The following is a 144,179-nucleotide window of genomic DNA, read 5'->3' on the forward strand; positions in this document are numbered from 1 at the left end:
CAGCCCTCTGCCCAAGACACCTAAGTTGCATCACATCAATGAGAGGAACATCTAGACTAAGACAAAAGGTAAAAATACATAGAATTCTTGACTTCTAGATTTCTTGGCTTGTACCAATAATCTGGGGAGCTCTGGTCTTGACTCTCCTTTGAAATCCAAAATAAGTTTGACGTGATCTGAAAAAAATGGTCTTGGAAGCCAATTTAAATGAAATTATGTATGTAGAGTATCAGAAAATACTTGGTACAGTCTAAGAACTGTTAGAATGAGCTATTATTACTATCTTTACATACTTCTATATTACTAAGAGTCATTAGAAACAATATTACATGGCTCTCAAGAATAAATTAAGGCCCATTATTTTAATTTTCTGAACGATTATAAATTCAACATCAATCAGAATTTGAATTTCACTAGATGCATGACATGAAGTTTTATATATAAGGGGAGCTTGCTATTTGCTGAATACAGAGTTGAGTTCTCCAAAACAGACCATTTTGAAATGAAGTCAACTAAGGAAATGGGAGAGTTTAAATATGATGTAAAAAAGATTCCATTCCAAATAACTCATTGAACACTGTGATTTCTGTCCTATCGATGTTAGTACTGAAGGAGATTCAATGGAAATGATTAATTGGAATTAAAAGGACCGTCTGGATGTAAGGGCCACTTTTCTCAAACCGTCCCAAGTCTTCAAGAGCTGTCATCAAAAATTTTTATCACTGACTTCCAATTCCTGTCTTTCAGAAAAAGTAATCAACTAAAAATCATGAAATCCCCAGACACCACACAGAAACCAAACATGTATACTAACAAATTACAATAGCAATAACAGATCAAGCTTTTTGATTTTTATTACTCAAAAAAAATCCTCATTTTTTTATTTAGCTTTCTGACTCTGTGCTTGTGCCTTCAACACTTTCACAACGATTTTCTGCTCCTCAATAAGGAAAGCACGCTTGATCCTAGGAAAAAAAAAAAAAAAGTTAAATGAATACTGGATGAAACCCAGCATAGACTAAACACTCAGGAACTAAAACTAAATGGCCAGACCCATTCAGCTGAAGGTCTCCCTCCTACACTGGAATATAAAAGCAGGATAATCCCTCAATTCTATGCTAATTGCACCTGCCCCCTTCTTCTGAGTCAAGAAGGAATTACAGGTGTGGAACCACATGGGTTAAAAGATACCAGCCAGAGGTACTTTCTCAGGTGTAAAGGTTCTACAGCCTGTCTGGGGCCAACTGTGCCACTTACTAGCTGTGTGATCTTGGGCAAGTTACCTTCTCTGTCCTAAGGTACAGCAGTAGGTTCATACCCACTTTACAAGACTTTTATGAAGATTCAACTTGGAAGGAGTTGTAATTTGTGTTTTAAACATCCCTTTAGAGAGGAAGTGTATTTTATTATTACAGTGCATGGGACCTGACAAGCAACAGGTGTTCACTACCATTTGTTAAAAGCAAAATTACCTCTAGAGAGAAACATACTCATTTAACTGCCACAAAAACCTGTCCCACCTATGCTCTTTATTGGCACCCCTGGTTATCTAATGACCCAGCCTAAAATCCCTGGGATTTTGGACTCCTTCAAATCTTCTCAATGTAATTACGTTACAGAAACACAACTAATGGGATCCCTGGGTGGCTCAGCGGTTTAGCACCTGCCTTCAGCCCAGGGCGTGATCCCGGAGTCCCAGGATCAAATCCCACATCAGGCTCCCTGCATGGAGCCTGCTTCTCCTTCTGCCTGTGTCTCTGCCTCTCCCTCTCTTTAAAAAAAAAAAGAAAAAAAAGAAACACAACTAATGCCACTCTTATTCAGGACCCTTAAAAATTTCCTAAACTTACTCAAAGACAATACTCCTCTCAGACTCACAGCTAATACTAACCTAAGGACCACCAGCAGGTCTACATCCAAATCTCTAAGAAGTAGGCTTGAAAATTTTATTTTTAATAAATGCACCCATGATTATGTTTAGCAAACCAAACACTGGTAAGAAGCCAAACTCCTCTAGCTTAGACCTAACTCATGACCCTTCATCTCCAACACGCTGTTACAATCTCATTTCTCATTCCTTGCCTCAATGCCCTTTCAATCAACCTCTTGACCAACATTTAAACCTAACATTCAGATACTACCTCAAATACCCATTGCAGAGTCCCAGCTACCTTGAAAGTTGTTCTCCTCTAACTTCATAGTTTAGATTTCTTTTATTTCATGCAAGTTACATTTACCTTTATTTGTATTACTATAACATGCCTTACCATCCCCTTACAAATCAACTCCTGAAAGGCAGAGTGAACTTGCAAAGTTTAGTGCCAGATTTGGTTTAGAAACTTAGCTCAACCACTTTATATAACTAGCTGAATAAACTGAAGGAAACCCACTTTCTGAACCAGTTCCTTAACTTGTGAAGACCAACCACCTCACAAATCCTTCCACTTAGTCTTTAGAGGCAATGAGATTAATAAAAAAGCCAGGGTCTCAATAAAACCTAGAATGAATCCCAGTGCTGTCCCTTACTGGCTATATGAATTTAAACAAATGTTGGTTTATTCTCAGAACAGAAAAACCCTTCCCTGATAGGTTTGTAACACGTTTATCATAAAAAACAGGCAATAAATGTTACCATTATAAACTCCGTTGCTTCCTCTCCTACCTGTGCCGCTACCAATCTTTCCACATAACCAAAAGGCCCAGTCCTCTACCTGGAATACTCTCATCTTCCAGAACCCTCCTCCTCAACCAGCTTTTAGATCTTAATGTGGCTCTAGCCACACTACAACTACATGTAGTTATTTTGTTCCCACACTTTTAAGATCTTCTACTCTCCATCTACCGGACCAGTAACTAATAGTTTACCTGCCTCTCCCACAAAACCAAGGTCATTTTAATTTCTACGTCTAGCATAAGGATGCCCCCAAATCCTAAATGAATTAATTTGAACCAGTATCATTTATCAGTCTGCACAGCACCAACTATCCCTAATCAAGGAAGGCATCTAAAATATACAACTTTCTTTTAAATTTCACCAGACTAACAATGATTAGCATGCAATGGAACAGACACATGCACACACATGTTTAAGAAAAAGAAAGTTCATTAAAGAGTTATATTTACCTGTCACGAACACACTTAGCACACATGGAACCACCATAGGCCCTGCTGACATGTTTTTTCGTTTTAGACAATCTCATAAGGACTTTAGGTCTCACCGCACGAACCTGCACAAAGTCAATGTTGAGATTATTTTGTGATGCTTTCAAAGAAACGGTCCTGGATTAGATATGTGACAAGTATAAACAGTAAACAAGGTCACAACAGGAAATGCTATTACTGACTTATCTGAAAGGCATTTCACCGTATCTGTCATATAGGCTTTAAAAGTCTGTGTTCTTGACAGATTCAGATCATAGATGCTTAGTACTTTTCAATCTTCCTAGTGGTGACCTCTCATTCATTCTCTTACAAGTGTATTAGTGCTCACTAGTTCTTGTTATTCACAGCAAAAGGATAAACTTACTCCTCGAAGTCGGCCAGGACACACGCCACATGCAGACTTTGGTGCTTTCCCAACCTTCTTGGTATAAAGGTAAACGATTCTATTGCCAGGAGTTCGGGACCTAGGAAGTGAGAGAATAGGGAAGAGCTCAACATTCTGCAGAGTAAAACAACAATATGTATTTTAAATTTTAGAAATACTTACAGCCTAGTTTTGTTAGAGGCTGTATTGTAGGACAGCCTACGACGGTATGTCAAACGCTGAACCATTCTGAACGCCTAGATTAAGAATGGAATAAAACTGCATTGTAGAAATAATTCAAACCTTACAACAAAAACAATATCACATAATTCATACATCCCATACGTATACTTTTTTATACAATAATCCTTAAAGTATCTGATGAAGAGAATTCCATTATTTTAAAACGATATACTTAACAGTGATTAGTTAAGAATGCTAGGAGGCCCACGTTTGTTTTCCTGACAGTAATCAATGATGGCACTTGGCTAAAATTTGCCAGACTTATCCCTCAAAAAAGCCCGATTCTGTCTGGAGTGGTGTCTAGAAAAATGCTACAGGCACGATTTGAATTTTTTAAAGGAACACTAAGTTCAATCCTCAACTTATGCCATCCACGCGAATCTACTGCACAAAGAGCTAGCTTGCTTCCCGGTCTCTAAAAGTTTTTACTGAGTTCACAGGGCTGTCATTAGGATTAAACGACAGAAACTAACCTGCTCAACCTATTGCAGTGACAGTCACACAAAAGATGCTCAGGGCTCAGTGTCTTGCCCCAAAGTGGCATGCGGGACAAGTCAAGAGCCAACTAATACTTATTTTAGTATCAAAGTGTGAATTAGGGGATCCCTGGGTGGCTCAGCGGTTTAGCGCCGCCTTCAGCCCGGGGCGTGATCCTGGAGACCCCGGGATCGAGTCCCGCGTAGGGCTCCCTGCATGGAGCCTGCTTCTCCCTATGCCTGTGTCTCTGCCTCTCTCTCTCTCTCTCTCTGTGTCTTTCATGAATAAATAAATAAAATCTTTAAAAAAAAAAAGCGTGAATCATGACATCTGGTTTTGTTTTGTTTTTTTTATCAGGTGGAATTAATACTGAGCAGTATCACTTAGCAAACTGGATGTGCAAGCCGGCATATGAACGGTTCTGGATTACCACTCCAAGTAACAGGAAACCGTCAACAAGACCCGCTGTATCCCTAACGTCGGGATCGCTCCGTCACATACGATGGAAGAGAAACTAGCCGGCATTTGATGTCAGCTCCTTCCTAACGTTACACTAAAACAGAACCGTCAAGACACCAAAATCGACGCCGAGGGCCAACGCGAGAGCTCCAAGGAGCCACCATTCCGCTCACAGCTTCAAAACCAAGACAGAATACTCCCTATTAACACGTTTATCTTCCTCGCTATCGGCCTTGCAAGAGAAAACATCTTGAAACGACCCGAACGTGCTGGTCGTCCGCCCTCGCACAGCCGGAGAACGTCTACGAGAGCAATGCTAAGAGGTGGGCGTAAGAGAGGGAACCGTTCTACGATCCCGCAGGGTCTCAACGAGCCGAACCACAACTTGTACGTCTCCAAACACGCCTCTGAAGGCGGCCAAGCCCGAGGAGGGATGAGCTCCGGCTATTCCGGGCCCGGGAGGGGGGGTCCGGGTCGGTGGCCGTCTGAAGCTAAAAAGCCAGGGACCTGCTCACCACCAGCTTTCCTCCTGAACTCTTATTCCCAGGCCAGCTCCAAGGGCTGCGCTGCGCAGATCCTGGCTCCCCCACCTCCCCGGATGGCGGCCGATTGCAGACCAAGGAGCGATGGGGAAAAGGAAAGAGCAGCCATACCTATGGACGCCGTCCCCGGAAGAGGAAAAAGGAAGCGCTTGCAAGTTTAAAGGTTAACTGTGACTGCGTCGGACCGGAAATTACGTCAGACCCAGCACCGCCATGTTGTACGGACACCACCTTTCCATGGGCGGGGATGCTTGGCGCCGCCACATTGTACGGCAGCTGACGTGCCGCCCCTGCCTGCGGGCCTGGATGCGCCTGAGCGATCTACGGCAGCGCCGCGCGAAGCCCTTGGGAATCGTTGTAGAAACAAATGCAAATAACAGAGGAAGCTTCGAAGAGCGGGAGGGGGACAAAGTCAATTTTTTCCCTTCTGAGAAGTGTTACGACACATTTAACCTAAAGAGCACCAGCTTGGTAGGTAGTCGTAGGTTTAGATCCCAGTTCTGACACTTGTTAGATGACCTTCGAGGAGTTAACTCTGTAACCTTCCCTTCCTTTCGCTCGTCATTCATTCAGAGCACAAGCTTAACAATTTAAATCCAGTATCTGCTAATTATTAACTGTGTTATAGTGAACAAAGCTTTAAATGAGTTATGCCATGATCAAAGGCACAATAAAATTAAAGCACTTAGCATGGGGTCTTGTCCAAAGTAAGTGCTCAATTAATGGTGGCTAATCTTATGATTATGTACAGAACTTCACATTTCACATGGGTAATAAAGTTTGAGCTGAGCCTTAAAAATGAGGAGGAAGGGAGGGGAGCCCTCTAAAATAGCATGTAAAAGTTTACATTAAGTGCTTATGTGTGTGTGTGTGTATATATGTATATATATATGTATATATGTGTGTATATATATGTATTTTGAGATAAGAGTCCTTAGCTTTCATTATATTGTCAAAGAGTATCATGACCTCCAAAAAAGTAAAGAGCACTTTGCGCCCTAAGGAAAAAATGCTACAAAGGGCCTTTAAATTTTTATCTATGGTTAGCTCCCTGCAGACATGAGAGAGGGAGTTGCATGCCTGTGTGTTGGGGAATGCCCTTAAAAACTACACCCCTAAGGAAATGAGGAAGGTAGGAGTGGAGATCCACAGCCGATGCCTCAGCTGTTCCAATAAAGAGCTCTGGAGTTAGGATGGCTCTTCATAGCTGTCCCAAACGGCAGAGGGAGCCAGGCTTTTGCACTCCCACATCTGTCAGTCCTGAGCCTGGATGCCCTCTGACTATGGGTGAGGCAGTTTCTTGAAGCTGCAAGCAATGTTTAGTGACGGAAGCAGCTGTGAGCCTCTGCATTGGCCCAGATAAGGGAATTTGAGTAGAGCATCCTTGTATCCATTCAAGTTCCCTTTTGGTTTTCCCAGCCTGACTGTTGAGGTAAGAAAGGAAGCAAATGACTGAGGGCAGATGCCCTGATCATATTAGAGATCTGTCTTGGATGGCAAGTCCTGTTAATTACATCATGCCTCATGTCTTTGTCCTCACAGCAAATGGAAGGCTCTGGTTGTAGCCTTCCCATTGTGGACTCTCAAATAGCTGCTTCTCCCCTGACCCAGTCATAAGTTACTTTCCTCCATCCCAGTCCTTGACTTTTTTGTCCTTATGGAATTCTTTCATCCCTGTACCAGACATCAGGCAGAGAGTAACATGTGGTTTTTGAATGAGTGAACAAATGAATGCATTTACTTGAAATATATTGTCTCTCTAGAGAGACTGGGCTGGACAGATGAGTACAGTGACAGGAGATGGGAAATCTGATGGGAAACCACTTTAGTATTATTTACTAATCTTTCCATGCGCTGCTCTACCCCAAGAGAAAAGAACAGTGGTCTCACTATCCTAGTTTTCCCTGATTATACTTTACCCAGTTCTAGAATGTTTTAAAATGTGAACTGGGTGAAGTATAATTTAATATTTGATAAATTTTCACAAATTGAACAGGCCTAGATCAAGACAATATTATCAGCACTGCAAATATTATCAACCTCTCTGTGTACTTCCATTCTTTTCTCCATTTTCCAAGGATCATGACCATTCTGACTTCTACCCCATAGATAAGTTTTACCAATTTTTGTTTTTTCTAGAAATGAACAGTATTCTTTGTATTTGGCTTCTATTGTTCAATCTTATGTTTATAAAATTCATCTATATATTTTTAAAATTCTCACTGTTATGTAGAATTCCACTGAGTAAACATACTACTATTCTTCTGTTGAAAGGTGTTGGGTAGTTTCCAAGTTCAGGCTATCATAAACTGCTGCTTCTACAGTACAAATATTTTGGTGAATACATTTCAGTTGAGTATAACCCTAGAAATGGAATTGGTGGGTCACAGAGTATGTGTGGTGGGCAGAAGGCTAAGAATTCTAGGATGGCCCCAGTGACTTCTGTCCCATGGTGATATTCTCGTAATTATGCTATATTATGTGGCAAAAGGAATTTTGAAGATGTAATTTAGGTTACTAATCAGTTGACCACAAATAACACCAAAATTAGAAGTGGGCTGAAGGAATATGGTGCAGGACACCAACAGTTTCTGCTATACTAAATAAGAATTCAAGTTTGGTGGGTTTTTTTCCTTTCAGTTCTTTGAAAATATTAGTCTGTTTTTTGGTTTCTGTGATCCGTTGAGAAGTCAAATTATTCTTATTTTTTCTTCTTTAAAAGTAATTTGTCTGCTTTTTTTTTTCCTGGCTATTTTTGGGAACATTTTCTCTTTGGGTTTGGTTTTGATTGGTTTTACTATGATGTGCTTAGGTAAGCTTTTCTTTATTCTGTGAGGTTTGTAGGGTCTTTTATATCTGTATCTTAGTATCTTTCATGAATTTTAAGAAATTCTCAGCCATTATCTGTTCAAACATTGCTTCTGCCCCATTCTCTTTCCTCCTGGTACTCCAGCTACACACTGTATTCTTATCACTGTATCTCTAGAAGTTGCATGGCCTTTTACGACCTAGCCGTGAAAAGGCACATAACATCACTTCCATCATATTCTATTAGTCAAAGCTGTCACAAGCTCAAGGTTCTGGTCACTAATTCCAGCATGGGAGAGATGGAGAGAGGAAGGAGTTTCCCTACACCACCAATCAAGTCTCTGACACCAGCCAGATGTCCTACAATTCAACTCAATTCCAGTAGTGTCTACCTGGAGATAGCATCAGATCCCACAGGTTAAGAACAGTTCCACAAACTGCTTTTCACTTTAGATGGCACTCCTGAGTCCAGGTTGTTACCTCTGCTTCTGACCAACTGGCTGTAAAGCAGAAGTTCCCATGACTCCCTCCTTGGGGAGGGATTAATTTGCTAGAGTGGCTCATAGACCTCAGGGAAATCCATTTTCTCACTAGATTACCAATTTATTACAAAAGATATTAAAGGGTACAAATCAGCAACTAGATGAAGACATACATAGGGCAAGGTCCCCAAAAAAGGATCTTTTGTTCCCATGGAATTTAAGCCTGGCACAGTGGCACATGGAAGTGTTATGATTCCCTAACCAATTCTGTATTTACATGGTTGGTTCTTTGGGCAACCAACCCCTAGCTTTAGATGAAGTCCAAACATCACTGTGTTAATACAACAAACGAATTTCCAGTTCTTATCATTTAGAAAATTCTAAGGGTTTTTGGAGTTATGTGTCAGAACAAGACCAAATATATATTCCCTATTTTATTTTATTAAAGGTGTATTTATTTATTTGAGAGATAGAGAGAGAGAGAGAGAGAGAGAGAGAGAAAGTATGGGGAACAGAGGGAGAGGGAAAGGGAAAGAATCTCAAGCAGACTCCCTGCTGAGCACAGAGCCCAACTCGGGGCTTGATCTCACCACCCTGAGATCATGACCTCAGCTGAAATCAAGAGTCAGATGTTTAATGGACTGAGCCACTCAAGCACCCTTACATCTCCTTTTTCAGTTCATAAAATATCACAAACCAACCTAAGTTCAAAGGCAGTGGACTTAATATCTTCACCTCTTGATAGTGTCAGTAATTTTAGGATTATAAAGCCACCACAGTTTCCCACCCTCTCTTTAGTATTTACTGTTGTTTTGTTTTTCAACAATTCACTTTATTTTCTTTCAGCCCATCTTCTACATTAATTCTCTCTTCAGTATATTTAATACACTATTAAATGTATTGAATAACTTTTTAATTTCAGTTATTATATTTTTTAGTTCTAATTTTCCCTTCAATTCTCTTTTTATGCTTCTTATTATATGCTGAATTTTTCAATCTTGACTTCTATTACCTTGAGTGCTTGAATGTATTGAGCATAATTATTTTAATGTTTTATGACTGATAACTCCATTATCTGAATTCCCCACAGATGGCTTTCTTTTGTCTGATATTTCTCATGGCTTTTGTTGTTTTCTCATGTGCCTGATTGCTTTGTATAGATTTCAAGATATTTTACCTGTATCATTAAAAATAATTTTAAATTCTGCATATCAACTCACATGCAAATTTTAGAATCACTGATTTAGCTCCAAGCAAAAACTTGGTTAGCATTTGTATTTTTCTATATTTATATAGTTATATATTCATTGACTTCCTTACGATGTTGAGTCATTGTATCCAAGAACATGGGATATCTCTCAATTTATTCATCTCTATTTTTAAAGTTTTATTCATATAGGTTTTAGATATTTCTCAATGTAAACATTTCATTTGTAGGTATTTTAATTGTTTTATTGCTAATGTAAATGGCATCCTCTTTTCCATTACTCCATTTAACTATTTTCTTTTTATTGAAGACTGTGATTTTTGTTTATTAATTTATATCATGCTGCCTTACTAAATTCTCATATTATTGGTATTTAATTTTTTTATTAATTTTTGGGTGGTTTCCAGGTATATTATCTAGGCATATTCCTTCTTCCTTTCTAGTTCTATGCCCCTTGTCCAGTTCCATTGGTTGATACTTCAAACACAATATTAAATAGTAGTGTAGATATAGGCATTTTTGTTTTGATCTTGACATTAGCAGGAAAGCATCTACTAAGTCTTATGTTAAGAAAATAGCCACTGAAGGACACCTAGGTGGCTCAGCAGTTGAATGTCTGTCTTCGGCTCAGGGCATGATCTTGGGATCTGCAATCGAGTCCAGAATTGGCTTCCTGTGGGGAGCCTGCTTCTCCCTCTGCCTGTGTCTCTGTCTCTTTTTCTGTGTCTCTCCTGAATAAATCTTAAAAAAAAAAAAATAGCCATTGATTACTATTTAACTGTTTTTTTTTTGTCAATGGATGTTGAATTTGTTAATTTCCTTCTCAATATCTGTTAAGATACTATTAAGTATTACGATCTATTAAATATCTATTAAGATGATAATTTAACATTTTTCCTCAGATCAATTAATGTACTCAATAATATTGGGCAATGGCATTTGTACAAAGGTATCATAGTGTTCCTGTTTCATTGGCTCTTTTTCTGCATAGACTGCTCTTCCCCCAGATATCTACATGGCTTATTCTCACTTTCTCTACTTTTTTGCTCAAGGTCCCTTTTTGGTGAGCTCTATCCTAACTCCCATTTAAATTACTCATTTCTGTCCTTCATTGCCCCCTCAAACTCCCTCACCCTTGTGTTCTGTTTTACCTGTTTACCCTGCACTTGTGTTCTGTTTACCCTGCACTTACCACTTTCTAACATACTATATATATATATATATATATATATATATATATATATATATAGTAATTTGAGGATTATATTTTATGTATTATATAAATTATATATATAATATGTTATAATATATTATATATATTTGTGTGTGCGTATTTATTATACTTTTTCTCTATTAGATGTATGTTGCATGAGTAGGGAAATTTTTTTTTAAACAGTTACCCATCAAGGAACTTTTATTTTTTTTTTAAAGATTATTTATTTATTCATAGAGACACAGAGAGAGAGAGAAAGGCAGAGAGAGAATCAGGCTCCATGCAGAGAGCCTGACGTGGGACTTGATCCAGAGTCACTAAACCGCTGCGCCACCGGGGCTGCTGGAGTAGGGAAATTTTGAGCTTTAAAAAAATTTTTTTGATGGATATACTTTCAATACCTAGGGTGGTACTTGAAACATAGTAAGCACTCAAAACCATTTTTTTAAGTGAATGAATGAGATTGGAGACTATCAAAGAATAGTGAGAAGGAGCATTTGGACTTGAGCTTTCTATTCATGTAAAGCTTGAACTTAAGAATTTCAACATTATTTCTGGATGAAGTTATATTGGTCATTGAGATACAGGACAGAAATAGAAAGACTTTCATTGCAGAACTTGTACACTTTGACCCATTACTGGCTGTCACACACTGTAGAACTCCATGAATTAATTCATTTTATTAATCCTGTGATTAGTTGTGAAGAAATGGATTATATTACATTGTATTTTGTGTATTAAAAACTTTAACTGGTTCAATGTAAACATTTTTTTAAGATTTTATTTATTTATTTGAGAGATTGATAGTGAGAGAGAGCACAAGTGGGAGTGGAGGCAGAGGGAGAAGCAGACTCTCCACTGAGCAAGGAGCCTATGTGGGACTCGATCCCAGGATCCTGGGATCATGATCAGAGCTGAAGGCAGATACTTAACTGACTGAGCCACCTACATGCCCCTCAATGTAAGCATTTCAAATATGTCATGATTTTGGTGACCTTGCTTTGGTGTGTCTTCACTTTAAATTTTTTTTTAAAGATTTATTTCTTTATTTTAGAGAGAGAGAGAGTGAGCAGGAGCAGGAGGAGGGGCAAAGGAAGAGGGAGAAAAGAGAATCTCAAACAGATTCCTTGCTGAGCGTGGAGCCTGACTCAGGGCTCTATCTCATGATCCTAAGAACATGACCTAAACCAAAGTCAAGAGTCAAACACCTAACCAGCTGAGCCACCCAGGTACCCCTCATTTTAAATTTATACATATCTTCCTTGACTTACATTTATTGGGTTGCATCCCAATAAACTCGTGGTATGCTGAAGGTATAAGTCAGAAATACATTTAATATACCTAACAATATATGAACATCAAAGCTTAGCCTAGCCTACCTTAAATGTGCTCAGAGCATTCACATTAGCCTACAGTTGAGCAAAACCATCTACCACAAAGCCTATTTTTTTCATAGAGTGTTGAATATCTCATGTGATTTATGGAATGCTGTACTGGAAGTGAAAAACAGAGTGGTTGCCTGGGTACAGAATGGTTTTATCAGTTGTTCACCCTCGTGATCATGCAGCTGACTGGGAGCTGCAGCTGCTGCTCCCACCCAGCATCATGAAAGAGTGCCCTACTATATGTTGCCAGCCGGGGGAAAAGATCCAAATTCTAAATTCGACAGTGGTTTCTAGTGAGTGCGTATCACTTTTGCACCATTGTCAAGTAGAACAATTGTAAGTTGGGGGTATTCTGTACTGGGAACCTCAAGAGAAGTCCAAGCTTTCCTGGCTCTGAAAGGCCCTGCCAGAGACCTTTAACTCACCTGACATTGGAGTTTGTGTCTTCTGAACTCCTATGCAGCCTTTGTGCTAATTGTATCACCTGCATCTTTAATTGCTTTGCCATTTGAGCTATAATTTAGAGATGATTTTTGCTACAAAGAGTTAAAATACCAGAGTAATTTAACCACTCTAAAATTTAGAAATAGGAATTTGAGACAAATTGGATTTTTCTAATAGAAATGTTCTGAGCCTAATGCCCTAAAGGGGAGTAAGGAAACCAATTAACTTTAATTTAAATAATCATGTCTTAAGTAGCAAATGAACCAAGTTCTATTGTTAAAGAACAACTGTATTAAATCCCTGAAAGGTTAGCTTCAAAATAGCATTAATGCAGTGGTTTCGTGTCTTACTAATGAAGTAAGTTTCCATTGGTCACTGTAACTTCTGTTTGTTGTCTTGCTGGGCATTGTTACTGAGAGTAGAGGAGGGGAAAGCTTGAGAGCAAGGATAGAATAATTGTGTGAAATTGCCAGTGATGTTCTTGCTAGTAACTTTTTTTTAAGTGACACAGAGAAAAGCTAATAATTTTGTTCCTGGGAAAAAATAGCATAAGAAAATGTAAGAAAAGCTTGTTTTCTTATTCTGAAAGTCATGTATATGGCATATGATTTTCTGTTTGCAGATGCTATTTAAAAATAATGTGTTTAGGGGTGCCTGGGTGGCTCAGTGGTTGAGTGTCTGCCTTCAGCCCAGGGTGTGATCCCTGAGTCCTGGGATCAAGTACTGTATCAGGCTCCCCAGAGGGAGCCTGCTTCTCTCTCTACCTAAGTCTCTGCCTCTCTCTGTGTGTCTCTCATGAATAAATAAATAAAATCTTTTAAAAAATGTGTTTATGATGACTGAGATCCCTGTTTATAACTACAGTGACTTATAAATATTAAGGCAACCATCAACAATGTATTAATAGGGTATATATTATACTAAAATCTGGCAATGAGTTAATGCTGAAGATGCATTTTTTAAAAAAGATTTATTTATTTATTGTAGGAGGTGGTGGGTAGAGAGGCACAGGGAGAAAGGAGAGAGTCTTAACCAGACTCCCCACTGAGCACAGAGCTGGACTTGAGGCTGGATCTCATCACCCTGAGATCACTGAAATCTAGAGTCTGTTGCTTAACCAACTGCCCCACCCAGGCACCCCTGAAGATGCATTTTGGATGAGCTTATGTAATTGAGTAGAAGGACCATGAATTTGGCAGACAGAGAGTTTAAAGCTAGATCATGGAAGGCTTTAAAGGCTGTGCTCCAAGGGTTGAAACTGTATTCTTATGCTTTCTCTGTTTCTTCCCTCTCAGGGGCTGCCCTTGTGACCTTAGGAAAGCAGGTTAACCTCCCTGAGACTATCTCTTTATCCATAACATGGGGGTAATAAGCCTATGTAACGAGTTTGCTGGGAGAATTAACAGAGGTAAATTTTGTGACTAAGAACTTGAGCTTGAGACTGGCACACAGTGGAAGCTTAATAAATAGTGGCCTTACTATTGTTCCCTAGGAATGAAATACTGCTTTCTGCTCCTCTTTATTAGCCAGTTTTGTGTATCACACATTGGTATCACATCTTGTGCTCCACAACCATTTGCTGTGTTCTTGAGGGAGTTTTTTAATTTTCCTGGTGGTATTTTGTAGAAGTCTAAAGAGGCCACTGCAGGATTCACCAACATGGAGAATAGCATGGCTTGACAGAAAAGGGCAAAAGATCTTAAAGGCTTGGGTCACCAAAGCCTTGATTTTTCTGGAGATACTTTTTTCCTTCAAAAGAGTCACTGTCTTGGCTGGCAACACAACCTGTGTCTTGATCCAATTATTTATGCAAATCAAGACAATTTCTCTTTTTCCTGTGAAGGGCTTGGTGAAATGATGCTACAGAAAAATCCAGTGCATTTCCATTATTGCTTGCTCCACAGCAATACTCTTTTGTAGCAAGAGGAAAATGATTTAGTAGAATGCTCCTCTACCCTCACATAGAAAGTACATAATATCATGTTTGTGTTGAAACTTTTGCTTCCAAAAATGTCATAACCCCACACGAAAGAGAATTAAAATCCCGTTATTTTAATTTACATCTAGCCACAAGATAAGTAAAGTTATCATTGAAATTCTAATTAAATGGGATGATTGACTAAGGTAGCACATCAAAGAAGAGAAGTGAATATGATAAGTCGAAGACTTATTAATTAGTCTGCGTGGAAGAAATTCCAGGGATGTCAAGCTGAGCCTGCTGCAAGGAGAAAAAAAGCAGACAAGAAAACGTTCGTTTCTTTGAAGTTAGGAACTGAGATAGTGATGGAGGTAATTGTGTCTGACTGGATCCAGTAATGAAGAGCTGTAAATCAGACCTCAGAATCGAAGGAAAGATTCAAGTAACGAATGTGGCTGCCCCCCCTGCTGCGAAGAAACAGAATGCAGAACACACTAATTGACCCAGCCTATTTCCCAGTAGTTCTCTGTTATTATTTATTAATTTTTAATTTCTGAATTATTTACGTCCTGGGAAATTATTCTTGACAGCCTGTTAGGCGTGCCAGAGTTAATGGAGGATGAAAGGACTGGTACCAGAATTAGCAGGGATGTAGTCACAGGCTACTGGATTTAATGATTTGGGAAAGAAAAATTGATTTCACACAGCGTGTCACTTTATACTACTTTAGGGATACACCAGCTATTTGATTAATTGAGGAATAACCAATTCAAAGTATATTTGAAGTGTAAATGAGTCGCACTGCTCAGCTGTTTATTTTTCCCTCTTTCTGAGAGATCTGAATTTTCTTGAAGCTGATGATTAAAAGCTGATGAAGACACACTCACATGCTTTGAACGCACACCTGTTTGATTCGTATTAAACTCAGAAGGGAAGAGAACCCTGATATATGAGAGAAGATATTTTCACTTTTCTACTTCCTTCTCATCTCTTTATGTGATTTCTTTACTCCAGCATGTGGCATAGCAATAGTTGCAATCTGCATTCCTTAAAAACAAGGCTTGAGAAAATCTCTCTTTTGTTTTATGGCCTGTGAGCAATGAGCACAATCAGAAAGAAGCAGTGCTTGCCAATGAACAGAAGGAACAAATAGAAGAAAAATATGTTGAAACAATGACTTTAATGAACAAAGGGAAGATGATTGATCTATTAGGAAAATGAGTGAGGCAGAAATACACCATCACCATCTAGCCTCAAAGTTCTGCCTCATTTATGGCTTCTCCCTTTCTGGCCAACCTCGTTAGCCTTGGTAGGTCTACTTCTGCCATCGTGGTCTGTTTCTCTTTGGCCTAGTCCTCTGACTGGTCTCCTTAAGCCAAATCTTCCTCCTCCACTATAATCTACAGCAGTGCTTCTCAAGGTTGAATGTGCAGAAGGATCACTTGGGGGCTTTTGCTCCTCTGTAGGTTTAGATTCAGTGGGTCTGGGAGGCCAGCTGAGATTCAGCATTTCTAACAGGCTCCCAGGTGAAGAGCATGCTGGCCAGAGACCAGACTTTGAGTAGCAAGGTCCTACAAAACTCTGACACACTCATGTTCTTTAAAACACTGCTTTGATCATGTGAGTCTCTCATTCAGAACCCTTTAATGATTTCCAGTACCTACGAGTAGATTCAGATTCCTTCACCTGGCATTCAGGACTTTCCTAGTAGGATCACAACCTGTCCTCTGGGACGTAGTCTTCATTTTCTGGCTCCCTGCTTTTTTTTGTGCTACATCTCCTTTCTGAATGCTTTTATCTTTGGAAACTTTGGCAGTGTGTTGAACTGCATTTCTAATACCACATCTCCCATGTTAAGTCTTCTAGCTCCCACTCAACCAGACATGAATTCTCCTTCAGATTCTATCCCATACTTTCGTTTTACTTGTTTCTTGCAATGTGGTATTTCCAGTCTTATTGGTATTAATGTACTTATTTCTCCCTCTGCACACACAAGTTTGTAAGTTATATAAGGATGGGGACTGTACTTTATCTTGTATCCTTCCCAAGTGCAGGTGCAGAGCACAGAATGTGTATCTAACAACTATTTACACTGAACTGTGTGAGAAGGTTCCCTCCACGGTTATTCCTATCCTTGCAAACTTGTAGCATCTCTGGAATTCCTTAAAATCACCCACAAGTTATGATTTCTTTTTCTACATTACTCTCTCATTTATCCACTTAACTGTTTACTTATAAGCAATTTGAATATTCCCTTTTTGCCAGGGGTTGCAAATATAGAAGTGAAACCAGTCTTTGTCACCTAAGGAGCATCCCCCCTGGCCCCGAACATACCAAACCTTTACATCCCGCTTCCCCTACTTTTATCTTTCCTAACTCCAACTCCAAAATATAACCTTAGATCTAAGCTATATTTATTCACTTAATTTTTTTTAAAGCAAAACTCTTCTTGATAATTCTTGTGGCTGTTATAGGTCCTCAGGGTATGGACTGCCTTGAATCCTGAGGAACTTCCTGCTCTATCTTGACCTTGTACATATCCATTCTCCTCTCCCAGGATTTAAAAATCCTTAAAACCTTGGCCATTCAGCCACAATTCCCACTCTACTTGTCCCATACTGATTTTTCAGCATTGTACTAGTTCTCAAACCATTGCTTCTTCCTGTCTTAGGCTCCTTATGGGTGAGGCTCCACAGTGTATTTAACAAACTTACTCCAGTACCAAAATTGTTCTCGAGTTATTTCCCCTCCCTTTCTTCTCCTTTTCTCCATTTTTTTCTCTTTGTGTGTTTCATACCCTTACCTACTGTACTTTCTCTTATACCTTAATTCTTATACCCTACTGAATCCAGAAGGAAAACATTTTTTTAAAATCTCCTAATTTTATATCTACTAGAAAGATTCAGACAGAAATAAACCACCACAAGCAATTGTGTTATGAAATGTATGACAGGAAAATGTCCAAGGGTCTAACTACAAATAAAAAAGAGACAAAGGAAATTGTATTGTGGTTCTTTAGTAGCAAGTAACAGAAGGCAACTCTTGCCAACAAGCAAAATAAATGAGAAGGATTCAAAGGTCTCTCAGAGAATAAAAGAATTCAGTAGAGTTGAATTTAGGTGAGCAAGAATGCCACCCAGTAAGAAACTGATTCCTTAGTGCCCATGCTGGGAGAACCTGCTTGCATCTAGATTTTAACCTCTCTCCTAAGAAGTGACTCATAGATAGAGTAATCCAAAGAGGGAAAAGGATTGGAGCTGATCCATTCCCCTTGGGAAGACTTTTTATGGGTTTCATTATCCCCAGAGCTGTTTTGATTCCAGTTCTTGAGTCCTGGATGTTCAGCTTTTTCTTCAACTTACGTTTATCACTGGCAGCCAAAGAACTCTAAGTGATACAAGAGGCATTTACAATAGCAGGGGCTCAGTAGAAGTTTGTTCATCAGCCACATGGTGTAGCAGAAATGAATTTTATACAACATACAGGAACAATTCCCTAGTCTCTCAATACACAAGCATTTTACCTTCATCCTTGTACTCAAGGTTTTCCATCAGCCTAGGATGTCCTTCTACCTGCTGCCCTTCTCACTTGCTCAAGGCCTACTCTTTTCTTATTTTTAAACATATCACCTACAGAAAAAAATCAAGTTATAAGTTTTATTATGAAAAAAATTCCACGTACATCAAAATTAAAAGGATTGCACATTGAAATTCACCTATCTTCTGCTGGGATTCAATCATTGTTAACATTTTGCTATATTTGCTCTCTACATTTTCAAAGTAAATTTGACATCATGACACTTCCCTGACAAACATTTACCATGCAATCCCTAAGAATAGGGAGATACTCCTATATAACACAATTCTACTGTTATGCCTTGGAAAATTAATAGTAACTTCTTGTTGAATTCATCCAGTTTGTTTCAAGAATATAATATATATATTTTAACCAAGATCAAATCAAATCATTCACTCATTGCATTTGGTTGTCAGATTTCTTTAACTGGTTTTCATACAGAACAGTGCACTCTCCTTTTTATAATGATGTTGACTTTTTAAGAGCTGCCAGTCAGTTGTCTTATGCAATGTCTCATATTCTGAGTTTGTCTGATTATTTTTCTCATGTTGTCATTTAACTGGTTCCTCTATCTCCTATACTTTGGTAAGCTAACAGTTAGGTGTAGAGATTTGATTAGATTCATGCTAAATATTTTTAGCAAGCCTACTTCTTAGGAGATGTTGTGTACTTCTCATTACATAATATCAGGGTCATGTTACATCTGTTGTTTCACTATTCATGATGCTAAGTTTAATCAGTTGGTTAAGATATTCCCCCAAGATCACTCCATTTTAAAATTAAAATTTTCATCGACCATTTTTTTCAATCCCCAGATCAAATGTGATACTTTAACCTCTTCCCTTTATGTATTTTTAAACTTTAAATTAAAAAAAAAAAAAGGTAATCTCAGGATGCTTGGGTGGCTCAGCGGTTAAGCGTCTGCCTTAGGCTCAGGGTGTGATCCTGGAGTCCTGGGACTGAGTCCCACACCGGGCTCCTTGCATGGAGCCTGCTTCTCCATCTGCCTATGTCTCTGCCTTTCTCTCTCTGTCTCTCATGAATAAATAAATAAAATCTAAAAAAAAAAAAAAAATCTCTGTGCCCAACGTGGGGCTTGAACTCATGACTCTGAGATCAAGAGTTGTACACTCCACCAAACAAACCAGCCAGATGCCCCCCTATTATGTATTAATTGTCCCTTACTTTGTTAACAATATCTATATTGTATTACTGTCTTACAGTATTATTGTATTGTATTATTATCTTACAGCTCTTAAGGTCAGAAGTTTAAAACGAGTGTCACTGGGTTAAATCACGGTGTCATCAGCACTGTATTCCTTCTGGAGACTCTAGAGGAGAGAGTCCATTTCCTTACTTTTCCTAGCTTCCAACAACTTCCTGCTTTCCTTGATCTTGGTTTCCTTCCTCATCTCAAGACCAGTAATGTTGGTTGGCCAAGTCGTCACACTGTCATTTCCCCAATTCACTCTTTTGCCTCTCTCTTCCACCTTCAAGGATCTGATGACTACTGTGCCCTTACCTTGGTAATCTAGTATAATCTCTCTAGTCTAATCTCATTTTAAGATCAACTAATTAGCAACCTTAATTTCATTTGCCACCTCGGTTCCCTTTGTCATGTAACCTAATGTACTCCCTGGTTCCGGGGATTAGGTTATGGACATCTTTGGGTTGGGGGACATTATTCTGCCTACACTGGGATTTTACTATTATACTATCAGATGTGATGCTCAGTGTATGGAGAGGAAATACTTAGGACATTACATTTAAAAGGTGGGAAGGGATAAGTTATAATAAGAAAAAAAAAACTAATCTCAGAGGTTATGTGCTATATTTTTCCATTTCTATAACATTTTTTAAAATAAAAAGAATGTAGGAATGGAGGGCATATTGTCAGAGCAAATGGTTGCCAGGCCTTAAGGATGAGGGAGTAGATAGAGAGAAGTGAATAGATTATAAAAGGGTAACATATACAGTCTTCATGATTCTGGAACTTTTGAATATCTTAACTGCAGTAGTGCATACATGAACCTACACAGGTGATAACACAATGTGATAACATTGTATAAAACTTAGGACATAAACATTCACTAATATCAGTAAAACTAAGAAATCTGAATATGATCAGTAGATTCAATTTCAATATCCTGGTTGTGGTCTAGGGACTTCGGTCAATACATATCTACAGAACTTAAATTTTTCTTAATTATTTTTTTATGGAGGGAATGAAAAGTATTTGGTTTAATTTGTGTATTAATCTTAGTGTCCCTGAAGGTAGCAGGGTATTTTAAAATATTGACCATTTCTTTAGTCTAGGATATTAAAAAGTGGTTGGCAGAGGCAGGAGGAAGGTGCATGTAGTTAACAAATGGGAGATCCCCGTAGTGTTGGAACTATATAGTATCTTGACTGTGATTATGGATACATAATCCTGCACAGATGATAAAGTCATATAGAAGTCAAGATATACACACAGATGCAACACACATACAAATGAATCCAGTGGGAAAATCTGAATACAATCTACGGATTATATCAATTTTCGTATCCTGGTTGTGATAGTTTTATAAAATGTTATCATTAGAAGAAGCTGGTATCAGTATACAAGAGATTTTTCTTATTTCTTATAACTACATATGTATATACAATTATCTCAATAAAAATTTCAATTAAAAGGGGTGCCTGGGTGGCTCAGTCGGTTAAGCAGTTGGCTCCTAATTTTGGCTCAGGTCATGATCTCAAGGTCCTGGGATTGAGCCCTGCATCAGGTTCTGTGCTCAGGGCAGAGTCTGCTTAAGGATTCCTTCCTTCTGCCTCTGCTCCTCCCTCTGCTCGCACTCTGTCTCTAAAAATAAATAAATCCTTAGAAAAAATTTCAGTTAAAATAAGTGAAAGAGTAAGAGATTTAAAAGAAGTCAGGTTTCCATATCACTCAAAGTGACAAAATGTTGACACTGGTAAACTGTGATAAGTTATGCATATGTATTATAATCCCTATGGCAATCATTAAGAAAACTATACAAAAAATATTCAAAAGCACTATAAAGAAATTAAAATGTAATTCTAAAAAAATAGAATTAGAGTGATCCACAGGAAGGCAAGAAAAGGGGAATGGTGGAAACAAACAGTAAACAAATAATAAAGTGGCAGGCTTAAGCCCAAACGTATCAATAATTACTTTAAATGTTGGTCCAAATGTACTAATTAAAAGACAGAAATTGATGGAATGGATAAATTTAATCATCAATTATTGCTTAAATAGATATAACTGTAACTCATACTGTTTGCATAAAATATTCAAATAGACACATTAGAATATTACACAATTGCATAGAAAAAAATAACTCAAACTTCCAGGATCAATCCATTGACACTGGCTACATTGATGATGTGTTTATGTTTAAGATATGACAGGTGTACCCAAAATGTGCCCTATAATATATGACTATGGAAGACTATGATACAGTCTTCCATGATTTAATAGTTAAAATGAACTGTACTTTCACACAGAAGTAACATTAAGTCAATCCAACTCACATTTCCTTGGCCAAAGCAGATTCTTGGCTCTGTCTTCAAGGTGAAGGGCATTCTTATCATGTGCTGAGGAATAAGACTGGAAATATCTGGTGGATAGTACTATTGACTACTATAGATACTGCATAGAAATGATTTTTGCTATGTTTGTGAAGTGGGGAATTGAAAGCAATCTGGCTGTCCTAAGGGAATGGCACTTTTAATTTTATATTCCTTATAGCTACCATTTATTGAGAGCTTAATCAGCCACTCACTGTTCAAAGGTTTTGCATTTGTTATTTCATTTGATCAACCCATATTGAAATAGATATAGTGATCTTTCTTCTTCTTGTGTTATAATAAAGGTGAGTAATTTGCCCAGGGTCACCTCTCTATTAAATGGCAGGGCTAGGACTTGACCCCACTGATGTCTAACTCCATGATCCATGCTCTTTGATCTGTTGTGCTCTATTGCCTATTTTGGCTTGATTGCCCTTTTTATAGTTAAACACAATGATAGGGTACTGTCAAAGATTGTTCACTGAAAGGGAGAAAGAGTAAGAAAGTAGGAGAGGAGAGGATTAAGAAGGGAGAAAAGAAAATGAAAGATAGAAATCCATGAGAAATGAGTGAGAGGATGTATGCTGTGGTTACTGTGTTAAGTCTCTTAATCCCATCAGAGCTCTGGGCTGTCTTTGCTCTCCTTTCTTCCAGATCTCTTGCTGGTGAGTCTCTGTGGCTGAACACAACCATAGGGCATGTAGTTTGAGATGCACTCTGCAAAGGTCAGCTTCCAATGACACAGGTTAGGATGCAGAAACAAACTCTTCCACATACCATGTCCTCCCCTTTCTTGACTTTTTCCTTTCATTTTGGTGGGAGCATATCCTCTCTAGCTTCTTGAGAAAGAGTACGTGGAAATTAACTTTTTGAGAACTTGCACATCTGAAAATGTCTGTATTCTTCCCTCATACAAATGTCCTTATTAAAATGTCCTTTGATAGTTTGGCTGAATCTTGAATGGCAGTGGAAATACTTTCCTTGAGAATTTTGAAGGTCTTTCTTCCTTGTCTGGTTGCAATTGAGAAGTCTAAAGTTATTCTGATTCCTGATCCTTTGTATATAACTGTTTTTCTCTCTGGAAGCTTATAGGATTTTCTCTTGGTCCCCAGTGTTCTGAAATTTCACAATGATGTTCTCTGATATAGGTCTGCTCAAATCTGTTTGAGGGAGGGGGCACTTGGTGGCCCTACCAAATTATACAATTATGTGTGTTAATTATTGAAATATGGATAAATTGTCTTCTGGAAAGGTGCATTCAGGACTTATCATGAAGTACAATAAATAAAAAATTGGAAAGTATTAATTCCATTTGTTTCCCATAAAAAATGAAAAAGGAAATCATTAATTGTATCATAACTGTCATGGGCGCTTCAGGACTATAAAATGGGAATTTTGCCAAGGGACTCTTAGACTGACCTTAATTAACCTTCTGTTTTCCTTTCTTTCTTCCTATTTTCTCTTTCCTTCCTTCTCTCAAACATATTTCTTGATTCCCAGTATGTGTAAGGCTCTGAACTAGTGACTGGCACTCTAGCTATGAACAAGGCAGACACCTCCCTGCCTTCCCGAAATTGTCTTTGGCAGAAGGGGCAAGCACAAAACAAGTTAGCACCTAACTTACTGTGTTAAGAATATAAAAGGGGAGGACCTGCCCCAGTCTCAGCTATAATGTTTGAGCTGAGATCTGAGAGGAGTAAAAAATGTTGATTAAGCAAAGGGGGAATATAGGGGACCTGGGAAAGCCTACCAGACCTAAGTAACAGGGAATGTAAATGCCCAGAGGCATCTTTGAATGGGCGGAGCCCAGAGACAGAGACAGAGAAAGAGACAGATCAGAGAGACTGGGCAGGAAGCAGGATCCACATCATGCCTGATTGTAATCTTCCCTCAGAAAGAAAAGAATTCCTCACAGCAGGAACTGGGCAGCAAATTTGCTCGCTTAACAGTCTAAATGGTCATCCTGCTTCAATATGATGGTGTATTTCAATGAAAACATTTTACTGGCCCCAAGTTTTCAAAAAGTGTATCTATGTATATATATATTTTTTATGGTTTAGAATTTATTAGAATAAATGTGATGCGTTTTGTAACTGCTGAACAAGAACAGGATCTATTAAGGGTACCCAATACCATCTATTATGCTCTTTGCTAATGTATCTACTCCTGACGTTTTTGTTTTGTTTTGTTTTAATCACAACTCAGTGTTTAAGAGATAAAGCTTTCTTAACATTCACTATTGCTCAATAGCTGAATGTGTGTGCTGTCCTAGATCATGAGGTTAGTGGTGCTTATTTCAATATTAAATAAAAGGATTCATTTTCATTGAAGCAAGCAGGGAATTAAGCTTACAACTTCAATTACCAATAATTAATTCCCCACACTGCAAGCCATGCAGTTTGCATTTAAACTCCCAATGCCCAACGGATAACAAAAATCTATTTTGATCACTTTTTATTTTCATCATTTAAGGGGTACATCTTATTTCAATTAGGTACATGCATTTTCAGATTATGGGAGAGAACACATATTCCTATAAAACTAGGCAATTGGAGTAGGGGAGGCTTTTAAGCATAACAAAGAAATTCTAGGATCTTTTAATTTCTTTTGCTTTTATTGAAGGAGTGCCTAATATCATATAGAATGAGCTACATTATATACACGAACTTATTGTTTACAAGCAGATGGATAATTTCTCTAACTTTATTTTCCTTTAAGCATTAAGCTAGTCTTAGGTGGCTTTTCACCACCTGAGAAAAAGAAAGCGATTGAGCGCATGATTTAAAACAAGGTAAATTAAGTCCTGCCTTGAAGCCAACCCTGATGGTTGGGCAGCAGGCATAAGGACCAGAAGAATTCTTCAGAGAGGGCACTTGACCTATAGATGGATTAGAGTTACTGAGCTCATCAAGATGTTCCACAGTTTTTGGACAAATTCTGAGCAACAGAAAGAAGCTACCACAATGTCACCAAATAAAAGACACAATCAGAACCAGAGTTCTTAGATGTAAAAAGAGGTGCTTGGAATTAGATTTCAACCAGAAACAGGCCAACCTGTGTGGCATGTAGAAAATAAGTTCTAAGAAGCCTCATCTTTCAAGTTTTAAAGACATTAGTTTTCTTCCTGCTTGTAAATGTTAACTTCACTCCAAAGAAATCTCACATTTCATAATAGAATGAGCCATCTTACAGTAAAATCTCATTTAGGGGAAACTCAGTGAAATGAACCATAAATTAACTGGAATTAGCTTCTATACTGACTTTCAGGAAAAAGAATGGGGTATCAATCATTTAATAAAAAGTAATGTTCTAAGGTTAATACACATTCATCTCAGTCTTCAATCCACGGCTGTACAGTGTCCAAACATGTCCATAATCTTGATTCTCATATCCTACAAGATCCTTAATATAGTAGTAACACACTAAAAAATTATATTGAATATGTCATACTTCTCAATTTAAGAAAACAGACCAATATTGACCAATATATTTTTGAATGGTTCTATTAACAAGAGTTGAGGCAGAAAGGATTTTCTTGCTAAGTGAGCCTTAGTGACAAAAAATGGTAATAGCTATTCAGCCTAGTATTCAAGCGTTTGCATTAATCAACTGTTTCCATTATTAAATAAAAATACAACATTGAAAGAGACCCAGTTCTCAAATAAAATACAACCAAGAGTGCTTCCAAATGCAAGGGATACTTTTGCTGGATATTAGTATACAAAGCAAACAAATAGAAACAGATTTTATGCTCCTGGGGGCCAACAGCCGATTCTACTGAAATCATTTAACATAGAGACCTACCCTCAACTCTACTGTGTATACGCTTGATGCATTGTTAGTGCACCCAAATATTGCCACCCTAGGAAATCACATCTGAAATGATGTGATAGGGGGATCCCTGGGTGGCTCACAGGGTGTGATCCTGGAATCCGGGGATCGAGTCCCACATCGGGTTCCCTGCATGGAGCCTGCTTCTCCCTCTGCCTGTGTCTTTGCCTCTCTCTCTCTCTTTCTCTGTGTGTGTGTCTCTCATGAATAAATAAATAAAATCTTAAAAATAAATAAATAAAATTATGTAATAAGTGATTTCTTATGACAAACAGGGAAAGCTTTATTTATTTATTTATTTATTTATTTATTTATTTCTGCAGAATTTTTGTTAAGGAGCCACAAGAGTTGAGGCAGAAAGGATTTTCTTGCTAAGTGAGCCTTAGTGACAAAAAATGTAGAGGAGAAGATTTATTCTGCTTGAGAATGAAGATCAACTGTGTCATATTCATTTCTTAATTTCTGGCTTCATATTTTCAAGGTCATGCCTTCAACAACAAAGGTAAGTCACTTTTTTTAGAGTCTTTATTACCTTCCTGCTCAACACCATCTGTTAGACACAACCTCTCTCACTTCATTTAAGGCTTTGGCTCCTTTTCAGTGGTGTGCGATGTTTTTAGCACAGACCAGCAAATTCGACCCAGGAACTTTACTGTAAGTTCCCAAGCACAATGGATATTATTAGCCCAAAATATCCCTACTGGACCACACAGCGCTGAGACCCACCCCCTAGTCATAGATAGCCACAGGAAACAAAGAGAAGACAGAAACTTCAAATTCGCTTGGAAAGATAGGCCAACCCTGGAGGTCTTGGATGAGGAGCAGCTGAATGCCTGACAGATTTGCTATTACACAGCTGTTCTTGCCTGGGAAGAGGAGCAGGGAACACACATACTGCTTTCCAAGATTCTGTAATTGATGAACTTCTCAAGGCAACACATATCACTAGCTAAAAACATCTGTGCAAGTATACAAGAACTCAAAACAGACTAGACTGGAAAGCCAGTGCGATCCTTGTTGCTGCCCAGTTGGAACCAGAGGCTATCTCAAGGTTAATGGTCAGCCAAAGCATGGACATGTGCCACTGTTCACAAGTAAAAGGGACACTGTTTATGACCATCCTCTGTCACTCAAGCATTTTTGAGTGGTTTTTCCATTGGAGATGACAATCTCATATTCCTCAGCTCTGTGCTCCATGTTACCAAATTACCATTTTTGAAGCAAATACCTAGTTAGGGGTGCAGCTCATTTTATATACCCAGAGAGTTCAAGTGGCTTAAAATTAATCGTAGTCATAAAACTAGGAAATAAGTGAACACAGGCTTGACCTCAGGCCTCTTATCTGTTCACTCCAAAGCCATTCTTACTTTATCACACTAAGTATATAAATTGTCTCAGCATTTAAGATAGATTGCTACTCCTCACTGTGATAGGTAGAACAATACCCGCCCCCCCCCACCCAATGTCTATACCTTAAACCTTGGAACCTATGAATATGTTTTGTTACATGGCAGAAAGAATTAGGGTTGCAGATGGAATTAAGGCTGCTAATCTACTGAGTTTAAAATAGGGAGATTGTCCTGGATTAACAGGATGGGTCCCGTGTACTCACAAAGTTCTTAAAATGTGGTAGAAGTGTCGGTGTCAGCGCGATATAATATGAGAAAGACTTGATTGGACATTGCTGGCTTTGACAATGGAAGAGGGCTGCCAGCCAAGGAAAGTGGGCAGGTTCTAGAAATTAAAATGACAAGAAAATAGATTTTCCTGTAGGACCCCTGGAAAGGCAGCTCCCTGCAATATTTTGAGCCCAGTGAGGTTCATTACTAACTTCCAACCTCTGGTGCTGTAAGATAATAAATTTGTGTTGTTTAAACCACTAAATTTGTGGAAATCCATTATGGCAATGATAGGAAATCAATATATTCTCTGAAGTACCTAAAAATAAACACATGATAAAAAAACTCAATAATACATCCTATTATTTTTAAAAAGCACCTAATTTTCCTTTGAGGTGTGATCTTTAACTAGTTATAGCAATTAAGAGCAATAGCAAACACTTGAGTATAATACCTATTATGGTAAGAATATCTGTTATGCATTCTAGATGTTAGATATATTATTGGTCCATTTAAACCTTTTCACAACATTTTGAGATGGGTTCTGTTATCATCCCCACTTTATAGAGAAGGGAATGGAGGCACAGAGAAGCTATGCAACTTGTCCAAGGTCACAAGGCTGGAAAATTCCAGAACTGAGATTGACCCAGAGAGCCAGAGAGTCTGGCTCTAAAGTCAGTTCACTGTGATTCTGTTCTACTTCTTTCAGTGGTAGTGGCCCAACAGATAGCATCCTTACTCAGCCTCAACTTAGATGAGCTTGTCTTTTACACAAGAGCTAAACAAAATTGCTTAGATATATTTTTTTGTTGTTGGGTTTTTCCTTTGAAGTATGTTTAGCTTTTTCCTATAGGTTTCCCATACTGTTACTTAACGTTTTTACTCTTCTTAGCACTGAGGCTGTTTGTATATGTTAATCACCAAAATTTTATAGTTTTACAGATACAGATTATTCAAGAACTGATCAACAAGTCTGGTTTTCCACCTCGATTGTCCCTGTTCCTTCTTGCCTCTCTCCCTCTTCAGATACATTACCCCATTTACTAGTCTATATGCAGTGAAGGGCAGAGTGGGTGGAAATTAAAATCTGTAGACTTAGTTACATGTCAATAGCTCTGACAAGAGAGGAGCATTGCCCATGGTTGCCTATCATGGATTTTTTTGCTATTTGTTTTCAAGTAAAACTTTAGTTTCTGTGTTTCTATGATGTTTTATATTTACACAACATTTAAATCCTCATTTCTCATACAGGCTTTAGAGAAATGTTAATTTGATTTGTTCATGCTACATCATATTCCCCATTATCACATATGACTAAGAATTGACTTTAGTCATGTTTTGCTTTTTTTTTTTTTTTTTGTTCTTGAGACACAGAAAACCAAAATAGGAAGTCAAAATCAGGTTTTTCCATCTTCAAGGCTTCTTCCCCACTTAAAATATGCTTCAATCTGTGTGATAATCCATGACTGGAAATAGATTAGTGGTGGCTGATAGATCAGCAGAGACCATTCAAAGTATTTTTGAAAGGGCTTTTTTGGGAAAACCTGGACTTTATGGAAGAGTTCAGTGATCTGTTAGTAGATATAGATGTTCATTTGCAGATATAGATGTATATTTTGGAGGTTAGTGGCTGCCATACATTTGCTATGTCTCTATAGTGAGTCAAGAACTGCTTCACCATAAATTCCTTCTGAGTTTCTATGTGGACAAATTTGACTTCAGTTGGTACTATTTCAACATTACCACTTTCCTGAATCCTCAAAATTTTCAAAATTAAATAATTGAAACTACATAAAATCACAGAAGGTAGTGTGTAATTCTCTAGTTTATAGCCTAAGATGAGTGGAATTAGATTAAATTAAATATGGTTAATTTTAGGTTTCCAATAATAATTCACCAACTTAATGGATTATTAGATAACACGGAAGGTCATTGACAGTCTGTAAGAACTTTCTTTTTTTTTTTTTTTTGTAAGAACTTTCTTTTTAAAATAACAATAGCTACCACTTCCTGAGGGTTTTTTTTCTAAATTTGTAAGGCCCATTGTTAAGTGATTTTATACATTTTTAAAAAAGATTTTATTTATTTATTCATGAGAGACACAGAGAGACAAAGAGGGAGAAACAGACTCCCTGCAGGTAGCCCAGTGTGGGACTTGATCCCAGGACCCTGGGATCATGACCTGAGCCAAAAGCAGACACTCAACCACTGAGCCACTCAGGCACCCCAGTGACTTTATGCGTTTATTTTATCCTCATCCAGATCCACAGGGTAGGTATTTTTAACTCCCATTTTGCAGAAGAGAGAATTGAGGCCAGGAGGTTAAGTAACTTCCTTTTTGGTCACAAAGGGATCTCCCTGGGAAGGCTTCCATGGAAGATTGCCTCCTAGAGAAAAAACAAGCTAGGAGGATGCCTTTTGAATGCACCTCAGCTCAGAGATGAAACTGAACCTATATCTTATTATCCTCGTTTGAAAAAGTAAGAATTACCAAAATAGAAACATTGAGCAATATGTTTGAAGTCATGGAGGGATTAGACAGGGCTAGATCTCAGAAATAGCTACCTCTCAGGACTGTGTTAAGATGGAGCATCCAGTCTCCACTCAGTTCCTTTTATCTGTCTTTCTGGGTCAGTCCCTGCAGGGTTTCAATCCCATCACTCTTTTCTACATTGCCTATCAATTATTTGCTGTCTTACTCTGGGGTTGTGATATTTAAAAGGAGATACAAAACAAGCTGTGAGGTTTTGCCTGAATTCCCTGGGTGCTTGCCTCAATTTTCTGCTCACTTTTTGCTTTGGAGACTGGTTATATGGTGGGTAGATTTCTTTGTGCATCAGAGGTCATTACAGAAAGTTTGGAAAGCTTGGTAATTAACAAGGACTCACAAAATCAGATTCCTGGCAGGAATTTAAACTGAATGATGTATCAGTTGAGAGGCTATTTGGATGTTCTGTTCAGGCTTTGTCTATGTTCAGCTTTCAAAAATATATGGCTTAGAAAACACACACACACATAGATAGCTTGAACCTTAAATTGGTTTGGAAGGTGTGCTTTTTTAAAACACTGATTTGGGTTGCCTAGGAAAAAAGATATTTGGGTGATGTTTAATTTGATGTGCTCCAGCTTTCAGGATTAATGTGAAGTTAACGTTATTGTATCTGCCATTTTGGGCAGCCAGGTGAGTGGAAAAGAGAAGTATTTTCAGAACTCAGAGATTCAAAGAATTACATGGGAAAAACTGATTTCATGTGCCTTGAAGAGGCACCTGAGACAAAGATGGTTAAACATCATGTTATGTGGATGACTACCAGTTACTTAATACCTATTAGTTAGAATAGTGCTTTAGGGATTATTACACAGACTTAACATTTAGTATTCGATTTAAAGACCAGATGATGACCCCTCTTGTTATAAGAGCAATGGTGAGATTATATTACTTTTGGTTAGTTGCTGTCCAGGCTCTAGAGATTTTGTGGCAACACAGGTATGTGTTCATGAAAACCATTTTTTACCTCCTTGGGCAGATTGCCAGCTACAATAAGAAATCTGATATTTAAATAAAATCAACAGGTATTTAAATTCAAGAAGCTAGTTGTTTTGGTGACATAAAAAGTTTACAAATTTCACTTCTTGCTTATGTTAAGAACATTAAAAATTTATTTTTTCATCTATTTTTAACCATAATGAAAGTAACAATTTCTTATCTTCTTAAACCTTCAGCTTATCTATAAGAAGGCATTTAAATATTTAACTTAAAGTAACAACAATTTTCATAGTTTTTCTCCTTCTCTGATGACTCTTCACTATAGTAAACAAACTGAGAGTTGCTAGAGGGAATGAGGATGGGGGAGTGGGGTAATTGGGTGACGGGCATTAAGGAAGGCACATAATGTGATGATCACTGTGTGTCATATGCAACTGATGAATTATTGAACACTACATTTGAAACTAATGATGTACTATATGTTGGCTAATTGAATTCAAATAAAAAAATAAAGTAACAACATTTATCTTTAATATCCCAATGAGGGGTGACTGGCTGGCTCAGCTGGTAGCACATGATCTCAGGGTCCTGAGTTCGAGCCCCACATTGGGCATAGATTTTTTTTTTTAAAAAAAGAGTATCTCAGTGATACTTTTACCAACTTAGTTTACTTGTGTCCTTAATCTTTAGTTTCCTAGAGAAATATCCAAATGAGTCTAGAATCTCTTGGGAAAAAAAGATAGGGAATACGACATGAAACAGTCAAGTCTTTATTATAATATTCATTATTAGCCTATCCTGTGAGAAACAAAGTAGTAATAGGACAATAAGAATGTTACAAAGTAACATTGATAAGATCATACAAGTAATCTTCAGATAGGATAGGAGAAAAAATAGAATTTTTCAAATAAATCTCAGTGGTAGAACTTAGATGCCTTTTGGAACATAAATTGGAAGGTACTTGTTAAACAAGAGTAATTTATCTTGGGTCCACACCACCAAATGGCTTCAAAGGGTTTAAAGTAGGTCATTTGAATACTCTAAAATGTTTGGCTTATGGTAACCTTCTTTAGCTTGTTCATATGATAGTTAGAGTGCATTCCAGTAGCATCCATGGGATTTCTGACCATATCAAAGCATCATCAGGAGCTCTAATGAGACAGTTTGTTTAATAGAAATGCTTTAAATTACCATGTAGTACAGCATGAAAAAATCATTATTTCATTAGCTGAACTATTTCTGCTGGTCCTAAACTAAAAGTTCTAAAATTGAGGCATCACATAACAAATGCATTGTGAAACCTGTTAAATAGCAGGAATTTAAATGAAAGAAGTCATCTAAAATTACCAAGATTTTGGGCTGTCTGGGTGGCTCAGTCAGTTAAGGTTCTGCCTTCTATTCAGGTCATGATCCCAGAGTCCTGGGATCGAGCCCCACGTCAGGCTCCCTGTTCAGTGGGAATCCTGCTTCTCCCCCCACTTGCCTGTGCACATGCTCTTTCTCTCTATCTAATAAATAAAATCTTTAAAAAAATTACCAAGATTTTGCTGGAAACATTACTCTTAGGCATCAATATCATATTGCCAACTTTACCAAGCCAGAGGAAGTATCAACCAGAAATAGGTCTCATCTATACAAATAAGAACTAATAATTAATCTCTTTGTCTTCATAGGTAGTACAGCTCTCAAATCAACACAGAAGTGGAGTGGGTTGCATCAGACATAGTCTATTTAAGAGTTCTTGTGTATTTTATTAATCAAGATAAACTTATTTTGACTTAAGAAGAACGCATCTACAGTCAAGTGGGGAAGATTCATATGGCATTTTTCATGATTGTCCTTACATTGAAAGAGCTGGCCTTCAAACAGCAGAATATCAGAATGAAATTTACCATTTGGTTAACATAAGATTTATCTCAACAGGAGCCATTTGCATTTAAAGAAGCACTTGAAAGTATCCCAAGAATTGTGCCCTTTCCTCAGTTGATCTGTATCATGAACTTAGTCAAGATGGTCCTATGGGAATGGATGCAGTGTGAAAGAAGATGTATAACAGAGGGGGTGGGAATTTCCTCTGTGGGTGATCTAACATCATGTAAGGGTACAGTTTGCTTTAATATATTAGTTACAGCTTAAGAAGAGAAAGAAAAAGACCCAAGTCTGGTGATTGAGAAGTGGTTTAAATGGATTTTAAAAATTCGATGCAGAGTACTAGCAATAGAATATAATTTCTGTGCTTTTTTGAGTGATAGTGGAGGTTTGAATTATTCTTGTTTGTTTTGTGCAAAAGAAATCTTTTTTATTTTTATTTTTTTAATTTTTTTAAAAAGATTTTTATTTATCTATTCATGAGAGACAGAGAGAGAGAGAGAGGCAGAGACACAGGCAGAGGGAGAAGCAGGCTCCCCTCAGGGAGCCTGATGTGGGACTCGATCCCCGGATCCTGGGATCACACCCTGAGCCAAAGGCAGATGCTCAACCACTGAGCCACCCAGGCATCCCAAGAAATTTTCTTTTTTGTGGATTATGTATATGGAGATGATTTGGAGAATTTTATTTTTGTAATTTTTGTGAGAAATTAATTTTGCTGCTCTGTTTTATGATTAAATATTTTAGGTGCTGTTTTGCTGATCATTATCCCAGTGATCAAGTTTTCAAGTTTCTCCAGGTTTGGATAGCTATGGACAAGGAGAACTGGATCCAGTAATCTGTTTCATTAATTTCCTTATACTTCTGACATTTTGTGCACAATACATACATGATTTTAAGGGTTCTCTTTTAGGGACCCTGGAGGAACTCCTCACACAGAAAAAGTATTAATGTATTAATAGACCATGTCAGTTATTTTTTCTAACATGTTATAAACTAGAAAGTTGAATTTTCCAACTTAAAAAAAATTGAATATTTTGATCGTTAAGTCCCTTGAGTCCTATACTTGGTTGGAGTTTTATTTTCTCATTCCTGATCCAGTATGAAGTTCTTTGTCTGCAATTCAATCTCTATGGCTTTAATCATTTTGGATTGTACCAATGGTTTCTCAGTAATAAAAGAAATGGGGAGCCAGGCTTGGCATGGGAGAAGTCTCTTCAGCTGGAGTAAGACATTACATATGAATTGTCTACCCACAAAAGGGCCCACTGTCAGCTTAAATTAATGAGATACATGTTTTAATGATAAAGGTAATAGCAACGTGTATTCTTTGCCTCTGTTTTAATCATTTCTATGTTTCTACCAGCTAGAACATCAAATGCTTTCTTTTGAGAAGTCTTCCCATTTCATTGTGGAGAACAGCTTCTATGTGGGGCAGAAATAAATGCTTCAGAGTCCTAAGAAACACCAAATAGCTTTAACATCAGGTCTTAGTAAATTTATAGCTACTGCTTTGTCCTTCAGCGCAGGAATTTGGAGGGACACATTCGTAGCCACCATTAGGCAATGGAACTAGCATGGGCTCCAGCCTGCAAAGAGTTGAAGTGGATGAGGTGAATCATAGGTCTCAGCAGCTGATGTTGAAATGGATTATTTTGTGGACCATGGGCAGGATTTAGATGGGTTGAAAAAGACACTGCTGATTAAGACAGTGGGGGCTCTGAATGCTTTGCCTCAGCTGGAAATTGCTTCATGGAGACTTTCGATTCATAGGCTGATATCTGCTTGGCAAATGTTGGCAAGGGGACATGCTATTCTCAGGACAGTCCATGGTAAGTAGATCAGCGCATGGCTCTTACACCTGAGAGACCAAATAAAGCAGGTTTCAGAAAAGGACCTATGAACTAAGCCCCATTTGTATTCTCTTCAGATATTAAGGCTGCCCAAGTGAAACCTAGAGCATAGATTCAAAAAGAGAAAAAAAAACCGATATATAAGTTATTTTGTTTGGGTGATGCCAAACACATGGATAAACTGATTAACACTGAATTCACTAAGTTAAAACAATCGTTTTGTGAACTCTGTAGAACTATTGCACTATTCAGTGTGTTACCACAATAGTTGTTCATAGCTTGGATGTAGCTTTGTCATATATGTGTTATAGTGAACAATATTCAACTGTGAGTTTAGGGGGCACAGCCAGTAACATATTTATCTGTGTGTCTTCAGGTCTTTAAACCAGGTGAAGATTGTAAACCATAGAAGATTGTAGCACAGAACTGAGTGTTAAAATAAATAGAGCTTCTGTTTTCCTTTCTGGAAATTGGATGAATCCAAGGGATGTTTGGGAAGATTTAGAAATATAAAATGACAGGTTAGAAGGGGTTTCAAAGGTCATGTACTTCCACACTTATTTGCAGATGAGTCCAGAGAGGTCAGTTATTTGATCAAGATCACTTGGTGGCAGAACCAGGATAGAGGTGACTTAGTATTTACCAGAAGCTGTTGTAGGCTGGGAATGTGTTAGACCTGTACTGTCTAGTATGGTAGTGTGTTAGCCAGGGTTCTCCAGAGAAACAGAAACAAGATTTATTATGAGGCATTAACTCACACCATTATGGAGCCTGGGAAGTCTCACAGTCTACCATCTGCAAGCTGGAGACTGAGGAAAGCTGGTGGTGTGATTCACTTCAAATCCAAAGGCCTGAGAACCAGGGGAACCTATGGTGTAAATCCCAGTCCAGCAAAAGATGAGGACCCAGCCCAGAAGTAAGGCAGGAAAAAAGAGATGAATTTCTCTTTCCTCTCCCTTTTGTTCTATCCAGGCCCTCAACAGATTTGTTGATGTCTACCTGCATTGGTGAAGGCAGTCTACTTTATTGAGTGTGATCATTCAAATCCTAATGTCATCCAGAATCACTCTGACAGACACCCAGAAATAGTGTGTAATCTGGGCACCCAGTGGTGGGCCAAGGCCAAGGTGACATTTAAAATTATCCATCACAGTTACCTGCTAGCTTCTCAAGGACAGTGAGCACTTGAAATGTGCTAAGAGAGGTACTGAAGTTCACATTTTGGGGCACCTGGGTGACTCAGTGGTTGAGGATCTGCCTTTGGCTCAGGGCGTAATCCCGGTCCAGGGATCGAGTACCACATCGAGTCCCACATGCATCAGGCTCCCTGCAAGGAGCCTGTTTCTCTCTCTCTGTCTCTGTCTCTCTCTCTCTGTGTCTCTCATGAATAAATGAGTAAAATCTTTTTTAAAAAAATGAAGTTCACATTTTACTTAGTTCTACTTTAAGAGCTGAAGAAGGATAAAATATTTTTCTATTAAAGATAACTTTATTGCTTTAATAGAACCACATCTCACATTAATCATTGAAAATTTTGTGTCTGAATTGAGATGTGTTGTTGGTAGAAAACACGAGGTTTTGAAGGCACATGAAAAGTGTGAAATATCTTGTTAGCAATATTTTATACTGATTGATTCCATGTTGAACTAATAATATTTGGGGCCTACTGGGTTAAATTAAAAATATAATATTAAAATGGCACTCATTTGTTTCTTTTTACTGTTTTTAGCGTGGCTACTAGAAAATTTAAAGTGACACATGTGGCTTGCATTGTACATCTGTTGTCTTAGTGCTGTGACACTGCCTCAGCATCCAAATGTACTTCAGATATATAAGCTGAGTTTTAAATTCAGTATGGAGATTCATCATTCTTTCATTTATCTTCACTGACCACTTCAGAGGAAAAAAATTGGGGGAGTTTTCTTGGCTAATCACTGGAAAGTTTAAAGTGGGTTCTGTTCTACATGTAACTCCTTCCAAAATTTGTGAAAACCAAGCAAATGTAATTAGTTCATTTCAGAAAATTTTCTTTTGCTTAAACTTTAAATACTTCTAGAAAAATAAGTTTCTAACCAATAATTGAGCTTCTAATTGAAGGCACATACAAAGGCACATAGTTTTTTACTGACTCATGCATTTGTCTATGAGACGTGGGCCATACCCATACATTTTGAAAAGAACTAACATTATCTTGGAATTAAATTATTTGGAAAAAATAAATTGATTAAAATTAAAATTACATAATTTTATTTAATTAACAATTAAAATAAATTTAAAAACTAAATGTCATTGAAAAATTTTATTTTTAAATTTGAATTCAAGTAATTAACACATAATGCATTATTGGTTTCAGAGGCAGAGGTCAGTGATTCTTCAGTCTCACATAACACCCAATGCTCATTACATCACGTGTTCCCCTTAATTCCCATCACCCAGTTACCCCATCCCTGCACCTACCTCCCCTCCAGGGACCCTCAGTTTGTTTCCTAAGATTAAGTCTCTTATTGCTTTGTCCATGTTTCCAGTATAGGTCTGCTTTTTCCCCAGGCAGGAAAACCAAAAAGATAATCTGGCAGCCCTGTGTAGGGTGTATTTTCTGCACAGGCAAAGATAATTCTTCTTACTGCTATCTGATGCTTGGAAATTCTGTCCCAATTTTGCTATGAGTTCTAACGTTAGCCAGATGAACATGCCTAAGGATGTGACAGAAAGTTCGAGTGCATGAACCCAACCCATAAACACTACTTTTGATTTTGATGAAATAGTAGTTGGATTTACCCAAAGACTTTATTAAAATTCACCCAGAACCTGTATTTGTGGAAAGGCTTGCAGATACCCTCTTCACAGCTCTCCTCGCTAGGAAAAAAAAAAAAAAAAAAAAAAAGAGTAATTTCACTGCAATTGAGTTTACCATCAATAGAGGGCACCAAAGGATGGAAAAGTAATTTGATAGATTTGGTTTCTTTCCCTAGCTGAATTCACTACTAAAAAGAATAATTAATTTTAAAAATCTTTGAAAGGTCATCTTTTCATCTTGAAAAAGGAGGAATCAGAACTGCTATCCATTTGCATAATGTCATTTCTGCCCATCCAGGCATGCCCAAGCTGAGCGGAGTACAGCCAGAGCCAGGGGTTGGATGGGTGAGTGGGCTTGGAAGTAGAGAGCAAACTCCTACTTTCGGGCTCTTACCAGAGGGCATGGTCTGTGTTTCCCCCGTTGGGACTCTGCCCAGTAACTTCACCTGTACTGGTCCTTTAATTATTAGCAAATTAAGATTCTTTAGTAGGGAAGTAATTTGACTCTGCAAACGTTCTAGTTCCTGCCACGTGGCAGGTACTTTGTTAGTGTCTGGGGAAACCAGGTACTAAAACAGACCTATTTGCCTGCAGCTGACAGTCTAGTGGGCAACAGAGATATTACCAAACCTCACACATACGGTAAAAATTTATCCCGACAGAGTGGGATTTGGACTGAGATTTGAAGACTGACTAGGAGTTTATTAGGTAAAGTAGGGAGGGTTGAGGAAGAAGACTCCAGGCAGAGAGAATAGCAGGATCCATGTGTCTAAGCCAGGGCTGGGGGCCACTCCAGAGTGGCTGGAGCCTGGGAAATGAAAGGAGAGTGGCTGAGGCTGGACAGAGCCAAAGTAAAAACACCCAAGGACTGATGGCAACAGTATACAAGGATTTTGCTGTACATGCAATGGAAAACTCCTGATAAGTGGATGTTAGGATTAGATTTATGTCTTTAAAAAGATGACTCTAGCGGTTTTGTGAAGAATGGATTAGAAGAGGACAAGATCATAAGGAGGCTACTGCAGCAGTTCAGATGGGAGATTTTGATGACTTGGACCACGGGAGTGATGTTGCAAACGGAGAGACATGAACAGGGGAGATCAGATTGGCTGGATGGAGTTGTGGATGGAAGAAGATGGTAAGGGAGAGGCATTAACATAAGGAGAAGCTCAAGATTTCTGGCTTGCCAAATGATCACAGCTTAGGGTTTTCAAACTTGGAAAATGCAGATGGCGATGTTTAGGAAACATTATCATAACTGATATGAGCTGCAAATCAGACATTTCAACAGGGGGCAAGCTCAGTCCAGTCTGTTGGTCTTTGCAGCAAATCTCCAAACCTTTCTGTCGTTAATGGAACATTTCAAGAAGAGCTGGGAATGACTGACAACATTGTAATGTGATATCTAAATACCTAGCTGCCAATACCAATATATGCATATGTATACATGTAGAAAAAACCCTAGAAGAATGTGATCAAGCCATTACTGTTATTTTTGGAGGAGTGAGATGAGAGGGAGCATCAATTTCAAGCCTACGTGTTACCTGAAAAATTTTAAAGCAAGCCTTAATTGGTCTCCTAATTAACAAAACCCATAAAATCACTGTTGTTACCAATAGAAAGCTTTTCGGCTGGGAAATTTAAAGCCCTTTGTGGAGACCCAATAATCTCCCACCTCCATTAAATCTCTCTCCTGGAATCTACAGAGCCTTTCTATTTGGGGACCCTGTAGCCCCAGAGAGCATAGATTTCTATCGCTGTGGCTCATTAGAGATGCTCAGAAAATCAACGTGAGGACTAGCTACAGAAGCCCTCCCAGCACCGTTTGATCTTTTCAGTAGCAAATGTGTCATTTGTAGCACAATGGTCCAGTTCTTATGTGAGGCTAAAATAGAGCCACTCCAAGATGCTTTTGAGACTCCCTGAACTCCAACTAACTACCAATCTTTCTCCCAATTGATGTATCAGTTCGGCTGTATCCCTGGGGACATCCTTTCCACTTGCTTGGTAAATAATTAGCCTGGCTGCCTTTGGCTATAGAAAGGATTATAAATATTTTAAGCACTGCAAGTGATTGAAACTGTCTCTATTTGATTTCATCTATGCCTGCAATGCTTTGGGTGAAAACTCACCTCTAAGTATGAAACATCCTTAGGCAGATAAATGTTCTAGGTGTTAGAATAATAAGGTTTAGGTTGTTTAGGTTGCTATCGTCAGTGGGCATTCAGAAACAAGATATAATTAGTGATTAGTTTGAACGTTTCCCATTTTAGCTCACACCAGTCGTTTTTTTCTCACAAGAGAAACAAATGACCTTATTTCCCAAGAAGATTTTTATGCTTATAGGGTTTTTTAAAAACTGGACTTTAAAGGCTTAAAATCTAAAATATATAAAGAACTCATATGACTCAATAACTGCCCCCACCAAAAAAAACCAAAACAATCTGATTAAAAAATTAGTAGAATATCTGAATAGATATTTTTTCCAAAGAAGACCTTCAAAGATACATGAAAAGGTGCTCAAAGTCATTAATTATCAGGGAAATGCAGATCAAAACCACATTGAGCTAAGCACCTCACACCTGTTAGAATGACTTTTATCAAAAAGACAAGAAATAACAAGTGTTGGCAAGGATATGGAAAAAAGGGAACCCTCATATACCATTGCTGGGAATATAAATTGGTGCAGCCACTATGGGAAACAGTATGGAATTTCCTCAAAAAATTAAAAATAGAACTACCATATGATCCAACAATTCCACATACGGATGTTTATTCTGAGGAAAATAACAACACTAACTGAAAAAGATATATGCACCCCTATGTTCATTGCAGCATTATTTATGATAGCCAAGACATGGAAACAACCTAACTGTCCATTGCTAAATGGATAAAGAAAATGTGATATATAAATATATGTTATATAAAAGGATAATTATTATGTGTATCATGGAATATCATTCATAAAAAAGATGGAAATCCTGCCATTTGTAATAATATGGATGGATTTTGAAGGTATTATGCTAAGTGAAATAAATCAGACAGAAAAAGAAAAATACAACATGATCTCACTTGTATATGGAATAAAAAAATTGAACTCATGAATAGAATAGATTGGTAGTTGCAGTTGGGGGTGGGGGAGCAAGCGAAGTGGGTGAAGGTGATCAAAAGGTACAACTTCTAGTTATAAAGTAAGTCCTGGGGTTGGAGTGTACAGCACAGGGACTATAGTTATTAACACTGTATTACACATTTGAAAGTTGCTGAGACAGTAGATCTTGAAAGTTTTCATTGTGAGAAAAAAAACATAACTATGTGTGGTAAGGGTGTTAATGAGACTTTGGAATATATACATATATTGAATAAAAAACAGATTTAAAATTTTTTAGAGCAGTTCAGGTTCACAGTGAAGTTGAGTGAAAAATAGAGGTTTCATAAACCTCCTGTCCCCACACATCCTCCACTAAAATGGAACATTTGTTACCGTTGATGAACTGACATTGACTCATCATGATCACGCTAAGTTTATAGTTTACATGAGGGTTCACTCTTGGCATTGTACATTTTATAGGGGAGAGATGTATAACAACGTGTGCGCATCATATATGTAGCCTACGAAATATTTTCTCTGCCCTAAAAATCCTCTGTGCTCCACCTATTCATCCCTCCCTCCACCCTAGTCCCCGCCAACCACTGATTTCCATTTTCCTTTTCCAGAATGTCATAGAGCTATCATTCGTGGAGTCGTTTTAAAATTATTCCTCTCACAGTAAGTTAAAAGAATATAAAAGTTACCATTAATGTAATTGGTTGTAATCTTTCCAGTGAATTCTTTGTGGTTGCTATGAAAACCCAAAGTCTTATTTAGACCAGGTCTGTATCTAGCCAGTGGTACAAGAACAACCCATGGAGAACCACCACATTAGCCTGGGCAGGCGGGAGTGAGGAGGAGAGGGCTGTTGCATTGGGGTGGTCCACCCAAACACCCTGCAGAGTATTTGTTCTCAGCTCTGTCAGGGTGACTTCTGATGAAAATAGTAGCATGTGCCTATTGATTCACAAAGTGAAACACAACAATGGTATACAAAGTAGATGTTGTCCATGCTTTCATCCCCCACTGTTAGCCTCACATACCATAAATGCGCTCATACTATGTATTTGACAACATGCTGATTTTCTTAAACAGTAAATCACGGGGTGCTTTCCATGTCAATTCATAAAGATCTCATTTTTAAAAGGTACATAAAAATGTATTTAACAATTCCCCATCGATGGCTACCTGGATTTTTTGCAAACATTTGCCGTGGAATACCAGCAATGAAGATTTATGTGCTTCTTGGTGCATGTGTGTGATTATCTCCTTAGGATAAATTCCTTGAAGTTAAATTGCTGAGTCAAAAGGTAAGTATGTTTAAAATTTTGATACATGTTGCCAAATTACACTCTCACCAAAAGTACATGAGCATATACTTTTCTACATCCAACAAGCCAAAAGAACAAATAGTCATCATCTCTGCCTATTTGTTAGCTAGCTAAAAAAGATTTATTTCTTTATTGACCTATCAATGAAGTTGACTTTTTATGTCTGTATTGGTTTCACGGCTATATTTAGTTTGTGAAAATTTAATGATATATGTATTTATGACCTGTACCCTTGTAGAGGGGGTATTATATCTTGACTTATTGGGCAGGAAGGCGGATTTCTTGAGTATCCATTAGGCTACTTAGGGTGTCAAGGAACAGAAAAGCCCAAATTAAATATATGTGTTCTTTCACGTAACACAAATCCTATAGCTAGGGTGGTCTAGGGTTGGTTAATTCAGCAGGTTGGTGCATCATTATTTTGACATAGTTTCTTTTATGGATGTAGAATGGCAGCAGCAACTCCAGGCCTCACATACAAATGCCACAGTATCTAGTGGGACAAGACAGACAGTCTGTCATCAAGGAAAATCTTTTTCAGATACTTCCCTTCTCTGAAGGCTTGTTCTTGCATTTAATTGGTCAAAATTCCATTTATGTCCATACCTCCGTCAGTCAATGCAAGAATAATGAGAACACCATGACTAGTCTGAAAGAATAATTCACTCCCAATGGCTGGGGCTGAGACCTACCTCCCTGAAATTCATGGCTGGTGGAGGAAATCAGTAGTGTTTGCTGGAGGTAGAGTATGTTTAGGGGAGTGAAGGGAGATGAGATGGGTTAGGCATCTCAGGGATGGGATAGGCATCCCTGTCCCCCTGGGACAGCCCCGGGGGCCAGTTAGGATGGATATTGAGGGAGATGCCACAGAGTGAGAGAGCTTTTAGAAAGCCACTTCATATTCTACATAAAAGATGGTTGAAGTCAATATTTATTGAGGCCCTGCTCTGTGCCAGGGGACACCATGAATACAAAAGCAGACTTTATGAACATTGCAGTCCAGCAACGTCACTCAAAGAGATTATGATTCTATTGCATTAATAGGCATAAAAATAATAATGATGGCCAGTAGTTACTGAGAGCTGGGCATAGTTTTCAGTCGCTTACATGTGGTAACTTATTGAATCCTTATAATAATCTGAGAAATTAGATACTGTTATCATCCTTGTTTTAAAGGTGAGGAGACTGGGATGCCTGGATGGCTCAATGATGCCACTCAATGAAAGCATCTGCCTTCAGCTCAGGTCATGATCCTGGGGTCCTGGGATCAATTCCCACATTGGGCTCCCCATAGGAAACCTGCTTCTCCCTCTGCCTATGTCTCTGCCTTTCTCTCTGTGTCTCTTATGAGTAAATAAATAAAATCTTAAAAAAAAAAAAAAAGTAAAGGTGAGAAGACTGACATGCAGAGGGGTGAAGTAACTTGCCCTAGATCAAAGGGCCAGCAAATGGAGGAGACAGGAATCGGGCCCAGGCCGCCCGACTTCAGAGTCCATGCTTTTAACAATTCACTGTGCTGCCCATAAACCCCACGTCAGGAATTAGAATATTAATACTATGGCCAGTGGGCTGGAGAAGAAGCAGTAGGAACAGAAGAAGGAGTTATTATGATTATATTCATATCTGACAATTACTGAGCACTTGGCCACCTAAGAGGCACTGTGTGAAGTGCTGGTTATACATGACCTCACTGAACTCTCACAAATCTGTGACATAGGCTCTAGTCCACAAGTCAGGAAACTGAGGTCTTTGAGATGTCAAGTCACTTGCTGAACAAAGATCATTATTGTATTTGAACCTGGGGTCCTTAAGATGCCAAAGCCTGTGGAACTAGTTAACTCCACTGTGTTAATTATGAAAGTTATTATCTGAACAGAAAACAGGGAATTCTGAGAAAAAGGACCAAAGCATGTAAATTTTTTTAAAGATTTTATTATTTATTCATGACAGACACACAGAGAGAGAGAGAGAGAGAGGCAGAGACACAGGCAGAGGGAGAAACAGGCTCCATGCAGGGAGCCCAGTGTGGGACTCGATCCCGGGACTTCAGGATCAGGCCCTGGGCTGAATTCAGTCAGCACTAAACCGCTGAGCCACCCAGGCTGCCCTGTAAATATGTTCTAATGCCCCCTCCCCCTTCTACTGAAGAATTGAAAGAAAGCCAATTTTTCAGTATACTCTTGCACTTTGGCTGCTCTGAGTTGGCCTTCACATATGCCATGGTCTACATTGGACATGATATTTTAGGATACCTCGATTTATTGTTTTTCTTGAAGGAACACAAATCCAAAATATACAGAAACTTTTTCCAAGCATTTTTTTTCCATGAAAAAAGTCCTGTATATTAAAATTTTATTTTACAATGATAATCTTTCGGTAATATTTTTGTGCATATAATAGACATCTTAAATTTACAAAATTTTTTTAGATGAATGCAAAGTTGTTTCAACTTGTATAACCAACTGGCCAGACCTTGGCTGGCTATTCTCACAAACCACTCCACCCCCACTCAACCAACTACACTACCCTGCAGAGTTGGAGAGCAACAATTACCCAGAGGGCTTTTTTCCTTTTCTTTTCTGTTTCCAGAGAGATCCCCTCAAGCCCTTGTCCAGATGTTAATGTGGCACATGTGGTGCTGGAGTCTTGACTTTTTAAATCATCTTTTCTTTAGTAGAATGACTGGGTGGAGCAAAGGAAATTGTTAAGGGGTATTATGGTTTCTTTCTCTTCTAAGCTGAGTTTAATTCAGCCAATATCATCAGTGACCAAAGTCACTGCCATCTGTCAGTTGTGGGTGGCCCGAACTAGTGGTCTCCTTCTGCTCCCAATGGACAGGTAACTTGCATTCGGAAAACCAACTCATCACATCTGGAACTTATTGGCAGACTTAAAGGGAATCCAAAAAAGAAATCGGTCACAGAGATAGAATGCCCTGCTTTTTCTTGGAGCTGGTATCTGTTGGGTTCAGGCTTGTGGCATATGGGCAGAACAACTCAAGAAAGTTTTCCAATGGTATAGGCCAACTGAACATAGTTTTCTGAGGCACAACCTTCTACCAAAAATGGAGAGGGGAAAAAAAAAAGCCCCAAACCAAACATACCCAAACCAACTTACTCCCCTGGTATGCCACATAAAAAAAAATTGCCCGTCGTGAAGATATTTGAATTTAAATTGTTGCCAGTTCTAAGGGAAAAAAGGTAGGGTTAGTCGCTTGAGAGATAATCAGCATTCTAATAAAGTACCCAGGCCTAACACTATAATTAGTAAACACAGGTGGTACAACTTCTTGCTTCCTCTTCCTTAGATATATTAGAGATTAACAGGGGAAAAAGAATGACAGGATGGGGGAAAAAATAGAAAACATGTAAGGAAATAACTTTATAAATAGAATATAGTATAGTTTTGCATCAGAATGATAAAAATAGATGCACATATCTTTAAATATTTTATTTTGCCATATTTTATGTGCATAGAAGTTTCTCATTTTATTCATCACAGTGTTAGGATCTACCTAACCTAGCACTGTTCCTCATAAGCACTACAGATAGCAGTATATAGTCCATTTCAAATATCAACCATGGCTGCTATTATAAAAATATTATAAAAACAGTTTAAAATTTGGGTGAGTGAGAGAAATGAAAAGATATTTGAAAAATCCTCATGTATGCTTGGAGAGGCTGGTTAGGTAGAAGTTGTTAAAGGACCATTTATTTATCCTGCATCCAGCCAGGGGCTGACATATATGCATGCAGTGTTTTGTATGTATGCGCATACATGGAGTGAGGTGTGTGGGGAAAATTACTAAACTTTGGCCTCAGACAGCCCTGAATTTAACTCCTGGCTCTAGTACTTACTGGCAGTATGACTTCAGACAAGTTACTTAAATTTCCTGAGCTTTAGTTTCCTCATCTATGAAATGAGAGTTGTTAACACCTTCCTAGTAAATTATTTGTGAGGATTAAATAAGATAATGGCATTAAAGCACGTAGAGCTGGACAGATGCTTTGCCAATGATTTTCATTTCCTCTCCTTTCTCTGTCAGCGTAGGGGTGAAGAGGTCACTGTTACTCATGTTGACACGAGTTTCTCAGAGACAATGGGGGCCTTCGTGGAGTGGAATCTGGTCTCTTCAACCTTGTGCTACGTTTTCTCTCTTTTCCTTTTTTTGCTTCTAATGATGATATGATAATATAGTCCTCATGGAAGAGCTGATTCATTTTCAGTGTTTCTTTTCCCTGGCCTAGGAGTAAAGCCTGCAGTATTCACCTTTGGTGAAGAAACCTCCTAATTGTGAGGAGAAATTCATAAGCCACAGGGCTTGATTTCTGCCCCTTCATAAAGAGCAAAGGAGAGAATAACAGAAAGGAGGATTGCCTTGAAGTATTTAAGATCAATTAGGAATTGGGCTCATCTGTCTTTAAGCCTAGCTCTTAGTCTGTCCCAAAGTGATTCAGAGTCACTCTGACTCTGTCTCCAAATTACCAGTTGTGTTTATCTGGGTTGGGATAATTCACTTCTTTCCGTATGCTAACACAGTGCCATTATGGACTCCTGAGTGTGTACGAGGTTTTCAAGGTATGGATTAGTCTCTTTGTTTTATACCTGTCATAGCACCAGCTACATGTCTGGGCATCTGGGGAACAGTTGGTAAATTCTGAATGAGCAAGTGAATGAATTAACGAATACTTTTAGAAGAGTATCTCTTCACTTTTTGAAACCTATGCTATCTTTTGATCAATACTTACCCCCCATGTGATATTTTTTTTATAAATTTATTTTTTATTGGTGTTCAATTTGCCAACATATAGAATAACACCCAGTTAATTATATATGTTGCCCCCATCCAGTGCCCTCCTCAGTGCCCGTCACCCAGTCACCCCCCCACCTCCCCTTCCACCACCCAGAGTTTCGTTTCCCAGAGTTAAGAGTCTCTTATGTTCTGTCTCCCTTTCTGATATTTCCCCCCATGTGATATTCTTTAGAAGGATCCTACTGCAAGGACAAAGAACTATATTTTCTACATATCCCAACAGTTAAAGATTTGTCGAGCTTTATTTTGCCTATTCCCTGTCCCCAAACTGTGCATTAGGAGAAAGAAATTGGATGTAGCTTTCTCCTGCTTAAGGTTCTGATATTTACCCTGTGTCCCCAAGAATATGAGCACCATTTTAGACCAGAGGCTCCAGAAAGAGAGAGACATGCCTATTCAAGCATCTGCCACACATAAGATATGTTAGGTATAAATAAGTGCTTTTGATAATGACACAAATGACAGCTCTGGAGCAGCTTTAGTGCTCTACCATCACCAATTACATGTAGTAGTTGAAAACTGGATTTAAATGCGGACCTCCCAAGAAGGGTCCCAGTAGACTGGTCTGAGATGGAATGCATGGTATTCTTCAACCTCTCTTCCTTAAAATCTGTCCAGCTTATGCCCTTTCATGTGCTTTAGAAGCAGAAAAGAATCATATCCTCTACAAAAAATTTTCCCGACTCAGGCATTTAATATTATTAATGAAGATGGAATGGCTGGAGTTTTTTGTTTTTTTTTTTTAATGCTTTCGACTTGACCTATAGGAATCTAGGAGTTGAACGTTTGGCCCATAGTATCTCGAGGCCTGCCTATACTTTTTGTGTGCAGAATTATTAAATGCAAAACAAGGAGAGTAGCGTGTAATTTTATAGCAACCAAACACATGGTTTTTCCCTTTCCTTTGGGAAGAAAATTCCTTCCTGTAGAAGGTAAGGTTATGCCCCTACTTGTGAAGCCCAAGGAGGGACACTTTGATGTGAAAGAGGATCCTGGTAGAGTAACGGATACAGAAACCAGTGTGGGAATAGGAGGAGCCTCCAGAAACAGGAAAAGGCATTGTCCCGAGGACGGGTTATTTCATCCCTCTCTGTCGTCATTCGGGCTGTCTGGTTTATTTCCTCCCCCAGGTTGGTGCGAGTTGGAAGGAGAGCCTTTTGTTAATGAGGTCAAGAACAAGACTGCCCATTTTGTGAGGTGGTTAGGGCTGAACTTTCAGATTTCAGATTTTATGAACAGTGACCAAGAACAAAATTAATTTGGGCTTCATCTAAGCAATGCCAAAGCGACTGGCTAGGAAGTGAAAACTCCAATCAATTGGTGTGGCTAAACAACATCAAACGGCTTGGTTGGATTGATTTTCTAAGGAAACGCTTCAATTGGCCAACAGTTTAGGCATTATGTAGGTGTAAGACTATAATTTTGCCCACAGCTAGGTTCCCTGAAACCAAAAATTTGGTAAAATAAGAACTTTATTTTAAGGGTTTTATATCACAAATGAATAGCTGCTGGTCAGAAGCAATATTACACACAAAGCAATGCTTAGAGCTGAGAATGTTCATGAATTTGTTTTCTGGAATGGTGTTGGCAATGCCTTCATGGGTCCCATCTTTCTCAGGGCCCTTCTCAGTACATACCAGGCTGGACCCTGTAACTCCCTCTGGGAACAGTGATGTGGCAGGTCCTGGCAGGGTCTTCAGCCAAACCTTTGTCATCTGGGAACAGTATAGGAAAGAATGGCCAAGGCCAGTTGCATCTGGCACAGGTCCAAGGCCTCTGGCCACATTGTTTTCACTATACTTAGCACTGAACCTTGTCAGAATACTTGGGAATGCTTTGTATTTATTAGTTTTCACACCAGTCCACCTTATAGAGCCACTCTAGCATTAGATTCCCAAATTTAGAGACCAATGAGTTAATGATCAAGAGGCTTAAAGGACCTGAATATCATCACCCAGAATATGAGTGTCAGAGCCAGGATTAGGCTGCACAGATATGTATGATGCTCTAGTGACTGCATAGTTCACAGAGAGCTTTGGCCTCTGCTCTTAGAACCAAAGGAAATTGATTTTCATCTCTAAGATCTTGTAGGGAAGCTCTCGCCTCCCAGGGCACAGTGAAGCCCCAGCCAACCATACTTCTGGACATGAACTTGATATGAACCGCTTGAGGCACTCTCTGAGCTGAGTTGGGCTGAACCCAGCTCTTTGTTCCAGGTCACACACAAAGACCCATGAGGGTTTGAGAGGAGCAGGTTTTTTTCTAATCTGGAATATTAGCACTTAAAAACAAAATCAAAATGCCTTAGGGAACATAAGCAGAATAATAAGTCAAGGCTGATCTTATAAAGCCATTCAATTTGATATAGGAAAGGCATGAGATACCCTGCATGTGCCAGACCCGAAGGTGAATCAAAATAGTCCTGGTTTCAGGAGTTCACCGCTTTCTGATGCAGACAAATGATATACACCTATCTCTACCATAAGGCAGCCTATGTAACTGCTACCATAAAAGAAGTAGCAAAATGTTAGAGGTGTCCAGAAAAGGTGTCAGTGCTATTGACTGTGACCAGGGAAGTCTGGAAGGATTCTCAGAGATGCCAATTAAACTGGACTTTGAGAAGTCAGATTTGTGGAGCAGAAATTACTTCTGAGGTCCAGGGCAGTGTGACTTGCCCAAGATCAGGATCGGTTCTCTGTTTATCCCTGCGAACTGCTTGAGGATCATCATCTGAATGCTAGAGGGAGTTGTGCCATATTATGAAGTTGAGATAGTTTCATTCTCAGCTCTATTGTACTCAAAAACCCTAGAATGAGGCAGTGGCAGGAATGACCCATTTTTCTCATTTTGCATAATTTTGTATTTAAATTCTCACTACTGGGGACTTTTATAATAAAGTGATTTATCCAGAACCTTGCCTCAGTTTTAAGAAGGACTTTTATTCAGAGGAAAATTTTCAAATAGATCAACCATGCATTGAAATCCATTTACATTTCCTCTAAGTGGCGTTTCCTGAAATATTTGCTAATTATTAAAGTATTTTAGCCAACATCAAATCCCCTGGTTTTTCTATTTATTTAAGTCAGGCCCAAATGAATAGATAAGGCCAAATCTATCGTGTCTATGGAAATAGATTAAGAGGTTATAAACATAAGATTAGCATTAACTATAATATTAAGCAGAAAAACTGGTCGTAATGTGTGACAATGAGTTTTCTTCACATGTAAAAATAGCATATTTGTCAAAGCATTCGGGTTTTACACTGTGAGAGCCTTTGTGAATACTTTCTATTAATATCTCTCTTTTAAAAGTGATTTTCTGAGAAATAGAATACAAAAACCCAGCTACTTCTGGTTAGACAGATAGAAGTGTGCCTTGTTTTCAGATATCTGCTTGTGTGGATGTTTCTGCTTAAAACCAATACTTGTAGCTCAAACTTCGGGATAAAGTACTGGGTACATGTGAATCTGACAATGAGAATATGTATTTGGTTTTGTCTAAAGGAGCTTATTATGTCACCTGATTATACATAGCATTGTGTATGGTGTTTTTCTGGTTGAGCTTCAATAGTAAGGCTAAGTCATTCATTTGATTAATCATTATTGAGCACATACAAAGCATCAGGAGTTGTACTACAAGCTGTGTAGGTGAATTAGGTATGGTCTGTGCTCCAAAGAAGCTTGTAGTCTTATAGGGTAGATAAACAATAAACTTACAGGCAAAACAACATTCATAAAATGTGATGAATACTGTATTTTATTGAACAGAGATGCCACTGGTTTTAAGATATATCTTTTAAAAAAGATTTACCCATTTATTTTTAAAGATTTATTTATAGAGAGAGGGAGAGAGAGCATGCCCATGTGCACAGGTAGTGGGGGTGGGGCGGCAGAGGGAGAGAGAGTCTTAAGTAGACTCCACACTGAGTCAGAGCTGGCTGTGGGGCCCGATCTCACCACCCTGAGATCATGACCTGAGCTGAAACCAAGAGTTGGATGCTTAACCTGCTACACCACCCAGGTGCCCAGATACATCTTTTTTTTTTTTTTTTTTAAAGCCCCTTAGAAAGAAAGACCATGGCCAATGAAACTGTGATTTATCACAATCTTAGAGATGTTAAAATGTTAGGGGAAATGTGTACTTTAGAAGCACCGTACTCTCAAGAGAACCAAGGGCTGTGATAGACGGTCATCAGGAATCTCTAACGGGATGGACTCTTTGATGAGGTATGTTTTAGCTCCAAACTGAAGAGTAGAACTTGTTCCTCCTACTGAAGCTCAAAAAGAATGTTCCAGGCAGCAGGAACAGCCTCAGGACACAGACTGGAAAGCACGGGGCATGTTTTAGTTGCCTGAATTCTGCCTCACAGGTTTGGTAGCAATTGTCCTTGGTTTTCCCAAGCCCTCACTGAGTTGTAGTACAAATTTCTAAACCAGTGAGGCCTCTCCCTGTCCGCGTGGCCATCTGTGGCGGTTATGGCCTTCCTGCTCTTGTGCTGTGCTCTGCCTGCATGGCCGCCGCTGGTGGGGCTGCCTCTCTGCTCTACCACTGCCATACCAGTCTACAGCCTGCTCCTGCTGAGGGAGCCAACCTCTCAATCAAAGTGAATACTACTCTGGAAATCTTGGGTGGTCTGACCTGATATTTTAGTTTAGTGGCCACAGATATTTTAGGGCCCCGAGAGGTAGTCTTACTCTTTCAATTTTACTGGCCCCTCTGTTAAAAGAACTTGGAACAGTTTCCCCAGGGACTGGTCTGGAGGTACCATTGAATAATACCACAGTGTTTTTCTTCCTCCCCACAAAGGACCAGCTGGTGCCTCCAGACCGGGCCTAAACCTTTTGGGGCTCTACTAACTCAGAGCAAGAACGCTGCTTTCCCTCAGGATTCCTACCCTTCCAGGTCAGGCAACAACCTATCCTTCCTTTGTTGTTTAGGATTTTCAATCTTGGTGCTGCCTCTGCTTTCCTTCATTTTCCTTTCCCAGGAGAATTCAACACCCTTATGCCTTGGTATCATGAGCATTCGAAGACCACCTGTAGGTTTTCAGAATAAGTCTCATTTCCCTATCCCTCCTTCCACAAAGAGAGAGAGAGAAAATAGTAAAACTGCATCATTGCTCACTTATCTATCCACAGCCTATACCACAGCGTGTTGGGGCAGCTGACATAAGTCCTCAGCACAGCTCTTGTGAGATGCTGACAGTCTCCCCGAGGAAGAGATTATACTATCTTTATTTAGGGAAGGAGGAAATGGTCCATGTGCAAGATAATTTTATGACACATTTGAGCAAAATACACCCAGGAAAGGATTTTTAAAAACCATAACAAATGTCCAAGAACTGGTGAATGGATAAACAAAATGTGGTATGTCCATACAATGGAATACTATTTAGTAATAGAGAACTTTCCATAACATAGATAGACTTCAGAAATGCTGTGTTATATGAAATAAGCTAGATGCAAAAGACTGTGTATTATGATTCTATTTTTGTAAAGTGTCCTAAAAAGGTAAATCTATATATAGAGACAAAAGGTAGATTGGCAGTTGCCTGGCCTTGGGTTGAAATGGATATGATTGCAAATGGGTATGAGGGATTTTTACAGGGTGATGAGGTGTTGTAATACTGGACTGTGGTGATGGTTATACAACCCCATGTATTTACTAAAAAAATTGTTGGATTGTACATTTTAAATGGGTGAGTTCTATGGCATGCACATGACACCTCAAAAGAGATGTTAGGGAAAAAAAGCATGATGTAAGACATCCATTGTGAAATCAGCCGGCCCATTCTGACTCCATTAGTACTTGTGGCCTGTGTTTCACTAATTTAACTTCTAAACATCAACATTTAGTGAGCCTGAAGTATGTGCCAGTGATCATGTTCAGATAGATCCCTTTACATAATTATTGCAAAAAGGCAATTGACTTGAAATTGGGTAAGAACATGAGCCACAGAGAGAGGCAGAGACAGGCAGAGGGAGAAGCAGGCTCCATGCAGGGAGCCCCATGTGGGACTCGATCCCGGGACTCCAGGACCACGCCGTGGGCCAAAGGCAGGCACTAAACTGCTGAGCCATCCAGGGATCCCCAGATCCTCATTTTAGATCATACTGTCCTGAGATTGGGACTAGATCAAAGAAAAAGAGAAAGCGAACAAGCCATAACGAACCACATGTAACTGTCATATCTTCTTGCACTCTGTATGTTCAAATAATGCATCGGTAATAACAAAGCCTGGAAGGGCAGCACATATCCACAGCCTTAGCCTCTGCTTCTTTATCAGGTATTCTGAGTTCATGTGAGAAGCTTGAGGAGTAGGTCCATTTGGTTCTATGTGTGCTGACTACAGCGAAGGCTGTTAGTCTTGGGGACTGCCTCTAAAGGTAAAAGCTGGGATAAGTTCCTTCTCCCCAAAGTGGCCCAGTGATAGCACTTTTCAAAAATAAGCTGATTTGCTCTGAAGCTCAATGAAGTTTCCCAGGGGCACCTAGGTGGCTCATTTGGGTAAGTGTCTGACTCCAGCTCAAGTCATGACCTTGTGGTCCTGGGATTAGCCCCTCCCCTCACAGGCCTCCACACTCAACAGGGAATCTGCTTTTCTCTTTCCCTCTCTCTCCCCGCCCCACCCCTTGCTTGTGACACACTCTTTTACTCTGTCTGTGGAATAAGTAAATGCAATCTTAAAGAAAAAAAAAAAAAGAAGGTTCCCAGCCCAAGTGGCCAGAGCCCTCAGGGCCCTCTTGCCTAGGCTGAGTAATCTTAAGGTGAAGCTAAAGGCTTTGGCTTTGTTAATTACCACTGGGGTGGTGGGAGCGGAGAACCTTGGAATTGCTAATAATGCTCTTGGTTGGTTCTCTCTGGCTATTTCTGAAAGTTAAGTCTAGACCACGACAGGGAAGACTTAAGTTCTGACTGTGACCAGGACCAAGGGGGTAGAGACAAACCTCTCTTATTCACAGAAATTTTTCAAGGGAAAATATTTTTTTCTTGGGTTATGCCCAATCACAAGAGAATTTATGGCTAGAATCTGGCTAATCCCTTCGTGTCATGGTTCTTAGCAACCAGATCTTTTTGCTTCACACCCACACTGTTTATGAGGGCCCCAGGTAAATCCAGGTTGGGTAGATCAGGACTCATTCAGCTTTCTTCTTTCCATGCCAAAAGTACATCACACTTACCGGTGTCAGTGCCAGGGCTAGCTGATACTTCTCTTTTGCTTCTCCTACAATAGCTTTTCGATCAAGTCATCACAAGTCCCCTTGATGTATATATTTTCCTAATTTTATATCTCCCAGAAAAAAAGAGTAATAATGATTTTATTTCCCCCCGCCCCCCCGCCCCGACCAAGGGAATTCTGGCTCCTTATCCTGTCTCTACCCACTGCTTCGAATCCTATTTTTTCTACCCCTCATATCCCATTCCTCCTCAACCTGCTACTATGGCTTCCATTGTCACCAAGATTTATGGTGATCCCAGCTAGCCAAATTCAAGAGCCAGCATTCTGTATGACGTTGTCTTACTGACCAATCCACATATAAACCACTTTCTTGTTCTTAAAACACAGTTGGCTTCCCTGACACTATATTCTTCTGTTTTATTTTGTTTTGTGTTTCCTTTGTCTTTGACAGCTTTTGTCTTTCCTCCTTTTGTATATTCTTTCTTTGCTCAACTTCTAAATTTTTGAGCACTCCAAGGACTTGGTCTTCATTTCTTTTTTCTTTTCTATCTAGGTCCCCCTTCTAGGCGGTCTCATCCATTTCCTTGGTTTTGTGAACCACCCAGATGATGATTTCCAAATGTATTTCATCAGCTCCACTCAGCTCCATGTTTACATATCCAGCCTTCTCCTTGATATGAAATTTGATAACTTATAATCATTTCAAGTCAGAATTTTTGATTCCCTTCCCAAATCTTCTCCTTTCCTTACCATTTCAGTGAATGACATCAGTGTCCACATAGTTGTTCAAGCTAAAAACCTAGAAATCATCCTTGATTCTTTCTTTTCTTTTACTCCTAAATCCAGTCCACCAGCAAATCTATTCAGCTCACCCTCCAAAATCAATTCCAAATCTGTGCATTTCTCTTTTTCTCTACCATTACTCTTAGTCCAAGTCACTGACTGAGTAAGCATCCAGCTAGTCTTCCTGCTTCCACACTTGCCCCACACAAATTATCCTCTATACGGGAGTCCAGAGTGATTTCTTAAATACATTTCATATCATGACTTTTCCCTGTTCTTTCTTTCTTTCTTTCTTTCTTTCTTTCTTTTTTTTAAGATTTTATTTATTATTCATGAGAGACACAGAGAAAGAGAGAGGCAGAGACACAGGCAGAGGGAGAAGCGGGCTCCATGCTGGATCCCAGGATTCCAGGATCAGGCCCTGGGCTGAAGGCGGGGCTAAACCTCTGAGCCTTTGGGGGCTGCCCTTGTTATTTCAATTAAAATCAAATCAGTCAGTCACACAAGCTTCACCCATTTGGTTTCTTTTATCAGGTATAAAGGTAGATTCTTTGATCTTTTCCTGCAGATTCTTTCACTCTTCGACTCAGTCCCAAACTTGCTGGCTATCCAACACCTTTTGGTCTGTTTAAGAACTGGTTTAATGCATCGAGAAAGGTTTTTCCTTCCCTTCTCTCCTTGAATCTGGACTGGCCTGTGACTTCTTTGGCCAATAGAATATGACAGTTCAAGTCCTGGCCTTTAAGAAAACTGACAGCTTCTTTTTTGTTGCCCTGGAACCATTTCAGAAGTCTGGCTAATCTGCTGTGAGCAAGCCCATACTAAAAACATGTTGGAAGGCTATGTAGGAAGAGAAAAATGGTCTGCCAGCCACCAGATATTCCAGTCGTCCCATCTGAGATATCAGACACTGACGGACAGAGATGATATCTCCTGTGCTCTTTTCAAATTCTTAGAAACATGGCATATGGTTGTTTTAAGCCACTAAATTTTATGGTCTTTTGCTATAGCAATATGGAACTAGAACATTTGGGAAGTAATTTGAGAGCATGTCTTGACCTGTCTTCATTGTATTTCTTAGGTCTTTAATAGTTTGGCTGAGTTCAGAATTGTTGGTTGGAAGAGTTTTCCTTCAGAACTTCAAAGGTGTTGCTCTATTTTCTTCTGGCTATAAGTGCTGCTAGTGAGAAGTCTGATGACATCCTAATTCATATCTCCTTCTAGGTGATCTGCCTGTTTTTTTCTTTTTCTTCTGTGGAAGCTTTAGGCTTTCTCTCTGACCTCAGTATTATTAAGCATCATGATGATGTTTTGTTTTGGGCTCCAGATTTCTTTTTCCTCTAGTTCATTAACTAGAGGTTCATTAAGTTCATCTCATCCATCTAAATTTTGCTTTTCAAAATTTTTATTGTTCTAATCCTCTACTGCTACCTGCAAAGGTTTATACCTTTCTAAACCATTCACTGTAATCCTAGCAGGGTTGGCAGAAGCAGTGGCTGTAATTATGTATTCAGGTTCCCAGAACTTCTGTTTTGTTTATATCATTGTACATTTTATTATATGCAATTTATAAATTTATGAATTTTCTATATTTTGTACATATTATTTTATTATTATTTTCTTCACATTGTCTCACTAACAAAATTGTAAACTGCATGACAGTTGGGACCATTCTTTCTTGTTCACTCCTTTATCCTCATCTCTTAGTACAGTGCCTGACACATATTTGTCATTTAATAAATATCTGTTGAATGGATGAATAAAAAATGCCTGGGATGGGAACAGGAAAAGTAGCATGAACAGATGTATCAAAAGCTAATGTCATAATCCATATCATCCTTTTGTCCATACCTGTGATTTTTAAAGATTTTATTTATTTATTTGTGAGAGAGAAAGAGCAAACAAGGAAGGGGGGAAGGATAGAGGAAGAAGAAGAAGCAGACTCCCCACTGAGTAGGGAGCCCAATGAGGGACTCCATCCCAGGTGACTGGGATCATGACCTGAGCTGAAGGCAGACGCTTAACTGACTGAGCCACCCAGGCACCTCAGACCAGTGGCTTTTAACTAAGGGTGATTTTGTTCCACAGAGGACATTTGGCCATACCTGCAGGCATTTTTGATGATCACAACTGGGAGGGGGAGCAGTTTGCTGCCAGCATCTAGGGAGGCCAGGAATACTGCTAAACATCCTGCAGTGCACATCGCAGCCCACTACAACCAAGAGTTATCTGGTCCAAAATTTTAATAGTCCTGAGGTCAGGAAACCCTGGCCTAGACCAAACTCTAACAGCTAATTTATATAGTTTAGTCTCTTAAATACATCGCCCATTTTCAGAATACCACACACATGTGTCAAAAATTCCAACTGTATGCCCTCTTTGGTGTGTGGGCTCAGTGGAAAAGTACTAAGTTTGAATGTCCTATGGCTCACCCCTGGATGGTAGATTTTTTTTTATATTTAATATATTCACTTATTTTTTTGGAAGCTGGGATTAGTGGATAAAGAAGGGAGTAGGAAATAAATTCACAGAATCCCTACTTAATTCATTATTTTTCTTTCTAACATGCGATGGTAAGTGGATTTAATGGTGTCTTACATTTTTCTCAGATGCTCTCCCACCTTCTCAGAGGAAAGTGCCTTTCAGCTCTTCACAATAACTAAATAGTGTAATAGCACTCTAGGGCTAGAAGGGGCTTCATTTTAAGATAAAGTAATTGTGCCTCATGTAACTAGCTCAATACAGAACTAGAATATGAATCCATGTCTGTCCTAAAAGGTAGCAATGCTCTGTCGTAGCATGTTCTCTGAATTAAAAATAACAATAACAACAACAAACTCTTTGACTACACAAATCCACTTTTAACAACACAATTAATAAAATGCTTACCTTTGTCTGCTTTCATCAAAGTTGAAATCACCTGCGGCAACCATTCCAGGTCACCCAACCATACCAAATGCTACACCACAGACACAGTTGATTATGACCTTGCAGACAAAGAATGGATTTGTAGTTATATGTAGTGACATGCTTCCCATTCAAGCCTTGCATAAGCTATGTTTTGATGTCACCTATGTTTGCAGAGTGAATTCATTCAGCCTAAACTTAACGATTAGTCATGGTTAGTTATTTTATGCTTTACCACTCCCCAGCTCCACCTCTTGCTTCCAACCTCACCATTTAAGCCCAAACTAAAGTTGGCACAAAATGGACTCTGTGCTTTCTCCTCTGTAATCCCTGTTCTACTAATGATGTGTGCTATATTTTAAGACGTTAACCATTTTGTTTTTGTTGTTCTCTAAATAGGAGTCAGATAATGGCTCTCTTCATTTTCTTCTCTTAGAATTTCTGAAAGTCAGTAACACAGCAAAGATTCTTTGACATTTTCAGATAAATGAAAGCCTTGAATCAAATCCATAGAGTCTTCTGTTTCTCCCACCACAGCTCTATAGGACGAGAGTTCAGTCATTTCTTTCTTTTACCACCTGGCTTACAGGTATCCTCTTTCTCCAGAACCTGCAGGACTTCTCTAAGTTTGAATGTTTAACCACACCTCTGTGCTGGGTTTTAACGGAAGTTACTCAACCTTCTCAACAGGCTACAGACCAGAGTGGGCAAGCTGCCATCATTCGTGATGACCATGGCATAGACTTAAGGCTCATTTCATCACCAAGGAGAATCTGGAGACTAGTTACCTCTCTATCAATCCCCACATAGGGCTTCTTTCCTCTTCATTTATGTTCATTTTCACGTATCATTTATGTGCATGACTTTTATCCACTAAACTGTAGTTCCTGCAGGGTAGGACCCTATCTTTTTTAATGTTTAATACTGCCTCATCCGTCATGACAGCCAACTCTGTGATTTGGCCCTAATCAGTTTTATTTGGTGATAGATGAAGTTATAACTGATATGCTCTGTGCCATAGTCCTTCCTTAATTAATTAATTAATTAATTAATTAATTAATTTAACAAACACCTTATTTACCTTGTTTTCTTAGTGACTTCCCTATTTGGGCAGCTAGACCAGAAGGCATCCATTTTCTTTATGATTTGTTAGTGATGGAATCCGAAGGGGAAAAAAAGAGCAAATTCTCAGCTTTTAACATCAAAATCTTTGTACTGAGTGTTGGGAGATATTGTAGAGGATAAACAAATATATAGAATCCTGTTTTCCTCCTCCTCCTCCTCAGCCTCTTCACCAGATAAAGATCACAGGAACCAAGGATGGAGGAGGAGTATGGGAAGAACAAGAGAGCTTTAGGAATTGGTCTGTCTCTGGGCCTTGTCTCCTGCCCCAACCCCCAGAGAGCTTCCGCATATCCCTGGATCTGAGTTTCCCTGGGCTTTTCTGGAGAAAGACAGCAGAGGTGGTGTTGATGGGTGGAAGGAGCATGGTGAATGCCTGGGACAGGCCAAGATCCTTTGGAGGCCCTAGAACTGGAGGTAACTAACTTTCTGTTTCATAAGAAAAGTCCTAGAGGTTTGGGGGAGAGAGAGAGAGAGATTAGAGAAGAGAAAAGGGAAGGAGGTGAGAGGGGGGAAGGAGGGAGAGAAAGGAGAGAGAAAAAGGAAGGAGAGATAGAAAGAACTTTCTCAAATTTCCCTGCCTGCCCAGCTGGAGTTGAGATTTTCTACACACTAGCAAAGGGTCCTCCGAGACATAGGTATTACATCAAAACTGTTTTTTAATTTTATGATGGCAAGAATACTTAACATGAGATCTACCCTCCTAATGGATTTTTAAAGTGTACAATACAGGATTGTTAGCTACAGGCGCTGGATTGTACAGCAGATCTCTATAATTTACTCATCTTTTCTGACTAAAATTTTCTACCTATTGACAGACAAGTCACTCCCTGATCTGTACATTTAAACTGTTGGTCATCAGCAATTTCCTATCATTTAACTAACCTAATACGATGGGCAGGACCCCATTATGACTGCTGTGGGCATAAGACACCTCTTCTGTAAAGAAATTTAAAATTATACTTTATGTGGTGCAATAGAGAGAGATATATTCGTATTATATGTTAAAACATGTTCTTCAACCTAAAAGTTCATTTTTTTTCCTATAGATTTATAAAGAAATAAAAACACTTTCCTGGGCCCCTCACTTTCTCTGAGCACTGTGTACCCACCGGGCCTCCTGGGATGCAAGCCCCAGGATGGAACAGAAAACAGGCCCGCAACCCCCGCCAGAGCTCTGGCCCTGAGAGTCGCTCACCCCCACCCTCCCTTTTTTCTTCTTGCTTTTGTAGATTCCTTCCTTCTCCAGGGGGATGGGCTTCTCTCTCCTTGGCCTTTCCACAGGTGAATAAATCCCTCTAATCTCCAATCCCGGTCAGAAAGTCCTGCTCTCAGGTAATTAGGAAGGATATTTCTATTTCAACTGGGAACTAATTGCAAAACGCAGGCCTTTGTGCTGCTATGTAAATTAGCCTGGCTATCAGATTGAGAGCTGCCCACTATAATATTAAAGACAAACAAACAAACACTAACCCCACCACATGGATGCTGAGCTCCTGACCACCATCCGAATTATCCCTGGTGACCAGGGAAGTGAGCTAACAACTGATCTTTGTAGCGGGTACATTTACACATTGGCAAGGTTTCAGACCTCCGCCCCTTCCCCCCTGCACTAATTGCCCCTCTAAGATTGTAGCAGAAAACACACTGGCTCTTGCTTTGAAAACCACAGGGGTTTGTGTGAGTGAATGACATTTTATTACTCTGCCCTTTAGAAATTAGCCTCCACACTGTCAGGCCTGCCATGGAGCTTTTCCCCGATTTTCCCTCAGATGTCAACCACCCAAATTCCAAATAATGCTGGAGAGTGATGTGAGTGGGATGATTTGACTGCACATAGATCAGAGCTGTCTCTGGGCAGTTTGGTGGGGCCAAAGCTCTGAGTCTAGAAGAAAATGGAAATTAACAGATAATGGGACAGGATAACATCTCTGCTCAAAGCTTCATCATCAGATGAGCTTTGAATAACACTGATCCATTAATCAATTATTTTAAATAAAACATACACACACACACACACCCCTTCTGGTTTTACAAGATTTGTCTTAAATTCATGTAGGTGGAGGTTTTATTCAGCTGAGTAATTCTCTGCCTTTGGAGTATAGTACCCCGTCCCCATCTCCTAATTCCTACCCTAGTATGCCTATATTTTTAGGTCTGAGAGTATTAAATTTGATTTTGTTTCAATAATTGTTCTATTTTAAGGTACCTTTTGAAACTATTTGCAACATTCCAGACTTTTTCCAAACGAAGGCCAGAAATGACTTTGTTAGCTACTTGTCCCATCTTTGAGTTTCAATTTGTCTTTGCATTTTGATTTAGCAGTTGAATTTTGTGGGTGTCTGGGTGGCTCAGTGGGAAAAGTGTCTGTCTTCAGCTCAGGTCATGATCCCAGAGTCTTAGGATCAAGTCCAGTATTGGGGCTCCCTGCTTGATGGGGAGTCCCACTCCATCTACCCCTCCCTCCGCTCATGCTCTCTCTTACTCTCTTATGCTCTCTCTCAAGTAAATAAATAAAATCTTTAAGAAAAAAAAAACAGTTGACTTTTTTTTTTTAAGATTTTATTATTTATTCATGAGAGACACAGAGAGAGGCAGAGACATAGGCAGAAGGAGAAGCAGGCTGTGGGGAGCCTGATGTGGAACTCGATCCCAGGACCCTGGGATCATGACCTGAGCCAAAGGCAGACACTCAATCACTGAGTCACCCAGGTGCCCCCAAAGAGTTGGCTTTTGAAAACATACAGAAACTTCAAGTTAATTAAATATTTTAATTAAAAAATAAGCATGACATAAATGATCAGTCTTCAGGAATTATTATAGAATATCTTTGACAATAAAACTAATGATTTCCTTGATTTGTGAAGATATTTTCTGATTATGTAATTATGAATATCAATTTTGATTGTGATATTTGATATGAGTAATTTCCAGTGAAGGGAGAATTCTGGAGACAGAGTGATAGATAATGTAGATCTATGTTTCACTCTGGGAACTGACTATAACACCTGGAAATTATGTACATATCCATTCATATTGTTAAATGAGTTAATGCATATAAAAGAATCTAGTGTTAGAATTGGTACACAGAATATATTCAAGTCAAGGAAGAGTAGAAATTGAATATGAAATTATTTATACCTTGGAGATTAACTTCCTAGAACTATTTTCCTATATATTTCTCTGTCAGTCTCACTCATTCAATGATAACTATTAAGCACATACTTTTATATTTCATCAATTCTAAGCAAGGCATTTACTCACATTTTATTAACTCTAAAATCATAGTGGGTTTTAGCATTGATTGTGGCTTACATTACTGTCAGCCAGAGCAAACATGGGCATTTACTTGGCTATCATTCCCTGTGGAACAGTCGAATGACTGAGTACCTTTGTGTTTCTGTCAGCTAACTTTTAAGGACCATTTGAGGAGGACACATGAATTGTGGTCATTTGAAATCTAATACTAGATAAGGCCAACAAGGCACTAGTCCTAAAACCTGCAAAATGGTGGGTGGCAATGGCTTAGAAGAAAATCCAAGAGATAATATTAGTGGAGCACTCTTAAGAAAATGGTGCAGCACCAGCACTCAAGGTGGCACATCTGATACTGTGGGAAACCTCATGGACACCGACCATTCTGAACTAAAAATGTGATGTGGCAGAGTTAAACTCAATATGAAAAAGTTTAAAAAATTGAACCAATTTATTTTGCTTATATTTTCCTTTACATGTATGTGTAAGAATAATATGATGAATATCTATGACTAAGCAGTTCTCTTATACCAAATAGAAAAATGTCTATGTAATAAGAAAGCATAGTGTCATAGTTTAAATAAGCATTATGTCATAATTCTGGAGACTTTACCTGGTTTCTTAATGGTATACAAAAGAATGATGCATCTCACCATCAACGATACTTTAGATTCAATAAATTGAGTACCTACTATACCTTGTGCTAGGCTTTGCAGATATAGTTAATGAAGCAAATATTTATGGAATACTTACAGTGTGTCACCAAATTGCTATGTTGTGAATGGGCCTAAGAAGCTCTCATGGATGTTTTTCTGGCTGGGAAGACAAGACACCATACAACATGTTTCCAGAGAGGGTAAATAATATGGAGGGGTAAAATGTGTAATGTATTATGAAGTATATTGCAATAGAGTGAAACATTGGTGTCTAAGACACGGTTCCTTTTTTCAAGGAATTTACAATGGAGCGTCAAAGATAGAAGGAGATTTCAAAATGGTGTGTTAGGTACCAAGAACTTCTGAAAAGTCCAGAGGAAGTGACAGTTAAAACTGTCTTAAGGGGCAAATACGGATTAGCCAGCGGAAGAGTAGAGAAAGGGTATTCCAAACAGAGGGACTGTCATGTTTAAAAGCCAAGAAGTAGGAGGGAGGCTGATGAATTTCTTCAACTGTAGGGAGTTCAGGTGGCAGAGCTCACAGCATGAGGGGACAAGGGATGAGCCTGGAAAGCTAGGTGAGTGTTGGAAGACCTTGGAGGCTAGGGTGAGTCTTTTGGTCTTTATACCAAAAGCAGTGGGGTTTTGTTCAGGGTATAGGCACGATAGAGTTTGTATTTTCGAAAGATCACCATTGCTGGAGTATGGAGGGCTGGGTTAATTTTCTCCCTTCCCCTCCTCCCCCTAAGCAAAAAAGCCAGCTGTTGCAATGACTCGGGAAGTTGACAATGGCGGCCATGTTAAGCTTTCCAGTTTCCCCAACTTGACTGGATCTTTGTCCTGCTGTGTGTGGGCTTGGTAATAAAATGTTGACTCCGGTAACCTATGGTCACTGCTCAAGTGGAGCCACGTTACAGACACTACAATCATTTTTAAATGAAGTCCTGTCAAGTTATTTGACTAGAAAAGCAGATTAATAAAGCTACTGATCCAGTGAGCGACTGATCAATAAAAATGCCACTTCAATTACATGATAAAGTAAAAAATCAAAGTGTATGGTTACCCTCCTGAGCTTCTGTGGGACTGAAGAATTTCCGTCTGAGATTTATCAAAGGGTCTTGAAAGCCAAAGAATGGTTTAGATGAAACTCAATTGATTTTGTGTTTCTGCCAGAACTCAGAGCTTTCTACAGGTCACAGCCTGTCAGGTATAAAAAAAAAAAATCATAATTTTACCAGAGCTACCTTTCATGGTTTAGAAGGGAAAAGGCCCCAGAAAAGCTGGACTAATAAACACTGCCCGTGCGTCTGTTTAAGCAAAAGTAAGTGAAAATGCCAAAAGGCTCAAGTTCAAAGGGAGGATTCTGTACCTGAGAAATGTCGCTTTATGGAATTCTCACTTCTTTGGAAAAGCACTTGGCAAAAAGACTTCTGAAGCAAGGCCGGGAAGGCAGAGATTGAGTGCATTCGTGCCTCTCACAGCCAGCACGACCTCTGCCTTTCTTCTTGGAGCCCGTGAAAGGCTGCGACACCAGGGAGATGGGCTGTTTGCTGAGCCATCCTGGAAGGCTCCAAATCCAGGGAGAATGCGGACATCTGTTCTTTAGTCGCTCGTGCCTTTATGAAAATAGTTGCATTTTTCTGAGCAACGTCTCACAAGAAATAAGGATGGGCCAAACAAGTCACCTCTAGATATTTTATTCTCGTGTGCTTTTGTATTTCTGGGTGTGCGCAGGTTTACCCCTGCAGGAAACCATTTAAAGAATGTAGATAATACCTATCAGTGTTGTGAGTCCCCCTGTCAAGAGAGTTATGTACAATCATGCATCCTTGTAAGTTATTTATCATACCCTGAGGCTTGATGGAATACAGTTTCCTTGATGAAGAGATAAAAAGGAGCAACATAAAAGCAAGGTAGAAGAAGAACACTTCATTAAAACTGAATCTACCTTCTGGTCTTAACGTTTTTAGAGGTTTTTTTTTTTATTAGTATTGCTGAAATTTATCATAACACAAATTTGCTTCATAGAACCCCTTTTGAGAAAATAAAGAGAACAGTAAGGGATGGAGTGCATTTGGAAAGGGACAGAAATACAGAGAGACAGAGAGAAAGGTCAAGAGACAAAGAAAAGAAAAAAGAGAAAGGGATGGGACGCCTGGGTGGCTCAGTAGTTGAGCATCTGCCTTCGGCTCAGGGCAGGGTGTGATCCTGGGATCCTGGGGTCGAGTCTCTCATCCGGCTCCCTAAGGGGAGCCTGCTTCTCCCTCTGCCTGTGTTTCTGCCTCCCTCTCTATGTCTCTCATGAATAAATAAAAATAAAATCTTAAAAAAAAAAAAGGAAGGAAGAAAAGGAGAAAGGGAGGAACTAAAGGAACTGACTTCTGAGAAGCTGGAAGGAATACTGAAAATGCAGTCAGAGACCAGCATCACCATCACCCCCTCCCGAGATGGAAATAAACAGCTCTTTGCTGTTGAAATTAATCGGAGGAGTTTGCAGAGCTGGATAGCGAAGACCACCCCGGGGTCCCCTCACTTCTAGGGGAGGTGGGGGACAGGGTTAGTCGTGGGGGCAATTGGTTCAATCTCAGCAAACCAGTACCCCCTCCTTAACACAAGGGATTCAGGCAAAGGGGCCTCACATTTCTAGGGGTTCTGTATCTCTCAGGGTGGGTGGGGTGGCCACTGAAAAGTAGTGGGGCTCAGGTCCAAGAAAGGGTGGAGAAGGGGGATAATTGATGTTTTATGCTGTGTTGAAATTTAGTTCAAATTCTAGTTTTGTTTACCCTCCCTCTCCCACTGCTCCGCTAGAACAGAACCCTCAGGCATAAATAAGCCTCAGGAATAATAGCAGATTTTCAGGACGTAATATTAAGGGTTCGCTAAATAGAGCAATGGAAAAAAAAAGTTTTAACCTCTTAATACTGTGTTTCAAAGGACTTAAATTTAAGCTACCTAAATAAGATATGGATACAATTTCTTTGTGAAAAATGAAAATATTACATTTAAGACTAAACTCCTCTGTCATCATCATTCTTAATCCCAAGTCTTTCGCAGCCTTCTTACTAGTCTACTTTGTTTCCTTTACAGAGCTTCTTCTAGGTAGAAACTATGCAGTATTGTTTTCTGTGTATAAGTGTGTTTTAAAAATCGGTACTATGGGACACCTGGGTGGCTCAGGGGTTGAGCGTCTGCCTTTGGCTCAGGGCGTGATCCTGGAGACCCGGGATCAAGTCCCACATCGGGCTCCCTGCATGGAGCCTGCTTCTCCCTCTCCCTATGTCTCTGCCTCTCTCTCTCTCTCTGTATCTCTCATGAATAAATAAATAAATATATCTTTAAAAAAATAATAAAAATAAATAAAAATCAGTACTATGATAAAAATTTTTTTTATTGAATACATTTGATGTGTAACATTGTGTAAGTTTAAGATATATGGGGTGTAACTTTGGTACATTTATATATTGTGATGTGATTGCCAATGTAGTGATAGCTATCATATTATATACTTATCGTACAATATTTTCTATGTTCATTGGACTGTGCTTTGGATCTCCATGGCTTATTTACTATTTGTGACAGGTCATTCTTACCTCCATCCTCCCCATCCTCTTGTGACTACCATTTTACTCTGTTTTTTACACGTTTAATTTGTTTAGCTTTCAAGTACAAATGATAACTTACAGTACTTGTCTTTCTCTGTCTGACTTACCTCGATTAGCCTAATGGGTTCAAGGTCCACCTATGGAATTGCAAATGGCAGGATATCCTCCTTTCTCGTGGCCAAATAATATTCCATTATCTAGGTGGGCCACGTCTTTTTCCCTCATTCATCTGTTGATGGGCATTTGGGTTATTTCTATAACTTGGCTACTGTGAATCATGCTGTGATAAACGTGGGAGTGCAGGTATTTCACTCAAATCCTGCTTTTGTTGCCTTTGCATATGAAATGGAATTGCTGGGTCGTATGATCTATTTTTAATTTTTTGAGGAATCTCCATATTGTTTTCAGAGTGGCTGGGTCAATTTACATTCTCACCAACTGTGTATATGGATTTTTTTTTTTATTGCTATCTCTTAGAGATGGAGCCTTATCAGCATATGAAATCTACCACATTATTTTTAACTGTTTTATAGTGTTCTGTGGCAGAGACAAGTCATAGTTTATTTAGCCATTCCCCTATGATTTTCAACTCAGTGTTTTCCAGGCTTGTTTTAGCTACAGTAAATAAATGCTACAGGAACCATCCTTAGACACGCCTCCCTGTGCACCAATGTGATTGCTTCTCTGAGGTACAAATGATTTGGTTTCTAGCCTCTGTGTCTCCAGGTCTTACAAGGGCAGCTTGAATTCAAGTGTATGTCACAGAGGGTGTGAAAAATTGCCTCAAAACTGGAGAGAAAGGAAGAGTCACTCTAATCTTAGCAAAACATTAGCCCATTTCCCAGATACATAAAACAACTATTAGTTTTCCAGTCTCTATGATTAACTATTGATTAGGAATGCCACGCATGCCATCACTCATAAAAATACTACTTTAATATGTTTTTTCTCTTTTGTAGCTTGCATGTTAAATATGCATTTCAGGAATAAAAAGTAATAGCCATTTTATATTCATATACAAATGTGTATAAACGAAGACTTTCTTCCTAAGGCAAAAAGCCACTCTGTAAAGAATACTGTCTTTTCATTTACTACGGGAGCTTTGAACGAATGCATGTGATGGGGACCAAGAAAAAGGGAATGATGTCAAAGTCGGAAAGCAGTCATTTCAATCCAGTGCTGTCTATACTAGCAGCATTGACATCAATCCAGTCGCAAATCCTCTGAGCAGCTGTTCCTATGCCATCGACTAATGAAGCTCTTGAGTGCTCTGTTATTAATGTGATGAAGCAGGAGAGGGAATAAAGAAAAAAGAGTGGACCAAAGGAGAGACATCCTAAAGAGAGACTCCCTTTCCCCAGCCACTTGTGGAAATCCATTTCAGGTCAATTGAGACCAATTGTGAGTTTTGGCCTGGGGCAAAATTCTGATTTGCAGTCAAGAAATTAATGGGTGGCACCTTGAAATGGGTTGGCTTTAACTGAATCAATGTCTGATGAGGCAATCTCTCCTCAGGCCAAATTCCCACTGAAGTTCATAGGTCAGGACTGACGAAGAAATGGACAGGTCCTTGAACTTTCTTTCTTCTTTTTTAAAGATCAGCATGAAAAGAGCAGAGTGAGGTGTTCTGGCACCAGCACTTTCACTTTCCTGTCTCTGCTCATTCTCCCTTTCACTGGTATTGGAAGAATTCCTGATGTTAACAGATTTCATTAGCATACAACGATGCTACAAGGTCTAGAGTTGTTAATCAGGCCACTTCCAGCTTCATCTGCTGCCTCTGAGAACGTTGTCTGTAAGGCCAATGCGGGAGCTGTTCCTTCACAGTAGCTCCTTTTGAAACCTCTAGGCAGCAGGAAAGAGAGAGAGAGAGCTGCTCTGTTGGTTCAGCTGGCTTTTACAGCTGAAGATAACATGAGCCACAGATCTGTTGAGGTTTGTGTTTTCTTGGAGGGGGAGGAAAATTCAGAGAGCAAAAGAAAGAGAAGTTTAAGTTTGATATTTCATAACTCTGTGCTGTTTTCCAGGTTTTATTCCTGTAATACTCTCTGTGTGTGGCCAGGTCCCTCATAACACAGCCCTATTGAAGAAGGAGAGAGCAAAGGAAAAGGGAGGAAGGGTGGAGGTAGGGCTAAAAGCTAGCCTTTGGGGGGAGAAAAAGACCACTGCTTTCAAGTACCAACCATGACCTTAACTGGATATAGTCAAGGCCTCATGGAATTGAGTTGGCCATTCAATTCCGAAAATAGGATAAGGAACAAGTGTGGATATGGCATTTGTAGTGAGGCCACAAGAGAGAAGTGACCCATTTAGAATCTTCTCTGGAAAAAGTGGGTTCCTGAGGCATTAGAAAGTTGATGGGCTGAGAGCTTTCCCTTGCCCTGATTGTCGTATTGGGTAATATCTGCTAGGGAAAAGAAAAAAGAAAAAAACAATAATAAATCCGAGGAACAGAAATGGTTGAACCATTGGAGCAAAATCTGTTTTGTATCTTGGAATCTTTTTGCGGAATTAAAAAAAAAATAGGAAAAAAAGATTTTTTAAATTTCTGGAAAAAGAACAGGCATTGGCGTGTCCGCATTATGTATGCAACGCTGTTCTTGCCACCAGACTGGGAGTCTAACAAGCTTAGCTGGTTAATAGAAGCATATTTTATTTTCAGGTTGGCCAAGCTATTTCCTGCCTTTGGAGCAAAAACCAGTGCAGTTTACTGTACCCTGACGATATTTTTTCTTTCTGAATATCATAACCTTTTAAATAACAAGCATGCTGCTCTGTCAAGGGCTCTAAAAACATGGATGGAGAAATACAACACTATTTTCTCATGTCTCTCAAGATGAACAACCCTTCCTCTAGATCTGTACACCGCTGCTGAGTTTTCGGAATGTAAATGTAGAAAATGACAATTACCAAGAGTGAAAAAACAACCAAAACACACCATAGGGATCAAGTCACATAGCCTTAAAGAGAAGCATTGAAAGAGGGCTAGTTAGAGTTTGGGGGCTGAGTGGAAGGGGTGGTCCATCAAAGCAGAGCAGGGTGTGCTTGGGCAGGGCAGGGAAGAGCAGGGAAGCAGCCGAGATGGAAAGGCTTGTGCCTTTGGTATTTGGCAGTTCATGTTCATTGCTGAGTATTTCTTCAGCGCACAACTGTAGAGCTAAAAAGGCTTCAGATTTCATATAATCTAATGCTCTCATTTTACTGAATGACTTGCCAGTGGCACAGTCAAGCCAAAATTTCAGAGCTCTTGTCTTCCAGGTAGGTATTTTCCATTTCTTTATAAGGTTGGGCATTTTACCATTCAGGTTAAAACACACAGTCTCTGTCTTCTAGTAGCTTACAATTTAAAATGTCTATTTCCCAGAAAAAGGAGTGGTTTGGGGAACGAATTAGCACTGAAATGACGAAAGAAGATACTTGGTTCTCAGCCTGTGTCGCTGGATGACCATAAGAAAACCACTGAGCTTGTCTGTGCTTGTGAGTGAAAGTAGGGACTGGGACAGCTTCTTTAGCATTTTGAAGAGTTTATGGTTCTGTATGAAACGGTTGTAGACTCCTTATTGTGCCATGAAAGATATGGGAGTGGTCAGATGTGAGGTTACATTTCTCATTTGAAAGTGTGATATTAGAATAATAAGTATTACCTGTTTCTGTATCAAAGGTCAGTGTGGGTTCTCAGAGTAACATAAAATGCCCTGGCTCTGTCCTTCTTCCTTTACAAACAGGCATCACATGTCAGCTTCCTGACTGACTTCTGGTAAATCATCCTAAAATGATTCCTGGCATTCACCTCATGGAGGGTTAAAACTTCCTCTTGAAAACCAAGGGCTACGCACACAGGAGAGAGACTACAAAGGAGGGTGTTGTTGCTTATTTTAAACCAATTGGGAGAAGAGAGTGCCAGAAGGAGAAAAATGCTGTGGTATAATTTTTTAAAATCCAGATTCTTAAGAAAAATTTTACAGAAGTTTGTTTTTTTTTTCCTCCATTTTCCCTGTCTCCTTTCCGCCCCCACATAAACTGTCCCTAAGAGTGTCCTCACTCAGGTGAGAAAGACTTTCTGCTACAGTACTCTATGGAAACCCAGGAACAAAAGGTTTGGCCTACAGGGGTATGAATGGGGGTCAGTGATGCTGACCCACTGGATTCTCATCTGCGGTGTGGGAAGGGCATGGGAGGCCAAACAGTTTCCTGGAGGGCTGCTTTCATCCCTCCTGTGAGAAGGGTTGGAGGATGAATATGGTGGAGGTAAAAAGGAGCCCCAGCCTCATTCCTTCACCCCATCCACGTCTTTCTGAGAAATAAAATCAGTAGTTACACGTGTCACAAGCTGAGCATTCCTGGAAAGTGGTGGCAGGGTGTAGTAAACCTATATTGTTGGAGACCAGGAAGAGGTGGAGACATGGGATCAGTCTTGGCTCCTATCTGCATGGAAAACCACTCATTATTTTAACAATGATCTGGGTCTGAACCCTTACAAATACTGTGCTGGTCAGTCTTCCATTTTGCAACCTTTGATTGATGTCATTTTTTAGAGGTGGAATACATGTCATGACGAATTAATGTCTAGAGAAGAAACAGAACAGACTGCTGGAAACTTTCATGCTATGACATTAGGAATATGCAGACAAGCTGATATAGTGCATGTTTAAACAGTCCAGAATGAGACAATATTGAAAATATTTACTTTGTAATCCAGAGTAGGTGTTGGCATTTATATGAAGGGCATGCAGACCTGCCCAACTGTCTTTCTGTGCGTTGCCATGCTGTTTCAAGGGTCAACCACTTCTTGAGAGTCAACCTGTTTTATTTACTAACTGTAAACATTTCTTTGGTCCCATTATTCTTTTGGGGGGTAAAGAAATAATTTGTTAGGTGTCAAGGCAGCCGGGCAAAAGGAAATATGGCTTTTCCCTTCCTTTGTGGTCTGCTCTGATGACATGGTAACTGAATAACCAAGCCGTGCGTATAGACTCAAAATACATTGAATCAGAGTCTCAAAGACAGTGCCAGGTCATATCTTTTCTAAAACTCTTCAGATGACTCCATTGTGGAGGCAGGGTTGAGTAACCGCTTGTCTGAGCTCACCAGTTTAGACTGGTATTATTAGTTGGGAGGAAACTTGGTCAGAAAGGGAACACCAGGAAAGGCAAACATGTAAATGAGCTATGAAATATAAGTGTGTTCCTTTATGAATTGTTTCATTGAATTAAGAACATAAAAAGAATTCTGAGAGTCCAACTATTTCATGCGTGTACATCCAGATAAAAACATACTTCAGAAGTTGCTATTCTGTTTTTAATGGCTTTCAGTGCTAGATATTTGCTATCTTTCTGTGACTCGTTCCTAAACATTACAGAAGATGGAAAAACAAGTAAGTAGACCAGTGGTAAAAATCACTCTACAAAGAGCCTATTTTTACAGGAAATAAAAGTGGAGGTAAAAGGTTAAATTAAAATTGCTTTGAGACTATGCACCATGGGTAAATTTTCATGTATTCATATTACAAATGAAACTGATTTTACAAAATCATTTTATGAGTGTTCTTAGAACTCCTTACCAAAATTTTTCTTCTTAGTTAATGCCAGAGAGGGTGTTTTAGCCATTTCTCTGATCTCTTGTAAAGGTACTGGTCTGGCTAGATTTATAGGTAATTTCCAGGTTGTAATAGCAATGCCCTATAACTTAACCATATTTAAAAGCTGTAATTATTGGAGGAGAAAATTAAAGGTGAACTTTTACCTTCATTGAGATACAAAAGGATAGAAAATCTTTAGAAAAAGAAAGACCAAAAAAATATAAATGCTGAGGTTGAAAATATAAGGTTTGTTTTCTCTATGGGCATATGCCATAGTAAGGACTTTTTTTTTTTTTTTTTTTACCAGCTAATTAGGCATCAGTTCAGAGGAACTCCAAGTCTCATGGTCTTCCTTTTTTGGTTCCTTTAGGGTAATTTCCCTTTGTTTTCTCACTGCACCCTGGAGGCAAGTGGAGCTCCTTAGGGAAGGTGTGGGTGGCCATTTCTTAAGACCTAAAAGTGGGATTCCATTTATTTGACAGCAGGTCCTCATTATTTGTGTGAAGTGGGTTCTGCACTCATTTGGGAAAGGATTGAGCACAAGGAAGAAACACAGTCACTGGACAATGACAAATGGGATCCAATGGGGGATGCAAAACCAAAAAGGAGAGAATGATTGCTAGCTTTCACACTTTATAAAACAGCAAGACTTCCCTCACCCAATCCAGATTTCAGCCAAAATCATTAGGATTTTATTCTTTTATATTTTTTTAGGACTTATTTATTTATTTTAGAGAGGGGGCACAGAGGGAGAGGGAGAGTCTTAAGCAGACTCCATGCTGAGCACAGAGCCAATGTGGGGCTCAATCTCACAACCCTGAGATCAGGACCACGGGAATGTAAACCCGGAATCAGGGCCTAAACTGACTGAGCCACCCAGGCTCCTCAAATACGTTAGGATTTTAATGAGCCCTAGGCATTTTTGCCTTTAATTTTCATAAGAAAATTACTAAACATTTTATTTTATGATTGTGTTGGTATGAAAACAAATCTATTAATATTACATGTTAAAATATTGTCTTTAACCTAGACATTTTTGTCTTCTGTTTTTAAAAGAAATTAAAGTTTGCTGGGGGGAGGGGGCGGGACTCCTGGAAAGTATTGTGGGCTTAAGGCACTGTGCTTATCTACCTATCAGATAAATCAACCTCAACTGAAGCAAGGTAAAGGAGGAGGAGATAGCAGCATAAGGGAGAATGGGGGCGGGGGTGAGTGGCAAATCACACAGGACCTTCTAGACATGGTGCAATGGTGAGGATGTTGGAGTTTATTTTCACAGGTGAGATGGGACATTATGGATTAAGGATTACGAACAGAGAAGTGGCGTGACCTGACTTACACTTAGAAGGAACAGTTTATTTTGAGGAAAATATGCTATAGGAGTTAAGGACAAAAATCTGAGAGACCAGTAAGGGGATTATTCTGCTAGTCTAGGAAAAGATGATGTAGCTTGCCCTAAGGTGATGGTGGCAGTGGTAGGAAGTGGTCAGATTATGAATAGGTATTAAAGATAAAGGCAAAAGAATTTGAGAGTGGAGATCCAAGATGATTCCAAGGCTTTTCCTAGAACAATTGGAGGAGTAAATGTGTTGTCTGTTGAGATAGAGAAAATCGTGGGGAAAGTACAGTCAGGAAGGAAAATCAAGAGTTTGGTTTTGGACATGTTAAATTTTAGAAGTTTGTTAGACATTAAAGAGGAGATGTCTGGAGTTTAGAAAGTGGTTCACACTGGAGACAGAAATTTGGGAACATCTACTTACAGGTGGTATTTAAAGCCAGAGCAGAGAACAAGATCTGAGAGGGAACGTTATGTAGATAACAGTACCGAAGAGTCCCAAGACTGAAATCTCCAGCACTTCGATATTTTGAAGTTTGGAACATGAAGGACTATCAGCAAAGGGTGCTTTGTAGGAGTGGCCAGTTAAGCAGGAAGAGATCCAAGAGAGAGTGGTGTCCTGGAGACCAAGTGAAGGAGCATCCAGCGTGAACAGTTGCTCTCAACTTTGACCGTCATGGCTCCTTACCGCCACATGAAATGATGGCAGACCCACAAGCTTTCTCCCTGATGTGGGAGGAAAGAAACCAAGTTCCCCCTGCTAAAAATGTGATGGAAAATCAACCTGATAACCATCCCCCACTCTCCTATATGACTTACCAGGAGTAAAGAAATTTAAATAATCCCCTCTGTTTCAGTAAAGACACATATTCCTGAGATGGTAAAATGAGCCCAAGAGATAAAGAAATCTCTTCTTGCAGTGAGAGCATCCTTTCTATATAGACAGATTATTTCTTCTGGTCATATCTGAGGAGGCATTTTCTCCCCTAGAGCTCTCACATGATTCTAGATGTTATAGAAGGGTATGATGAAAAATTTGTACAAATGGCAGTGACAAGGAATGCATTAGTGAATCATATCATGGATATGGACATGATGGACACCTAGATTTGGTGAGGGAACTTAGAAGAAGGAAATGCTTGACTCAAATCAAGCAGAGAGGAAGATAAAATGTAATCAGAAAAAAAAAGAAAGAAGAAGAAAAACATTTTCTTTGCTTCAAATAAAATTCACAACCAACAAAAGTTATATTTAAAGATGATTGTCACAGAATTAGTCAGACATTCATCATAAATCACTAGCCAAGGCTATTATTATAGGGCTTCAGAAGATTTTCAGAGCATACATATATAGAACAAATAAAGTCTGAAATAATACAATCACATTATAAAACTTTTGAAAAAAAAATTACCCTAACTCAAGCCATCTCACACAACCATCATTTTGAACTATTTCTTTTTTATCTTTTCTTTAGGCAAATTAAAAAATCTATAGAGCTAAAATGATAAAATATATAAACCTTTGTATCTTACTTTCATCACAGAGCATCAAGACATGATTTTCTGAAATGTGGCTAAATGTCTTTCTGAACTGGAAATCCTTACAGTGAGATCTTACTTACCTTTGGGATGCAACAATTTCTTTGCTCTAAAAATTATTCTCCCACCACCAAATGACAAAGGAGTCTATAGTAGACCCTGTTAATCACCTGCCTTACAGTAAATTCTCTTTTTTTTTCTTAGCAACCCAAATCCAACTTTTATTCAGATGCTCACATATCTTTTGTTGGCACCCATTCCCAATTCTGAACTGACTGGGCTTAGCCAATCCTGGTGGTCTATTTCTCTGGGTGTGAGTGTATGCCTCAGTTCTATCCAGTGAGATGTGAGAGGAAATCTGGGAAATCTCTTATTAAAAGAGTGATGAAAGAGAGAGAGTCCCCCCTTTTCCATTGGACATTGTCATGCCTGCATGACAGAAAACTCTGGAACTCTGGAAGTCATCTTATAACCAGGAAGAAAGGTAACCAAGGACAAAGCAGATATGCTGCGATTGGAAGAAAGGAAAGATGGATGTAATCTAGACACCAGATATTTGCAGTCTACTTACCATTTTACTTAAACATTCTTTTCTGCCTAAATTGATAGGTTGAGGTTTTCTATTACTTGAAACCCAAGGCATCTGTGTTATCTCTGAGCCACTGCCCTTGGAGAGCTTGGTCCTCTCTCCATTAGAAATTTACTCTATTACTTGGGTTGCTCTGAGAGAAGGGCCCCATAAGTAGTTGCCCTTGGCTCCTGATATTGCCCAAAATCTTGACCCATTGTAATTACTACTCATTTCTCTCTGATCTATACCTTTACCCATTCCCTTAATTTTAGGAAAAAGCTTAAAATGTCTCCAGGACCTGGTATTAAATATTGGAGTCTTGGGGAAGCTGGCTGGCTCAGTCAGTAGAGTACTCAAGTACTCTTGATTGGGTCATGGGTTTTAGCCCCATGTTGGACATGGAGCCTACCTATAATTTAAAAAATGGGGTATTACATTTGGTACTAATTCATTCAGTACATGTTTGAATACTTCCTTTGGTCTTATGTTAGACGTTGCAAAAGTACAAATAAAAATGAAGCACAATATCAGTTTTCAGGTTAGTCAATCAATATATATTGCTAGCTGTGTGTTAGATGCTGGGGTTATGACAGAGACCAGAATCTGATGGGAAGAGACAGACATATCCCCGCAAAACCTACCTTCAATATAATGTACTATAACCGTGGCATAGATAATATATCCTAGGAATCAAAAATTGAGAGAGGACTCATCGCCAAAGTGTCAGAAAAAAATTTCACAAAGGAAATATTTAATTATAATGTGATTTGGTGTGGAAATAATATTTGAATTGGGTACTGAAGAATGAATAAAAGTTTTCCTGGTGTAGAATAGATCAGGAAAGAGCATCCTTGACAAAGAGCATAATATGAGTAAACATGCAAAGCCATATAAAGAAACATCCGGAGAATACCGGAAAGTTCAGTGGGGCAGGAGATATGTGTGAAAAAAGACTAGGAGATGAGGCTACAGAGATAGTGTATAATTGCAAATAACCTAACCAAGCTAGGAATCTGGGGTTTTACATGCATACCAGGACAACATGGGACGTAGCCCTGAACACACAACTGAAAGCATAAAATTTACTTGAAGTCTCGTGGTTTATCTGAATTCATGTGACTTTTTCAACTCTACTCCATAATACATTTATCTGATAATATGCGTTTAGTATTTTTTTCTAAATCTTCAAGTAAGATCGTAAGGTATCAGTTTATCCTGTTTTAGTCTCTAGCCACAATCTTCGGAGGGATGTATCTCAGATCGAGAAGCTCTTTATTGGTAATGGGAAGCTAAAAATTGTTTTTAAGAAGAAGGAAAGGAATAGAAGTAGGCCCTCCCTCTATCCACCCTACCCCTAAGATATCTCTGGTTTCAGAATGGTACATGAACTGGAGGATAGGTGAACTTGTTGAGTAGTGGGATTTAAGCTAAAGTGATTATTACTTGTCTCCCCAGCATCCATTTCCCCTCCTTCTAGCAACAACTATGGCTTTATTGTGTGCATCCACTCCTCCCCCACTTTCTGCTCACCTGGTCCCCATAGTGCTTTGCATCCCATCCCACTAGTGGAACATATGACTCTACCCGGAGCCAATCACTGCATTGCACTTGGCTGACTACAGAGCTTAATTTAATCAGTCATGTGACTCATGGGGGCTCAATCAGAGCAAAGTACAGGAAGTATGCTCAGAATGCTGGGAAGAAGACATTTGCTCTTTGTGTTTAATTAGAAGCTGGAAAAAAAAATGCAGGCTCAGAAGCTATTGGAAGCCTTCTCCTGATCATTTGGCCTGAGAATGGAGTAAGAAACAGAAGAAAGAAATATGAATGCTGGCTCAGTTTGGACCCTTCAGTCATGTGAGCAAATAATCTTTATTTGTTCGAACCAGTTTGATTTGTATTTTCTGTAATCAAGAGAATCCTAACAGAGATAGAAGAAAAGAAAAACTGCTCCATTTCTAAGTGTTATATTTACTAGACGATCGATCACAGGTCAAATTCTATGAGGGACTTGGAGATTTGAAGAAACTTTTTTTTCAGCTTCACTTTTCCTTGCCCCACAATAATCTAACTTTTCAACTATAGGAATAATACAGAAAAAAGGAAAATGTCTATATTCTTAAAATTAGATATTTAAGTGAATACAATTTTCAAAGATTATGCTAGAGCTCTCTTTTAAATGCAGAAACACACACCTGCAGTTTCATAGGAAATTTTTCTCATAACAGCAGTTTGTGGAAAGCCAAATGAAAAACAAAATCATGTAAATCAGTAGATTTACCTCTCTGGTAAATCTACTGACATCTACTTTTAAGCAACTTGTTTAAAGAATCCATGTTCTCTGCATCAAAACTACCACTGAATGCTGGAAGTAAAAAATTTTGCACATTAAATAACAGTCTCTAGGCTCTAAGACTTTCTGAGATAGGCTGAATCTGGCATAGGGATTGGAGGGGGAATCTAGCACTCCTTGCTTTAGCAAATTTCAGCTCCTGTCCAGCCTGCTCCTATTTCTTCATTGTGTGTCTTCCCTGACTCAGCCAACCCCAGGTTATCTGTTGCAACCGTCTAGCACCCCATCTGGAAACCTACTGGCCCCATAAGCGATTACCAGATCTTCAGTCCAGAAATTTCAAGCTGGAGATGTATTTTAAGCCGTGAGAGAGCAAACACAGATTGCAGTTTACTACTATTAAGACCAACTCAAGCTTATAGCTCAGAAAACTTATATTTTTCTCATGGTGGGTGTTTCAAATACAGGGTGTAGTGAGGCCAACAGTAACCGACCCTCAAGGAAACAGACCTCATTTTGAGAATTCTGTAGAACAGTTGGATGAAATTTCCTCCATTTATATGCTCCTAAGCCAGGGGCTCCTGGGTGGTTCAGTTGGTTAAGCATCTGACTCTTGGTTTCAACTCAGGTTGTGATCTCAGGCTCCTGGGATGGAGCCCCATGTCAGGCTCTGCACTCAGCAGGGAGCTTGCTTAAGATTCTTTACCCCTCCCCTTGTGCTCTCTCTTTCTCTCTAAAATAAATAAATGAATATTTTTTAAGAATAATAAAGGCTGTAAAACCAGAGATGGTCCTCTAAAGCATTAAAAGTTGTTTGAGGATAATAACTTTGATAACTATGCAGCAGCTAGCTAGGGATAGCTACTGGAATAGCCTGGATAAAAATTAGTGAGAGCAGAGGTAATGGGTATGGATACATGAGGCTTATGGAAGAGCCTTTAGTTTGACTTCCTATTGTGTACTAGGCATTGCAGCTGGTGATATATACATATATATGTGAGAAAGTCGAGGATTTATCCATCTTGTTGGTTATTTGTTAAATAAATACGTGAGTGATTGGATGAATTATTCCATGTAACCAATTCTTAGCCTGTTTTCCAGTCCTCTTTTCATAATAACTTTTTACCCCTACAAATCCAAATGCCACTTCCTCAGACTAGACTCCATGAGTATGTTGTACACTCCCACTACCCCTGTACTCTTCCTTTATAACACTCATTACACCACTCAGTGTCTGCTACTCTTATTAGACTGTAAGGTCCATGAAGGCTGGGCTGGAATCATGGCTCTTTTAGCCACTGCTACTCCTATTAAACATATTGAAGGAAGGACATTCTGTAAATCATACCAAGTATCTTATCCCTATTTCATATATGAGGACCTCAAGTCACCAGGAAGCTAAGTGGCTTGTACTAGTTAATAAGGTGCATCTTGGATATGTTCTAGAAATACATGGACACTTCCAAAGTAGACTGTTCTGAGAAATGCTCCAAAAGTTAATTTTTACTTGTAGGCCATTTTTGTTATTTTTATGGCTACTTATATGTATAAGTAAAATTCATTTTAAAGATAGGCTGAATTCAAGAATCAGAACACTTACACTTATACACACACACAAACACACATACACACATGCCTGCCCATACACTTCACATTTTGTTAAACACACTGGGTATTTAAATCTCTGTCAGTTCCTCAGGGTTTGAGTTATAAATGAGATGGCCCAAAAAGATATATATAAACTCAGTATAGCTCTTAGAGGAAATAAAACTATCATGGACAAAAAACAAAAAATAAAAACTTTAAAATTTTGATTTAATTTTAATTCCAGTGTAGTTAATATATAGTGTTATATTAGTTTTAGGTGTACAATGTAATGATTCAAGTACTCAGTGCTCACCAAGATAAGTGTACTTTTAATCCCCTTCACCTATTTCACCCAACCCCTGCCCCTCTCCTGTCTGAAAACCATCAGACTGTTCTCTATGGTTAAGGGTCTGTTTTTAGGTTTGTCCCTTCTTTTCCCTTTCCTTATTATTTTGTTTGTTTGTTAAACTTCACATATGAGTGAAATCATTTGGTAGTTGTCTTTCTCTTACTGGCTTATTTCACTTAACATTATACTCTCTAGATCCATCCATGTTGTTGCAAATGGCAATATTTCATTCTTTTTTATGGCTGAGTAATATTCTATTATATAGAATATTACTATACACCACATCTCCTTTATCCATTCTCTTGGGCTGCTTCCATGATTTGGCTATTGTAAATAATGCTGCAATAAATATAGGGGTGCATATATCTCTTTGAACTAGTGTTTTTGTATTCTTTGGGTAAATACCAGCAGTGCAATTACCAGATCATAGGGTAGTTTTATTTTTAATTTTTTGAGGAACCATCACACTGTCTTTCACAGTGGCTGTACCAGTTTGCATTCCCACCAACAGTGTACAAAGGTTCCTTTTTCTTCACATCCTCACCAATACTTGTTGTTTCTTGTGTTTTTCATCTTAGCCATTCTGACAGGTATGAGATAATATTTCATTATGCTTTTAACTTGCATTTCCTGATGATGAATGAACTTGAACATTGTTTCACGTGTCTATTAGCCACCTGCATATCTTCTTTGGAGAAATGTCCATTCTCCTGTGCTTTTTCTTTAAAAGATTTATTTATTTATTTGAGACAGAAATAGAGACAGCATGTGCATGTGAGTTAGAGGGAGGGAGCAGAAGGGGAGGGATAGAGAGGGAATCTCCAGCAGACTCCCTGCTGATCACAGAGCCACGCTGGGCTCCCATGAATTTGAGATCATGACCTGAGCCAAAATCAGGAGTTGAACGCTTAACCAATTAAACCACCCAGGCGCTCTTCTTCTGTCCATTTATAAATTTGATTATTTGGGGGGGATTTTTTGGCATTGTTTCAGTTGGTTATATATTTTGGATATTAACTATTCATCAGATATTTCATTTGCAAATATCTTCTTCCATTCAATATGTTGTCTTTTAGTTTTGTTGGTTGTTTACTTTGCTGTGCAGAAGCTTCTTATTTTGATGTAATCCCAATAGCTTATTTTTGTTTTTGCTACCCTTTCTTGAGGAGACATATCTAGAAAGATGTTGTTTTTACTGATATCAGAGAAATTACTGCCTGTGCTCTCTTCTAGGATTTTTATGGTTTTAGGTCTCACATTTAGGTCCCTAATCCATTTTGAGGTGTTCGTGTGTGTGTGTGTGTGTCCAATTTCATTCTTTTGCATGTAGCTGTCCAGTTTTCCCAATGCCGTTTATCAGAGATGTTTTTCCATTCTTGTTTCCTTTGTAGAAAAGTAATTGACTATACAATTATTATATTACAATTATTTCTGGGCTCTCTATTATGTTTCATTGACCTACGTGTCCATTTTTGTGCCTGCACCATATTGTTTTGATTACTCCAGCTTTGTAATATAACTTGAAATCTAGGATTGTGATACCTCTAGCTTTATTTTTCATTTTCAAGGTTGCTTTGGCTATTTGAGATCTTCTGTGGTTCCATACAAACCAAAATAAAAACTTTACACTCTCAAACAAATAAGAATAATAAAAATAATAATAGCTAACTTATATTAAGTGCTGAGAATGTGTCAGAACTGTGCTAAAAGCATGACATCCATCTCATTCAGGGTTAGTAGCAAAGATAGGTGGTAGACCCAATTAATGTTCTTATTTTATCAAAAAGTAAACAACCTTGGGGTGCCTGGATGGTTCAGTTGATTAAGCATCCAACTCTTGGTTTTGGCTCAGTTCATGATCTCATGGGTTGTGAGACTGAGCCCAGCATTCAGGCCCCAGGCTCAGTGGGAATGTGTTTGAAGATTCACTCCCTCTGTTCCCCACACCCCTATGCATTTACTCTCTCTCTTTCTCTCAAATAAATAATTTTTTAAAAAGTGAACTACTTTAGAGAGGTCAATAATTTTCCCAAAGTCACATGTAGAGTGAATGGCAAAACTCAGACCCAAACATAAATATGTCTGAAACCCAAGCCTATCCTACAGAGAAAACAAAGCACTGGATGCTGCATCACATTCAAGGCCCCTTAGGATACATTTCATAATGAAAAACTTTAGCTTTGGAGCACTAGAAATTTGGCAAATTCTGGATACATTTGACGTGATTTCAAGATTGCTGATCTAAAGTACTTTTTTAAAAAACATTTTATTTTTTTTAAGATTTGGAAACATGACTAAACAAGTCTTTCAAACCATCATTTTTGTGACAGCAAAGCTGGTTTTAAATGAACGCATTCTTTCTTCACTATACAAGGAATTATTTCACTTTTTCTTTCTCACCTCACCTCCAAGGCATCTCTCATCAAAATAACTGAATTTTTGGTACAAGTGTGGTCTGGTAGTTTTCAATGTTGGCTGTGGATCAGCATCACTTGGGGCACTTTTTATATTTATTTTTACTTAAAAATAAAATTTTGCCTTTTGTTTAAGGCAAAACAATTCAGAAGCAAAGCTAACCAACAACAAAACAAGCACTGTACTAAATATATTACATAACCTTTCTCTGTTAATCCTCTGAGCAATTTTATGAGTTGGGTATTAGTAAATCTCGGTGCAGAGACATTGTTACTTGCCAAAGTCACATGGTTGTAAGTAAACCAAGCTCCTAAACACTGGGCTATGCTGCCTCCTTTCACTGAAGATACCAAAGCCGTTTCCAAAATAAGCCCAGCTGGATCTTTCCACATTAACTGATGTTCTCTTGGTTTATTCCTTCAGATGGAAAAGCTCATCCACAGGTAGAGATTCCACATTTCCATTCATTGAAGACATCTTTATTCTCATTGATCTAATTTTTTACGAAGCCAAAAGCTCCAATCCTGCAGGAAGAATGACTATATTTCATTGTTGTTAAAGAAAATCATACAACAAAATTGTCATTCAAGGAGGCAATCAAAGAGTATGCAGCTATAAAAGAGTAGAAAAAATATTGTAGAAGTGTCAAGTAGCTAATAAAAAAACACTATTAATCTGGATTTTGTGATGTGTATGGTACTTATGACCTCTTTGAAATTATTCTTGAATATTTACTTTCTTACCTAATTGTAATGTTGTGTTCGGTTTCTTAAAAAGAACTCTCCAAGTGATGGAAACATCAGACCCCACAGAAGGGGATCTGTCCCAGGGAGGGAATCCCATTCATGATCTTAGTCTCCTGATATCATGCCTTAACCAAGGTTCTAACCTATAAGTAGAGATGCCATACAACTATTATCACCTTCTGGGGGGCCATTTGTCATCCTAGAACTGGATTAGATTATCATGGATAAGTAACTATCTTGTTAGCTCGGATCACCTGCCACACTGTCCTATCAAGGGAATCTGAGACTGAGTAGAAAGTAAAGAACATCCAGTTAGCTCTCATTTACACCTGCTTGATTCAAAAAGGAAACAGACAAAATATTAGTCATGAAAGGAATTTGCATGACAGGACTGTTGGGAGTATCCAATATGTATTTCCTTAGATTGTTGTACCAATTGAATTGGACCTTTTCTATATTTTTTTATGTGAACACATTGGTGAATGTCCTTTAATCAACAGTATATAAAAAATCTACCACACTTAACTTATTTGACAGTGACTTATTCAGCTACAACCGTTTTCTGGAAGACCTCTGATAGCTCAGGATGAAGTGGGAAAGGAAAATCAAAAATATTGTCATAAACTATTAATTAAAACAGGTATGTTTTACTCAAAAAGAGGGTTTCTTTCTTAATATAGACCTGTTTCTACATAATTTAGTTATATGTTTGCCTACCATTAAGTTTAAAAGAAGTAAACAATTAAGAAATGGGGGGCATCAGGGTGCTACAAGAAGGTAGATTTACAGTGGATGGAAGAGAGAAAGAAGAAAAGCTATGGAAAGAGGGCACAATAATTTAACAGTAATGGGGGCCATTTCATGTGGGAACAGATAGTCCCACATATCACCTGAGAATTCTATCTAGTAAATGAGGTACACATGAAGTTTTCTTCAGTAGTCCTCTGAAAGCAATAATACTAAACATTATGGTGGTTCAAATTTCAATTATCTAGACAATTTACTTATACAGACATATCCGTTTATTTTATAACAATATAATTTTAAAGATAATGCAACTATAATAAGAGGCCACATTAGAGCAGCATTCTATTTTATCTATCTTTGGAATGCTCTGCGATCTTTTCCCAGGCACTGCTTGCTTTGATTGTATTAATATTATTTGCCTTACCTGCCCACATATCAAGTTAAGGAGTCAAATATCTCAAGTTGGGAGACAATGTAAGATTAAACAGTAAGATTAAATATGTACTGTGTATAATTCAAAATGTGTGTAATCCACAGAAGACAAACGGTGGGTGACTGCATGTCATCTGAGAGGATGGATATGAGATCCTCTTCCTGGCCCATAGGACAACACTGAGCTTTCTCATTCCTTGAGTCACATTGGAATCCCCCACTAGATGGTGCTGAACAAGCGGGGAGGATTGAACCAGAAGCCTTTCTTTCTGATCCTCCTCCCCCATCCTGACCCTCACCTCTCCTTCTGTGTGCTTGATGTTCCAAGAGAGTGATTGTTCAGGAATGTCTTATGATAACAAAACCCCTTTCAAACATTAGTCAAACACAGGCTGAGATGGGTAAACATCATTAGCGGACTTCTCCTTTGTCATTAAAAGTGAAGCCTAGTAGCCCAAAATGAGAGTAGGTGGGCCTTCAGTTATCATCTCACTAACAAGGAATCTTTTGAAATACATGCATTATCTCTTTGGGGTTGGAAGAGAGTCCTGGAGAGGTGCAGGGTAGAGCACTAAAAAAGTGTGTGTGTTAGGGGAAGAAATGTGAATTCACCTTTGACAGCAAAGTGGAAGACTCTGACACAAGCAGCTTGGGGTCAGATGCCCTTGCATTCAAACCTAAGTACTCATAGTCAGAAACAATGGAGAAGTTATTTATGCAAAGCTGAAATATCATACACTTACATGGATAGCTCTTCATAACAATAAGTGACATGTGTGTCAAGACTATAAATCAGTTTTTCTGATTTTCTGATTAAGACCTTTTGACTTAATGCAGGGAGAATGCTCCTGGCTGACTTAAATACATCCTGTTAAAATAGAAGTCTGTACTTAATTGCTCCTTTTTAGAACACGAGTCTGATTTCAAGCCAGGCAAAAATATGGAGGGAAAAAACCCTTTAGGAATAAGGTAATCTTTGTTTCCATTTTTGCACTGGAAAAAAAAGCATGAAGCATTTGATTGATGTTGACACTTAGGTGTTCATTTTAGAACAACTTGGGGGATCCAGTGAGTTGAAACTAACTTCTTACCTTATAAATCTTAAAGAACTTCAAGTTGAAAGAATTTAACTTAAAATAATGGTGTCAAAAAAGAAAGTTAAGCATTATTACCCTCCTGTTATTATTGCCAAACCAACCAGAGCAGAATTTCTTGACCAAGACCAGGAATCTACAATAGTTGTTTTTATAATTGACCAAGACTGCCATAATGCTTTCCTCACTGCTTCTCCCATGTAGAAGTGTGCATTGTAGGATTTCCTCCTGAGGACTGTGTGTCAGGAAATGTAGGAGCGGTAGACGGTGGGACTGTGTTTGGGGAGGCAAAGGCGAATGATGTATAATAATACCAAAAGTGAGGATAAAATCATCATCATAGGCTAGTGCAGCTGTGGGTCTGAGGACATTGGCGGAAGTGAGAAATGTCAAGGGGAGGAGATTGCAGTCAGGAGTCAAAATGTGTACAGATGTGTGTGCGTGTTTCTAAGCAGCCCTGTTTTTGAAGGTGAACTTTGTTTTAGGATGGAGGCTGAGGAGAGTGAAATCAGGTTGGGGAGGAGGATGGAGGCAGATTCCATGCCTGTAGCAAAGGTCAGAGGACATGTAAAATTGTCCTGGTGCATTTTTACCGGGTGCTGTGCCATATAACCACCAGCAAGGCATCAGAGCTGCAGCCTAGGGTGCAGCTCCCAGGGAGCTGGGCTGTGTGATCTCTGAGGCCAGCAGTTAGGCTTCTCTCTGGATGCCGGCCTAGTGCTCAGATCATTGTAAAAGCATGGTTGTCTGTGGTCACTGGGCCCTCGCCTTGACAGGGGGAGCTTTACGGCACTCTCATTATTAGTTCTGAGCTGCTCAGGCAACTCACCATTGGCGGGTGGTCTCAGGGAGGCCATGGTCAGGAACAGGGAGACCGAGTGCCACATTGCATTGACACTACATTAAAATTACCCTATAACTTAGCAACTGGAAACGAGAAATGTTAATATCTCAAACAGTCTCTATCGGGCAAAAATTTGGGAGTCATTTAGCAGGGCAGCTCTGACTCAGAGTTTCTCAGGAGCTTGGTCAAGATGTTGGTCAGGGCCGCAGTCGTCTCCAGTTTGACTGGGATGATCTCCATAGAGGTGGTTTGCTCACACAGCTAGTAAGCTCCTACTGGCTCTTGGCAGAAGGCCTGAGTTCTTTACTCTGTGTCCCTCTCTGTGGGGCTGCTTGAGTGCCTTCACAACATGGCAGCTGGCTTCTGCTGGGATATGATGAGAGAAAGAGTACCTTTTGTGTCCTAGTTTGGAAGCCACATAAGGTTACTTTTGCCACAATTGATTTGCTAGCAGTCAGTCATTAAGACTTCACACAGAAAAGGAGAGGAATTGAGCTCCACCTCCGGAAGACAGGTATCTCAATTTGTGGACATATCTTAAAAGTTAAGAGGACCCTCAGAAAGTGATTGGAGGATATGTTGCAGATGGCTAGTGCATAGCCTTACTGTGACTCTTCACAGGCCCTGGAACAGTGGCCCATTGTCTTTTGGGAGCTTTAAAAAGAAATGCCAGCACCAGAGTCCCTGCCCAGGCTAAGAGAATCTCCAGGGGAAAGGAGGTAGACCTGGAAATCTGTATTTTTAAGCTTTTTATATAATTATGAGCAAAGGGAGGTTTGAGAAGCCTTTCTAGCACTATCCAATGAAAATATAACGTAAGCTGAATATATAATTTAAAATTTTCTAGGAGCCATATTAAGGTAGTATAGAGAAACAGGTGAAGCTAATTGTAATATATTTATTTCCCTAATATATTTCCTTGATATATTCAAACTACTATCATTGCAACATGTTATTGATGGGAAAAAATTGAGATATTTAACTTTTTTATACCCAGTATTTGAAATCCAGTATGCATTTTACACTTACAGCACATTTGAATTTGGACTAACAATATTTTAAGTGATACTACACACATCAGCATGCATCCAAACTATAAGTCCTATGAGGACAGGTGCCTTGTCTATTTTGTTCACTGCTTTGCACAGAGCCTGGCATGTGGTACTCAAGAAATATTTGTTGAATTGAGTAGTCATGTGCCAATATGAATCAAAAGCAAATTATACTATATTTATTTCATATATAGTATTTCCAAAAGACTCCAGTGATTTTCTAGTTTTTCTAAAAAGATCAAGCTATCATATACAATGCTGAAACTCTTTACGTGAAGTATTTTTGGAATTTTGATACTTGTTGGTCTGGTATTCAATCTGAAGAAGTCTAAATCACTTGATCCTGTGTGTATGTGATCTGTGCACTGAAACCTACATACACTTCTATATTCAGAACACAGCCTGGACCCAAACCTGTCCTCAATCCCTCCATACTGTCTCCTTCACTCCACTCCAACCCTGCCCCATTGCTGAGTCACTCCAGGCCCACTGTAATTCTGCCCTTGAGTGGTCTAGAATAGGAAAGTACCTTGGAGCTCCCAAGCAGCCATGTGGCCCGAAGCCAAATGCCTTGCTCATCCTTTTGTACATCTGTCTGTTAAAATAGTTCCACCACAGCAAGAGGATCTCCTGGCTTATTCTTTTTTTTTTTTTCTCTTCAGAATTGAAAGAATTTCTCAGAATTACAGAAAGTTTGAAAAGCAGAACTCAACTTCAACAAACTACAGATTTTTAAAGGTGACATCCAGAATCTGGAGAACTAGTGGTTATAAATTATAAACTTAGAGACCTGTTTTTGTTTCAGATTGTAAATGTGATACTTAAAAGGAAGTAATATGGACACAATACTTTGGAAAAACTACATAGAGACACATAGCAGTCAGTATTATAAATATTTCCAGTTATTTTTTCCTATTCCTAATATTTCCTATTCATACACACACACACACAGTTTTTGAAATGGGAATTGACTTTACCTACTGTTCTGTATTAACTTTTTTCACTCAACCACATATTGTGGCTACATTATTATGATGCCACACAATAATTTACCTCATTGTTTTTGGCTGGATGTATAAAATCTCCTGGAAATGCATAGACTTATTGATGATTATTTATCATTATTTATTTATAATGATACATTACATTAGACAAGCTGGACAATAAAAAGGCAAAGACAGGAGTAAGCCTGGCTTCAATACCCCTGAGTATGAAATGAAGGAGAACTTGAGCAAAGTTCATAGTTTGTAATAGTCCACGTATGAGGTGTTTACTCCAACACATGGCATTATATATTGTGGACCTCACACTTCCTAGACATCCTAAATTATTTCTAGGAGCCAGGAATTCCTCAGGTGGGCAGTTAGAACTCAAAGTTCTAGGTCAAAGTCACCAGCCAAGTATTATACTGACCAATTCTAAACAGAGTAGCCACCAAGAGGGCATGTAGCAAACAACACAGCTGACTTGTTCTCCTATGTGAGACTCTCTACTCACCCACTGGATGTCTGGGCCCACAGTTTAAATAGGACAATATGAGGTATTGGTGGCACCCAATAGGTCATAGAATAGCAGGTGGGGATGAGTCGACATAGTTCCACTCACCTCAGTAAACTCCATGTCTTAGGAGTACACTAAAGAAACAGTGATTCTGTGCTTGGCAGCCTTTAGAAAGTACACCATTCTCCCAATTTTGCAGATTTTAAGTTACAAAGACCTCAAAGTAAATATTTCTTAGTGAAGTGACATTGGGCAAGTCATGTAAACTCTCAAACTTAGTTCCCTCATTGGAAAAATTAGGGTTATAGCACTTGGTCACTAGAGCTTTAGTAAGAATAAAACAAGACAGTCCCCACAAATATCTTAGGACAGGATCTGGCACATAGAAAACACAGAATACCCAGGTTATTATTTGAAAGGGAACTAGGAGGGGAGAAGAAATTATCAAATCTAAATAGGGTTTTGCACAAGACAAATATATTCACTGATATATCAAAGTCAAAGAATGTACCTGTAGGAGGAAAAATTGGCCCATGATTTAGTGGGAACAGAGTCCCACCAAATCCAGGCTAAAAACAATGTTCTGCTTTGAAAACACGATACAGAACTAAAGCAGACATCAGATAGGATGCTGAAAGTTGTTCAGAGACAATAGTTTACCTCCCACACAGATTCTATTCAGCTTGTTAAGTGTGAAAAGTCAGATTGTAGTCAGGTACTGTACCTTATTTCTGTCCCCGAGGGCATGGTAATCAACCAGGGCACCTGGCCATGAGTCAGTGATCCATGTTGTAACGGCAGCTCTGACAATGTACGTCTGTGGCATCTCTCCAGGGATGAACCAAGTGTTTTCATTTCCTGTTTAGTTTCACATGGGTAGTGATTATTTATGGAGTAGCAGGAGGTAAATTTTTTTTTAGGTTGGGCAACCAGTTGTGGGTTTTGAGGTCCATTCCATAAATAACAGTAAAACTAATAGATTAAATCTAAGTTGCTCCACATTTGCTGCAAGGCCACTGAGGTAATGTCATTGTATCCATCACTGGGGACATAACACAGCTACCCATGCTGTCCTGGGATTCTCCACAGGAGTCCTCTGTCTGATGTCCCCAGTTTCACTGTTTGCAACCAAGATCTACTCTCCTATTCAATATGCCATACAGCATTATTATCTGCAGTCACTTTGCTATATACATTACCATGACTTATTTATTTTATAACTGTAAATTTGGACCTTTGACTTCCTTCACCCATTTCTCTCACCACACCTACTCCCTCTAGTGACCACCAATGTGCTCTTTATATCTTTGAGCTTGTTTCTGTTTGTTTTGTTTTGTTTTGATTTTAGATTCCACATTTAAGTGAGATCAGGTGGTATTTGAGCTTCTCTGTCTCACTTATTTCACATAGCACAATGCGCTCGAGATCCATTTACATTGTCACAAATGGCAAAAATGTCTTTTTTTTAAATGAAAGAATAACAGTCCAGTGTGTGTGTGTGTGTGTGTGTGTGTGTGTGTGTGTGTATCTCAGCTATTGTAAATAATGCTTAGTGAACATGGTGTGCACATTATCTTTTGAAGTCATTTTTTGTTTTGTTTTGGGTAAAATCCGCACCCAGAAATGGAATTACTGGATCATATGGTAGTTCTGTTTTTTAATTTTTAGAGGAACCCTCCATACTGTTTTCCATAGTCACTGCACCAATTTACATTCCCACTAACAGTGTACAAAAATTCCTTTTTCTCCACATCCTTGCCAGCACTTGTTTTTCTTATCTTTTTGAAAATAGCCATTCTAGGAAATGTGAAGTAATATTTCAGTGTGGTTATGATTTGCATTTCCCTGATGATGGTGCATTGCTTTCTGACTTCCACACAGCATAGGCTTCAGGCAACCAGGTCATATGGAGGTAAATGCATACATATGCTAGATCCTAGACAAGAAGACACACTACATACATGTATTCTTATTTATGAACTTATCAAATATCTAATCCTCATCTCAAATTATATTTTTGCTGGGTTCAAAAATGAATGAGAATAATGAAAAGGCCAACGTGCACATAAATTGGAAAATTATTTGAAGGCAAGAACTGTGCCAATTTCATTCATCTTTAAATTCTGAATTCAGACACAGTGAACACTGCTATTATTGGCATTTATTCCCGAAGTCACCCTTCTCAATAGGACTAATTTTCCATTTTTAATCACATAGTTCTGAAGAAGCTGTTTACAACTATGATTCTAGGGGTGATTCGTATGAACTGGGCTAAGCCAATAGTTGCATTCCTCCACTGGTCACAGCATTGCCTTAAAAGTGTGCATGTGACCCACGCTGCTCCAATCACAATGCATCTCAGAATTTTGCTGGGAATTACGGGGCAAAGAAACACTCTGTGGGAGCTGCTGGCAGCATCTTGGGTGGAATGATGCAGAAACCACAGAAAGCAGAACAGAAAAATAGACGGTAAGAAAATAGGCTCCTTGTTTGATATTGTTGAGCCACCGGATTAAGCTGAGCCAAAAAATAACCTTGTCTCTGTACTTTTCAGTTACATGAGCCAAAGCATTTCCTTTAAGCTATTTTAAGTCATTTTTATTTTTATGTGCTACTAAAAGTATCCTTGCCAATATACTATAATGATACCTGCTACATAGTAGGTGTTCAGTAAGTATTTGTAAAACAAGTAAATGATTACATAGCAATACCACACTGAAATTTCAATGAAGATTGAAAATATCTTTTTAAAAAATATTTTATTTATTTGTTCATGAGAGACACAGAGAGAGGCAGAGACACAGCCAGAGGGAGAAGCAGGCTCCCTGCAGGGAGCCCGATGCAGGACCCGATCCCAGGATCATGACCTGAGCCAATGGTAGATGCTCAACTGCTGAGCCACCCAGGTGTCCCTGGAAATATCTTTGTTATATCTACATTTCAAAAATAATCAAAACTAGAAAAATTAGAAAATCAAAACTAAAGAAAGTCATCAATTTATGTGAAGTAGATATGTCTGTATGAATATGTCTATAGAGGTCCTTCTGGATACAAATGCTAAATAACCCTTTCACCCAGAAGGATGTTACATAATGGAGATAAAGACCCTGACCATCCTATCTAAAGTTCCACCCTCCCCTTCAACGCTCTATTAACACTTTCCTTTCTTTATTTTCATCAGTAGCAATTATAACTTCCTAATATATCATATATTTTCTTTTACTTATTTTACTCAGGTGTATCTATGCACTGATGTAAGCTCTGTGGGGTGGTGATTTTTATCTCATTTATTTGCTACTATATTCCCATCACCTAGAACAGTGCCTAATATACAGCAAGCACTTGGTAAATAGTTGACAAATGAAAGAGTAAATTATAATCTTCACTAGCAATCAGTAATAAAGACAGATTGCACATAAATAATCATTTAGAATAGTACAGGGTCTTCTGCTTCAGGTTAGCTAAGGGAATTTACTTCAGAGCCAGAGACACCCTGAGTCTAAGCTTTGGGGAATTCTCATCCCACTAAAGATTAGATGGGAGGTGTTGGTTTCATTTTGTTCAGAAACCATGAAGAGATACAGTTGCTCATGATATGTCTGTATTCTCTCATCTATATTCTTGTCCTTCTCATCTCTGACAGCCTGAATCTCAGTGGATATTTATTTATTTATTTATTTATTTATTTATTTATTTATTTAAAGTAGGTTTCACACCTAGCATGGAGTTCAAGGCAGGGCTTGAACTCAGGACCCTGAGATCAAGACCTGAGCCAAAATCAAGAGTCAGATGCTTAACTGACTGAGCCACCCAGGCGCCCCTCAGTGAATCTTTAAAAAAAATGTTTTGAAGCTAATAAAACAAACATAGGTGAGGCCAGAATACCAACAGTTGCATTTTGCTGTGGGAGTAAACAATTCCTTTAATTCACCTGCCATTTTTCCCCAAAATAATCAAACGATGTAGCAAACTTTAAGGAAGGGCTAGTTCTGAGGAAATATTTTATCAAGATCATATAAAATAGGGATAGGCCCAAATGTGAGTGTATAATCTCTCAAATAAGTTTATATCAGAGATGTAGTAGCCACAGTTACCGTCTAGAAAGCCTTTGATTTCCCAAACCAAACCAGGAGACACATTTCAAAACATTGCAGTCATTTACTGTATACTACATTTTGTCTGGACATTTCTAAGCTTTTCCCAAATTAATGACATTCTTGTTTCTATAGAAACTAATGCACTTTAAAAGGAAACTAATGGCCAAAATGAACAAAATGAGAAAGCTGTATAACATTAGTTAAATATATGAGGGAAGCGTTTGTCAGTTTTCCCTTGATTTAAATAGCCTTTTTTTTTTTTTTTTTTAGGAGTGTGTGGGTGGGTGGGGGTGTGTTTGGAGGGGTATGGGGCGAGAGGCAGAGGGAGAGGGAGAAATAGAGTCTTTTTCTTTTTTGTTTTTTAGAAACAATCTTGAGCAGTCTCTATACCCAGTGCAGGGCCCCATGCAGGGTTTGATCTCATGATCCTGAGATCATGACCTGACCTGAAATCAAGAGTCAGAGGCTTAATCAAACGAGCTGTGTGCCCCTAAATAACTTTTGATTGGAGAAAAAACAGTATCTTCAAGGAGTGGAGTGGCTCATGAATAGTTTGTCATATATTTATGGCCATGAATTACTTTCTCCTTGAGCTTTAAGCACCAGGTCATTTTGGAAACTGGGCAGGAGCAGGTGAAATGGGAAAGATGATTCCTTAATTAGTGATAAGTAGTTAATTATGTGATATAACTTATTATGGCTGCTTCAAGGCAAATAAAGTATTTATTTAAACTCAGAGGTTAAGTCTTGATGTTATGTTACAAGTGTGATACATTTATCTGAGCAAGTCCTGCAACATTGCAGTAAACTATAGCAAGGTTGATGAGGTGATTTAACTTATTCTTTAACCACAATTTTTTGGTAAAATGTATTTGCATATATACATACCTATACACATACATACCTATGAAAAATGTGGATAAAGAAAATACAAACAGAGAAACTATGCAGCATTTGAATCTAAATACCAATAGATATTCTTAGAGCATTTCAATTAGCTTAAGGGAATTTTATTTTATTTTTTATTTATTTATGATAGTCACAGAGAGAGGGAGAGAGAGAGAGAGGCAGAGACATAGGCAGAGGGAGAAGCAGGCTCCATGCACCGGGAGCCCGACGTGGGATTCGATCCCGGGTCTCCAGGATCGCGCCCTGGGCCAAAGGCAGGCGCTAAACCGCTGCGCCACCCAGGGATCCCGCTTAAGGGAATTTTAGTGCAGTTCACGGAATAGGATGGATCAGGAGCAGAGAATTGGCATGAGTGCAAAATTTTGTCACCTACTGTCTCTGACCTGTCACACATGGGCACTCCTTCAGTAGTGTTTTCTGGGGCTGAATCTGCATTCCAGAGTCTTCACCCATGAGACTTCTCAGTTGAGGGAGGCTCAAGGAATAAGACTCCACAGCATGCAGGGACCCTAGGCTCATTTAGGCAGAATGAATTGGCCTAAAAGATCTTTGTTATGTTTTCACCTGGAGCCAGTACTTCAGGGTGTGGTACATATTGGTAGGCCAACAAGTATTTTGCACAAGTAAATTAACACATGTGTCTTAGTCGACTGACATGGTGAGAACAACAAACTCAAACCCATCTAAATAGAAAAGGAGTGAAAGAAATGTAAGTAAGAAGGTAAAGATGGAAGAGAGTTTGATATCTTTTCAAGGTACTAGCCTCACCACATTTTTACAAAAATACACTATATTCTGAAGGGAGCGGAGATAGACTAATCACATTAGTCAGGTTAGGCTAGACCATGCTGTGTAAACAAATGAATCCCCAAATTTCAGGGGCTCACCACAGTGAAAGTCTGTTTCTCATTCACACCAAGTCCAGCACTATCTGGCAGGGTCTCCCCTCCACCAAGAGACTTAGGAATCCAGGTTCCTGTCACTTCATGGTTCTGTTCTCTCCACACATGGCTTCCACAGTTGCTGGGTGAGAGAGAAAGGGAGAAGGCACTCTGGCTTTAAGTGCCTCACCTTGGACACAATGTCTAATTTCTGTTCACAGTCGTATTGCCTCTCCCAACTCTGAGAGAATCAGGGAAATGGAGAAAAACACAAGCATATTCAGCAAACATTAACTGAATTAGCCATGGACATAAAATGGATGAGTAAAGGAAAGGATAAATAAATGAATGATATTATTGAGAGATGTAAAGAGATTATATAGAGAGTGGAGTCCAAAAGCCAGCCTCTTTCCCTTGGCATTAATGGATGACCTCGGGTTGACTTTAATCTTACTTTGCAAACAATGTCTCCCCCCGACCCTTAACTACAAAGTAATGCAGGTGGATATTTGGGACACTTTTTAAGGAAAGAATAAAAAGAAAAAAAATTTTGACTTCCATCCCCCCCATAAGTTATTACACGCTTATATATTTTGTCTCTTTCTTTCTTTCTTTCTTTCTTTCTATGATCCTCTCAAAAGGTCCCTTGTAGACAGAATTCTTTGTTTTCCCCACTGGGAGCACACTGCTCCTCCCTCCATAGGACATTTACCACACACGGTTGAACCCAAAGCCTGTCTGTTTCCTCTGCTGGACTTGAGTTGCTGGGCACCTTTGTTTTTTCATGACCTGGCATGGATCGTGCAGAGAGCTGAAGGAATGAATGATGCTTGTAGGTAAAAGTGAAGGAGTGAATAAACGAATGGATGGAATTTTTTCCTGTTCTTTAAATTTTGTGGTAGAATTAGGTATCTTATTCCCCCTCTGAATTCTGGAGTAAAACTCTAAATCTATACTTCTTCAGAAGTCTTCAGGGGGCCCAGATTGATGGGAAGCTGAGATGTGTGGAGGTCCAAGTGTATAAAGGCCATGAGATGCCCAGGCTTACTAGGACATACTAGGTGCAGCTATCAAATGCTATTAATAACTTGTACACATGGAAACAGAGGGCCATCTGCTAATGTACAGGTGGAAACTGGGGCCTTTTCAGAGGACCATGGAATAAGAAAAAGAGTAAACAGAGTGAGCTGAGAAGATCCAAGATAACCAAGACTGAGATAGAGCTTGACAGAGATAATGAGGTTATCCTGAATCCCAGTGAATGAGAGACTTATGGGCCATTTCAGAAGGGAGAGTCAAGGTCCATGAGGTTTCTAGAAGAAGGATTTGCTCTGAAATCAAGTGGACTGATGTATTGTCCAGATAAAATATGCCCTTGTTTTTCCAGGAAGGCTTTGGATGAAAGACTAAAAATCTTAGCAAGAATAAAGACAGGATAGTACAAAATACAAAAGACTGGGGTATGAGATGGGGTGGGGGAGTGACAATTCGGAGAAGGAAACAGGGAGACCAAGGAGCTGTTTAATGTTTGTTGAGTGGAACCAAATGCTTTAAACCTCTGCCAAGCTAATTGAGTAATGTTAGGCTTTGTGCTTGTAACTCACCTAATCTCTATGTCACCTGTACTTTGAGATTCCCTCACCTTGTTGTGTAAACAGTTTGTACACCTGAATTGATGGTGTGTTCTAGTTCAGTGGCTGCAGCGTGGAAGGGACATGATTATAAGAGAGAATAGGAGAGGGTACAGAACCCCAGGGAGCATTCTGCTTAAAGAAAAATAGTTCTGGGGGCACCTGCATGGCTCAGCAGTTGAGCATCTGCCTGTGGCTCAGGTCTTGATCCCAAGGTCCTGGGATTGAGTCCTGCATTAGGCTCCCCACAGGGAACCTGCTTCTCCCTCTGCCTAAGTCTCTGCCTTTCCCTGTGTCTGTCATGAAAAAATAAATAAAACCTTAAAAAAAGAAAACAGTTCTGGTTCCCCTAAGTGATGTTAAGAGAAAGATTCAGAGAAATGATAGAAGCCGGAAATCCATGCTTTCTGCTTGGGGGTTCTTTCAGAGGTATTCATATCACCTACTCTTGTTGTTGAGGCACACCCTGCTCTGAGGAAATGTCCTGGTCCTGATTTGGCTTAAGAGGGTAGGCTGCTCAGAGCTGCTGGGGTGAGTCACCGATAGTGCCTACATTATCCCAAAGCACAGATAGAAAGACTGTGCTAGTCTCTGCCACCACCATGAAAGTTTAAATGGTCTCCAAACACTTCAGACTTCCCTAATGCTATCAAGAGAAAGCAACCAACTGAACTGTCCTTCCAGAGGAATTACAGTTTTCATCAAGAGTCTGGGCAAGATGAGAGATTCAGCAACTATGTCGTCTACTTGAATTTAGTAAGGTGAGTTGAAGTCCCATGGAGGTGGAGAATGGGAGTAGGTGGGGGAATTTTGACCCTTGGTAATTGACAAGTAATTAAAGGTAAAAAATTCATAAGCAGGAACTCCAGTTCTTAGAAATTAAATACTCTAAATCCACCTTGTAACACTATACTGAAGCATTTCATATAAACTTGAGATAGAAATACGATAAATAGCTCACAAGCATTGAGTTTACAGCATATCTAACCCAATAGTTGAGAAAATTGAGGGCTGAGAAAGTGGGGATTTGCTCAAGGCTACACCATTATTTAAAAGGTAGCAAAGCATGCTAAGATATGCAAATTATCCCTTAATATGCTGCTATAGGACCTCCATCCTTCAAAAAGTTTGGGCTGTCTTTCAATCTGAAACAAATAATCCCTCTTCCAAAATAATAAACACAGATAGAACCCATCAAATACAAATTAAATAGCAACCCCTACAAACAGAGATCATCACAAAATAAAACCAGAAAACTCCTTTGGCCCTAGTTTAATTTTAGAAAAAGGGGTGTTATGACACAGACATTGGCCAAAACTTGTAAGAGGGAGAGATTTACTTCTTCAGACTTTGAACCCATCTGAATCTTAGAACTTGACCACTCCCACATATTAACATTGATTCGTTGTCTGGGTGTCGATTCAGCCAAGGGCAGAGTATTAGGTTAAATGTAGACTGAAGCCCCCGGAAGAGGGAAGCAACCTCCTTTCCTCCCTTTACTGTGTCCTCACTATGTGCTATGTTCTTGCTGTTTATTATCCTACTCAATCTTCATAACATCTGCCTGACAGCTGAAGTTACTGAAACTCGGAAACATTAAATAACTATCAGTTCACTTAGCCAACAAATGCTCAAGCAAAGGCTTGGACTTAGATCATGTTCTCTTCAATATGTGACTTTCCAAGTCTTGGCTTTGTTCCCAGCTATATAGTCTAGGACACACTTCGAGCTCAACTCAACTGTTAAGTCTTCAGGTCACCTACATGGGTTAAAATTTAAGGCTCACCTGGTGAGAATCATGCTCTATATTGTGGTGGTTTCTTTCTCCTGATAAGACGAAGGGAGGTTCACTCATTGTGGATCCTCCAGTTTGGTGATAGATCTGCTTAGAGAAATGACCTTGTTTATTCGAAAATAGCATCTGACCTCATGATGCATTCGGTTCAGAGCTTTCGGCCACTAGCTTGATAGTCCCAGCTCTCATCACAACCAGAACTACCAGCCACACAACAGCTCTCCTGGGGGCCTCTTTGCCTCTTAGGTACTGACTCTGTCCCTAAGCAACACCATTGTGGTAGCAGGGTAGGGGTGAGGGAGACAGCACACTGGTGGAAAGAGAGGTCAAGCTTGCTGTGAGAGAACCCTCCTATTGAGTAGACAGCCCCCCCCTCCCCCCGCCGCCTTCTTTCTGGCTGAAGGAGACAGTATAGGCAGTGTTTAAAGGTTCAGGGATTTGAGTCACTTGCCTGTTCTGACCACCTCCTCATTAGTCACACATACTCACAGCTTGGGGGAGGAGGACACTGAGTGCCATACAGGACCAGATAACAGTTGCCCTTGGGAGCAGAGTGAACCAGAAGCAGCTATGGAAGGCAGGCTTTGTAGTAACAAGAAGGTGAGGTGCCCCCTGATTCCCATGGGAGGATGTCATCGGCCTGTTTGAATAAATCTGCAAGCTGGTAGGGTGGTAAAACCCATTAGGTTGAGGACCAGGTAGGGTGTGGCTGGTCCTGCAATTAGGGAAACTAGCCAGTTGGGAAGACTTTCCTACCAGGTCATGGGCTGGGACATATCTGGTGAGGGCAAGGGGTATCATATTTAGGCCCTTGGGCCCCTTAAGAGGCTCAAATACATTAAGGCAGCTCTTGAAATTTTAGGCCTTACAATACATTGTCCAGGATCTCAAGTCTGTACTCCACCACGTGCTGGTCATGACCCCAGGCTGGTTATCTTCAAGCTTGTTCCTCTCTGAGTGGTACTGTAGGACACTTGTCCCCATAGGGCTACCATGAGAGTAAGTATAAAGTGCTTAGCACAGGGCACAGATCATTAGAAGTACTGAGTAGATGTTAGCTATCGTCATCCTCCTAACTGGAAATAGTAACAGTAATGGATGGTCTCCTCCGGGTGTATTCATGGTTAAACAGGTATTTAGGCAAGGTCTTGTTTTTAGGTATTGGGTCCTTTAGTGACCTCACTGGTCCCACTGAAGATACAGACATTTCTGTCTTCACATTGCTGCCTTGACTTTACTCGGGAGCAAGTGCTTCCTAACGTCACGATGCATCTGTGGAAGGGGTCACTAAGTGGCTTAAAAGGTTGAGGGGGAGGAACAACTCTAGTCAAGGTCTTTCTGCTAAGCTGAAGATTTAGACTATTTATAAGTTCTTTCCTTCTACTGTCTAGAAAAAATTTATTTTGATCAGAAATGGAAACAAAGGGATTAGGGGAATCAGAAGAGTGATTTGTAATTGGTCTCCAGGCTGCACTCTTGTTTCCATTTGTCAAGAGCAAGCCGCTGAATAAAACTGCATGGAAGGACTTTATTAGCAGTAGCTTTCCTCTTGCAGCCTGGGATTAGAGGAATACTTTAACCTTGACACATTCATTTTGTGATCACAAAGCCTTTCGCCTATCGGGTCTATTTTCCCCTTTTCATAATGTCCTGATCCTGGCAGAAGCTTTTAAAATGATCAGAGAATGGTTCCATATTTTTTTCTCTCTCTCTCTGTCCCTTCCTCCTCCTCATCTTTCCCCGTATGTACTCACCAATCTATACTGAGACGATGAAAAACAAACCCCTCAAGGATGGGAGTCTGATAGTATTTTTTACACATATTCTAGAAGGCTATGAAAGAGGAAGACCTTGCCCTCGATGAAGAGTCAATGCACCCAGGGTTGATTTCCTAAGAGGAATTTATTGAAATTAACAGATTTCCAGGGGACAAAAGAGCACATAGGAAAAATATCAAATGCCCTTAGTGAGCCATCAACTCACCTGCAAGGAACAAAGAAAACCAGGAAGCTGTGAGTCAGGAAAATAGGCATGAGACATTGCATCCAAATGGTGATTGTGAGGAGGGTATAGACTCTTATTTTAAGCATCCATTTGAAATCAGGGTGGGGAGGGTGCCACTGATGTGCATAAATCTCCGAGGTTCCAACATACAAATGACTCATGTATTTGTTAACGTTAGCGCCTTCCTCGGAGTTAAATGTTAATTGTAGCACTCGACTAGTATCTCAAAGACATAACTTTGTTGTTTGATAGGTGGAGAAATCTATCCGCTGTACACCAATTTATGATAATTATGGAGTTTTGCTTTACTTTTTTCTTTATCCAGCAACATTTTTGACTTGTTTTAGATGAAAGTGTGTGTCTCATTAATTATGGCATTTAGTTCTCAGCTTGTAATTGGTATCTGGTGCTTCTCACTTGTAGAGCATCTAGTGTCGCTGTTTCAAGGGGGCCTGATGAATTTGCCCGAGGTGAACTGAAATGGAAAGTACCGACTTTCTGAAATAATAACTTCAGGCATTTCTGGTAGCTTCCACAGTTTCGGATTGTTCCAGTGTAGGGGGTGAGAGTGCTGAAAGGGAGGTAGTACATCTGATTCTCTCCCTATCAGAGGGATCGAGATAGGGCCTCTATGTTACCCAGCGGGGCTTTGTGCCAAAATGTAATCAAATAGGAAACTGGGTGCCAATGGTAATTTTTTGAAATGTGCTTTTATGACATCCTCCTCAAAGATGAAAGCAGAGTTCCCTAAAACAAACAAACAGCACCGGACTCGGGCTAAAGCTCTGATAGGAAATTTATTTATGTTTCACCAAACCCGACTTGAAAGTAATTGTACATGATTTGAAACTTTTAATTGTTCTTGTTGTTTCTCTCTGCAAATAAGGAAATCCTGGCTTTCTGTAGAAAACTCTAGATCCTGGCTATTGGTTTCTTTTCAAGGTTCTGCCACAGTAATTGCTTTCTGTTTGATTCTGTGCCCTTCTGAAATTGAAGGTTGCCTCGAGGCAGGAGAAAAGCCGCGGTGGTGACTTGTGGCTTCGGGGACGGGGGTAACCCACAGCTGTGGCTGGAAGCCAGTCTCATTATCCCACGGCTCAGTGGGGCCAGCCGGGGGGGCCCGTGTTACTGCTTCAGATCTGAGCCTAGGACGAGAAGGGTTGGAATCTCAAAGCCTTCTCTTTGCATTATTTATCATTTCTGACTGATAACAGCACCACTTTCTTCTAGGAACCAAACACTGGTCATTATGGTTTTGTTTTAATGTGGTATTTGGCATTGAATTTCACCGTTCTTCAACCGCAGATTTACAAACTGGGGATATATTAAGGGATATGTGTTTCACAGGAAATAGACATTTCACTTCTTTTCAGAACAATATGACTTTATTGCTTGTACACCAGCAAATTCCTAATATTGCTTTTTGATTGCTTCCTGTAAATCTGTCATAACTGTGGTGGTGAAAGTTGAGGTGACTTTACTGGTGGCTGAGAACACGGATGTGTTCTGTGAAGTCAGAAACAATTTCATGAGCTATGTGACTCAACAGTTTTGTAAGTGGGATTTCAAAATCATAAATTTCAAGTATGATTCAATCAACTGTTTATCTATCCAGAAAGGTGGGCTCTGTGGGGTATGTGTGTATCCTTGTGGAATGACGACTGTACAGAAAGTGGCAGTTTACGGGGAAGGTTGTGGGACAGAACTGCCAGGGTTCAAATCCCAGCTGTGTCACTCACTAGCAGGGAGACTGGACCGAGTCACTTCTCTGTGCTTCTCATGTGTCCTCTGAGGGTTTTAATGCTACCTGACATGCTAACACGTGCCTAGTGCTTAAAACAGTGCTAGGCACCTGGTGAGAGCTTAATAATTGCCATCTACCATTATTTTCCTAAAACGTGCTGGTACTTTTAAAATTGTGCCCATCGAATGTAAGTTGGCCTTTTCTTGCACACTCTGAGTCATCACCGGGGACTTCAGTGACTGCAGAGTGACACCCTCATCAGCCCCTAGGCGATCTCACCTCCTGCCCTCCATTCGACATTGCTGGGGCCTCAACGCATTAACCAATGTCTTCTCACCACCCCTCCCGCCAACTGCCTGGCTATCACCTTGCGGCCGAGCCAGGTGTTCTTTCAGGTCTCTTGCAGCTCCCTCTGTTTTCTGCCCTCATTCTAAGTTCTTAGAGCTGATTACTGGTCCTGGGGCTCCCCATCTCCTGTTGGTCGCTGAGCGAAGATTTGTGAGCACACAGGTCCTCTGTCTGCAAGCACACGTTGCATTAACCTTTCCAGTTTGATGACAAGTTTTTGTTTTAAAAAAGAAGGTCTATTTAAGGAGAAAGCACCAGATCAGGAATCCGGAAGCCTGCCTTTTCTGACTCTATCCCTGGAAACTTGGGTAACAATGCTTATTCCTTATTCATCTTTTTTTTTTTTTTTTTTTTAAGATTTTATGTATTTACTCATGAGAGACACAGAGAGAAGCAGAGACATAGGCAGAAGGAGAAGCAGCTCCCTGCCAGGAGCCTGATGCAGGACTTGATCCCAGGACCCTGAGATCATGACCTGAGCCGAAGGCCGATGCTCAACCACTGAGCCACCCAGGGGTCCCTCCTTATTCATCATCATAAAAAGGGAGAATGGGCTGCCCACCCTGCCACCTTAGCAAGGGAGCTATAGTATCAAATGAGCTCATACAGGAGAAAGTACTTTGAAAGAAAAACACTCATAAGAGCAGGGCTTTGGGGTCAAAACATATTGGTCATGAACCCTAGCTCTACCATATATCATTTATGTACCTTTGGTCAGTGCATTTCATAACTGAGAATAAAGCTTATCATCTTATTAAATCTGCTTGAATATTTAATGAAATGGTATATGAAGAACCTGACACAAAGTAGACTCTCAAGAAATGGTAGCTATTATCAAATCATTAAGAGACTTTACAAACACAGTGGATCATGATCCACTTCATATGTAAAGGGCTATGAGATCTGTCCTGTCCAATGCTGCCTCCATCTTAGCAGGTTTCCTTGTCTGGGATCTTTGTAGATCTCCCAGTCTGAGAACTGAGGCATTCATGTTGAGGTGAGCTGAGCTGAGATGAGTAAACCCGAAGTGTGTTTACACTTATAAAATGGCTTGCTAGAAGCCTTAACTGTGAATTTCTGAAGGAAAAGAAATGGCTGTTGTGAAAATCAGTTCTGAACTTTTTCAGGTTGTTTTCAAAAGGATGAGTTCTTCCACTTACCCGAATGAAAAACCTAATAAATACTGTGTATGGGGAGATACAGTCCAAATCACAGACCAGGAGGGCCTTTGCACATCCAGATGGCCTTGGGCCAGCTGATCTTCTTTGTACACAGCATGTGCACGTGTGTAAAAGCCTCCAAGAGCCACGTGGGGGTCACCGAAAAGGCATTCCAAGCAAGAGTGCACGGGGGCTGAGCCTTATTGGGAAAGTGAAAACTCTATGTGCAGACATTTCCCCACACAGGAAAGCAGGAAGGGCCTCCTATGGCTCTTTCCCCTCACTCCAATGTCACTTCTCCACTTCTGGGGAAGAAGAGGGATTGAAAAATTGAGCTGATGCCTAGTCGTACACATAAATTCAGAAAGTCCTCATTAGAAAGTAAAACCACGGGGTGGGAGTGATCAAAATAAATTGTATTGTCATAAAGCAATTAAGAGAAAATCAGGCAATCATAAGGTGATAAAAGCCTATTAGTTAAAGGGCCTGAAAAACACAGCGGGTTGTAAAAAATTAAATTCTCACACACAGACAAAATGCAAATACATGCAATTGTCTCTCGATGGCAAAGAGTCAGATTACTGATGTGTGTGAAGAGTTAAAATAAAAGCCTTGGAAAATGTGAGGCTCAATTTGATTTCTCATCTATGCTCAGACTTGAGGATTTCTGTCTTCTAAATTCCTTTCTTTCCTTTGCAGTAAGTCTTACAAAAACAGTTTTGTGCTTTGAAAATAAGATACATCCCTTAAAATGAAATGTAAGAACATGAATGAATTTTACACTTTTTCATTCATTGAGACCATTCTGGAATTACATATGTCTAGAGAATCTTATTCTAATGCTGTTATTGAAAATGAAGAAACTGAGGTCCAAGGAGGTTAAAGCCAAGCTTGCACTTGCCTAGTGGGTGAGTCGATGGGAGCAGGTCTGACTCTAGAGACCAGACCACTTCTCTTTTTTCCCCCAGCTCAGAGCGCTTTCCACTAGTTCACCTCACTTTCCTGCTATAATGTTAGTGCTCAAAACATTTGGTCTCTATCAGATGTTGGCAAACTTTTTCTATAAAGGGACAGATAGTAAATATTTTTGGTTTTGTGGGCCCTGGGGTCTTTCTTGCAACTATTCAACTCTGCTATTACAGTGCAAAAGCAGCCATAGGTGATGCTTAAATGCTTGAGCATGCCAGCATTCCAGTGAACTTATTTATAGAAACAGGCCAAACTTATTTATAGAAACAGATTCAGCCAACAGGTAATAGTTTGCTGATCCTTGGTCTATATCATTTTTATAGTAATCATTAAGGAGGCCTTAAAATAACCTAAACCAACATTTTTCAATATTGCAAGGATATATATTTTTTTTTCAAGGATATTTTTAATGGAAAAAGCTGCCAGTTCCCTTGGTCAGGTGTGTATTTTTTTCTGAGCACTCTTGTAAGTTCTCTGAGGTCATCCTCAATGAACCCAGTCTTTGGTACACTGCAAGGGACAGAAGCTCCAATCTTGGCTTAATCTTACCCCCTTTCTTCCCATTTCAATAGTAGGCATTTACACAATGCAGACTGGTGTAGCACACAATGATCTTGCAGATGTCCCCGGACAGGCCTATGTCTTTGTCCACATTGGCCAATCTGAGCCTACGGTAGGGATCCAACTATTTTCCTGCAATTAGATGAACAACTGTTCTAACACTGTAAGTAATGTCTTTCTGGCACTGGTTAGAAATGCCACATTTATAATGTATGAACTTTCCATGGGCACATGAATGTGTTTCTGGATTTTTGCTGCTGTTTCATTCACATATTTGTTTCTCCATGGACCTTTGCAATATTGTGTCTTCTCTAGCAGGAAAGAAAGTCTTTATCCAGATTTTCTTTTATGTCTTTTAATAAACATTTATAGTTTTTCAAGTATGTCTTGGACAGTTTCATAATGGCTTTTGCATAAGCCACATTTCACTGATTTTTAGAGTGGAGAATAGAAATCAAGTGGTTGAAGCCTGTGTAGTGATAGTGGAAAAGACTGAGCTTGAAGCAATTGTGAATGAAGACCCTGAGGGAGTGCTCTGTCATTTCTTTTTTTTTTTTTTTTTTTTTTAAAGATTTTATTTATTTAGGGATCCCTGGGTGGTGCAGCGGTTTAGCGCCTGCCTTTGGCCCAGGGCACGATCCTGGAGACCCGGAATCGAGTCCCATGTCAGGCTCCCGGTGCGTGGAGCCTGCTTCTCCCTCTGCCTATGTCTCTGCCTCTCTCTCTCTCTCTCTGTGTGACTATCATAAATAAATAAAAATTTAAAAAAAAGATTTTATTTATTTATTCATGAAAGACACAGAGAGAGAGAGAGAGAGAGAGAGAGAGAGAGAGGCAGAGGGAGAAGCAGGCTCCACACACCGGGAGCCCGACATGGGACTCGATCCCGGGACTCCAGGATCACGCCCTGGGCAGAAGGTAGGCGCTAAACCGCTGAGCCACCCAGGGATTCCCTGCTCTGTCATTTCTATATCTTTTGGTACTGGAAGTGACTGACTGATCGGTGTTTACCAAGCAAGCAGGTGGATAAGACAGGGCTAGGATGAAGAAGACAAAGAGCCAGGCAATTTTATAAAGGACCAGGACCAAGTCCTGGAGCAAGATGGCCTCAGCCGCTTTAGGTGCGGGGTCTCATCAGCACACTCATGAAGAGGGATCAGAAGCTGTCCCTGAGGGCAAGAACTGTGGGGGCACCAGGGTATGCAGCATTCCCTGTCAGGTTGCACAAGCTTTTGGGTTTCAGTTGGATAAAATTGATTCTTTTATATTTCCCTTATATTTCTCTCCTTCCAGGTCTCCCTTCTGGCTAACTGACCCTAATTCTTGCCTTGCATCTACTTTGGTTCAGCCCAGCCTGCCTTATTTTAGCTGCTTGCTTCTCATTCTTGCACTCACTTCTGTGCCTATCTTCATTTGAACTGATTTATTTGGCATTGAGTGCATTTACTACCTGATTCTACTCTTGACGTCTGTTGTTTTGCTATTAGAATGATCTTTATTTGTGCCATCTAGCCTTCCGGTTTTCCATTCCTGGGCAGTCCCCCTGTTGCTCCAGCAACCACTTATTTCTAGGGAACCTTTGTCCTTTGGAACCTGCTGGCTTCCTGGGTGAGACTCCAGACTAACTCAGTGCCTCAGTCTTCCACACAACCCATTATTCTTCTAGTTCATACTGGTAGCTAACTTAAGTTATTTGTGTAGGTGTGTGTGTGCGCACACATTTCTACTGTTACCTATTTACTGAGAGATATCAGATGCATGCCTCAAAGTAGGGTCGCTTCTAACTAGCCATCTTATTTATTTTACCTAATTCAATGTTAAATGAAGTGCTGCAGGTATTATCGAGGAGACTTATCTAAACCAGGTAGATCCAATCAACATATGGAGTCACTTTCCTGGTGAACAATGTCCCTTAGACTAAAGTGGATGCCACCTGAATGGGTTATTGTTGGTTTTGCCACTCTCAGTATCAGTTAACACATAATTTGATGTACATTCTCATGTATAAACTGAGACAAATCTATACCCAGACCTGATGAGTAGTTACAGTAATATCACAAAAAGAATTCTAGCTTGTATGTGTGACCTGGATTCATCCTATTGTAGACGTCTCAACCATGGTCTGAGAATTAGTTTGGCAAGTTTTTAAAAGACACAGATGCCTAGGTTCCACTCCAGACCAATTGAAACAGAATTCCTAAGGGTGGGTCCCAGGCAGTGGTATTTTACATTTTTTCCAGATGATCTTAAAGTGCAGCCAAGCTTGAAAACTACTATTTTAGCAGCACTTACAGGGGCACCAGCTGTCCTGCTACACAGCCTGTTGTCACCAGACATCTCTTTCTTAAACTTACAGAAAATTTATGGGGACCCAGTCTGTGATTTAGGTCATGCTATCTAACTTAGTATGCACAACATGGAGGTCTTTTTGTCCTTTCTCTGTTGTATTAATTCTCCAAACCCAGAAAGTGATGTATCAGAGAGAATTATTTATAATTTTTAAAAGGGCCACATCAATGCCTAGACCACATGGGTTTTTCTCCACAGGGAGATGGCTGTGGTATCTTTGAAGAGTCTGCTAGGAATTTCAACAGAATGAAAAGCTCATTGAGTATTAGTGGAATGGAAGCAAGTCCACAGTGGAATGCTATTGTTGAAACAGCCCTATATAAGTCCATCTTTCCCATAGTAAACAAGACATACTGTAACTAGTCTAAGCAGAAAACTAATTTATTAAGGGATAGGTTGCAGGTAGCAACATAACCCTGCCATGAGATTGCTTCTGTGAAGCCCCAGAGGACCAGACAGGGTGGGTCGTATTGAAGATCTGGAGCTTGGCTCCCTGAAAGTTTGTGAGTGTCCATGCCCACCCCCCATGGATGCCTTCACCACCAACTTTGCTAAATGATGTCCTTCATCAAGATGCTCTTTCTGAGTGCAAATCTTGACACCATGTAAGGTTATGCCCAGCTACAAGCATTGCTAGGAAACTAATTTTTTTCAATACTGAGGAAGCAAGACATATTAGAGGAAATTCCTAAAACATAGGAAGGAATTTTAAGAGATACAGGATGGCTTCAAAGAATGAAAAACACCCCCCCACCTCTCTTTTCCTTCTTCTTACCAGAGTTATCCTTGTATGCGACCATTCCTAAGAAACAGTAGCTGGAAAAGACCCGATGTCCATCATCTGTATGCCTATGTGAATTAAAAACTAGCATTCCCTCTCCCCGGAATATGTGCGCTGTGTCTCATCTCTAGTAATGTAGTGGAATCAAGGCTTTATTCCATCCTAAAGGCATTCTTGTCAGCAGTGGTGTTGTTGGAAGGAGTGTTGTAAGTGGGAGTAAAGAAGACAAGAAGAACCCCCCTCCTAACTCTACCCCAAAAAATCAACCCTAGAAGAGTTCCTTGTCACCCCACGTACTTTCATTGATACAGAAATGTCCTAAAGTCCAGAGTTGGACTTCACAATTAAGAAAATTTACCAAGTACTTGAAGCAAATTTTGAAAGAGCTACATTAGCTACATTATTGGTAATAGAAATTAGAGCTATGAAGAAATGCTGGTAAGAGAACGCTGAGAACACATGAAAAACTTCAAAAATACAATAGGTCTAATGGAGAAGATGGTACTCTTTCTATCAGAGACAGGAGGGGGGTGTTGGAGAGGGAGAAGGACTTTTTTTTTTATCATAAACTAACAGGAGGGGTTTTATTTAGACCGAAGGCACAATTCCACCCACAGTGGTGCCCTCAGGACACTCCTCGATTCCCCCGGCACTTCAGTAGAGATGATTCTCATCGAATACATATGGCTTCCAGGAGGACTTGCCTAGAGGCAATATAATGACCCAAATAATCTCTTCAAGTCTCTTGCAGGTTTTGATGCTGTGAAAAAGCTTTTTTCTAGTTCTCCAGTGGAAACCAAATTAGTGTCTTTAAGCACACGGGCAAAGTTTGTACAATACAATCAAATGAAGCCTCTAGGTAATTAGTGGAATACATAAGTAGGTACACATCTGAGAACCTGCCTGCCCGGTGATCTAGCCCCACCCTCTCTTCATGGCATGCACAGTTTGCATCCATCTGATCCCCTGGCCTCCTACCCAAGGTGGCCCTATACTTCATGAAAAGAAGCAGAAAATCTCAAGCACAGACTTCAGAGACAAAGAGGATTCTATTTTAAAATTTTGATTCATTAAACTGGGGCCCATCATGAAAGGTCATCAGGAAAGAAGAAACAAGATAAACATTGGTCTGGACATCTTCCAGAAGGGCTGAGGAAGGCGTGTCTTCAGAACAAAGCACAGCATGATTGAATGTACACTGGCTGCTGTTGGTGCGTATTCAATTCTGTTTGTACATAGGAGGAGGCAGTTTTCTACTGCCAGCATTTGACTGGCGTTGGTCCTGTTCCACTGAAGGAGAGAAGTTGCCTGTGAGAACACCTCCTGTGTTATTAAGCTATGTGAGGATGTTGCCATTTCTTTAACTTCTGAGGTCGACTCTGTCCTTTGCTATTGGGAACCTGGAGTAGATGCTGAAGGATGGCCCCAGTGTGGGGGCCCAAGCAAACATTTTAAAGGATGTATTTGTTTCCACCCAAATGATTGAGAAATGAAGAAATTGAAACAAAAATATCTTGATATTAATATCTGGCATTTATTTAGCTACCAACCACTGTACACATATTATCTCAATTTTATCTTCATAAAATGCTCATGAAGTACCTACTATCGACAACAAGGTTCAGAGAGGTGAGGGAATTGGTCCAAAGCTAAGAGCCAGGTTTCCCCACGGTCCGTCCACTTAGCCACACCAGAACCTTTGGGAGACTTAGCCACAGTCAGCAGCTGTTTGGTGCTGTAACGGACACTCTCCGGGCCCTGTTGTTTCCTCTGTCCTTACCACTTGAATGCCCACTGCTCAGCTCCTAGGTTGGCAGTTCTTTGCCTGAGGACTGTCTCTGGCTGACCCCGGGGCTTACTTTGCTCCTGTGGCCAGTCCAAAGTATCCAGGCACAGATGTTCCCTGCCACCCCCCGCCACCCCCAGACAGTCATAGCCAATGACTGAGACGAGCGGCCCATAAGACTCCAGCTTCCTCTTTTTCAGTGGGACCACTCTTGGGCGTGTGTTCTGTTCTGTACCAGCTCGGAGTTCCTCAGCAACAGTCATCTCCAGCTATCCTCGTGGGAACTTGCTTGATGCCATAGGAGGGCTCTTGCCTTCGCTCTCTCACTGCCACACTCACTTGCCAGCGTTTCCCAGCCTTACTACCCAAATTGACCACTCGCACTTGGATCCTGGTCTCAGGAGCAGCTTCCAGAGGAACTCAAACTAAGGTCGTCGTATGTGTGCCTTGCTACTCATAAATGGGGTTTGGGGTGATGGCAAAAATGGCCCCAATTCTCCAGCCCTCTCTGCACGCATGCCTTTTGTAATGTGAATTTGCAGCTCCTCTCATCAAGAGATGAAGTGTATTTCTCCATCTCTTGCATCTGTGCTGGCCTTGAAACATGCTTGGGCCAGTAGAGTGAGGCACAAGTAACTGTGCCTGTTTTGAGCGTAGGCTCTGTGAGGCTTTGTGTTCTCACTGTCACTCTCAGATGCCTGCTGCCTCCATATAAGCAAGTTAAGTTCAGGACAAGGGAACACACGGAGCAGGGCTCCTTATAGGCTAAAGCCATGGGAGGGGCAGCCAGCCCTTAGCCAGCTCAGCTGACTTCAGGTGCATGAGCCAATCCAGCCACTCTCAGCCCAAGTCTGACCCAGATCAGCAAAACCACTTAGTGGGCCCACAGACTGTAGGGTGAAAATATGTACTGTTGAATGCCACTGCTCTTTCTGTGCAGCACTTTTGTAGCAGTAGATTATTGATGCAGTTACTGCAAGCTCTTCTGACTTCTGTTCTTTCCACTTCCTTTCGTGATACTTTTTTTAAAAACACATATTCTTTTTCTCTCTTCTTGTCTGCCAGTGTTTGTAAATATATTAACATTTCCTGACGATCACTGATCAAGCTGGAATTGCTCAGCAATATATAGTGAACTCTGCCATTAATTTTATTTGAACCTAAACTTCCAGATGATCTTTTGGACCTTTCCTTCAGCCAGTCCACTAATTACAGGTTGAGAAGCTAGGATATTTTTATTTAACATGATTGTAATATAAGGAATCGTCTGAAGAGGAGGTGGAGGGCTGAGGGAATACAGAGGCCCTCAGAAGACACAGTGGGAAAGGAAGATTCCCTCCAAAAAGATTTTATTTATTTATTTATTTATTTATTTATTTATTTATGATTTTATTTATTTATTTATGATTTTATTTATTTATTCATGAAAGACACACAGAGAGAGACAAAGACACAGGCAGAGGGAGAAGCACGCTCCCTGCAGGGAGCCTGATGAGGGACTCGATCCCAGGACCCTGACCCTGGGATCACGACCTGAGCCAAAGGCAGACACTCAACCACTGAGCCACTCATGCGTCCCATCTCCAAAAATATTTTTTTAAAAACAGAAAAGAGAATATGGGAAAGCAGGACAAGGCCTTCATTTTTTCATTCTGTAAATAATCGAGCCTCCATATGTGCCAGATAGTGCTAGGTGCTGAGGATACAAGGATGTGTAAGAACATGGTTTCTACCCTTGAAGACCAGTTCTAGTGGGGGACTGGATAAAAAAGACAAAAGTAAAGTAATTTTCCACATTCTGGAGACTTGAGAGAGAATCCAGTAAATGTGCATTTCTTAGGTAAGGACAAGGTTTAGATAAGTGAGAGTTCCTCTGAGGCTTTTGGCTTCCCAGAAGGCAGGGCACAGGAGACCAAAGCTGGAGGACTGGGAGAGCAGGGTCGGGCTGGCGGTGAGGAGGGAAGGTTTGACAGAGGGCGAGTTCAGGGTGATTCACTACCACTACCAAGCTTCACAGCGAACAGCGAAGTTCTGAGAACCTGGGAGGGTGCCAGTGGACAAGTGCATCCCAAGGGCTCTCCTGCCTACTCAGGAGGAGAAATAGAGCTCTGTGGTTGCTGGGGGAAGCGGGTTTTGTAGTCACTCGGTAGTTCACAGATTTACATGTAGTCTACCTACTTAATAGCAATCAATGTGTCATTTGGCATTTGTGTTAATTAAACTTTTTAATAAAACTTTGGGTTAAGAGTGCTTATCTCATATTTCAGACATTCCCAGGAGTGCTTAGAAAGGGACTCCAAGTAGGAAAAATATGCCATTTGGCAATAATCCATGAAACTAATTACCATAAAGAAGTCGTGAAAATTTGCACAGAAGGGCTTGCTACAAATATTTGAATCAATTCAGAAGATAATTTACTTTAGTTTTGCCAGATTCTCAATATATCTGGTCCCTCACCTCCCATATGAAAGCTCACAAGAGATTAAATCACTTTGCCTTCCCAAGATTCCAAGAAGAAGATGAACTGTCCCTTAAAATCTGACTTCCTTTTGGGACCCCATGGAAGTCCAATGCTAGCACCATGAAATAGGAAAATATGTTTTTCTAGGCTCTTTGTAACAGAACCCTTAACATGAAATAGTCCGTTGAAACTCAAAATTCAGTACAAGCTCTCTGTCATTTTCTGAAACACAAAAAAATAATAACGCTGTGTTGGCCAGTTGAGTGTAAGCTCCATAAGGGTAAGGATTTTCCAAGTTTAATTTGCCTTGACTATATGTCCAATGCTTGATGTAGTTATTCAATAAAAGAATAAAAGGATTATAAACCATTTCACACCCAAGAATAACAAAGCCAATTAAAACCAAAAATGAATCCTGAAAATAGAAAGGAGTGCCACTTTTCTAGGGAAATGAAGAAACAATACATTTCTCAACATAGGAATTACTCAGGTGCCTTCGCAAAAAGTTTGTCTATGTGACCCAGGTATAAAGAGGTCTTACAACAAGCCAGGATGAATGTCCCAGGTCTCACAATTTGAAAGTCTCTCAGTAGCTACCTGTATGTCTTAGATGAGCCACATTCTGCCTATCTGCCCATATTCAGAAGAACGACATATGACCCATGATGGTGATGAGAGAGGTGTTCCCCTCTCTCTGCTAGGCTTGAGCTGAGGAGGTTCTGAATAACAGAGGACTGGTAAGAGGCACATTGAGAAAGAAAGCATTGGTCATAGTCCATTAAAAAGATGATGGGTCGCAACTTTTTCTTTGTAGTCTTCTGTCCTGGTTCTTAGATTCCATAAAAATCTGATTTTAAAATATTAACATTATTTTTGTTCTTCTTCAGATTTGGTTTGGTTTGGGTGCCTATGTCACTTGCTGCTTTGCAAGTGACACCTGGTAAAGCATTCAGTGAGGCCCACCCAAGTACCACATTTGTGACTCTATTTGCTTGTAAAGTCCAAGTCATGAGCTGTGCACTGACATTTTGGGTCAATGATTTCTGCTACTAAAAGTATATAAGAATAATTTTCTGAGTTTCTTCTATGGAAGAGAAAAGTATCTCTGGTATTTGATAAATATTGAAGCATTTGGCTTACTTTTAACATTGTTCTCATGGGCTTCCTTTGAGACCAGTAGGAAATGCTTGACTTGAAAATCAAGGTATAGACTGGGGCACTTGTGCTCAGTGCTGTGGGAGTAGGGTTCATGCTTTGCCAGCATAAGGACCAGAGTCAGTGGTCATCAGCAAATTTGACTGCAGGTCTGAGTTTATCAGTGCTGGGTGAGTCTCAGGGTTGGGAAAGACCTTAACAGTCTTAGAATCTAACCACTCATTCTGTGCTTGCGTCCCCATGATGACATGTTGCCTGTCTCTGCTTGCTTCACCCAAGATGTCCATCCCATAGAACAGAATTTGCAAGCTAGCAGCCCACAGAAGTGTTTTGTTTGGCTTGCCTGATATTTAGATGTTTTTAGAATTTAGCTTGTAACATTTAAAAATAGAGAGAGTTCTCATAGATTCTTGGAACTCTAGCTTCTCCTGAAAAATCAGTTAACCACATTGGTGCTGTATCCCTTTGGGCATCAATAGCCTGGAGTGTAACAGCTGCCTCCAGCCCCACCCCCATTTGCATAGAGTGTGCTTTTACCTCACCCCATCATCCAGACTGTTTTTCACTCATCGTGCTGCCTCTGTATGCCATGGGAGTCTCTGACGTCTGTCTCAGAGCCCTTATTCACTGGCTTGACACCCTGAGAAACCAACTCTAATCAATATGAAAGTCCCTGGTTTTTTAAAAAAGCAGAGCTCATTTTTTAATAATAAATTTATTTTTTATTGGTGTTCAATTTGCCAACATACAGAATAACACCCATCCCGTCAAGTGCCCACCTCAGTGCCCGTCACCCATTCACCCCCACCCCCCCGCCCTCCTCCCCTTCCACCACCCCTAGTTCGTTTCCCAGAGTTAGGAGTCTTCATGTTCTGTCTCCCTTTCTGATATTTCCCACACATTTCTTCTCCCTTCCCTTCTATTCCCTTTCAAAAAGCAGAGCTCATCTTCACTCTTTTAGCTACAGTCTTCCTGCTGTGGTTCGTATCTTCTTCCCTCTTCTAATTCATGTCTCCACAATCTGCCAATGCTCTAGTTCATTTGAGTCAAATGTTGTTTAGGCTCTCACATTCTATATTTCTAAATAGATTCTATATAATTGGGGTAAGAACAAGGGAAGGAGATGGCCCCTATGCAGGAGTTAATAGCTCATTTAGACAAAGTGGAAAAGCAGTTTTTGTACATGAGGTAATAAATAGAGAAGGATGAACACTGTCTCCCAGCTGTGGAACCCTGCTCACTTGAAGAGAGATTCATCTTATTTGCCACGGCCACCCGGTTCTGCCTATGTGGCAAAACAACTGAGAGCCTTTCTAACATTTGGTGCTATTAGACCTGATTTGAGAGAAGCAGAATATGTAATTGTTCATAAGGGAACAGAGCCTTATATATTTGTCTGATTGTTAATATCATCAAAGCACATTTCTTAAAGCTCCTATGATTTTTCTGGACTCACTTGATGTTTATTGTGCTTAGCACAAATCATGGGAAAGCTAACATTTACTCTGCATTTATATTCAAAATATATTGGCATTATGGTTGCTTTTGGGTGGTCTAAAGGCCTCCTCAAACTTGGATATGGCCCACCCAGCTATTAGGAGAGAGATTACCTTACTTCCAAATGATCAGATTTCCATTCACAGATTAATAATAGGACTCTCTTCAACAGTACCTCTCAGGAAATTTGCATTTTACTAAATATATATATTTAGAGAGATAGAGAGGAAAGGAGATGAAGAGGAGAGAAGGAAACAGTTGGAGAAATTGTAAAAGTTGCTTGAAAACCATTTGAAATGGGCATTACTTGTCACAACTAGACAGTAGTGAATATACACTTGACCATCTTAGTGAGCATTTCCATGAAGTAAAAGAAGGTGGTCTTTCCCACTGGGCCTTTCTGGCCCCCCAGCTATTTCTTATCAACAGACAATGGCATTAGGCACCTACATTTCTAGGCAAATCTATTATTAGTTGGAGAAAGGGGAATCATTTCAAGTAAAATAAAGGACAACAAAAAACCTTAACACAATTCAAACTCTACTCCAATTTATGAAAGTCTAATCTATTTAGCTAACATTTTTAACTGTGGCTTTTCAAACCTTAACCCTATTGGAAGGTGATTTAGGATTGGCAACAAAACCATCACATCACACAGAAGGATTTTTCCCAATGCTATTTCTAGCCTAGTTGGAAACCAGAAGCTTTAGGAATCTACCAAGAGTATCTAATTTTGCTAGATTTTTTTTTTTTTTTTTTTTTTTGCCTCGTATTGAGGCCTGTGGGTTTGGATAAAAGTCTGAGAAGTCTGTGGTAACATCTCAGTACATACATTTTCATATAAAAATGTTATGAGAAAAAGAAACAATGGGGGACACAAGTATTTTAAAGGGATAAAAATGGCGATTCCAATCTTTTATATGTTCAAATGTTTTTTTCTTCGGTCCTTGTCCAAAGTAACATTGCAACTGAAAGTGAAACAATTCAGTTTACCTTCAACAAGTTAGGTGGTAAGTGGTTACTCAAGTTCAATCTGTGTACCCAAGGAATAGATATTTATGTCCACTCTGATTGTGGTCACCCAGAGAAGTCTCAAGAGTGGCAAGATTTGGGAGAACATTAGCAGACAGAGGATCATGGAAGAGAAGCATGGGGAATTTACCCCCAAATCACTGGACCACTGATTTAGGTTTCCACAGGGAAAGAGACCTCTACTAGGGGAACAACTGAAAGAATGCTTTATGGTTATTTTTCAGAGATTCCTTTGTAAAGCAAATAATCATTTGTCAATTTGGTACTTTGTAAGTTCAAATTTTCTTATGATGGGATTTCTTGAAGAGGGCACAAGGGTTGTCTATCCAAGTGAGCCACTTGAAGGGCAAGGTTTATGTCTTGGTTAATTTATTATTGTTTATCTGCTTTGTGAAAATATTCTTCTACTCTATTTATAAAACCTGGTTAAGAGCTGCTTGGTATTCACTTGGCATCATAGCTATTGGTAAATAAGTTTATTTTTGATTTTTAAGAATTTACTTTGTGGAGTATGGCCTCCAGATAAGAGGACAAACACTTAAATTAGCCCTCCCTCCAGTCACCATCATGGGAGAAATATGTGTGGGGGTGTTCTCTGACCTGAATAGAAAAACGCTAGAGGCCTGGGAGGAGCCAGCAAGGCATGGACACGACTCACAAACATGCTTTAAGAACTTGGTGTGATAGACAAATTCTGCCTTTTGGGGAAGACGTGTAAAACCCACTCCTCCAAGCATTTCCTTTGGAATCACACCATAGAGCTATCTTTTTATTTGCTTTTGGCCACAGCTGTTGACTCAAGGAGATGGTGTCAACTGTTGTCTTTCCTGTTGCAAAGCTCATTTGGCGGCTGAGCCATCTTTCAGGACTGGGCACCTAAAGATGGATGTAGAAAAGAGGAAGCTGGAGAGTGCAGGCAGTCAAGCATTTGATAAGTCAGCTTCCCCAGGGCCAGATGCTTTAGGATTAAGGAACAGGCCCCAACTTGTTTCCTCAACAACTGTGCAATAGCTCAGTCACAGCGTGGCCGCCGCCTCATCCATCCCAAGTAACACCCAAGAGGTGCTTTCAGGTGAGTGGCGGAAACCATTTATTTGTTTAGTACAACCAGCCCTCCATTAGCCGACAGAGTGAGTAGGTGGGAGAAATGCAGATGAGGAGAGATCCTCTACTTAGAAGTGCTTCTTTTTCTCAATCAACTTTCTCATTGGTAAAGTGACAACAATATTCTTCATGATAAGTGATATCAGAGGGGTAAATAAAAATCATGCTCACAAAAAAACCCACCAAGGCTCTGCTGGTGTGACTCTAAACCTCATTCTAAGTGCCAGTGCTAATCCCAGACTTTGGTGGGAAAGGGCAGCTCCAGAGCATGATGGGAAGCCATCATGTACCAAGTCTCACAGCCACATGTATGAGCCAGTGTCCAACTAGGCCATTTTAATTAAAATCTAGTGTGCTAGCTACTGATCCACTCCCTGTCAACTTCACATTCATCCTTCTTTGCTCCCCTCTAGGACTCTGGAAACTACATTTTCCCTTTGTCAGCTGGTTCTCTGTGAGAAGCAGCCAAAAGAATATTCTAGAGGAAGACTGGAAGGACTGGAAGGCAAGAAGATGGGAGAATGGTAACACAGGTGGTTCCCAACCTCAACTTGTACCTGTACCCCCCAGAACCTCTCCTGGTGTCTGTGCCCTCCTTCCGACTGTAGCATCAGCCAGATGATGCAGAAGATGCCCCTTCTCAGATGTCTGAGTCCTAGCTCTGTGAAATGTCTCACGTTTCTCGGTTCTGATAATTATACCGTCCTCCTTGGGTCTTCCTAAGCTTGGGAATGGTGAGCACGTTTTTACATTTAATATTGCTGCATTGTCTTGGTGCATCCTTTCTGACTTTTAAAATTTGTGAACACTTAGAAGAACACACCAAGCTGCACCTTGTTTTTCTCACTCCACAATATATCTTGTACATATTTATATGTAGAGATCTTCCCAGTTCTTTATATTAGCTGGATAGTATTCCTTTGGGCTGATGTATCATTATTTATTTAATCAGTCTCTTATTGGTGGACTTTTGGCTCATTTCAATATTTTGCCAATTCAAACACAGCTTCAGTGAATGACACGGCAACATTACAGACAGTATACCTCATTTTGCATATGCGCAAGTATATCTATGGACAAATTGTCTGAAGTGACATTGCCTGGATCTAAGGGTGTACTCATTGAGATGTTGCCAAATTGCCTTGCAAATTGGGACTATACCAGTTTACACTCATGATAACAGTGTATGAGAATGTCTGCTTCCTGAAAGGCCCTCATTTGATTTACATAAGTTTCTGCTATAAGTTTAAAAAATGATGTCAGTGGTGCCTGGAAGTCAGCATTCCCACCATGCCTGACAAATACTCCTCAGACGGACAGCCCTCTTGCCCTTCACTTAGGGCCAGTGAGATGCTTGAGAAGTCAGACTCACAGAGACCCATTGTGGCATGTCAGACCCACAGAAAATGTTCCTCCTGTGCATTATTTATGACTTTCCTGCATTTATATAATATCCAGCTTCCTGAAAGTAATTTGTTTTGGATTGTGTAGTGCTGGGCAGCACATCAAAGGTATGCTAAGCAGTGGTAATAAAACATTGAGGTTTATGGTCACTGAGGTATTAAATATCACTCATAAATTACAGGGTGAGTATTTTAAATGAGCTATGGCTCAGAGAACAGTAGGCGCCCCATCTCTGCACATATTAATTGCTACAGCCTGGCTTATTAATTATCAATAGTTTCAAAGGCTTTGTTGCTGTTGTTTTCTTAAGGAACCATTCTATGGTTCTGTTTAATGTGTGTGTGTGAGTGAATGTGTTGTGTGCATAAGCCAGCATTAAACTCAACAAAAGTGTGAGGATACTTTAGAATACTGTAGAGTCTGATAGACTTTCAATTTAAAAATCAAAGAGCCCTGGGGCGCCTGAGTAGCTCAATGGTTGACCGTCTGACTTTGGCTCAGGTCATGATCCCAGGATCCTGGGATCAAGTCCCACATCAGGCTCCTCGCAGGGAGCCTGCTTCTCCCTCTGCCTATGTCTCTGCTTCTCTCTGTGTGTCTCTCATGAATAAATAAATAAAATATAAAAAAAAAATCAAAGAGCCCTCCATTTCAAACACTGATACTCTGGTTGCTGTTCCCCAACAAGGCATGTTGCCTACTGCTTCGGACTCCCAAGTGGCAGTCCGAAGGACAGGATAGATCTATTTCATTTCAGGTTCTGGTCAGTTTGACTTCTAGTCCAAGGCTCTATCCCAGTGATTCCCACCCTTTTCTGGCAAATCATGCCCGCTGGCATCTGCCTAAATTTCACAGGTTTCCTTCTCATTTGAATACTCCAATAACCTTTCTCCTCTGCCTCCTTGCAGCGTAGCTTTATCATCAGAGCTTCTGAGGGCCCTATCATCTCTCCTTTGCAAGCCTCCACATCTTTCTTCTCAGATGAGTTCCTTTAGATTTTTCTGTTAAATTTTTCAATCTAGAAATTACCAAGGAGTCCCAGAGGACACCCAAACACCAAACTTGGAAAGAGGCTGGTGTTTTAGTAAAACACAATGGCTCACGTTTGGGGAGCTTAACAATTTAAAACAGGCACTCCAGGCAGAGTCGATCAAGAGCATGGAACATGGGGGGATTCACCCTAGTTTTGTGTAGTGGGGGACTATAGCTACAGCAGGCAGTTGAGAACTTAGGAAGTAGGTACCTAAGCATATAAATCAGACTCCTGTCATTAAGTGGCCTTGACCCTTCCACTGCGGGTGGTTCTGTGTGACTATCTTTGTCCAGAAAAGCCATTATATGCTTTTTCAGTTTGATTTTAACCATACGAAAAGAGAGGAAAGATAAGTGGATATAGACAGCTTCTTGATACATGTTAGACCTGCTCTGTCCAATATGGTAGCCAAGGGCCACATACAGATAGCGAGCTTTGAACTGTGGCAAGTGAAACTAAAGAACTGAATCTGTCATGTTATTTAATTCCAATTAATTAGATTTAAATTTAAAAATCAATACTCGATTCACCTATTAGAAAAATTTTATGTATATTTGAATAAGTTAGATATATGAATTGAATCTATCTTTGCAATTCTAAATTTTATGAATCTAAATACAGAGCAAGTATTTCTAATGAAAATTTAGCACCCAAATAGAGACACACTCTAACTGTAAAATGCACACCAAATTTTAGACATAGTATAAGAAATATTTAAAATATCTTATTAAAAATTTTTATTGATTGCATCTATTTTGAGTAAGTTAAATAAATCGGTTATCGCAATTAATTTCAAATGTTCATTTTCATTTTTTTAAATGCAGCTACTAGAAAAATTTTAGTTACATGTATGGCTCATATTGTTTTTCTATTTGATAGCTCTGGGTTAGAACAAATGTACCTTGGAGAGGTATGGGGACCCTTGGAGCTCATTCCTACTGAATTCTACAGAAATCTCATTGTCACAATTACTTGGCACTAGGAGGGTGAAAATTTCAAGAAAGTGCTGAAATACTACTTTGAAAGAAACTGCCAAGATGGGAATTCATACTCTATACACACATTAAGACTTTGGATTTCTCCACCACCAGTCACCTTCCTTTGAATATTTTTAAACTTTATGTAAATGATATTTTTCCTATATACTTCCACGGCTTCCTTTTTTGTCCTGAAAAATTATGGTTTTTGAGAGCTTTCTATAGTGATCCAGAGTGATACTCGTAGCTCTAGTTAATTCAACTTCACTGCTGTCTAATGCATAGTACTCCACTGTATGAATATACTAGTTAATTTACTAGCCTCCTTTCACTGAACATTTAGATTGTTCAGTCCATTTAGGTTGTTTCTCACCATTACTGACCAATGGTGCTATGAAACATTCTTATTCATATTTCCTTGTATGCATGTGCAAGAGTTTCTCTGGAATTTAAGTCTGGAAGTGAAATGTTGAACCTTAGTGTATGCCCATCCTTAACTTTACTAGTGTTAAATTGTTCTCCAAGGATTATATCAATTAATACTCCCAACATTAGTATTATGTCACTCTCATCTTCACTTTTGGTATTCTTTAAGTAAGAATGTTTTGCAACCTAAAGCATGAAACTGTCTCTGTTTTTGCATTTTTCTGAGAAACTTCTCATATTTACTAATTAGCCTATTGTCTTCCTGACATGTTTGTTCATGACTGTTGCCCATTTTTCTATTGGGTAATTTGCTTTTTCATGTGAAGGACTCTTCCACCAGTCACCTTGAAGCTGATACATAGCTGACAACTGAGCCATTCAGTATCTGAGTGTTGCCTTTTTTTCTGTATTTATTTTTCCTTCTCTTTAAATGTTTATCTTTTAAGCTTGTCATCTGAGACCAAAGAAAGACCCCCCCTTTCCTACTCCCCACCAACTTGTGCTGTTTCTGAAAACTATAAGGAGTGGACTCAAGCAGGATTTTACGGCAAGGAGCCACGAGCACCAGGAGGAAGGACAAAGCAAGGCAGGCTCCATTTTTTTCACCCTGAGCAACAGATATTTTTATGTGTTCTCCCCATGTCAAGGACAAAAGCTACTGTTTCAAGAGAAAAAAAAAGCTAAAAATGGTCACGTTTAGCATACGTTATTGAAAGGGTTCCACTGACTTTAATGATAATTAGATAAGAAAAAAGAAATAATCTGAAGATTCCAAAATTACTACTAGTTTAAAAGTAGCAATGAAAACGAGTTTGAAGACAGCAAAAGTGCTTTCAAAAGCACCTCTTGGATCTACAGCTAAATAATTGGGTTAAATCCATGGGACTGCAATTTTTAAGCAGACAGTAAGGCACAAAGCTCTTTGGATAATTCTAGCTTATATTCATAGACACCTGTGAAGCTGTCTTTGAAAGTTTGTCTGTAGCCTGTAACAGCTTTTGTTTCTTACGATACTTGGTATCCTAAGAATAGATATGGTCATTAAATGTTAATAATGATACCTAGTATTTACATAACACCTTTCATCCCAACACCTCAAAGAACTGGGCACACATTAACTCACTAATTCCCATAAGAGCCATGAGGCAAGAGTTATTATATCCATTTTACTGATGAAGGAACTGAGGCACAGAGAATTTAAGTGACTTCACTTACTCAAGGCTGCATGGGACGTTAAATTTTTAGCTGAGACTAGGTCTAGATCTCATGCTGTCTATTCATATTTGTCTAAAAAGTTATCTACCTTTTTTCAAAGGTTTTGGTCTTTTCTCCGCCCCTCCCCTTCCGTTTTCTCCTAGTGAGTTATGTTAAATAAACAATTCTGAAAAGGGATCTTTTTCAGTGCTTAAAAGCGAATTTCCAGGAGGCAGCACCATGTCATATAATTTTGGAGACATGTCTATTGAACAAAAGAAGACAAGTGTGTAGCAGAAGGGAACAGAAAGGTTATATAAGATACATTACTGATCTCTGATAGAAGAACCATCAGATCACCCCCTAAAAAAAAGTTGCCTCTCATTTCTTTACAACTAAGAAAATTCTACCATCTTGACTGTAAGAAGAAGACTCAGACCTCTTTCTGCTTGATAAGACCCCGGGACCCTTATTAATTCACTTACAGCCCTGAATTTCTTTTTATATTGAATGGATACTTGACCTCACTGGTCTTATTCCTGCCCTCTGGCGTGGTACAGAACAAGCCAAATCCCCTTCAGGACCCCTGAAGGTCTGCAGGACAGACCTTCATAGCTTTCGATCCAGATATTTTGTTTCCCTCAAGCCTTTTCCCTGAAACAAACAGAGTTTCAGCGACTGCAACTCATATGTTATTGTTTCTAGGTACATCCCATCCTGTTCACCCCTCTCTGACACACTCCAGTTGATCAAGGTCTTTCTTAAAATGTAGTACCCAGAACTAAATGTAATATTCCAGATGTGGTTTGAGATCGGAGAACAGCTGCTCCCACTAACCACACTAGAGTTCTGACTCTATTTCAAAACGGTGGTTTAATCTTCCTGCAGCCTTTTCTTCTTCGGGCAAAAAGCCCAAAACAAAACAAAGCAAAAACATCCCAATTTACATTGTTATTTCTTAAGTATTCATTTTTCATTATTTGAATAATTTCTATGCCTATTTCCCCCTTTTTTTGGGTTTTTTAAATTTTTTTTAATTGGAGTTCAATTTGCCAACATATAGCATAACACCCAGTGCTCATCCCATCAAGTGCCCCCCTCAGTGCCCATCACCCAGTCACCCCCACCCCCCGCCCACCTTCCCTTCCACTACCCCTGTTCATTTCCCAGAGTTAGGAGTCTCTCATGTTCTCTCACCCTCTCTGATATTTCCCACTCATTTTCTCTCCTTTCCCCTTTATTCCCTTTCACTATTTTTTATATTCCCCAAATGAATGAGACCATAGAATGTTTGTCCTTCTCCAATTGACTTACTTCACTCATCATAATACCCTCCAGTTCCATCCACGTCAAAGCAAATGGTGGGTATTCGTAGTTTCTAATGACTAATATTCCATTGTACACATAGACCACATCTTCTTTATCCATTCATCTTTCGATGGACACCGAGGCTCCTTCCACAGTTTGGCTATTGTGAACATTGCTGCTGCTATAAACATTGGGGTGCAGGTGTCCTGCTGTTTCAGTGCATCTGTATCTTTGGGGTAAATCTCCAGTAGTGCAATTGCTGGGTCATAGGGTAGTTCTATTTTTAGCTCTTTGAGGAACCTCCACACAGTTTTCCAGAGTCCCCTATTTTTCTAATGTATTTCTAAATTCTGTAAAAGTGGACATCATGACCAGATAACACTTTGAAGCTGATTTAAAATGGTGAGTCTCAATTTAAGTAAACCCTAAGTTTTTTCTTAAGTAGCTGTTGGACTCTAATCTTAGTAGCTATGCCTGGAAATTTGGGTGTACTTTGGATATTTGTCATGCAAGTTATATGCTAAATGCAACATTGGGGTATATGGTTTATTTTTAGAATAAAAATGTATAGTGTGTGTGTGTGTGTGTGTTTCTAGTACAAAAGAAATAAAGTTTAGCATAGTGATTCCAAGTTCTGGAATCAGATATACATGCATTTGAAATCTGGCCCTACCACATATGAGCAAATTTATTTGAACTCTTTAAAATTTAATTTCTTCATGTGTAAAGTGAGGATAATAATAGGACCTTTCTTATAGGGTTATTGTGAAGACATTGTGTCCTAAGTGAACATAAAAGACTTAACACAGAACGTGACATAGAGAAAGCACTCCTTAGATATGAACTGTCTTTATTGTGAAAATATTTGGAACATACAGAAAGAAGGACAGAAGAAAATAAAAGTCACCGGTATCCCCAGCTTGTTCCAGAAATAACTACTATTGATACCAAGAATATGTTCTTCAACATTTTTTTATACTTTAGCTACTCCCAAGTAAAAAGGAGCTCTTGTAAAACAAACAAGTTTGTGTAAACTAGCAGTGACATTTCTAATGTACCATGATAAGCACTAAAACCATAATAATATAATATTATGATAAACCTAGCTTAGAACCATAAGAAATACATATATACAGATGTTGGGTCATTTTTATTAGATGTCTAAAAATAATACATCATAGATCAGATATTCTGTCTTTTATAAAAATAAATCAGAAGTGGACACTATTGATGCAACAGGTGTGGTTAAGAAAAGCGTATAAAGAACATACACACACAACATACACCTTTGTTCTGGCCATGTATATGTATATTCAAGACCTGAGAGCATCACGTGAACTGTGGTTCTCAGAATCTTCTGTGATTTTACATAACCAAATTAGAGATTCACCCAGTTTTGATGATAATGCAAAAATAGTATTTTGAAACCAGTAATATCACCAGGAGATTTAAATTCCAACAACAGTTAATTCACATTTGCCTACCAGATTTACTTAGAGGATTCATCTTATTGATAAATAGACTTAAACTTGCATTTAGGGGCATCTGGGTGGCTCAGTGATTGAGCGTCTGCCTTTGGCTCAGAATGTGATCCCGGGGTCCTAGGATTGAGTCCCACCCACATTGGGCTCCTCATGAGGAGCTGCCTCTCCCTCTGCCTATGTCTCTGCCTGTCTGTGTCTCTTATGAATAAATAAATAATCTTAAAAAAAAAAAAGATTGGCCACAGGTTCCTAATAGGTGAAGCTAACAGGGAGGGAGAGGAGGCTTTAGTTTACTCTTCACTCTTCTTTGGCCTGTGTTTAAAGTTTCCATGATAAAAGTGAAAAGATAAGCAAACAATGAAAACAACCTTTACACAAGACACATTGGCCCATCCGATGTGCAACAGCACTATGTGATGTGCAGTAGGATGTGCCAGACCAGGTTCTGCCTCAAGGAGCTTAAAGTCCTAACAAGGGTAATAGAGCCTATACTATTTCATGTGGTGATCCTAGGGTCCTGGGATCGAGTCCCACATCAGGCTCCAGGCAGGGAGCCTGCTTCTCCCTCTGCCTATGTCTCTGCCTCTCTCTGTCTCTCCTGAATAAAGAAATAAAATCTTTAAAATATTAACAAAATAAACTTAATTTGCATTAAATTGGTTTCTTTCTTTCCCCTAACATCTGCTTCCCTTAGTATGGGCTCTACTCTGGGGAAAAAGATTTATGGTTTCCAAAGCAATTTTATCTTTGGCTTCTCTGCTGTGCTTCACATGTGTGAGAGCGTTAGGTGTGGGACCACAGTTGTTCACCAGGATGGAGCCTCGAGTTCCATTTTATACCCCCTTCACACAGCCTAATAATACCTGGCCATTACCCTGCAGGACTGGATTCCTGCCAAACTGGAGAGACTCCCAGCACCAAAACCCTGAGGCACCCTTTACCACCCCTTTCTCAAACCCCTGAGCCACACCATTCCCATGTCATAAAACTTTGAAACCAGGTCTTGAAGCCAAGGGGGTGGCATGGACTCAAGCAGAGCCCGCCCCGTCTCCGGCTCCTCAGCCACAGCTTGGGCCCGCACCTCCAAGGCGGAACACCCACCAGACAGGCCCGGGAGCTGCAGCGGCCTCAGGAGGCTTGGCCGGGCACCGGGCCAAAAGAAAGGGGGGCCAGTGGGACACGGGGAGGGGAGCAGAGCTCGAGACACCAGCGCGCTTTATGGCACAACATTATCAGCACAGAGCAGCGGCCGGCCTGCAGGTTGTTTGAAGAGCGGCCTGTGATGGACCAAGAGGGTGCGGGCGCTGAGTCACCCTGGCAGGTGTGTTATTATCGAAGTGAGGTAGGGGGTCAGGAATGCGACTTAAAAGGCAGTAATGAGACATTATCCATAAACATATTAACTGCTTCGAGTAACATGGCACTAAAAAGTGAGGGCAACCCCATTCTTATGAAATCTCTGCTCTCTGGCCACGAATGAGAAAACATAAGTGATGCATGAGCAGAATAATTAAGTCAAAGGGGTAGGGCCACCGCTTCTTTCTGGAGGAAGCCACACGTTCCTTACCCTCTATACTTTCTCCCCAACCCTATTTCTCCAACGGAATTCCCATGGCTATTCTAAACAGCCTTTCCATATCTGATATCTTGTTAGTTAAGAAAATCTCCCCCTTTCTTGCCATCCGGACCTAGAATGTAAAGCCTTCCCCTTGATGTGTTATTTGACTTCGCACCAGAGGGCAAGGGGCCTGTCACTGTTCTGTATTCGTTCCCGTCTTTTGGGATCCTGAAGGATGTGTTAACAATCCGCTTTGCAGGTGCAGAGGCCTTCCCCAGCCGGGGGCCCCGGGCAGTAAGCAGCAGTAGTCATTTCTAGTGTGATGACTGTGACGATAATCCCGTGAGACGTGCGGTGACTGCCCTCAAGGCCGGCTGCCACTGGTGATGCCCTAGACCAGACTCGTCTGAACTCTACAAGCCTGTTTCCATCTGCAACCCAGAACCTCACCCGAGTGCCCCTCAGCACCCAAGGGAAAGTTTTACCATCACCAAAACCACCTCAGCAAAGAAAGGCTCAGGAAGTTGCCCTGACCAACCTGACCTATAAATGGGACGGTTGCCTGTTCCAATTTTTCACATCCTGTGTGTTTCCACCTTCTGTTTCTCTGCATGTAGAATTAGGGTGGTTTACAACTTGAAAGCTGCTACACCTTGTTTCTACTTGACTCTCTCCTTTTAACAGTATTTTTTTAACTTTATAAATTTCAGGAATGCAGCCTTATAATTCAACATCTGTATACACTACAAAGTGATCACCCCCACAAGTGTAGTTACCATGCTTTGCTGTACAGTTGACCCATTCTCCCCTTTACTCACCTCCCAACCCCCTTTCCCTATGGTCACCACTAGTCTGTCTCTTTATCTATGAGTTTGTTTTTGTATTATTTATTTGTTTTGAGTTTTCTTTTAGATTCCACGTATGAGGGCAGTCATACAGTATTCGACTTTCTGCATCCAATCTTATTTCACTTAACATAATACCCTCAAAGTCCATTCATGTTGTCACAAGTGGCAAGATTTCATTCTTTTTTATGGTTGAGTAATATTCCATTGTATACATATACGCCACATCTTCTTTATCCATTCATCTATTGATATATACTTACACTATTTCCTTTTTTAAAAAAATATTTTATTTACTTATCTATTTATTCATGAGAGACAGAGAGAAGGCAGAGACACAGACAGAGGGAGAAGCAGACTTCTCACAGAAAGCCTGATGTGAGACTCGATCCTGGAACTCCGGAATCACGCCCTGGGCAGAAGGCAGACACTCAACCACTGAGCCACTCAGGCGTCCCTTCTTAGGCTATTTCCATATCCTTGCTCTCATAAATAATGCTGGAAGGAACATAAGGGTGCATATACCTTTTCAAATTAGTGTTTACATACTCTGAATAAATACCCAGAAGTGGAATGGCTGAGTCATGGTAGTTCTATTCTAAAGTTTTTAATATATTTTATTCATTTATTCATAAGAGACACAGAGAGAGGCAGAGACATAGAGGGAGAAGCTCCTATAGGGAGTCTCATGCAGGACTTGATCCCAGGACCCTGGGATCATGATCTGAGCCAACAGCAGACTCTCAACCACTGAGTCACCCAGGTGCCCCTGGTAGTTATAATCTTAATTTTTTAAAGAATCTCCATACTATTTCCCATAGTGGTGTTACCAATTTACATTCCACTGATAGTGTACTTTACATCCTTTCCAACACTTGTTATTTCTTGTCTTTTTGATAGTAGCCATTCTAACTGGTGTTAATGATATCTCATTGTGGTTTTGATTTGAATTTCTCTAATAATTAATGATATTGAACATCTTTTCATGTGCCTGTTGGCCATCTGTATGTCTTCTTTGAAGAAATGTCTGTTCAGATCCTCTTACCATTTTTTTTAATTGGGTTATTTGTCCTATTATTGAATTGTGTGAATTTCTTATATATTTTGGATATTAACCCCTAATCAGGTATATGGTTGACACATATCTTTTCCCATTCAGTAGATTGTCTTTCCATTTTGATGGTGGTTTCCTTTTTGTGAAGAAGCTTTTTTGTTTGATGCAGTCCCATTTGCTTATTTTTTATTTTTGTTCCCCTTAGTTTTGGAGTCAGAGGCATAAAGACATCACTAAGACCAATATCAAGGACTTTACCATCTATATTTTCTACTAGGAATTTTATGTTTTCAGGTTTTACATTTGATTCTTTAATTCATTTTGAGTTAGTTTTTGTAAATGGTATAAAATAGTGGTCTAGTTTTATTCCTTTGCACATGGCTGTCCACTTTTCCCAAAACTATTGTATGTTCTCAGCTCTTTTGTCATAGATTCTTTTTTTAATTTTTTTAATTTATTTATGTATGATAGTCACAGAGAGAAAGAGAGGCAGAGACACAGGCAGAGGGAGAAGCAGGGTCCATGCACTGGGAGCCCGACGTGGGATTCGATCCCGGGTCTCCAGGATTGCGCCCTGGGCCAAAGGCAGGCGCTAAACCGCTGCGCCACCCAGGGATCCCTCTTTTGTCGTAGATTAATTGTTTATATATATGTGTGGGTTTATTTTTGGACTCTCAATTCTTTCTCATTGATCTGTGAGTCTGTTTTTGTACCGATACTACAATGTTTTGATTATTTTTAAAAGATATTTATTTATTTATTTATTTGAAAGATACAGAGAGAGAGACAGAGACAGAGACACAGGCAGAGAGAGAAGCAGGCTCCATGCAGGGAGCCCGACACGGGACTCAATCCCCAATCTCCAGGATCACACCCTGGGCTGAAAGCAGCACTAAACCGCTGAGCCACTGGGGCTGCCCTGTTTTGATTATTATAGCTTGATAGTATAGTTTCAAATCAGGAGCATGGTACCTCCAGCTTTGTTCTTTTTTTTTTTTATATAATAAATTTATTTTTTATTGGTGTTCAATTTGCCAACTTACAGAATAACACCCAGTGCTCATCCCGTCAAGTGCCCCCCTCAGTGCCCGTCACCCATTCACCCCCACCCCCTGCCCTCCTCCCCTTCCACCATCCCTACTTCTGTCTCAAGGTTACTTTGCCTATCTTCTGTGGTTCCACACAAATTTTTAAATTACTTACGCTAGTTCTGCGATATGTGCCATCGGAATTTTAATAGATATTGTGTTGAATTTGTAGATTGCTTTTTATAATGTGGACATTTAAACAATATTAATTCTTCCAATCGCTGAGAATGAAATACCTTTTATTTATTTGTATCTTCTGCAATTTCTTTCTTTGATGTCTTATAGTTTTCAATGAGCACATCTTTCACCTGCTGGGCTAAATTTGTTCCTAGGTATTTTATTCTTTTTGATACAATTATAAAGGGGTTGTTTTCTTCATTTTTCTTTCTGATGTTCTGTTATTTGTGTATATAAATGCCACCAATTTCTGTGTAGGGATATTGTATCTGGCAATGTCACTAAATCCATTTATTAATTGTTACAATCTTTTTTTATAGTATCATGTAATCTGAAAATAATGTCAGTTTTACTCCTTTTCTATTTTGAATGTCTTTTATTTCTTTCTCTTGCTTGGTTGCTCTGGCTGCGATTTCCAATACTATGTTGAATAAAAGTGGTAAGAATGCATCCTTACCTTGTTCCTGTTCTTAGAGGAAGAGCTTTCAGCTTCTCACCATTGAGTATGTTTGCTGTAGGATTGTAATAATGGTCTTTATTATGTTGAGACAGTCCCTCTATACTTAATTTGTTGAGAGTTTTTATCATAAATGGATATTGAATTTTGTCAAATGCTGTTTCTGCATCTATTGAGATGATCATATAATTTTATATTTCATTTTGTTAATGTGATGTATCATGTTGATTAATTTGTGGATGTTGAATCATCCTTGCAACCCTGGAATAAATCCCACCTGATCGTGATATATGATCCTTTTCGTGTATTGGTTTTGTTTGCTAAAATTTTGTTGAGGAATTTTGCATCTATGTTCATCAGGGATATTGGCCTGTAATTTTCTTTTTTGTGATATCCTTATCTAGTTTCGGTATCAGGATAATGCTGGCTTCATAAAATGTGCTTGAAATCCTTTCCTCCTCTTCAGTTTTTTGGGAGCATTTGAGAAGGATAGGTATTAAATCTTTGAATGTTTGGTGGAATTCACCAGTGAAGCTATCTAATTCTGGACTTTTGTTTGTTGGGAGGTTTTTTATTATTATTTTAATCTCCTTACTAGACATTGGCCTATTCACATTTTCTATTTCTTTGTGATTTAGTTTTGGAAGATTCTTGTTTCTAGAAATTTATTCATTTCTTCTAGGTTGTCCAATTTGTTGGTATTTGTTTTTTTGTGGTGTGTGTGTGTGTGTGTTTAATTGTTGATAGTAGTCTTTTATGATTCTTTGCATTTCAGCAGTTGTAACAGTTGTAACTTCTCTTTCATTTCTAATTTTATTCTAATTTCTCTTTCTTTCTTGGTTAGTCTAGCTACGGGTTTGTTGATTTTGTTTATTTTTTTTTTTTAAAGAACCAGCTGTTAATTTATTTCATTGGTTTTTTTATTGTCTTTTTAGTCTCTACCTCATGTATTTCTGCTCTGATCTTTATTACTTCCTTCTTTCAACCAATTTTGAGCTTTATTTAGTCTTCTTTTACTAGTTCCATTAGGTGTGAAGTTAGGTTGTTTGAAATTATTCTTGCTTCTTTAGGTAGGCCTATATTGCTATGAACTTCCCTCTTAGTGTCGCTTTTGCCGAGCCCCATTAATTTTGGTATGTTGTATTATTGTTTTCCTTTGTCTCTAGGTTGTTTTATTTATTTATTTTTTAGTTTCTCCTTTGATTTATTCAATAATCCATTTGTGCTCAATAGCATATTTTTTCATTTTCATGTTTTTGTGGCTTTCCTGTATTCTTATGTAATTAATTTATAATTTCATATCATTGTGGTCACAAAAATGCTTGATATGATTTAAATTTTCTGGAATTTATTGAGACTTGTTTTGTGGCCCTGAAAGGTCATCAATAATAACACTAATATCAGTACCTATGTTTGCCCATACTTATTACTTTTTCAGTGTTGAGATGTTGCATATTATCTCATTCTTATTAACTATTTTATGATAACTTTATAGACAGACAGTGTCTTCATACATTAGCTCAAACTTTGGCTAGTGTCTGGTGAAAGAGACTAGCTTTTCTCAAATTTAACCCTTTGCTTAATTAAAGGAAAAAGGAAGAAGAAAGTAATATTTATTGAGGCCTAATACATAGAAGGTACCTTTTCACAGCTGATCTCATTGAGTTTCCCATTGATGCTAAGCAATAGCTCTTATTATGTTGATATTATAGACAAGAACTTGGTAATATTGGCCAAGGTTATAGAGCTATTAAGTGAGAGATCCAGAAGTTTACTAGAATGTAAAGTTCTGTCTGGCTCAAAATATTCAAATAATGAGACTGAATGTCTAATATTTAAATGTAAGACTCTTAGAAGCTATACAGAATTTTAACTTATTTGATAAAACCAAAGAAGTCATATGAAACCCAGTCATGAAGATTAGAAATAATCTTGTAAACAAACAAACAAACAAACAAAAACACACACAAAAACACAGAAAATACAACTTTTAAGCTTAATTATTTACTAGGGTCACTTGATTTTCTTTCATTCTTTTTTAAGATTTTATTTCTTTATTTGAGAGAGAGAGAGAGCAAGAGGGAAAGCATGAGCAGGGTAGAAAGCAGAGGGTGCCTGATGTGGGGCTCATTTCCAGTACCCCAGGATCACGACCTGAGCCAAAGGCAGATGCTTAACTGACTGAACAACCCAGGCACCCCTCCAATTACTTCATAAAGGGTAACTAAGAAATAAACCTAAATTACTGAAGTAATATTGGTGTTGATAAAGGGGTTTTTACTACTACATAATTTAAATTCTTCAGCTTACATTTTCTAAATGTGTCACCTATATTTCTATTCTGTTTTTTAATTCAAGATTCTGATATCTTATTAGTTAAATCAATCCTGCTTCTAGATGATTGCCATCTCCCTACAGGTGAGATAACTGTAGACAGATGTCCAGTAAATGCCAACTACCATATTGTCTACTTTAGTCTTCTGCCACACTGAAAATTAGCAGAGCTCAAGTCTACCAAGTATGCATTTCAGATGAAAACTTTAGCTGGAAATTAAGCCCAAGCTGTAGAGGAACACTGCAAATAGTCTTTGATCCTACATAATGGTACCTGTTGGTGGTGGTCTTCTGCCTTAGACCTTTCTGCACCTTGGTTTTCATGCTTGGAGGATGGAACCAGATAATCACTGTGGACTCTTCCATTTTAAACCTTCCATGATTCTATGGTTCACAGCAAGTTCCACTCTTGCTTCCTTGTGTAACTGTTGTTTGGGGCTTCCCAGAACGCTTTCCTCCTCCGTTCAGTAACACCACCTGCCGTATTCCTGCCTTGGTGAACTGCTCCACTCTCTCCAACACCCCAACAACCACTTGTCTTATAATTCTGGTATGGCAGACACTCAGAGCACTCCACCCACCTGGCCACAGGGATGAGCTAGTGATGAGCATAGGAACTAAGTCTGGCCAACCCAAGCCTTTCACTGAGATTTTCCATTCAGCAGCTGACAGGGAAATTTATCTTTCCCTTTGGAACTCTAGCTATAAAGATGTAGCTCCAGAGCTGCCTGTCCTTCTATCTCCTAACATGTGAAAGAGTTGGTGAGCAGGAGCCAGCCTGAGGCAGAAGCCAAGATAAGAGAAGGGAGGAGAGAAGACAGATTCCTGTGGTATTCAGGTCCCTGGGTCCGATTGACACTGAGAGAAACTCAATGGTTACCTTCCCGTGATTTGGTTCTGGGAGTCTATAATGATCACGTCTTTGCTTACATCCTCTAAGTGTGGAGTCTCTGTCACTTACAACCCAAAAAATCCTAAGCAGTACAATTGTCCACTCTCCTTCAACTAACAATGTTCTGTATTCTAATTCCATTAAATTTGGTGCAAATAATTTTTATGATACCAACAATGTCCTCAGACCTTTTACCCTTAAGGTGGCGCAACCAAATGACAAACTCACATCGATGCTGTAAAACACTTCAATTTCAACTTTGAACACTGAATTTTAGGTGATGGGTAAATTTTTAATCATGAACCAAAGAAATCTCTTCTTTCACAAGAACATCTGAGGCCTTCAGCGTCCTGATTTTCCAAGAGAAAATCAAATAAAAAGAAAACATCAAACAAATTACTGAGTCACACGATAGAATCTCTAGAATGAAATTCAGGGATGGGGGATGTCCTTTGTCATGTAGGATCTGACAGTAGATTGAGAGGTAGATTGAGAGGACCTTTCCTGGCAATATAAGCAGGGGAGTAGGAAGAAAAAAGAGGAAGGGGGAAAACCAGGAGACACCTCTGAAATCTCTGACTGGGCATCATGGAGATTTTATGACCAACCCTGGAGAGATCACTGAGTAGCATATTCTATGTGAAGGCCCAGAAAAGGCCCAGAGCAGCCTTGGCTGCCTGTTGCAGGGCAAATGGGGATGCATGTTTTGGGGCAGAAGTTCAACACTTCCAGCAAATACAGAGATTATATAGGGTCATTTCGCCTAAGGGAAAAAAAACACATATAAGAACTCTAATCAATGGCTAAAAATGTAAACTGGGAAGAGAGGTCTTTCTGCCTCACTAGTAAGAACAACCCTAGAAAACCCAAAGGAAACCTCCAAGCCAGTGTTTGGTACATGGCAGAACTTGTGAAAGACACAAAAGCCAATGAGTGGGTAAGAGCACAAACCAACCCTACAGATGGGGGGAGATGGCTCCTGAAAGTGAAAACCAACTGAAGCTACTCTCCACCACAGACATTCAAAGATAAACAAGGTTGTTTTCCATTTTAAGTACAACTTATTTGCTTTAAATACAAGTAAGCCTGAATCAAAACTTCAAGGTGACATGTATAAATCCCAAGACTTCTGTCTTTTTCCTTCTCATGGCATTTGCACAGTAAGAGCAGTGTGTAGTCTCATAGTTGGGATTCAAATCACACAAATATAATTATCGCTACAGTATACTAATAATATTTCAGGAATTAAAGTGTTAACACTACCACAAAGGATTGTGTAGTAAGCCACTCTAAGCACCATGATTCTGGTTGTTGTAGAAATTCAATTCTGATGGGTTTATAGGATCGAGTACTCTGTAAATATGATTTGTGCCTTGTCCTTTTCTCCTTGCTTTCAACATTTTCTAAAGTTATCCACTGTGCTGGGAGGTACCATTGAAATGATCTGGCCTAGACTCCTTGTCTTTTGGAGACCAGAACATTGGGCTCAAATCGATGCTATGACTTGCTCGGAGACACACAGTTTGTTATGGCAGAGCCAGATCTAGAAACCAGGTGTCTGGAATACCAGGTCCTGGCTCAAACCATGGTCCCATAAGGCCCTCTACAGAAGATGGACATCAGAAGAGTTTATAACAGGAAGTAAAGGGGACAAGCAAACCAACTTAAACTGACCAGAATGGATTTAAGTGAGCAGGTCAGAATTGTGGCAAGTTAAAAACAAATAATGTTTACTTAAGTGAAAATGACCAGGGACTCATGGTCAAATCTCAAACAAGATGTTAGAAAGTTGAATAACTGTAATTGCCTTTAAGGTTTTGATGGTACTCAACATTTCCATTCATCTGTAAGTTTTCAAAATACTGTAAAACTCATGGTTAACTCGGTTTTACAGATGGGGAAACTGAGACTCGGGGGGGGGGGGATAAAAACTTTCCTGAAATTCCACAAGGAAGCAAGAGCAGAATTTAGCCTATGACCTTGCTGTGAACCGTGGAATCACGCAGGTTTGAAACCTAAGGGTCCATAGTAATTATCTAGTTCTATCCTCTATGTGGAAATTGAGGTACAGAAAGATCTAATGATCTGCCTCAGGTTACACAGTCAGGGAGCTACAAAAAAGTCTATGTCCCCTCAATCCTAGTGTGGAGCTCTTTTCCCACATTCACACAGCCTGAATACAGTGCTGCTCAGGCACTTGTGAGGGAGCCCCAGCAGGAACTTCCTACTGAAGCTTTCTAGCTTTCTAGACACAAGGTCCCTCCTCTTTCCTCACTCTCCCCAGGATGATCTGCTCTGGGATACTACCTGTCCATCCCTTGGGGCTGTGAAGACCTACCATGAGACCCAGAGAATAACCTACTGGTTAAGGAAGCCCACCCATCAACCTGGTTTCAGCTGGTAAAGAAGATCTTCCAGACTCCTCAGCTGTATCCACTACCACAGAGGTTGCCGGTCATCAAACTCGAGGTCCAGTAGTTGCCAAAACAGCCTGGCGGCATTTCGTGGCTACTGATCAGATGTATTGTCTCCATTAGATTCTAAATGGTGTCTTTTCCTTCAACCTGAAAACACTTAGGATCTTCCCCTTACAAGCCACCCCTAAGCAAAGAACACCCTCTTAGTTTGCCTTTAAATATTCTCTGGCAACCACAAGAGATGGCAACTCTGTTACAGTTGAAAATCTGTTCCACATCAAAGCCACCCTTTCTTTTCACCAGACTCACAGAGCTTTTTATTCCCAGCCCTCCTGAATACTGCAAACGCCACCAGTGTTTACATTTTTGTCCAGCCTACACGTCTTTTCCTGCTTAAGAACATATGCCCTATCACTTTAGTCATGTGGCTAACACACCCTGTTTCCTTCCTTTTCCTCTGGCTCTTCTGGCCTCTGACTCAGTTACACCCATCCTGGCTGATGGTACAGTAGGGAATGTTTTAAAAATATCAGTTCTTGCCAATGCCCTCTGACATGGTTCCCTTGTTCGGGTTTGAAAATACTCCAGCCACTCAGAAGCCCAGGAACCACTAGTATTCCTCAGCACTGATCCCTTCATGCCGAGTATTTCAATAAATGTCCTCTGATGGTGACCGTTATAGAAATTGTTTCATCTGAAATCTACTTCTAATATTCTTGTCTCTAGTGAACAAGGGTCAAAAGGTAAGGTAGTATTGATTGTGTTTGTAAAGAAGGTAAAGACCAAAGAACTTGTAATTCATATCTTGTGAAGTTAGAAACCCTGATCTACTCAGTGACACTGGGTGGAAAAAAAGCAACAGGTATATTCAGAGGAGCAAAATCACTAACAGTCTCTTTTTCTAATCCTACTAAAATATAGGGGAATGAATTTTCCAGATAATTTGTCATTTTTTTCATAGGGGAGGCCTTTAAAAGATCAAGTCATGACATCTTCTTAGGCTATGGCTGGACTTGTCAATGCAATCATTCAACAAAATATTTACTGAGTATCTACCGTGGCTGGGGAACTGTGCTAAGTTCTGGAGATAGAGTAGTTGAGAACACATATGGTGCCTGCCCCATGGGGTTTACAGACTAGTAGGAGACTATGCATTGGTACTCCACCTCGGCCAACTAGATCTAGTTTTCCAGTTGATACTTTTGTAAATTAAATATCCCTGGAATACAGAGTATTATATAATGATATAGACTGTATTATTGAGACATTTAGTAATAATACCTGCTAAACCTGAAAGCTGCAAAATTCTTGCCTTTGGGTCAGCTGCCTTGGCAGCAGGGGGCACCGTTGTGCACTTGACCAGAGACAGTAGCCACAACCCTGTGTGTGAGTGCTCTCTAGGAATGGGGTGGGCTAGAGAGGCTCATTTGCTTAAGAACTCTGGACCCAGGTGGGTCCAGCACTCTGTGCTATGTGTACATAATCTCATTTAATACTTGGTTACCCTATCAAGTAGGTATTGTTGGTTCTGCTGTAGGGGGAAATTGAAACTCCGGGAAGAAAACTTATTTGTTGAAGGTCAACAGCTTGATGTCAGGCCTGAGCTCAGATCCGTTGACCCTAAAGTTGTTGTTTCTCTCTCCATGACACACTCTTTCTCAAACCATAGAAATTAAAATCTACAGTGAAATAACTTAAAACTAAAAATCTGCCAACGTTGTCATTTGTATAATAGAGATGTACTTTTTTAAAAAAGCTGCTTGTGAGATCCATTCAGATGAAGTCCCTTCACTACTCCTTGCCTTATCTGGGCGTCTTTGACTACAGAAACATTTAGGATCTATTGACCTTTGACTATATGTGTGTGTGTGTGTGTGCATATGTCTACATCAGTTTCAAAAGATATGTTTCACATCTGGATCTACTATTTCATTTTTTGTCCCAGTCTAGACCACAACAAAAACACCAACACAAAAACATGAGTAAAAGGGAAATGCTGTAGGAACATTCACATGGGAATTGTTATTTAGAAATCGTGTTTCTGAGCTCCACTTGTCCTTCCTCTCTGATCCAGTTTATCCTCAATTCTCAAGACAATGTAATAGTTTGTCATACCCTGAAGGGGAACAAAAAACCAAAAACTGTACTTCAAAGCACAGAAACTCCTTACCAACTTAAAAGAAATGATCAAGCAATTTAATATGAAAATGAGTCAAACTTATTAAAAAAAAACAAACATAATTTGAGGCCTATTGAATGAAGCAAAAGAAATAATTAAGTTGTTTTTTTTTTTTTTTTTACAGCAGACTGTTTGGGAAGGAAATCGGGTTGTTCTAAGAAACCCTATGGTTAGAACAAAAAAAAAAAAAAGAAAGAAAAGAAACCCTATGGTTGTTGAGTGTGGTCAGGTGGTTGCAACACAGACTTGGAAATGTAAGACTCATGGTCCCCTTCCCCCAATTGTGAATGTCTGATGGGCTAGAGCCTCCAGAAAAGTCGCTTGTTTTCTCTGTGCAGTTGGCTGGCTGTCTATAATATCAGTATGCCTATAGCAATATGATTTTAAAGCTATTGATCTTCCTAAGACTGTAGGAATTTACAGTATAAATGGAATCATCTTGCCATGATATGGTCTGGCTGGTAGAGGGGTACTGGGTGATGGAGATAGTGGTCAGGAGCCACCAGTGAAAAGGAGGTACATATTTACATCAGTGTCTATGCGTGCTCACATAAAATGGATCACTAATAGAAAACAACCCAGATAAACATGATGGCACAAGCTCAGTTTCTGGAAAGAGCTAAGAAAAGAGGTGTAGGGAAGAGCAGTGTGCTCTATAGCATCTAAGAAGTGAGCCGATCTGCAGGAGATTTCTCTGTGTTGAAACAATTATATATAAAAGGAGTGGGGTGAGGAGGAGATAGAAATCAAGATTAAGAGTAGGAGTGATGGATAAGAAGGTTTAGGTAAAGAGTCTTTTGTCCATACTCATGAGGGTAACTGTATTATTACTGACTTATAAGTTCCTATTATATACTAGAGTCAGTATTGAGCAGGAATATGACACGTGTATTTTTATGCTAAGGGCCTCCAACTCGTGGCTTATTAAAATAATAACAGTGATGGAGTCTCAGGCAGGAGCCGCAACCCAGAATACTTCCCCACATGGGAAGGAGTAGGAGAACTTTATGAAGTACAGACAGAAAGACTCACCAGGAGTTGGGGGAAGACACCCTAGCCAAAGCAGTGGTAAATATATCCCAATTAAGCAATTGTCATGGCATAAAGAAATTTAAATGAGTTTGCTTCGTGATGGACTGATTTATTTACTGGTTTTGTGTACTATAGTGATTATTAATAATCTTCAGCCACTACATACTTCTCTGGGTGCTCTGGAAATTACCATTTGCTTGGATCCTTGAATGAGTGCATATGATTCTAGAAGAAAAAGGAATATATTTGGATGGCCAGAATAGGCCTTGTTGAAACCGCTAATACAGATGCCTAAGCTTTTCTTGGAATTCTGGGTTATTCTCTCTCTTCTGGTTGTCTCACATCTTGTGATCTAACCAGTTCTTGGGGGTTCTTTGGTCAAGCACTCTGGCCCTGCTTCCTTCTTTTGCTTGGCTGGCAACTCTCACATAGACTTCAATGGCAAAAAAGCTGTCAACAGTTCATAAAAGGATCAAACACCTTAAGATGTTGTATACAAGTCCCAGTGATGTTTTCAAATACACTTCCTTTCTGAGTTCCTCACAGATAACCTTTTGGCATGCAGTGAAGTGATTTGGAGGGCGGATAGCCAATCCTGATTTGGGGGAAATTTTTCCACCCACTAGTTGTCATCATACATGATTTGGTTGGAGAGACATTTCATCAATGGAATCTTGTGATATTCCTGTTAGCAACCTTCCCTTCCTAGGGAACAGAGGTCAAGGGAAGGCCTTTCAAAGGAGGCCTGTTGTAAAGGCCTGGGCTTACTTTCATGTCTGCCATCACAGCTCCTAATCATTCCTCCCCAAAGAGAAGCAAAAGAAAACACAGTTTTCCCTGATGCCCATTCCTTTCATGCCAGCCTAGTTCTTAGCAAAGAGAATTTCAAAATGAAGCACTGGTTGCATTTTTTTCCCTAAATTTCCAGCTTTCAGGCTAAAAATTGGTAGAATGTTTACAAAGGACTTAGAAAATAAAGTGCAAGAGTATTTTTTTGGCATCGTATCCAGTGCTAGTGGGGTTTTCTGGCTTTTAGTGGCAGGAAGCAGTGAATGAATGAGCTGACAAGGGAAAGGTGAGACTGACCTATTACTTAGAGACTCTCCATCTATGAGAAATTTTTCCCCAGGCCTTTTTTGAGACACTAAAGCTTTTCTTCCTTCTTCTTGTGATCCACAAAACAGAAAATTATTTGAGTGACTATTTTCTCAATCCTCCTGAGGATGGCAGAGAGTTAGTGACATTCTGAATCATGCATAGAAGTTAATTCAATATATACAATGGATACTGTATAGCAATTAGGGTTTAATTCCACCTCCAAACTGGTTGAGGAAGGCTGTTAGAGAAACACCAGACCAAAAGGCCCAAGTCTGGAGTCAGTAGAGATAGATACAAATTACCTCTTCCAGAAGCACAGATGATTAAAGTGGCTTAAAAATAAATGCATGTACTTGAAATTTAAGTAGATTTAAATTTAAGATTCAGATAGTCACTAAGTTTAGGGAAAATTGTTTCCGAAAAATCCAAGAAATGTTCCAAAAGTCTTTTAAAGCTCTGGATGGGAGGTTCACAACAAAAGAAAACAAAATCGTTGCACTTTGTATTCAAATGACCAAAAACAAACACATTTTCCATAATACTAACTCTGGAGCAGTTCATTAATTTCTCCTTTCCAACAAACATTTTGTTGGGCACTATCTGGGTGACGGGCATTAGGGGCCAATTAACTGTTTCAGTTCTAGATTAAATACAGTCTGCTATCAAGGTGTCCATAGTGGAGGAAGGATGACCCACACATGAGATGGTCCTGGGAGAAAAAGACAGAGACAAATGTGAGAGATATTGAGGAAATAAAATCTTTATGAATTGGTGTTTGGCTATATTTGTAGATTGAAGGAAAAGGCTAATTTAGTTGACTCTTGGCTCTTTCAGGCCTTCAATGGGAAATACATGAGATAGAATTGAGTTGTGGTTGTTATTCTGGTTGTTTTCAACATATGGGCGGGGCAAGGGCGGGGAGATGGTGACAACAAGTTTAGTGCTGGAAGAATTTGAGGTTCCAGTAAAGTATCCAAATGAAGGGTACAGAGAACGGCAAGACACAGTTTTGGGTTTCAGGAGAGAGCTCTCACCTGGAGATGCAGATCTGAGAGTTACCAAAAGTTGTGGAATATGTTCAGCTCGTTCATGGAGGATGTGTTTATTGAGGAGAGGAAAGGTCTTCATCTTTAGAAGAAAAAGGTGTATTTCTAGTAGCAGCTTTTGTCTTGCACATCCAAAAGGTGATACAAATATATCCATCAGCAAAATTCTTGGCCTTGACTTTGACCCAGGGAAACTAGGAACCAAATTCAACAGCTTCGGCATTGTTTTCTTGGATACAACTCATTTTTCCCCTTTTCAAATACTATAATTTTCTAATCTCCCTCTAAGCACTTGACTTCCTGAGAAAGACCAAAAAACCATGTGCGCTTCAATATGTCCTCTTTGGAAATCCATTTGGTTATGCTGTCCATTGCAAGAGGAGATGAAATAGGAAGATTAGCTAATAGATTTTAATGTAATTAGAATCCAGATAACCAAAGTGTTGCCAGATTCCTAACAACTTAAAAATATCTACATCAATTCTGAAGACAAAAGAGACAACTATGATGATATGAAATTCTAAACACTGACCTCTATCATAAACAGTTATACATAGATGGCTTTTAAGATGTTGAGGAATGTTCCCTCTATCCCTACACTCTGAAGAGTTTTGATCAGGAATGGATGCTGTATTTTGTCAAATGCTTTCTCTGCATCTAATGAGAGGATCATATGGTTCTTGGTTTTTCTCTTGCTGATATGATGAATCACATTGATTATTTTACGAGTGTTGAACCAGCCTTGTGTCCCGGAGATAAATCCTACTTGGTCATGGTGAATAATTTTCTTAATGTACTATTGGATCCTATTGGCTAGTATCTTGTTGAGAATAAAGCCCACAGCAAATATCATTCTCAATGGGGAAGCACTGGGAGCCTTTCCCCTAAGATCAGGAACAAGACAGGGATGTCCACTCTCACCACTGCTATTCAACATAGTACTGGAAGTCCTCGCCTCAGCAATCAGACAACAAAAAGACATTAAAGGCATTCAAATTGGCAAAGAAGAAGTCAAACCCTCCCTCTTTGCCGATGACATGATACTCTACATAGAAAACCCAAAAGCCTCCACGCCAAAATTGCTAGAACTCATACAGCAATTTGGCAGTGTGGCAGGATACAAAATCAATGCCCACAAGTCAGTGGCATTTCTATACACTAACAATGAGACTGAAGAAAGAGAAAAAAGGAGTCAATCCCACTTACAATTGCACCCTAAAACATAAGATACCTAGGAATAAACCTAACCAAAGAGGTAAAGGATCTATACCCTAAAAACTATAGAACACTTCTGAAAGAAATTGAGGAAGACACAAAGAGATGGAAAAATATTCCATGCTCATGGATTGGCAGAATTAATATTGTGAAAATGTCAATGTTACCCAGGGAAATTTACAAGTTTAATGCAATCCCTATCAAAATACCATGAACTTTCTTCAGAAAGTTAAAACAAATTATTTTAAGATTTGTGTGGAATCAGAAAAGACCCTGAATAGCCAGGGGAATTTTAAAAAAGAAAACCATAGCTGGGGGCATCACAATGCCAGATTTCAGGTTGTACTACAAAGCTGTGGTCATTAAGACAGTGTGGTACTGGCACAAAAACAGACACATAGATCAATGGAACAGAATAGAGAACCCTGAAGTGGACCCTGAACTTTATGGTCAGCTAATATTCGCTAAAGGAGGAAAGACTATCCATTGGAAGAAAGAGTCTCTTCAATAAATTGTGCTGGGAAAATTGGACATCCACGTGCAGAAGAATGAAACTAGACCACTCTCTTGCACCATACACAAAGATAAACTCAAAATGGATGAGAGATCTAAATATGAGACAAGATTCCATCAAAATCCTAGAGGAGAACACAAGCAACACCCTTTTTGAACTCAGCCACAGTAACTTCTTGCAAGATACATCCACGAAGGCAAAAGAAACAAAAGCAAAAATGAACTTCATCAAGATAAGAAGCTTTTGCACAGCAAAGGATACAGTCAACAAAACTCAAAGACAACCTACTGAATGGGAGAAGATATTTGCAAATGACCTATCAGATAAAGGGCTAGTTTCCAAGATCTATAAAGAACTTACTAAACTCAACACCAAAGAAACAAACAATCCAATCATGAAATGGGCAAAAGCCATGAACAGAAATCTCACAGAGGAAGACATAGACATGGCCAACATGCACACGAGAAAATGCTCTGCATCACTTGCCATCAGGGAAATACAAATCAAAACCACAATTAGATACCACCTCACACCAGTGAGAATGGGGAAAATTAACAAAGCAGGAAACCACAAATGTTCGAGAGGATGCGGAGAAAAGGGAACCCTCTTACACTGTTGGTGGGAATGTGAACTGGTGCAGCCACTCTGGAAAACTGTGTGGAGGTTCCTCAAAGAGTTAAAAATAGACCTGCCCTACGACCCAGCAATTGCACTGTTGGGGATTTACCCCAAAGATTCAGATGCAATGAAACGCCGGGACACCTGCACCCCGATGTTTCTAGCAGCAATGTCCACAATAGCCAAACTGTGGAAGGAGCCTCGGTGTCCATCGAAGGATGAATGGATAAAGAAGATGTGGTCTTCGTATACAATGGAATATTACTCAGCCATTAGAAACGACAAATACCCACCATTTGCTTCAACGTGGATGGAACTGGAGGGTATTATGCTGAGTGAAATAAGTCAATTGGAGAAGGACAAACATTATATGGTCTCGTTCATTTGGGAAATATAAAAAATAGTGAAAGGGAATATAAGGGAAGGGAGAACAAATGTGTGGGAAATATCAGAAAGGGAGACAGAACATGAAGACTCCTAACTCTGGGAAATGAACTAGGGGTAGTGGAAGGGGAGGAGGGCGGGGGGTGGGGGTGAATGGATGATGGGCACTGAGGGGGGCACTTGATGGGATGAGCACTGGGTGTTATTCTGTATGTTGGTAAATTGAACACCAATAAAAAATAAATTTATTATAAAAAGTATATATATATTAAAAAATAAACAGTTATACAAAAAGTAGCATGACAAATATTAAAATATTGAAATATTTTATTGAAAACAATCAAGAAAATATGATTTGAAAAGCAAAACTTAACACATTTAAAACAAAAGGTCAAATACAGTTACTTTCATCTAAGTAAATGAAGAAGTTATTAGTGATAAAGTATGTAATAATTTGTTGATACAGAAAAATCAGAATTACAGAGATTAAAGCAGCAATTATTTCTAAATGAAACAAAATAATTAACCGCAATATCTTCACAAACGTACTATATCTCAGAACTGAGCAGGAACCCAATATTGTACTGTCCATAGAAGAAGAGAGGAAGCAGAGTTTTATGAAAAGTCATACGGTTTGGTCAGATTGGCTGGGTTCAGATCCCTGTTTCATAACGTGATCTTGGACAAATAACTTAATTTCTTCAAGTCTCCATTTTCTCATTTGCAGAATGGGGATGACATTACAACTTCTGGTTGGGGCCAGTATAAGGAACAGATGAGTCAACATAGAGTCTGACATGTAGTAAATGTTCAATAAATATTATGAAGTCATCATGATGATGGTGATTGAATGGAGTTTTGAGTTGAGATGTTCCTCAAAACCACACCTTATTTAAAAAGGATGTTAAACCACATTATAAAATACACTATTTTTACAGCTTGACAGGGAAGGGGGAGAGTCAGATCTGTTGCATGTGGCTACACAGTCTATGCACTGCACAATTCCAGGAGTTCCATTCACAGTGGTGGTGACATGCACAGAGCCTGCTGGA

The 144,179-nt window shown here is 39.5% G+C and overlaps 1 protein-coding gene across 3 annotated transcripts; it reads right to left on the minus strand.

The window, feature by feature from the left end:
- Window positions 1-836: 836 nt before the first annotated feature.
- Window positions 837-5,426, minus strand: RPL34 (ribosomal protein L34). Of its 3 annotated transcripts, none has more exons than XM_072755510.1 (5): window positions 5,359-5,426; window positions 3,710-3,783; window positions 3,527-3,626; window positions 3,124-3,227; window positions 837-965 (listed from the first exon to the last, which is right to left on the minus strand). In XM_072755510.1, the coding sequence occupies exons 2-5, from the start codon at window positions 3,772-3,774 to the stop codon at window positions 881-883; spliced, it is 354 nt and encodes a 117-aa protein (XP_072611611.1). In that variant the 5' UTR covers window positions 3,775-3,783; window positions 5,359-5,426; the 3' UTR covers window positions 837-880. The 3 variants fall into 3 exon arrangements, with proteins under 3 accessions (XP_072611611.1, XP_072611612.1, XP_072611613.1); XM_072755511.1 differs by having other exon boundaries at window positions 5,221-5,376; XM_072755512.1 differs by having other exon boundaries at window positions 5,213-5,366.
- Between the last annotated feature and the right edge of the window lie 138,753 nt (window positions 5,427-144,179).

The sequence above is a fragment of the Vulpes vulpes genome, chromosome 4 (assembly GCF_048418805.1).
Source record: "Vulpes vulpes isolate BD-2025 chromosome 4, VulVul3, whole genome shotgun sequence".
In the NCBI taxonomy this organism is placed as follows: domain Eukaryota; kingdom Metazoa; phylum Chordata; class Mammalia; order Carnivora; family Canidae; genus Vulpes; species Vulpes vulpes.

Coding starts and splice junctions, on each gene's coding strand:
- RPL34 (XM_072755510.1), bottom strand. CDS start 3,774: ATGGTTCAGCGTTTGACATACCGTCGTAGGCTGTCCTACAATACAGCC. Junction 3,228..3,526: donor GTCCTGGCCGACTTCGAGGA/GTAAGTTTATCC, acceptor GACTTTGTGCAG/GTTCGTGCGGTGAGACCTAA. Junction 966..3,123: donor GCTAAGTGTGTTCGTGACAG/GTAAATATAACT, acceptor TTTTTTTCCTAG/GATCAAGCGTGCTTTCCTTA.